The sequence below is a fragment of the Alligator mississippiensis genome, chromosome 1, assembly GCF_030867095.1.
Source record: "Alligator mississippiensis isolate rAllMis1 chromosome 1, rAllMis1, whole genome shotgun sequence".
In the NCBI taxonomy this organism is placed as follows: Eukaryota; Metazoa; Chordata; order Crocodylia; family Alligatoridae; genus Alligator; species Alligator mississippiensis.
Genome location: NC_081824.1, coordinates 335,429,093 through 335,547,187, shown reverse-complemented (window position 1 = coordinate 335,547,187; position 118,095 = coordinate 335,429,093). Strand labels below are relative to the sequence as shown.

Below are 118,095 nucleotides of genomic sequence, written 5' to 3'. Positions count from 1 at the left end.
GACACCTGCATTCGTTCTCTCTCAAATTCTGTGGGAAAATGTTCACAAGTGTCATTCTCATGGCAGCTATAAATGGAACCTAAATACAGTAAAAGCTGTGTTAACCAGCATGAGTGGGGCAAGCAGGGTGCTGGGCATCTAAAAATTCTGGTTATCTGAGGCAGGGGTTTCCAACCTTTTTGAAAACCCCTGCGGAGCAGCGGGGTGGTGGTGACAGTGGCCACACGTGGAGCCAAGGGTGGGTGGCTGCTTGCGGAGCAGCCGCAGCATGAGGTGATGGTGGCGGTGGTGGCTGCTGTGTGCGAACTTTCCCTCCCACTCCCTTTTCTTCTGTGGCTGGCTGACCAGACAGAAATTTTGCTTAATAGAGTATTCCAGATAGTAGAATGCCAGTTAACACAGCTTTTACTGTAGTATTTATCTGACTCTAATAGAAAACAGTTGTGTTGTTTCACTGACTTTTTCCCCTTCACAATATAACCTTTGAAACAGGAAAAGTGTGCGTTAAGATATAAGGTTTATAAAAGTTTTATAACCCCTTGTTTTCATTTTTTTCCCTCTGCTTTTGCTTCCTGCCTCATAAAACTTAGGACTAGTCTATTTTGGATATCAATTTTCAATGTTTAAATTAGAATATTTTTTTCAGGGGGAAAGAGAATTAAAAAATAGGTGGGGGCATAATTAAATAATGCAACATTGAGACGCCTTTGCTCAATCTCCACCAGCCTCTGAATTAGCTAAAAGTTTACACATGAAACATGTAAAATGCTCATCAATTGAATCAACAAAAGGAAAAATATTAGCATTGAGTTACTTATGGCCAATTAATGACTTTTCCAAATGAGTTCCGGCTTTTTTCCTCTGGGAAGGTATGAGCTGTAAAAATAAATCAAGTCACATTGACAACGAATTGAAGGAAATTTTTGGAAGAAAACTTTCTTTCTCTAGTGCCTAAATGTGACTGGAAACCTAGTCTCCTTTCCTTTCTTTAGTTGGATTTCATCTAGTCATTGCTTTCCTCAGTTAATAAAACTAGTCACAAGGTATCTCATTCTTTTATCAATGCTTACTATAAATTTAATACGTAATAACTTCAATAATGTGTTTGCCTGAATTTTTTTCAGCTGGACCATAATATCAGTATTGATACCCCATCAAATTGTACTTCATGTACCAAATAGTCTATGTTAAACTTGTCGCTGCCTATACCCTTGCCTGCTTCTGTTGATATGCCACCTACAGAGCTGACAGCTAATTAGGAGTGTTCCCCTCATGAGGTGACTAGATTTGTGTGTCAATCTGACACATACAATTAATACTCAAGTCCAGAGTTTCTGGATGGGTCTACACTGGACAAGTTATTTATTCATTAGTTGTATTACTCTAGCACCTAAAACCCTAGAACATTGCTGCTAAATTAAATATTCAGACTACATAGTAAATGGTGATGATTCAACAGCAGGTAGGTATCATATTTTATGCTCTACTTCTTACCCATGTAAACACAAAATACTGCTTGTATACGTGTACATCTCCATTTTGGCTCACTTTCAATCACCTCATGCCACACATCACCCCCTCCTGTCTAAATTATCTTGCTGCTCTGCCTACCTGAATCACAGGAACAGCAAATAGTGGGGAAACTGATTCCTTGAAAGTCTCTGCTACACAGGTACAGGAAACTCAAGGAGAGTACTTCTAGGAATCTTACACACTCCTTGTCTCTGCTCTCTTCCTCATGCTTATTGTGGTCCACAGAGACAGAAAATTGGTGTAGTAGAGTCACTTTTTTGATTTTGTCTTGCTTAGGTCAGATGAGTACTTAATACACTACCTAGGGCAGGTGATGGGTGAGGGTGAACCTTAACCTTGTGTCTTAATGTTCAGGTGAGTTACAAGGGGCAGGCTAGGCTGCTCCCAGGGGCTGAACTTTACAAAAACTTTGAAAGCCCTAAAAAATGTATTGTTCCTGACACTGCTCTTTGAATCTGCAGTTTGGGGGCGGGATTTGCAAAGGAATCTGAGAGATGGTATAAGAATAGACACGCTCCAGTACTGCTATAGGAATAATTTATGCAACATATTTTCAAAATAGAGGCTCTACTGAAAGGCTTGAGTGCTCATCTTCCTAGGAGAGAGAACTTTTTGCAGCAAATCCTGTAAATTACTTAGTATCTTGGGATGTTCAGGAGCAGAAATGGTGATTGTTCTAACACGGGACACCAACATTTAATAGTTTTAGTACTCCAATTCAGTTTTAGGGGCTGTATTGCTTGGTCCACCAATCTCCACAGGCATACCACTATACCCATAGTAAATGAATACTTGGACTATGTCTTTACACCCAATATAATGGTGTGCAGATGTACCTGAACCAGCTTAGATACTGTAAGCAGGATAGACCGAGGAGAATACCGTGTGATGTCACTTCTGATACCCAAGCGAACTATTCCTGGAACTACAGTATGCTTATGGACATGACTTTGATGGCAACCTACACCAGGTGAAAAGCTACTTGTGTGTTTCAAAATTTTGACCACAAAATAGTGGGAGCCACACATGCCTAGAATCCTAAATGAGCAGCAATAGCTGTGTTCTATGCCGCAGGGCACTAAGCTGTGCCTGTTCCTCTAAGGGAAGAAGCAGCCTAGCAAAGGGACCCTGCAGGCTAGACAGAGCTCCACAGCTGCAGGTTGCCTGAGTATCAGGATAGAGCTAATTAGCCATCACCTGCAGGCAGTCAACTGATGGGAAGGAGACAGGGCCTTGGGAACATATAAGTTCAGGGATGGGGCTAGCAGGGTGTACTTTCTCAGGCAACTGCCAGGAGAAGGAGTTCCTGCACAAGAAAATGACCCCATAGCATTTTGCTGTCTGTTTTGCTACTTCTAAGTGCAGTAAGACTTCAGGAGCTTCCTGAGGTACCCAGGACTAAGGAGCATGCTATTGTAAGGGTGGAAACTTGCCCTCTTAAAGGGGTAGAGTGCTGCCTTTATTGTTAGTGTTATGCTATAGCCTAGGTACTTATGTTTGTGTTACTGTTTGTAATGGAGGTTTGGGATGAGGCTGTAAAGGGAGGTATGGAGACCTCATTAGTGCCCAGAGGAGGCATGCAATCGTCTTGGGCCCTGCCAGAAGTGGGTGCAGGGCTTGAGTGGTTAGAAAAGCCTGCAATGGACAGAGGGTGTGAGGCACAGTGCTGGAGGGCCTGGTGCCAGAGGGGTGCAGCAGAGACAAGGGGGGCTGGAGAGCCCAGTGCCAGAAACAGGTCAGTTGGAACTAGCGCCTTGGAGTCAGGTCTGACACAGTGGACCTAGTCTAGAAGGCCTAGCCAGATTAAGGGGGAGGAAGCCAAATAGGCGGAGGCCCCAACAGAGGGAATAACATCTGTGTAACACCTGTGAGGCATGGGGTGTGGTAAAGGGGAGGCCTTGCAGCCACACAATTACCCCATAAGGCTTGAGGTACCCCATGTGGCAGTATTGGGGGTGAGATCTGACAAAGGGCCTAAGGACCAATTCTTGTGAAGATCATTGGATCAGGGCCACGTGAAGGCCTGTGGTTAGCCTCCTGCTTTATTATTTAACAGCAAGGTGTGGCAAGAAAAATAAGATGGTGTCTTTGGGATGGAGCTGGCATGGTCAAGGGGCCAACGGGGGCATCATGGCTACCCCAAGGGATTCTTCCCCATGACAGTCTTCTATGGGTTAAAAGGAGAAAAAAAAAAAGAGAATCAACTGCAGCAATCACATTTATTCAAATTGGTACATGTCCAGAGAACAATAAGGAGTTTTGGGAGTTTAACCACCCGAGCTCTACTTAGGCTATAGATATTTGCTGTTAAAAATAGTCTGTGACTTGACTGCAGATACTCTAATGCCCTGTGAATCTTACTGAAGTCAGTTTCTGGAAGTTTACCTTCTATAGCCTTTCAAAATGCTCAATTCAAGGGTGGCTTTTATTTTTTATTTTTTAAAGTAACTCCAGACTTTTTAGGAGTGGACAGGAGTACGTAAACTTTTGACCTCGCAATAGAGATACTGTGTAGGCTCCCCACCTATGTGACAAATGTAGGCTCACTACTCCCTTTGGTTATGAATCCCATACTTTAACAATAGAATCTTCATTTACTAGACCTTGAAGTGTTCATATTTTTCAAAACTTACTGTGCTCTGATTAAAGCAGGGACTTGAACCTGGGTTTCCCACATTGAAGGTGAATGCCTTAAACACCAGACTATAAGTTACAATGGAGTGGGTCTCAGCCTCTTTTCTGAGAGCTCTGGGTAACACTATGAACAATTAATTGGACCAGATGGATAAAGATGGCTTTAGTAACCTACTGGTTAAGGCACTCACCCAGGCTGTAGGACACCCAAGTAGTTGAATCTGAGTTTCCTTTTCGGGGGTCTTGCTCTGAGTTTAAAAAAAAAAGAGAAATGACTCAATTTTGTCCCAGTGCAGAATAGAGGTTTCTTTCCCCTTGTTTCTTTCTTTTTTTTTTTATGTGTGTTTGCTTTTTTTTTTCTTTTTTCTGGGGAGCCATAGCTCTGGTAGCTATGTCTCTCAGTAAAGGTCTGGGAAGCCAGTTTCTTGGGCCTGTTCCTGGCATTCAGTAGTTGTGCTTTCTGCTTCCTGTCTTTCTAACATATGGTTCAGACCAACACAATCCATGTAATAAAAGTCAGCTTTCATCTGACCTCATGAAAAGGTCAAGCCTTTCCCGCTACACTTAAATAGCTGTTTCTGGCCTGAATCTTGACTAAGAACTCGTATATGCTCACTTTCCAATATGCAGGGCATTCAAAAGGGGCAACTGTTCAGACAGCTGATCATAAATCAAATTGTTCTTTATAGAAGACATATCTTAATGCCTAGGTACAAGGTTGAGAGTGTCTTGAAGTGTGCCCCAGGCCTGCTGGTTGCAGATCTGTTGAAAGCTTTTGTAATATGTTTCAAAAGGTACTTAGAAAACTGACAATGATTGAATAGGAATGAATTGGGGTGGGGTGGGGAGCACATCTTGAGACTTAAGATTTGTGCGTCTGTTTTTTAAAGGCAAGGAGCTTCCAGAAAACTTCCGAGATACATGCATGTAAAACCACATCTTGAGTGGGATGGAGGGCGGGGGGGAACAGGATTTTTGAGGAAAAATATAAAGTCTTTAAAAGATATTGACATGTGTCAAAGTATCTTTAATGAGTATTTCCACTTTCATTGAAAGCCACTGAGTTTTAGGCATTCATCAAAGTTTTGCCCAGTAAGCAGCATTTATATCAACAGAATCACAAAAGTAAACAATATGTTACCTCCTGAAGTTAAAAACAAAATTATAGAGGACCTCATTATAGTCAGAATTGAAAGCTGAATTGGTTTTCCTTCAGTAAGTTCTTCATATACACATTCTAAAATCAACCTATTTCTCCTGCAGTTTAGAGAATTGTTGCTATTGCTTGTACTTTTTAGTCTGATTTGTTCAGATATTGTGGTGATAGGACCGCATAAGTATTTAAACAGAACATATGCTTAGATGTTTCTCTTTTACTGACAACAGTATCTCTGCCTCTGTGATAATGATTGATACCAAAACTGCATTTTAGCTCAATATAATGAACATTAAATTCAAAAGGGAAGTGGCTTCTTGACATAATTGAAAGCTGGTGTCAAATTCAATACAGCCTTCTTACACAACTTATTTTTGGTATGTAAGTAGAAAGGGAAAACAAGTAGGACTTAGCAGAGGGAAAGGGAAAATACACGTTGTTTACTTATTTCATTTTAAAATGTTGTCATATAGCTGTAAGCAGTTCCTAGTACATCTTTATAATGAACCACCATGGGATGTGAGAAAATGTTGTTAAAAGTGGGTGTTTGCTATAACAGGGTTATTAAGTGGCTGCAGGAGAATAATGAAAAAAAATCATACCTACTGTCAGGATTGTTAAAGGAAAGTAGGGGTGCTTGTTATAAGCAGAATTTTTTTTTCTAATAAGATTGTACCATATATCTACTTATTTCTTTAGTTGCCCATTACCAATATATAAAGGGAGCAAGTATCCCACCAATGAAGAAAAGGCCCCCTGCCAGAGACAAGCAGTGCAACAAGTGCTCAGAATCCTTTCTCCCTTTGCTATTACCCCTTCTGAGATATATAACTGCATTCTAAGAAAAAAGCTTTATAAAAATAAAATAATGTCTTTAAGCAGAATAGGGATGTATAGGCTGCAGATTTAAAAATAAATTACAGTGAGCAAATGGTAACTGAATTTCAGTAGCTTTGATATCTAGAGAAAACTGAACTATAAGACCGGGTGTACCTCTTATAGAGTGAATCAGGTTTTTCTTCTCCTGCTCATTGTCTTGTGTCAAGTACTAAAAAAAATCCAATATCAAGTCACAAACAGAATTAGAACTGCCAAGTATAATTTAATCAATTACTTGACTTCACTCATTAAAAGTTTAGCAGACGGTGAAAACCATTATAATAGCAAACCACCATTTAAATATGTACCTTCTTTTGCCAAATGCCTGAGGCTGGGATATGCATTTAAACAGAGCAGAAGAGCAGAGCACTGTATCACTATGGGTAAGATGAAAGAGCCAAGCTGAGATCAAGAGGTAGTCAAACAGCTATGTCTCACTGATTTCAATACGAGTCAGGTGCCTAGATATCTTTGGCAGGCAAGGTTCTTTGGTTAGATGTGATATCTTTTATTAGACCAACTGAATAGTTGGAAAAAAGTCCTTAGCAAGCTTTTGGGCACAGTCTCCCTTCGTTAGGCATAGGGAGACTCCAATGATATAAGCCACAATGGAGTAGGTCTCAACCTCTCTTCTGAGAGTTCTGGGTAACACTATGAACAATTAATTGGGCCAGATGGATAAAGACAGATTTGGTAACCTAGTGGTTAGGGCACTCACCCAGGCTGTGGGAGATGAAAGGTGACTGCTCCAGAAAGCTTGCAAAGAATTTTTTTTCCAACTACTCAGTTGGTCTAATAAAAGGTATCCCATCTGCTCAAAGAACCTTGCCTGCCTATGTCCTTAGACCAGGGGTGGGCAAAATGCAGCCCAGTGGCTGGATGTGGCCTGCCAGGCCATTCTGTCCGGCCCACGGGGCCCCTAAAATTTTTAGAAAATTAATATTTATCTGCCCCTGGCTGCCTATCATGTGGCCCTCGATGGCTTGCCAAAACTCAGTAAGCGGCCCTCTGCCCAAAATAATTGTCCACCCCTGCCTTAGACCAACATGGCTACAACCAAAAACTCTAGATACCTTTGAGGATCTGGGCCTTGGTTCTTATCTAAGAAAAGGGAGGAAGGGATTTTCAGCTGGTATAAATTGCTGTAGCTCCATAGAAGTTAAGGAAGCTGTTGTAATTTTGTTTCATAATCTACAGTACAGGCTGCAGCACGGTGTAACATAGAGATTTCTGAACTAGTTTTAAAGAATCTTCTCAGCAAGGTAAATTAGCCTGCACTTGTCTCTGTGATATCACAGACAGTGGCCACATACAGGCATTACATTTGTCTTGGGAGAGGCTCACCATTCTCTTGGTAGAAGTGACAAGTGTACAAGTGTTCATTTAATTTCTTCTGGGGGCAACATGGTCCCCTCTGGGAGAAGTTCTCCTGGCTAATAACCTGGAAGATCTCCCTTGTGAGAGTTTCTCCAGCAAGAATGAATGCTTATATGTTCTCTTCCTGGTCTGGTCTGGGAAGGGCAGCAGGAACTGTCCTAGACTGGGGGCTTTGCACAATTGCTCTCTTCCTCTCCCAGCCCAGTCTGGGAAGGGTGGGGAGCAGCAGGGCAATGCTCCCTGTCTCTTCCCCAGATCCAGGAGTGCCTGGTCTGAGGACCAGGCTGGGGGCTTTGCCCTCTGCTCCCAAGGAGGCTGCAGGCAGCTAAGTTTGAAACACCATGTGGGAAAGAAACTTCATCCCTCCCTCCCCCCAAGCACATGAATAACTCTGCACCTGCAACCACACATGCAGGGCTGTGGACACTAGCTTTGAAAGGGAATAAAAAAAAAAAAGAAAACTTGTGTCCACAATCCTGCTGGGGACCCTGGTCTGGGTAGTGGATGTGGGCCTTTGCTTCACTACTTCAGTCCCTTGGGACCAGGAGAAACAGAGCAGCCTCTTTCCCATGCCTTCTCCAGACCAATCTATGGGGGAGAAGGTGGGGGCAACTGCAACCTGAATCTAGGGGAGCCGTAGGGGGAACCTGTACTGTTCCCTCTCTTGGAATGACTTCCAGAGGGGAACCCTTTTGAGAAATTTCCCCCACTAGAAATGAATGTCTGTACTCAGCATATATGTAATACCTAAGCTAACTTGTTTTCTGCCTGTTTGAGTACATTTATACAAAACACTGCAGGAAACACAGCAGAACAGCAAATAGCTGTACTTACCAGAGAGCAACAAGGAAACTAAGGTTCAAAGAGGAAATAAGGTAGAGGAACCTAACAACTTCCTAGAGGATTCTGTTTAAGACGTTAAATGCATTACTGTATTTGGAGCAGAAATTGTGAGAACAATGGTAAGGAATATTGGTTTGAATGAGATAAAAATCCATACAAAATGAATGCATCAGAACAAAATAGGGCTTGGACTACATTTTCATCTTGATAGAACCTAAACAGAAGTGTATAGACATGGAAATAAACCCTACACACACATTCTCTTCTCTTCTTCACTCCAGAAAACATGATTCTTTTGAGGAAATCAGAGATTTCTTTAAGGAGAACCAGTCTACCTTACCTTACCCATAAGAGATTAGCAGCTAGGTGCTGCTGGCAACTAATGAGCAGCCTGTGATAAAATGCTACCAGCTCATTTGCTCTTGAATGGTTCTGTGGAGAGGTTGCTATTGCCGTTAATAGGAGTTTGGTTCAGTGACCTGACTTATGAGATTTCTATGGGAAGAAGAAACTGTTTCTTACATGGGCAAAGTGCTACTTTTGGAATGTGCTGAGGCCCACAGAGAGGTCTTGGCTCCTTCCAAGGGCAAAGGAACTAAAGGACAATGGGGTTAAAAGGTATGGAGATAAGGCTGATAAAAGTAGGTAGCATATGACTTCTTACTAGGGAGTCTTGGAGAAGGACGCTGTGTTTTGTGTTGAACTTTCTATAAGGAAATTAAACTTCTTAACCTTGGGGGTATATAAAATATACATAAAACCTGATTTGAGCCTATTTGTAATCCTCTAAGGGGTAACATAAAGTAGAAAGTATATGCATCTCTGTGCCTGATTGCAAGGGGAAATAAAAGTACATTCTGCCTTGTATCAAGACTGTTCGGTACCATCATTGGATGGATTTGCATTTGTTGAGAAGGCCAGTAAGTTATTTCACTGATCCTATAATATGCATTTCAATCTCTGGATTAAGTTTTTAATATAAAAAAATAAAATAAAATGTAGAATATAACAGGGGTGGGGAAAATGGTGGATCTGGCTGACGGCCGAATTCCATTTCCCAGCAGCCCCTGCCCACATGGTTGGGGCCGGTTTCCATGGAGATCCTAGCAGCAGCCATGCTGTGATAGCGTGAGGCTGGGGTTTCCATGGAGACCAGTCCCAGAAGTGCTGGCAGGGTGCAGAGCTGCTTCGGAGCCCAGTGGGGATCAGCAACGTGGTCCGGAGCTGGGGCAGAACTGCAGTGCAGGCTGTAGATCATGGTCCAGCTGGCGCTGGACCATGCTGTCATGGCTACAGGATCCCCATCAGGCTCTGGAGCAGCTCCATGTCCTGCTGTGTTCCCTGCCACCAGGGGCAGCACTAAGGGGAGGCTTGGGTGGGCTATAACCACCCCAAAATTCCCTGTAGTCCCCCATAGCCATCCCTCCCAGTAGTGCTGCCACTGCCTGCCCACCTGCAGCACAGCCCCCCACTCGGTCCCCCCAACAGGAAGAGACTGGTGCCTCTGCTGCCTGGCAGCACTGCTGGGGCTGATTGCCACCCCATGCTATCAAAGTACAGCTGTTGCTTGGCTCTCCATGGAAACCATGGGCAAGGAAATGCAGTCTGCTGCTGGCCGGATCTGGCCTGCAGGCTAGACTTTCCCCACCCCTGGAATATAATCACTATAAAATAAATATTTATAATATTTAGTATGTGGAAGTGTGCCAAGTGCTATTTAAAAGGACAGCTCTTCTTCTTACAAATGAAGTAAGGGGAGGGAGGAACCAAGACTATGCACAAAACTTGTGGCGTCTTAAATTGGGAATTAGAGAGCTGTTGAGAAGCAGTGAAAAATGTTGGGTCTTAAGGATTTATATATTTTACCTAGGAATGGACAATATAGCCCTGCAGATGGTTAACAAAAGTGGTGAGGAAGACTTATAGATAAGAGGGTAAGGGAGTCTACATGGGGAGTCGTGACTTATCTTAGTAGTTTAAGGATGTTTGTTTGGGGAGATGGACCTTAGAGGTGGCCTGGAGGATTGTCAGACCAACAGTAGAAGCCAAATGTGGAAAATGCCAAAGGGAATATGTTAGCAGTTGGGGAAGGTGGGTCTTTGATTTTTCCTGTCTCTTTTCAATTTACAGTATTTTAAGTTTCTGAGATTAAAACCCAAAAACTATTCACAGTTTTATTATAAAATGCTTAAGTGATTCTTGGAAGGGCTACTGAAACTTGGGGCTTGCCATTCTTGTTTCTCCTTGGGGAATGCCCCAGACATTTGGCTACAGCATCAAGTTTCTTGTTCTCTCTTCCCAGCTCCTTGAATCTTGTATTCCTTTCTTCATTGTAGTACAGCTACTATTTAAAGGGTAGAGGGTGCTTCCCCCAGTATACACTATAGTTTAGTAATTAGATGTCTCTCCCTGGATCCTGAGTAGTGCAAGTTGTCTCCCTGCAATCCTGATTCATGCACTAGAGAAGAATTAATTTTTTTGGGTGTACCTCAAACATTTTGTATTGGCTTGTTCTACACAATTCTGTGCTTTGCATGCTGGTTCTTTCTGCAGCATCCAATTCTCCCCATACGCTGGATATGGAGTCTGGGTGCCTAAATTGTGTTTGTTATTCAGTTCTGTGAGCCAGGTGTCTAAAAGTTGGACAATGTGGTGCCCACGTTTCTTACTGGAACTAGCTCTCCATCTATAAATCTTGGGTGTACGTATCTTTCCTTAAAACATTGATTTATGTAGTGTTGATGTCCTGGCTTCTGTAGGGAGACCCAGTCTGTGTCTATTTCATATGTTATTCTTGAACAGCAGCATCTTAATATGTCTGATCTTATGAGTCCAAGACCACTAGAGAACTATGCAACAGCAAACACTAGCATGGGGTGGACTAAATCAGAGGTCAAATTTTGAATCTATCTACCTATATCTTCAGAATATTAACTGATTTCTTTTTCTACAGTATATCTGCCAGGTGTTATAGTTCAGTTCTCTCACTCTCTCTATGGACCAAAAAAGGGGAAGGTGGTGAAGTAGAGAAGTTTACAGTTGGGTGTAATTCATGTTTAAATAACACCTTCATTTTTTTTTTCCCTACTGTAAGAACAGTAAGGCTGTGGAACAGACTATCAAGGAAGTTCTAGATTCTGCTTCACTGGAGATTTTCAAAAAGTTAGAGAAACATTTGACAGGGATTTTTTTTAAGGATAGTATTCTTGCATTTCTGGAGGGGGTTGGACCATGTGAATATCCCTTGATGTCCCTTCCAACTTCCCTATTCTATAATCTAAATTTAATCTTCCACGTTCAGGACAGTTTGATAATTTGCAACTAAGTAATCTGGAGTTTGTTGGTTGATAAAAGCATGCCAGCCTTTCCATAGCTCTAACACTTGACCATGCTACACGGTAGTCCTATTGAAGTCCTAAATTCTGCACATGTGCTTGCACACCAAAATAAACAAAAAAGCAAAAAGATTACTTTTGTGGTCCAAATTTCCCCCTATTAAAAAAATAAAAATAAAGATATTCCCTGCAGCCCAGTGGCTGGGAATATAAACATATATGCTTGACACTCTACTACAGTGATATCAACCAGAGTGCCAGGGCACCCATGGGTGTCTGGAGATTCTTTGAAGGGTGCAGTGGAAAGTGGTAAGGAGATAAGCAGATACAGGCAGCTTCAGACTTCAGGTATGAGGAAATAAGCAGGTAGGGGCAGGCTCAGGCTCCTAGCTGCTCCTCCACTGCCTGCTTTCTCTGCAAGGAGTTAAGCCCTATAATAAATAAAATGTGTTGAAACGGGGTGCCACTCAATACACAAGTTATGGAGGGGTGAATCGGGTCTGATGAAGAAGGCTTTAGTCTAAAAAGGTTGAGAACCACTGCTTTACTAGCTGAAGCAGCATGAACAAATGTCGAGAGTAAGCTGCATCTGAGAGTTCCTCGTCTACCCACATTAATGCTTTCAAGACAGGTTGTCTATTAGCACTTTGACTTGTTCTCAGCTGCATTTTTGTTGCCGAATGAATTACAGAAAGATCAGAGATAATGAGCAGAAGTGAGGTGCTTTGCTTTCAGCATTGTTTTGCAGAATTTAGCCTCTGGTGGGGCCAGTGTTTCAGAATGTTCACGCACCCAGTTGTATACCTTAGAGGTGAATATGCTTGGCATCAAACAAAAATGGCATGCTTCCAAAAAATGCATCAGGAGATGTATTGCTAGATGTTGATCTCTCTCCTCTCTAATTCATGGCCTCTCTAGTTCTTGCCTTACTTGCTAGGGGCAAGAGTTGTTTGTATTCCACTCCACTTATACAGACAGTATTAGGAAACAGAGTCAAAAGTGTCAGGTAGTATGCTGGAAAAGGAAAGCAATAAAACATTTGTCTTTCCATTACCAGCTTTAAGGAGCACTTGCAGAGCCACGCTGCTGGGAAGCCTACAAATCCACAAGGTATGTAGAAAGTAGAAGTTACAAGGGCAGGCTGAATGGAAGTAGAGGTGGGGGTGGGGGGAAGGGGGATGGAAACCTGTAAGTTACTTATTTCAGAAAAGCTGCCCTAGGAGGAAGTTATTAATCCATCATATTATGTATGCTTTATGCTACTTAGCTTTGTACTAATCAATGTGTGTATATATACGTTTTATATATACACTTCTTGTAGTTGTATCTACATACCTCTGCTAGTTTGCAAAGAAAACTCCCATCATGCCTTTATGTTAAGTTGACAGCAAGCCTTAACATTCTTGGAGATTTGAGGAAAGCATACCACAAAGATGGGACTAAATGAATAATTCGGTTCATCTCCATCAGATATATTCTCCATACAGAAAAAGGTTAGGGCAGATTATCTGGAGGCTTGCTAAATTATAGTGTTGTGTTCAAAACCATACCAGAAACTAGTCTGAAAACCCCCAAACCCACTCACAGTGACTGCTGTCTTACTCGCCTTCTTTCTTCTGGCTTCTTGCCCCCATCTTCATTGCTTCAGTTTTTGCATGGCTGGACCAGAGTGGTTCCCTGGTGCTGCATGTCCAGGGTTCTGTCAGTGGTTCTCCAACCACTCTGGCCAGCAGGCCCGCTTTCTTCACCTGCAGATAGCTGCAGAACACTGCCGATTGGGAAGGTCTCCAGCAACCCTTCTTCCAACCTGCTATGGTCCTACCCTGGCTACCCCTTTCTGGGGCCAAAAATACCTTTCTTCATGCTCCTTCTGCCAAGCTGAAAAGAGCACATGCTGTCGAAAAATGGCTGCACACTTCCTGCTCCAGCTGGGCTCCTCCATGCACCTGTGGTACATACCCCACTTTCCTAATCCCCAGGGCTTTCTCCTCACCCTGTTTTTCTCTCCTCACAGTATGTAGTTTGCCAGTGGATCTAGCTGACCCAAGAAGATGCCAGTGTTTTAGCAGGTCCAAAACCATCCACACAGAGGAGGGAGAGGAGACCACCACTCCCACCTATCTTGGCATTGATGGCCCATCAGACAAGGTTCTTTGGGTAAATGTGATATCTTTTATTAGACCAAATGAATAGTTGAAAATAAATGTTCTTTACAAGCTTTGGGGAACAAGCACCCTTCTTCAGGCAGACGGAGAGTCTGCTGGTGTTTGTGTTCTCTCCTGGGGGAATAGAAGGTTAAGTCAGTATGCAAAATGCAGGTCTGTGAAAATGCAAATGTGTGGCAGGGAAGATCAAAGGGGATACAAGTTAGTGAGTACAAGACAGATAAGTGGGTGGGGCAAAGGGGAATGTTGATGGGTGATAAAATGTAGCTGATAAAATGTAGAGAGGTTACCTGGGGTTATCGGATGGCAGCTAGGTTATAGTATGCCAATATCTATATTTAGTCCATGACTTTGTATCCAACAGATTTATGAAGTGAAGTTTGTAGGCTTGTCTACAAACGGATGTTTTGTAAATTCCCTCTGAGGATTAGAACTGAGAGATTGGAGAGAGAGTGGTTGTCTTCTAACAACCTGAATTTCTGTCTGGACAAACATCCTAATATACTACAGTAAAAATGTGTTATCCAGCACTTTACCATCTGGAATGCTCTATTAACCAGCATCTGTCATAGACGTTTATGGCAGTGGATTGAAGTGGCAAAAGCGAAGCTGGAAGTCCCACCATGGCCCTTCCAGTTTCACCAAGTCCCACTTCTTCCTCAAGGACCGTGGCCCAGGGCAAAGCAGCCTGTTCAGGGCACTCCTCCCTGTCCCCCGGCACACTGATGCCACGGAGCGAAAGCCCTGGTGGATCAGACACAGTGGAAGGGGCGACGGCCTGAACAGGCAAAGACGCCTCCAACCTGCTGGAGATAAGCTCCCCGATAACTGGTGTATTTGATTAACCGGCACCCCCCTATTCCCCATGGAGGCCAGATAACAGAGCTTTTACTGTACAATGTGGAGAGCTAGATCCTGTAACACGGCCCATCAGTGTCTTGTGGGGCTCTGTAAACTGTCTTCCTCTGTAAGGGGATGGGTATTAAGCACCCATTTCCCCAAATGATGTATGTCAGATATCAGTTAAACCTTTAATACTGTGCAATAGCTGGAAGAGCAGGCAGAGTCAAAAGCCAAAGTATCTTGTAGCAAATATAGAACAGTTTGCACTGAAACGTCCATTGAGGAAAAAATGGGCGACTCTGACCCTCTACCCGGACCTCTGAAGCATATTTTGACAATGTTTTCTAGAAGCAGGACATTGGCTGCCCCGGGTCACTTGCTTTTCCTGTGGCAGGGTAGGTAGGGTGTTTGGTCTGTGTTGGGTAGGGGTTGAGAGCAGCTTAGGCAGAGTTTAGCTGATGGTTTGGCTAGGGCTGATCCTGCCTCAGGCAGAGGTTAGACTAGATCCACATTTGCAACCCAAAAGCAGGCTACCAGAATACACGAAAGAGACTCGAACAGACTGTAAAAAATGGGTTGACAAAACTTTTTAAAAAATATGGATTCTCCTTTTAAAGGAGAAAAAATGTGGGAAACGGTGGCTTTTCCCTTGCAGGCTGGCAGCACTCCAGCCTGCTGGGGCTGCTTGGGCCCCCCACACACACCGGGCGTGAGAGGCACAGGGTTGGGACTGGCCATCTTAGGGTTGTGTTTTTTTTTGTGCCAGGACCCATTTGGGGAAAAAGAAAAGTTGAGAACCACTGGACTAAATGACCTCTGCAGGTCCCTAGAGACCTCGGGAACTCTAAACCCCCACCCCACCCGCCCCTGTCCCCCCAGCAGGCTTGCAGAGCTGATTAGAGGAGCACCGCGCCCCGCAGGCAGCGCCCAGCCAACCACGCGCCCCGCCCTGGGCGCGGCTCCTCAGCAGCCAGCTAAACTGGGGACCGGGGTGGGGCGGGAGGGAAAGGTGCGGCCGCGGCTCTCATTGGGTGCCCGCGCTCTGCCGCCCTCGGGATTGGCTGCTTGCTTTTGGGAGGCCGGGCGTGCTCCCCTCAGCGCTCCCCCGGGCGGTGAGTGCGGGACGGGGCTGGCGGATCAGCGCGCGGGACACCTACCTCCCCAGCGGATCATGCAGCGGCGCCGGCTCGCCCTGCTGGCCTTCTTGGCTTGCCTCCTGCTCGCAGCCCGCGGTAAGGCGCCGGGTGCCCGCGGGGTGTGCCCCCGGAAAACAGGGGGGATTGCTGCGGGGCCATCGGGGAGCACCGGCGGGGCCGGCCGGGAGAGCCCCGTTGCTGAGCGGCATGGAAATCCTGGCGGCGGAGGCAGGGAGCGGCCCTTGACATGTGGATCTGCTGGTTTTGGCACCCCCGGGGCAGCGGGGCGTTGTCCCCTTATGCAACACCAGGAGTGGGCGGGGAGGGGGAGCCTTTGCTGCCCTCCTACCCCTGCGGGAACATCTGGGCAGGTGGCAGTGCTCCACCTCTGCACAGCTGGCTGCGCCCAGGCCCCCTCTGAGCCCGGGCACTCGCTTGCTCTCCACCCTACCCCCTCCATGCCACTGCCTCTGCAAGAGGGGGAATCCTCTGGAGCAGCTCAGCTGCACTTCCATCTTGTGGGGGGGGAAAGGAAAAAGTAAGGGCCTAGGAAAGGAGCGGTGGAGGGGGCTAGCCCAGTGGTTCTTAACCTTTTTGGACCCGGACCAATTTTGTAAGCAGCAGTGGCCAGTTCTAACCCAGTGCCCCTCGCTCTTGACCCACTGCTCTCAGGCCCCAGCCCCCAGTGCGTGGGGCAGGGGGTGGGCCCCAAGCAGCCCCTGGCAGGCTGGAGCTGTGCCAGCCCATGAGGGAAAAGCCACAAGGGTTTCCCTTGTTTTTTTTTCTTTTAAAGTTTTTTTTTTTTTTTAACTTGAAAAATTAATTTTTTAAAAGTTTGTCAATCCGTTTTTAAGTTTGTTTGCAACCTTTTTAGATATTCTTGTGGCCCACTTTTGGGTCGTAACCCACGGGCTGAGAAACGCTGATCTAGTCCAGCTGCCTGCTCATGGTGGGATCATCCCTGTCCAGCAGTGGTGGGAGAAATATTATTTGTGGGGGCTGAGGTGCGGGAGTGGTGCAGGGTGCTGTGTGGCTGCCGCTCCCTCCCACAGGGCCATTTCAGGGCTGGCCTGTGGCTGAGGTGCTGGGCGTGGTCTTGCAATGGTGGAGCGTGGTGGTGGTGGTGCTGGAGCAGTGGAGCCATCTTTGGGGGGCTAAGCCCCATTAGCCCTGGCCTTATGCTGCCTATGTCCCTGTTTACTCCATCCCAGCTAAGTGTCTCCCCTGCTCTTGAAAATGGCCAAAGATGGGAATGCCACCACTTCTCTCGGTCGTGTGACTTCAAACTCCAGACAGTACTTACTCATCGGAAAGGCAGTGTTGACCAAGTTGGTTTTATTAGGGAGAACTCCTGCATAGATATGTGTCATCATGGTGGTGGTTGCCCACCAATGTTCATGTATTTTGGGAGTAGCATTTTTTTGTTTTCTTTCAGCTGTTTTGGCCATGTCTCTTTCACCGAATGCTTTGTTTAGGGAATGGGTCTTGTGCCAGGATTTTAGCGGACTTTCTCCAAAGGATGTAATGTAACTTGTGTGTGTGTCAGCTTTTTTGGCCATGTTTCTTCCACTAACCACTTGATTTAGAGAATGGATCACATGTCAAGATTTTAGCTGGGTTTCTCCAAAGGATATAATGCAGTGTGTGTGTGAGAGATTTGTTAGGAAGAGATTGAGGTGGCTTGTAGGAATGCATAAAAAGCAGTAGAATATAATGCAACGTCTGTGTGATATTTTTTTTATGCAGCCCTTCCTGGCAAAGGCTTGTAGGAAGAGATCGAGGTGGCTTGTAGGAAGAGATGAATACGTTAATCAAGTTGAATAAAACATAAAACAAACTCCCTAAACAACATCTGATTAAATGTCTGTCCAAATAGGAAGGCCTTACTGTGCCTCCAGAAATATTTAAAATATTTATACAGGAAGAAGCAATTTTAAATTCTAATGGCTAGAATTCAAGATATGTGATGCAAACTGACACTTTCTTCACTTCCTTGGGTCAAGTGCAGGTTAATCTTTGTCGTGCTTCTAAGAAGCCTGTTGGATATTCTATGTTCAAGTCTTTCCTGCTGAATATGTAGCAAAAAATCACTTGTTGCAGGTTGTCTGATATCACATCAAGAAAAAGTGTGTATTCTCTGTAGAACAATAGTAGTAATTTAGACTGAGGCTGAATTCTTGTCAGATTGTCATATAGGCTTGAGTTCAAGCCTAGTCTTTATTGCTGTCTTGACTGAAATACCTGGTGCAGGTCAACTAAGTTATGGCTCTCCAATTTCTGGTTGGCCAGGGGCCCTAAACCCCTTCCTCCCCAGCCATTTGATCTGCTGATCTCATGCTGTGCCACACATGGGCCATGCACAGGCACTCACCCATGGCACTGTGCAGCACCTATCGCCTGCAGTACACTGTGCTAGCACCTTTTCACACTGTGCCATCATGCTCTTTCCTGCCCCCCCCTTGTCATGAACACTTCCTGCTGCATTGTGTCACTGTACCCTGCATTGCTGAGTGTCCTCCCTTGTCCCTCCTCCAGCTGCAGGCTCCCTTGATTACCCTGCCCTCACGGGTGGGGGCAGAAAGTGGAAGCTGGAGGGAGAGGGATCAGAGAGACTGTCAGTGATCTGCTGCAGCTATGTGGGGGAGTGATACCTGGGCCAGGAGCCCAAGGGCTTCATAAAGCCTGTGGGCTGTCAGTTGGACAGCTGTAATCTAAACCAAGCAAAGGACATTCTTTTTTTTACTTATGGTTTAGATGCACCCCACATTCTTGATAAGGTTACTGCAAGGTTATAATGTAAGGTTATAGGCTACTCTGTCAAAATTAAGTAGTGATTTTTTGGAGTGCTTACCTTGAGACGTGAAAGCTGAGGAACCTCCAAGTCACTTGTTGTCTTTGAAACCTGAACTTCAACTTTTATCAACAGTTCTTATGCTTGTAAGCAAGAGGCTGCAATGTGAGAGCATATGAGAGCTTGGGGCGGGGATAGTGCCTGTAGTCCCTCAGGAAAAATGTATCCAAACTGTTTATACAGATGTTTTGAAATGAATGATGTCCACACAGGCCTCTGATTCATGGGAGGAAGAGTGTTTGAGGGTTCCTCAAAGCATAATCAGAAATGCCCTAGAGCAGTGGTTTTCTACCTGTGGTCTACAGATTGTGTTCCCCTGGGGATCTGCTGGCTATGTCTAAAGAGGACAGTGGTCAACGGTCATGGATCGCTGCCCACAAAAGGGGACAATGATCAGTGCAAATTATGTGAATCCCCACACTTCCTGTTCAAAGGGCTCCACACCTCCGTTTGAAATTTCCAAAGGGGTCCACAAATGAAAAAAAAAAAAAAGTGAAAACCATTGCCCTAGAGAGAGAGGAGGATTTCATAACAGATCTGTTCAAGCAGGTTAAGTGATCTAAATAGCAGTCCCCTTCATTTGGCTTTTTGCCTGGGGATTCATAATATGAACCAAATGCATGAGATTTAAAATCTAAAATCCAGTCTGTGTCCCTCCCAGTTGCACCCACAAGTAATACTTAGCTCACAAATAACCATGCAGGTGTACCCTAATTGGTCTTTTTTTATATATAAAAAAATTAAAAGATAAATCAATTAGTTATTCAGTGTATACTAATGGTATAAAAGATGTAACTGTTCTGTCACACTTTGGATGTGTTAACCTCGGTTTACTTCTCTTTTGTCAGCGGGTGTAATTACCAGTGACAGTGGTAACTGATTTAAAGGCTCTCTACTTATATTCACTATACTCGCTATAATATTGTGTTCAGCAAGCCAAACTGTTTAGGGTTGGGTCCTTGCCAAACCAACCACTTACAACAGTACCTCCAGGCACCTGGCATGGGGTTCAGATAGTGATTTTAGTCATAGACTTAAGCACCTGAAGTCTGGCATTTTTTTGCATCATCACTAAATAAGATTTTATTGGTTCAGAGTTTAATGGGCACATACAAAGAAACAACACCCTTCACTGTACTAGTAAACAGACAAAAAAGTTAGTAACTTAACAGGTAACTAAGTCCACATATTAATTGGTTTCCATACTTCTCACATCTTGCACCATTAAGATCTTTGCCAGTTATTCAGCAGAGGTCTTTTCCCCAAAAGGGAATGTTTGTGCAGGATTTGGTGTAAAAACACTCCACCCACCAGATGTTTTGGGTGTTTTTGTTTGCTTGATTTTTTTTTTTTTTAATTTTAAGTTCACTTTTAATCCTTCTCTGCTGAGTAATACAGTTCTAGTTTAGCTAAAAAGTAACTCTTTGTCCCGTCATGTTGCCTTTTTTTGTCAAATAAATCTTACTTATTAATTTAAATGCCAACTTGAAGCCTTTTAGAAAAAAAACCAAAAACATTCTAGTATTTATTAATCACATTAGGGTGAACTAGTAGATTTTCATCAATTAAAAAAAAAAATTATGTATAGCTTATCTTTTCTTATTGGTCCTTGCTTTTCAGCTTTTAAATTAGATCACACAAGGCATTTTTTTTAAAGTTCTGTCTCAGATATGAAAATTTTAATTGAAGCTGGGACAGTCTTGTGAAGAGTTCCTGTTTTGATGAATGGAAAGTTTAGGATGAGAAATCTTTTTTAGCTAATATATTTCTAACCTTTCTGTACACTGGAGGACTAAAGAAGCCTCAGGCCTACTATAAATCTCTTGGGAGTGCTGTGGTTTAGTAGCTATGCTTATTAGGGCTGTGTAAAACTTTGGGTGCTGATTCAATTCAGAAGAGATTTGGCCCGATTTGGCGGCCAAATCTCCAAATCCGAATCTAATCGGGAGACCGATTTAAAAAAAAAAAAAGGTCCGAATAGGTTCAAAGCTCTCTGAATCAATTTGGCCTCCATGCCGGTAAGTAGGGGGTGGGGGGACTGGAGAAGAGGGGAGGCTAGAATGCATGGGGGGACCTCTGCCAGGCTCCATCCCCTGCCTACTTCCCCAGCCCTCCTGAGTGTCTCCGGACCCCTGGCTGCTCTCCCAGTGCCCCTATGGCTGCCCCTTTAAAAAAAAAAAAAAGAAAAGAAAAGAAAAAGCCCTGCATTCTATGGACGCTGCAGTAGCCATTGGGACTTCTGGGGTCTTGTGGCAGAGCCCCCCACGCAGTGGGGGGCAGTGGGAATTGCCCCCCTGCCTGGCAGCAGCCAGTGAGTATGGGGCTTTTTTTTTTTTTTAAAGAGCCAGAAGCTGGGACTGGGTGGGGCAGCTATTGACGGGGATGAGGGAGTCGGCAAGTGATGGGGCCTGTTTGAGTCAGAGATCCGGCCGATTCAGCAGTGGCCAAATCTCTGAATCAGATTTGACCGGATCAGTTCGGGACAGTGATTCGAATCACCGAATCAAATCACTGTCCCCTAAATCAGCCAAATCCAAATCCAAAGTGAATATGACTCAGGCTTGCAAAGGGACCTTTGGGAGTGGAGTCGCTCATTGTCTTTGAGTTTCTGAGAATGTTCAAAGGTTTAAGTTACATCAGAGCTACTGGACAGATAGGAGGAGGGATTGGGGATGCTGTGTCAACTTAGTGATTGTGATATATTTAAGGAGCATCTACAAGTGATTGACAGTGCATTCTAGCAGTTCAGTGTAACTTTTGATTGCTTTAATTGGAATACAGTTCAAATCTTGGGGTGGGTTTATGTAAGGTATGCTGAAAAACGGTAATGATGGAGGGAAGTACTGGGGCAAAGTCTGACAGTTGGGATAGTATCCGAGCTCTGCCATCCCCTTGTTCAGCAGAGGCAAACCTTTTGGGCAGGTGTGCCATATCAGCCATGCACACTTCCCCAGGGCAACTCTGATCCCCTTCCCCTGCTCAATCTGCTGCTCTGCTTTCTGCTTCCTGGCCTATCTGCTGTTGTGTTGCTTGAATCCTGCCTGTCTGCTACACAGCGGTTGATCATGCCTGCCCTAGTTGCTGCCTGTAAATTCATGCCTTCCTGCTTTGACCACCTCCTGCAATTTTCTTGCTCAAATTATTTTGCTTACTGTTTTCTTTTCTCTCTCTCTCTCTTTTTTAATTAATTAAACTTTTATGTTGCACGCAACGGCCAGTTGCAAAGGATGAATCACTAGAATATAAAGCCACATCTCTAGTTTACAAAAAAAAAGATGGAAGGGGTAAAACTTTCTTGTAAGGGTGGGTGTGTCAGAGTCCCAGTTAAATGAAGAGTTAGTTATAAATTTAGCTGAAAATACAACTTGCATTAAACCTCTAATTTGTGAGCAGTGCAGTTACTCTTACTTCAGGGAAATGAAGATTCAGTCACTATTGCGTCCACTGCTGTAAGAATTCTTGAGGGAGTGGGGGAAGCGGTTATAATTCTCACAGGCTGCGACTGAACTGAAAATCCTTCTTGAAGTAATTTGAAATGGCAACTTCTGGTAAATATCCAAAATGTTTCATTATATCTGGGAGCACGTAACATTTCCAACTAGACTGTCACAGGCATGCTCCAGGATTTTTTGGATATGGAGGATGTGTTATCCTTTGCCTTAAAGAGCACATGAAAGGTGGAAGACCGGGATGCAACCTGTGTGTCACTTGCATTAAATTCCTGCTGTCCTGCCCACAATTTAGTCCTCTTTTCCTTTGCATGTTTAATTTCAATTTTCATGTTCCAATGTTTTCAGGTCTGTCCCCTTTACATTTGTAGTTATGGTTATTGTATCTTAATAAAAAAGAAAATGAGAGAACCTTCAGGAGGAATTTTGAGTTCTGAAAGGGCAGGAGCTATATGAACCCATTAAGGCAGAGGTGTCAGACATGGCCCGTGGTCTGTCCTGTGGCCTGTGGAGCCCCATAACCCATTCCCTGATGCTGCCCCGTTGACCCACATGCTGTGCCACAGTGGACCCATGATACATATGACGCCTGAGGCTGGGTCCCAGGCTGCACTTCCCATGGCGCTCACTGGGTCCAGGTCCTGGATTGACCCTGCGAGGATGCCACATGCATTGGATCAGGCATGTGGGCATGAGCTCTGTGAGCCTGACCTGGTCAGTGGACTGGCCCCATGGCACTCATCCAGCTCATGGAGCCAGATGGGTTTGACACCCCTCTGTTGAGGGAAGAAGTCCCAATTCCCTCCTGTGATGGATCATGGTAAAAGCAGCATGCTTGCTGAGATGCTAGCTCTATAGTTAGGCCTATGCAGAGTACAACTAGAATTGGGGCAATATCACATGTTCACTTGCAGGGGTTGCAGATCATTTAAATATTATGACTTATTAAAGTTAGTATTTGTTAGGAATAGATCCATGTTCATGCCAGGACATGCACTAGTTGTGCTCTGCTGCTAGAGAGGCTGCTGAGCTAGCATCTCGGCATGCCTTGCTGGAGAGTCATTACTCTCTTTCCCCTCTCCCCCTTCTGCTGTCACATACACTTCCTTAGTAGCAATGCCTCTTCCTCCTACCAGTCTGGCATGGCATCACATGGCCAGTCCATCTCTGACCAAATGACACCCTCTGGGATCACAGAGTCTGCTGAAACTGTTGGAACTGCAGAGCTGTGAGATGCAAAGACAAGATGTATTAACTGATAAATTTTATCTTCAGATCATATCTGAAAGGGAACAACCATGCAATGCTATGAAGGTGCTTATGTGCTGAACTGCTTGATTGTGCTCACTTTTTAACTGTACTCACTGTGTTAAGTTGAACGTGGGACGAGGCAGCAGTCACCATGGAACAGTTTACTGACATGTAATTGATGAGCAGAATTAATTTTTTAATTTTTTATTTTCTCCAATTAAAAAAAATCCCCAATATTCTGTTAATCCCCAAATCCACATTTTTTCCATGATTTAAATGAAACACTACTAATATATAGGGGCCCTTGGGTCTCTCCACAGGTCCATAATTGTGGCAGCCTAAATTGCTGCCTCTCTGGAAGCTGCAGTAATTATCACTGCTGTCTCTCCCTGACTGCCAAATTTCCTGACCTGTGGGGAGCCCTGCAAGCTGGAAGATATGCCAGCCTGGCTGCTGTTGCCCTGTGCTTGGAGACAGTGGCTGAATAAGCCCCTCTTGCCAGCAGGGAGCTGTCTCCCAGCACAGGGCAGCAGTGGCTGGGCTGGGCAGACCCATCTGCAGTACAAGTGGCCCCTCTGTGCTTGAAGCAAGCCCCGTCCTGGCAGCAACAGGCTTATTCAGCTGCTGGCCACGGGGTCTGCCAGGCTGGGCCGCAGCTGAAGCTTAGTGGGGAATAATGGGGGGCTGAATAAGCCACCTCAGTGGCTTTCCCTGGCACAGAACGAACAGTGGGGGCTGGTCCCACCCCTCCTGGCAGCTGGAGTGGTGAGTAGTGAGTGCCCAACAGGCAGGAGCCCATCACGACTTCCCAGTGGGGCTGCGCTATGGGGCTGGCGGAGCAGTTGTGGAGTGTGGCGGCGCTGCTGAGGCTTGCAGGGCTGTGGCCCCAGGCCCCCGCACTGCCACGTGCAGCCCAAGCCCGCATTGCAGCCCCTCACCAGGAAGGAGCTCGCTCTCCCCCACAGTGTGAGAGGGGCTGTTGCACCCAGGAAGGGCTCTGCCCCTCCTGCTGCTGTGACAGGGAGGGCATAGCCAGGAAGGGCCCTGTGGGTAGGCAGGGATGGGGTTATTCCTCTGGCCGCCAGCAGATGGGATGGCCTAGGGCCCATTCCAGGCAGGGAGCCACCCAGCTGCCAGTGGGGTAGAGGGGAAACTAACTCTCTTCCCTGGCCCGCTCTGCCTTGGGCCATGGTTCCCCCTTGCTGCAGCAGTGAGGGGGAAGTGCGGGCAGATCCAGGGCTGGGGTCCCTGCTGGTGGCACAGGGAAGGGGAATTAAACCCCTCTCTAGCCAGTTCAGCCTGGGTTGGCCTTGCCCCACCAGCACAACTTCCCTGCAGGTGAGGGCTGGCTCTAGCACCCCCTGTGCCTGGCCTGAGCACCTGCTGGCATTGTCTCAGTCCAGACAGTATGTTTGTCCTGTTACAAACTGGTTTGCCCAGGCAGGTTAGAGTAACCTGTAATGGTTGAATCAGTTCAGGCTCTGGCTTTTTGAAAGTCTGTTCCTAGTCTTAAAATTTGAACTGGCTGTTTTGTGAACCTGAAATTACAGAAAAGAGTATCCTTCTCATTCACACTTACACAAAAATGCTTGATTGGGTGTGTTTGAATTTGCAAAACCTCTTTAATATGCTGTCAAGTATGGGTGAAGGCAATACGCTGGTTTACTATAGATGGGGCGTATTACGCTCTCTACTGTGTCACGAGTTGACTTGTTCTTTAGGTAAAAGTAACAAATCTTATATAGGCAATTCCAACTGAACTTTTTATATAATGCTATTGACGGAGGTAAAATAAGAAGCTACTTTGCAATGACTTGTTAACCTACAAATATCAGAAAACATGAAAAATCTCTGGTGTATTTTGAAGTCACCTTTACAGCTCCTCCAAGTAATGAATATCTCAATTTGCTCTGCATGTATTGTTTGTATTATAAGCAATTACTTTTAATTAAATTCTATTTTCTGTAGAAAGGAAATTTTAGATGCAGCGCTGATTCCATTTTAGGGGCTCTGAGTTTGTTACGCTATGCAGAGGCAATCCAAACTAGTTGTTTATCCTGATAAAATGAGGCTTAATTGCACAGATTTATTGGTAAGTTTATTGTTGAGGTTTTTGTTGTTTCGTGTTACTAGCTTAAATAGCTCAATTTCTTGTTCTTTCTTTTTTCCTGCTCTGTAATCTAATATATTCTCTTCTGAATGTTTAATAGTAAAGATGTACTAAATTTGAAATGTGTTTTGATCTTTATAGAACACTTTGTGTAGCTTCTTCAAGATAGTACATCTGCGTTTGTATCCTGTTCAGATTTTTGTGGTTCTAAAAATTAGATTTTTATGTTTTTTAAATGGTTTTCTTTTCTTATCACTGTATGAAATCCATGCAAATGACAACTGAATATTTATGAATACTTATGTAACTTCAGTTGTTTTTGTAGTGTGCTATCAAATGTAAAATAAGCAAGCTGAAAATAAATATTTAAATGTTTCAGCTATAGAAATGGATGTTTGTGGACTTTTATTATATTTCTGAATTGCATATCTGCATTTTTATAACTGAACCAAACATTTGGACAGTTGGCTGTAATCTTTCTATTATACTACTTAATAGCTGACTTATTAAGTGTTGTTTAAATTGCAGCTCTCCCAATCCATTAAGTCTGGGACTTGTAGCAGAACTTACAGCGCAGTGAAAAAAATGTTTGTATTTAGCTGCTAAAAGTTAAACAAACTGAAGGATTGTGTACAAGTTCAATAACATATCTGGTGATAAAACAGAATGCAAAATTATTTGGTGATAGGCCCAGCTCTGAAAAGTTGTTTGCATTGTAAATTGTTCCCTCTCAGGATCAGGCCTGAGAGACTGGAGGCAGAATGTTTTGTTTTGGTTTTCTATGGTGAGGAATGTGCCCCCACAGGTAGTTGGGTTTTGTTGTCTTTGATAGATTCTGGTGTTCCGTTTGTGGGGGTACTGGAGATAGTTGGCAGGTTTTGTGTTTTGAGCTGTAGGAAGTTGGTTTCAGTTCTGGTGATGAGGTTAGGTGCTTGTTTGAATGTACAAACCACTTTTCAGATCTGGGCCTATGAACTGCGCTTCATCAGCCTCCTAGGTAGTAGGTACAGAAACTTATGGACTCAATATACACAGTGGAATTCTGGCACACTGCAATCTGCCAGACATCAGGCACCTCTACACTTTTACCTGTACTGCTTCATCCCCCTTTTCCCCCCTACCCCCCACCCCAGTCTGTTTCTCACCCCCTGATGCCTCCATTTCCATTTTCACTGACTGGCTTTCTTGCCTGCATTGCGGGCCAGGCCAGCCTCTGGCTTCTTTACTACTCCTTCCATCCAGGACCAACTGCAGGTACTTCCTCCGCATGACAAAGGGGTTTTCAACCGTAAAGCTTCCAAAGATACAATTTTTAAGTACTCCTTTTTTTCATAATACACATATAGACATAAAAAACACAAGATAAGCCATCACACACCATGAGTAACATCATCTGTCCAACACAACACAACATCTTTATTTCTTGCTGTCAATTTCTTCATAAAACAATAGGCTCTGTGACAGTTCCGTTTGGGTACCTTTGATGCTGCTACTGATGTTACTTGTGTTGAGCCAGCTAAGTTATTTTAGGTGTTGTCACATAAAGTGGTGGACTGGACATGAGTCTGTAGGGGAGGAGGAGGCCTCACTGGGGCACACCGCCGTGTTGTGCAGAGGCCCGAGCGCCAGGAAGGGCGCACTTTAACACACACACAGTGTCACCCACCCACATCACAAGTTTTGCCTGTCAGCAGCTTGAGGTGCAGGGCCCCAGAAGACAGAATCCTCCAGCGAGACAAACACACAGCTGGCAGGCTTCATGGCCTCGGCAGGGGCCACCACCCTTGCAGTTTTCAGCCCGCTGCGCCTTCACACACGCAGGGTCATCTATGTCACGAGTTTTGCCTGTCAGCAGCTTGAGGTGCAGTTCCCCCCAAACCCCTGCACCTATCTTCTTGAAACTTGGCAGGCTTTGTGGCCTCACCAGGGGCTACCACCCCTGCAGTTTTCACCACCCTGTGGTTTAACACTTACATGTGACATTAGTTTTGCTTTAAAAAATTTGGGGTGCAGTTCCCCCAAACCCTTGTACCTATCATCTTGAAACGTGACAGGCTTCATGCCCTCAGCAGAGGCTACCACCCCTAAAGTTTCACCCAAATCAGAGACAAAACAACAAAGTTATAGATATTTCGTTGATTTCCCATTATACCCTGTGGCCAGATCTCTAAGGTGGCTCTGAAGCTTCAGAGCCACTTTGGACGGATTGAAGCGGCAAACCGATCCGGAGCTCCAGATCATATTGCTGACATCCGAAGCGGCCGGATCCAAAGCCAGATCGAATACCTGCCTACTCGCACAGGCCTACTAGATTCCCCTCCCCCCTGGAACCCAACAGTGAGCTTATGTTTGGTCTGGGGTAACATAACTCAGAATGCTTTGCAAAAATCATTCAGAATTACAGCTGGGAGATGGACTTCTGTCTGCACTCTAAACAATTGTCTGTTTACATCTTTTGTGGTATTCACACTTTGTTACGGTTTTGTTAATTCTTTAATAAAGGACTAAGTGTTAATATTAAGACTCAATGCTACAATTCAAGAACCCAAAATGCTTTTGAAAATGGTGACACTTGTACCTGGATGCATTTTCTTTGGTATGAGACTCCTACCTTTGGTTATCTTTAAAATCTCTTGCTCTACAGTTTCCTGAGAAACTTTTTTTCTGCTTGTGATTCATCTGAATCTTTGTACTGGACTGATGGCTTGGTTGTTTTAGACACTTTGATTGTCTGGAGCAGAAAGCAGGGAAAAAACTATCCCTAAAACTGACAAACTTCTGATTGTCTTGTAAAAGCAGAAAGCATCAGTGAACAGTGTCATGAAACAGGATTCAGATGACTTAGCCTTGATAAGCATGGAGGTGACAATGAATTGATTTTGACAGCTTGTCCATTGTGAAGGCGATATTTGGAGAAAAAAGGATTCTATATGGTAAGCATAAATGTTCTCATAAGTGTCTAACTGGTGAAGAAATCCTAACTGGGGCCCGGCCAAGTCAGTTTTTAATCACAAGCTTGTAAGATTTGTGAGAACGCAACATGCTAACTTCTTAGCAGAATAAACTTTGAAGGTGGAGGATATCAGACCTCCAGGTAGCTGAGGGCAGTGATGGAAGATAACATAAAGACTGATCTAGAATACATAGGCAAAGATGTGATTAAGGTGGAAGGAGACTAGGCAAGACAGAAGAGATGCAAGGCTGTAGTTAAGGCAGTTATAGGCCCTTGAGGCCTATGAGACCAGAGGTGGAGTTGTAAATAACATAAATACTGCCAATTTGGATTTAAATGTCTCCTGGGCAGGCAAAATGAAAGATGCATATTATGGACAGTTAGACTTCCAGATGCCAAGATTCGGGCTTCCAGAGTGAGCCCCAGCGTGTTGGTGCAAAAATCAGAATACAAATATTTCCAAAGAGCTTGAATGTTTGTACAGTTATTGAACTAAACCATATGTGCTTATGTTGGCATCTTGCGCTTGCAGATGCATATGTACTTGCGCATAAAAGAAGAGCAAGACCTGTAGCACCTTTTTGGAAAATATGCTCCTAAAGGCTTTCTTCAGTTGGTCACCCAGTTCAGTGGGTGAATAAAACATTTGCTTTGGAAATGTTATGATTGTGGCCAGTGCTCAAGTGATGTGACAACAAGTGCGGTGTACAGTGCTGTCAAACCTAAACCTTCAAAAAATCATGATTGGATTAAAAGACATGAAACTTATTTTCTCTTAAAACTAGTGCTCTTTCTTTGCCTTCTAGTTACTGAACTTCTGTGGAATACTTGCTTTATTTTCAAACTTTTCTGTGAAGGAATGGGGGATAGAATTCTTTTAATAAAATTAAAAAAAAAAGCTGAAATTCTTTGTCTCTTGATGCAAGTAGCTGGAACTTTAAGTAGCTGGAAATATCACAAGCCGATGAAACTGAAGGTAATATCTTTCATTATCATAGTATCTTATTTTAGTAACATCCCTGAGGCAGAGTAAAACCACTACCCTTACTTGACAGGTGAGGAATCTGAGACAGGCTAAGGGTCAGATCCTATTCCACCTATTAGACACTTAACTGGGATTAAGCACCTAAGTGTGATCCTATTGTACCCTGCTCAAGGCCTTTGATTAACAAGAAAATAATAAACATACTTTTGTAGCTTTTGTCAGATACTTCTGTATTTTAGCCTTAAGGCTAAGTCACACAAAGCAATGGGCAGGTAGATAAGCTGTTTTTCAGGGACTTGAGCAGAGGTGGAATAAAATCACACCTTGGTATCTTAAAGTTTTTTTGGTGCCTAACAGGTCAAAGAGGATTGGGCCCGCGGTGACTTGCCTCTGGTAATGCACATTATTTATGTCAGAGAAGGGAATTCAACCCAAGTTACCCAAATACCTTGTTAGTGACCTAACCACTAGATAAAATCATCATGTGTTATAGTGGGAATATATGAGCTCTATTAGAAGGAAATCTGGTGTGTTGGGAGGAGTAACTTTCCCAGGAATGTGGCAGATATTTCACTCCTTTGTAAGGCGCTTTGGGCTGAGTACTCTAAGGTGCTTCTGAATTCTCTAAGTTGGGGAGTCAAATATACGGCCCATGAAAGATGGGCCATCTGGCCTGTGGGGTGTTTCAGTCGAATCTGGTGCCATAGTGGTGTCAGCATAGCCAGCACCCATGGAGTTAAATTTACCATTACCCAGGCTCCCTTTTTCCCCAGTGCTGATTTTATGGTTTTTGGTCACTACTGGAGACCAAATTTGACAGCAGTTGGTGGGGAAGAGCAGTAGCATTAATTAATCCTTCGGGTGCTGCCCGTATCAGCACAGCAGCTCAGACAGAGAAAGCAGCTCGCAAACTGATTTTGCTTTGACACACCCATTTAAGGCAGTGGTCCTCAACCTTTTTAGACCGCGGACTGGCAAACCGCGGATTGGAAGTGACTGGTTTCCTGTGGACTGGCAGCCAACCCTTTTTTTTTTTTTTTTATACTCGGTATAAAAGTGGACTGGCTGCCAGTCCTCACTATCCCGAGCACTTCTGGTCCATGGTTTGCCGGTCCACGATCACTTCCGGTCTGGCAGCCAACCCTTCATAGCTCAGCACTGGGCTACGGCCTGGGGGTTGGGAATCTCTGGTTTAAGGGAATGGTTGTAGCCATTTGAGACATGCAGTACTTGGTCACTAACCTGATTGAGCATTGTGGACCTGATTGGACTGTGGTACTGATTTAAAGTTTAGTCATTGGTTCTGGGGCCATGGATCAAATGAATGCCTTCCAGAGGTCCCTCAGACTTGTTGTTACTATGAGTTAGAGCTGGCTCTTGTTTCAGGATAATAACTATCAAGAGCCTTACTATTAATGTTGAGTGGCTCATGCCAAATCCTATGAACTCTTCTGTACCCTACTCTTTTGTATCCTGTGATGCTTATCTACTGAATCAAAACACTCCACCTTTTGTCCTTTATTCCTAAACTGAAGGCTCCCCATAAATCCAGACAAGAACTTGTTTTTTTGGCTTTTGTTCCTGTTGCACTTCTATGAATAGACTTGCTCAGGCACAAAATGTGTCCCAGTTCCTAGCTTCTTTATCCAGTTTTGATGCACATTGCTGTAGATCTGAATTTAAATTATCATTTGCAATTGTACCCTAAAATCCTGTATGTCACAGCTGGCATGCTAATACATGAGTTCAATCCATAGGAGAAAGGTAGAATTTTGAATAGGAAGTCACTTCTTTTGTACATTTTTACTTCTGCTTAGAGATGTCTATTCTGATGCTGAGGTTTAGGAATTCAGAGAATGACAGGAAAAATATTTTTTCTTTTACTCTGCAAAATATCTCACTGCTAGCATGAAAAGGGTGTCTAGGAATAATTCTTTATGCATAAATATAAAGGCCCACCAGAGACTTCTGCATATGAACAAGTAATCTTAAGAGCGGATAACTTTTTTTTTTTTTAAATGAATGATTTAAATGCATTAAAAAAAACTATTTGAAACTGAAAATAGTGTAATCCATTAAAGTAATATCCAGCTAATGTATATTTACTGCCAGAATTTAGAGAGTCAAAACTGTTTGTGGCAATCATTTGAGCACATAACCAGAGTTTAATAAAATAACATAACATAGGAGCATGCTTTGCTCCTGGGGAAAGTATACTTTCTTCATTTCAGACAAGGTTCTTTGGGTGAATCTGATGTCTTTTATTAGACCAACTTAAATAGTTGGAAAACAATTATTAAGCAAGCTTTCTGGTTCAAAAACCCTTCGTCAGGTTAAGGAAGTTTCAGCAGTTGGTATGTGTTTCCATTTCCAGTTAATTTGTTGTATTCTTTGCAAGGGCTACTGGTTGCATTGTTGACATTATCTGGAAATAAATATAAAACTATATTGTTTGTTAACACACCTTTCTTATTGGTACAAAAAAGGTGTAGTCATGAATCAGCATGCTTTAATGATTGCTCTTTTTTTTCCTCAGGAAATTTTAATTTTGCTTTTCATTTGCATTCTTTATTTTCCTGAGGAAAATAAAGAGTGCAAATGGAAAGCAAGATAAGTTGTGGGTTTTTTTTTGTTTGTTTTTTGGGTTTTTTTTACTGTAAGGTACATACAGAAGGGCTCCATGCACGTCTTAGTGCTGTAATTTAGAGCATTTTTTATAGCACTATAAAGTTGTTGTGCTCTTAAACGTGATAGAAGTGCAGTGTTGGGGGGGGGGGAGGGGATGGGACTCTAAGCCTCCCTTTCCAGGCTAGGAGGCAGGGGTGCTCTGCAACCTCCTGGGACTTCTCCACTGACCAGAATACAGAAGTTATTTAAGGTGCTGTAGGTTGCTAAAGTGCTGTAAAATACAGCGCTTCAAATTTTAAGACCTCATTTAACAAGGGTTCACTTAAAGCACTGTACCCATTTTTAAAGTGTTGTAAAGTCATGGCAATAAATGCACTTTAAATGGGGAAAAAAGTAACTTTTATACATAGTTGTCAGTATAGATTGACTTAAATTAAAGTGCTGTAAGTTGAGTATGTCATTCTTAACTGTGCTAGTGAAAGTTTTGTCATATTCACTAATGTGTTTCTGATTGGAAACATTGGGTGATGGAACATGGGTTCTACCAGCATGTTGAAAATAATCTGGGGGCGAATAGTCTGTCTGTATCACTTGGATTTGCAATCTCTTGAGCCAGGGGCAGTCTTCGTCTTGTTTGTTCAGTACCTAGCACAGTAGGTCCTGGTCCAGCTGTAGGGCTCCTTGATGTTACCACAAAGCTAGCAATAGAAACTAAACTGTACCCAGACAAAATTGTTTTTTAATAAGTGAAGTCTTAAAGAGGAACTAAACCTGGAAACTGCAGGACTGGACTTCAGCTCTGAAGACTTGCTGGTATGTTTCTGCAGAGCTAATTTTAAACTGCTGCTTGGCAATGTGAGTAAACATTGTGTCATGTTTTGCCTGCTCCAGAGGAACAGTGCCCACACAACTCTGCCCAAAATGACATGACTAGTGCAGTTGCAAGTTTTCTTTTCCTCCCAGAGTGATTCATCCTGACGTTATGGTTACTCCCTTCAAAAGCTTCAAGAAAGCAATTTTTGCAGAGGTGTATGGACAACAAAAAAGCTCTTACTTTTTCATAGACTGTGTTACTAAGTTGGTTTTTTTTTTCCTTCTCTTGGTGGCTAGTGCCATTAACTATTTTGGAAAATAATACTACTAGAATGTGAAATGAGCAGTAGATGGCTTTTGTTTAATGGATTTCTCTATACTGAGTGGGCAAACAATTGAGCTGGAAAAAGTGAGCCCAGAAGAGCTGGTTCTAGGCCTAAATTTCAAATAATCAAATTGCAGTGCATTTTAAACTATTTGTGCAACGTATTCCAAAGTATTTTGCCCGTGTGCAATTCTGCCCATCGTGACACTAGCCTCATCATAGTTTGGGTGGTGAATAGTTCCAGCTCTCTCATTTTTATTTCCATGGCAGGAGAAAGAACCAGAATAGTGAAGGGGTGTTTAAAAAAATTTACAGAATTGGATACCTGCTCAGGGACAGTCCTCTGTTTTCTTTCAGTCCACTGTCATTCAAAGAGCTTCTCTGAGTCACTCAAACCAATTTCCATTTGAATAGCTTCTTCACCCCCTTCAAATGCCCTTTGGCTCTTCAGCTCTTCAGTATTTTATTAGGTCAGAAATGGCCGTTCCCTAGACATTATGTACCTAACTTTTTTCTGTTTGAAACAAGTTGTTTCAGTTGCTAGAGATAATCAGGGTTTCAAAGCATATAGTTGTTGCATCATTTCTTTTAGATTTGTGCTTTAGTTAGTGCTTGACAGCTTCTGTGGATTTTTTGTGATGGTGAAAGCCACAAGAAAGTCTCCTAGTCTTGAAGTAAATTTCACGCGTGCTGTTCGTGGACAGAGATCACTGGTGTGTCTTGCATCTGAGCAGCTGATTGGAATATCCTTAAGCTAGACAAAGAATATGTCCTCTAAGGTTATGCCAGTGGATATTTGCGTTTAACCCTTACTCTACAAACTCTACTCAGTCTCCCTCCGAATTTCTCTAGGATGAAAGATTTTAGCTTTATTAGAATTTGGAGTCTTGGCTCAGAATTGGTGCAGTGTATTGACCAAAATTTTCAAGAACTCCTCTTCACCTGTCCTTGGAGTCAGATTTCATTTTTCATTTTCAGAAGAACTTAATATCTTGGCTGTCCCTAGGGGTAGGCGAGTGGGGTGGCTGCCCTGGGCCCCAGGCTTTGGGGGGCCCCGCAGACAGTGCCGTACAGGACCTGCAGCGGCTGCCGCATTACGGCCATTTCCTTCCCCCCCCCCCACCCCCCTCCTGCTTTGCAGTCCAGCCACTCGCCATCTCCACCCCTGGCCCCACACAGCCTGATATGCCCTGGGCCCTGCACATCCCTAGGGATGGCTCTGTTGGCCATACAGCTCTTGAAAAACCTGACCCTAAAATGCGCTGCATCAAAACACTGCTCAGTAACTTTAGTCAGTGCAGCATGAATTTGCCTGCTTCATTATGCAGCACTGCTCAGGAGTATGATGCATCTGGGCCCAGCAATCTCTTGAAGATTTCCAGGGTAGGTGATTGCACGCATCTGGAGGGAGCTTATTCCAAAGTTTGGATACCCTGACTATGAAGAAGTTTTTCCTAATGTTGAGCCTGAATTGGTCTTCCAGGAGCTTGTGGCCATTACTCCTGACTTTTCCCCTCAGATGCCCTGGTGAACAATTGCTCACTGAGCCCTTGATGTACTCCCCTAGTGTAGCAGTAAGGTGCTACCAGGTCCCCTCTCACCTTTTACTGAGGCTGAAGAATCTTGGATCCCTCAGCCTTTTCTTGTATGGCTTGCCTTTTAAGACTGAACACACAGGTGGCTCTTTGGACTCTCTCAAGCTTGTCCACATCCATGTTGAAGTGCGGAGTCTAGAACTGGATGCAGTAGTCTAGCTGCGGTCTCATCAGTGCTGAGTAGAGTGGAAGAATCACCTCCTTGGTTTTGCTGGAGATGCATCAATTGATGCATGACAGAGTATTATTTGCCCTGCTGGCTACAGTGTTGCACTGCCAGCTCATATTCATACTGTGGTCTATTATTACCCCCAGGTCCCTTTCACTCGTGGTGCTAGTCAGTTTGGTCCTGCCAGGCGTGTAGGTGTGTTGGGGATTGCTCGTCCCAAGGTGGAGCACTTTACATTTCTCAGCGTTGAATTTCATCAAGTTCCGATTCACCCAACTTGCTAGCCTGTCTAGGTCCACCTGTAACTGTAGCCTATCTTCAAGAGTGACCGCGCTTCCCCATAACTTGGTGTCGTCCGCAATCTTGTCACCTTTTTGTTTTATCTTATCTTGCCTTTTTTTCTTTCTGTATAGTGGTTTCAGTTTAATCTAGTAATTGTACCTTTTTGAATAAGAAGGTTGTGCATACCTTATCTGAATCCTCTTTGGGTTGTCCTGTACCACAGACAAGGAAGAACCTTTTACTGCTGTATCTATCAGTGCCGTTAAATTTTGAAATGATCAGTCCTTGTTCATTTTCTCTAGTCGTGTTCTGAGGGGAAACTTAGATATCTTGCTGTTCGGTGTATGCATGTTTTCTGTATGTGGGTAGTAGTTTGTCTCTGGCTGCCTGGCTAATCAATAGAATTATTAGTCCTGAGACCTGTTGCTTTTTTTAAGGAATGTTGGTATGGAACGATGCAGTAGTGTTGTGATACCCAAGCTGTCTCTGAATGCTCCAGACTGAGTAAAGGAAGGCTGATTAGCTCGTTCAAAGTTAGCTTGGGAATAGAATTCTAGGGTTGGAATGGACGTCCAGGATTATCTAATGTACATGTGTGCACTCACCTGCACCCCTTTCTTTACTGGTGGAGGTTGCGCTGTTCTTCAACCATCCCAGACAAACATGTGGAACTGGATTCTGCAAGATGGACACATCCCTACAGTCAGGAGAAATGTTCCATTTTGTATTTGTACTACTTGCCTCACTGTCCTGGGGCTCCACGCTCCTATTTATATCCTGATTTGGGCTTGCTACGCTGAGAGCAAAGGGATGCTGCTGGTCTGGGTTAGGAGTGCTAAGAGTGCTGCTTACAGCACTTCTTTTGCCAAGGGAAGAAGCCTGTTAACATTTAGCATATTATGTGGGTGCATAGTCCTTATTCATGGAAATCGGGGGTGTTGGTGGTGGGGAAATGCAGATGGTATGGCAGGGGGGAAGGGATCTTTCTAGCCCCTCCAAGTGATACACACCTTAGTTTTTGGGGAGTGCCAGTTGAGAGTCTGAATGCAGTTAAACTTTCTTGGGGGCAGTGTTATGAATGCTTACTATCCTTGGATTAGATATATCATTCAGAAGAAAAACAGTTATGCTGCTTTATTATTGGCTACATGGAGGCCTGTGGAGGAAACACTAAAGATCACAGATCAGCAGCCGTGAGTCATAGGGAAGGATGGGGAGGTATGTGTGTTACCAAAAGCAGATCACAAGTCCAACCATATTAAGATTTTTCTACAGAGGTGAATCTTAACAATGCCCTATATTTTTCAACTGTAAGCAAGTGGGAACAATTGGGGTATTTTAAGCCTTGGATGAAAAAAAGCTGTCTCTACTCCTTGCAGAAGTTCAGTACTGAAAATGCCAGTTCTGAGTTCTATATGGGGCACCCTCCTGACTTTAGACTTACATTTTAGAGTCAGAAGAGCCTCTTTCCTCATTCAGCTTTAAACTTATGCTCTTTTTTATTTGTTCTTATTTTAATAGGTGAGGGTGATGACCTTGGCTTGGATTTAGCTGATGCCCTTGGTAAGTAAGCTATTTCAGCAAGGTTACCATCTTTGTGTAATTTCTTCCCTTTGTCCCTTTCTCTTATAAAACCTTTTGTTTCTCTCAGTCCATTCAGAGCTTCTGATGAAGTGGGCCATTGCCTATGAAAGCTCATGCGCGGGGATCTGGGTTCCCATTTCCTGCACAAAAATGTGGGTTTTCTCAAAGGAGAGAGAGATGGATTTTCTCCTTTTTTAAAGGGGAAAAACACAGATTTTCTCCTTGCAGGCTAGCAGCCTTTCAGCCTGCAAGCAGCTGCTTGGGGCTGGTGGAAATGCACAGGTGGGGGGGGAGGAAGCCACCATGTGTGTGCAGTCATGCAATGGACAGCATATAGCTAGGCAGGGTAGTGGGAGCAGGCCTGGCAGCTGGATGCAGATAAGTTTTTATGGGGGGCAGAAGTTGGAGGGCCAGGGCTGGAAACTGTCCAGGGGCCTGTGGGTGCAGGAGGGGTGGTATGTGTGGAGGGGATGGGTGTGTGAGGCAGGACGGGTGCCTGCCAGTTGTGGGGGAAGGTGTTTGGGCACTGGGGCTGTGGCAGGGCAGGGGGAGGGGGAGGGGGAGAAGGTGCTTGCCCCTGCAGTGGGGGAAGGGGTCAGAGGGCCTCTGTAGGTGGTAAGGAGTTGCATGGCCGGGCTGGCAGCACTGGGGCCAGTGCCCATGTTTGCAGGGGCAGAGCAGCCAGGAGACGCTGCTTGGGGGGCAGGGAAGCTATGTCCAGGCCACCAGGCTCAGTGCTGGAGCCCCAGCCCAGGGTGGAGGGTACCACAAGCTTCCCCTCATCCTTCCAGCCTTTGCTGGGGCCGAACTCACTCTGCTGCCACCTACACAAGTCAGAGCTGCTGCAGCTGCTGTGTTCCAGCTCGGTCTGAACAGGGACAGTGTCGCCCTCCCCCCCCCAGCCCTGCTGGGAGGGAGGGGCATGGGGCTGTGGGTTGGGAATGAGGGGCACTGGCAGCACTGTGGGGGGTGGGGGGTGTGGCTTGAGGGTTCTAGGAAACTTTTTTTATAGGAAAAACACAGATGTAGTGTGTTCACAGATGTTTCAACTTTATCATCTTTTGTAGATGTGTCAACTTCAAAGCAACCTGGTATACCTACCAAAAAGCCACACTCAGGTGAGTAGTTATTTGAATTCAGCTTTTAAGACCTTGGACTATTTCAGATAATAGATTACCTTTCTGCTATTCAGACAGCATTGTTCTTTTCAAGGTAATTGGAATGGGGTTAGTATAGGTGAGTAAGATCGCTCCCCATGCTTTCTTTTTTGTTAATTGATCACCTGACCCCAGTGCTACCATGTTATTAGTTCTTTTTTAATAATTGAATGAGTTTAGTTATGTGGAGCATTTTAAAGATGCCACTGTTGTGCAAAAATGAGGAATACAAAGGGTATACACAAAGGTTAATATTACCATAACAAATGTTTATTTATGCATCGTAGCAAAATAGTTTAATTTTCTTGAATGTAAATATTTGAGATCTTAAATTTTATATTCAAAATATAAACACGACACTCTTTTCTGTCCTTTTGAGCCAGATAAACTATAGTTTCCCCTTTCACACATGTAGAATTTGGAATTGCTCTTATTTTTTTGTAGGAATAATACTTCCCTTAATCTCTTCATTCAGTAGGAGGCTTGTGTGTGGGGAAAAAAGTGTTTTTTATATTTTCAGACTTCCAAGCAATGATACGAACGTGTGGATGTTTAAATTTAGGGGCATTTTTTTCAAATTATTTAGCAATTGAGTTTTTGTACTTCTAAATTTTCCATTGCCGTGGTGAATTATATTTTACTCCATAATCTCATGAACAGACAGATACCATGAGAAGGTTGGTATGTTCCCATGGCTTTTTTGACTTAATAGTTACCTAAATGGTTGTATTTAATAGATCCATCATGTCACAAAGCCTCTCTTGTACAAATACAGACCGGGGAATGATTGACTAGTACTATATAAAAGGACTTAGGGGTTACAGTAGACCATAAAATAAATATGAACCAACAGTTGTTTGAGTTGGGGCAGGGGGGAAGGGAGGAGGGAGTGGGAGCCAACAACATACTTGAGTGTCACTTGCAAATCAAGGGAAATAATTCTTTTAGCCTGTTCAGCACTAATGAGGCCTCACCTGGAGTCCTGTGTCCAGTTTTGGGTCCTACATTTCAAGAAAGATGTGGATAAAGTAGAAAGTGTCCAGTGGAGAGAGATAACAATGATTAGAGGCCTGGGAAGCATGACTTGAGAACAAGGCTGAAAGAAGTAGGGTTTAGTCTGGAGAAGAGAGAACTGAGCGAGGATTTGATGATAATTTTTAAATACCTGAAGGGAGGGTCAGGGTTAAAGAGGATGGAGATAGACTCTTCTTTATGGCTGAAGGGATAGGGCTTGTAACAGTGGTCTCAAACTGCAGCAGAGGAAATCTAGGTTGGGGACCAGGGAGAACTTTCTCACTGTGAGAGTAAGCAGTAGAAACTTTGGCAACTTTCAAGGGCAGATTAGAAACATTTGACTGGGATGGCTTAGTTAGTTAGGGATGATACTGCCTTGAGCAGGGGGCTGGACTAGATGACCTTTTGAAGTCTCCTCTGGCCCTAATTTTCAATGTTTTTACATGGCACTACTGAAATAGGCAAACGACTTTGTGATATTCTGTTTATTTTCTTTATTTTGTTTGTTTTAGTCATGCACATTTTGTTTAACTTAAGTTTTATTTTCAAAAGTTATTCTTGGTCTTTCTAGATGATTTCTCTCTAGAGGATGCCTTGGGTGGTGGTATGTATCATTATATTTCAAAAACTATTGTTGATGTGGTCCAACATTATCTTACTGAGGACATTTAAATAGATTTGAACAAAAAATTCTTGATTGAAACAAAGGTAATTGGAATAAACATCTTAATTTTACTTCCTTTTGAGGACTAACATTAACTGCTCAGCCAACTGAAGTTCAGTTATATTATTTTAGTTAAGGAGGAAAAACAATTTACCTAGTTTAAGACTTAAGCCTTTTAGTTATAGCTAACAGACTTATTCATGGACTTAGCAGTTTGTGTGAGCAAAGCTTATTGCAGCATTGGGGTGAAACTATATCTAATATGATGACTCTGAGGCTGAGTATTCAGCTTGCTTCTCTTCTTTAAAAGCTTGTAGATTTAAACCTTTTTAATGTTTATTAATAGGTGATGAAAGTTTAAGTGATCCTGAAGGTAATGGCAATTCTGGTGGTAAGAATTCTGTTCTGAATGGTATTTGTGTCTGAATGGTATTTGTGTTTGTGCTGTTGCCATGCTGTTGATTTCTATTAACCATGCTTTTCAGAAGATTGTGGTGCCAAATTAACTTGCTACTGAAGATGCAGTGGTGACATTGTTCATGTAGAAAACATTGGCTCTTTATGGCTCTTTTCCTTCTTCAGAAAGAGCATGATGCTTGGGATCTGTTTGCAGATATGCTTGGCAGAGCCATGGCAAAGTACAGCTTCAGTAGGAGGGCTAATAATCATATAATGTAGTCATGGGTGGGGTTAGGAGGGTGCAGCCCAACCCCTCTTCAAATGCATGCGGCATGCACAGTGACTTCTCTGAGCTCACCAGATCATTGGCATACCTCCTGGTCAGAGCTGCAGCCTTGTAGGTTCCCCCTCCTCTTTAAATCTGCTGCCAAATTTGCTAGTGGGCAAGTTGGAGTGGGGATGCAGTGACAGCATTTGCCCCATATGTCCTAGAGCCACAACAAAGCAGTGATTCTGGTCAGGAGCTGCATTGACAGGCTGGTGAGCTCGGAGAGTTCAATAAGCCTGTATTGCACAAAGGTTGGGTGGGGTGTGAATCCCCTTTCCTGCTTCTCCCTTCCATGTACTTCATAAACTTGAATGCTGGCTTTTAAACTGATTAAGATGTTTGGAGAAGCAATTGGGTGATCTTTGTTTTATAAAAATTGAAAAATAAGTTACTTTGTCACAAGCCTTGTCTTTGTATCTTAGGACATGTTTATTCCATTTACCGTATTTTGAGCAAATCTGCCGTAAAGAGTACAAATGAAATCCTAGGGTTTTCTGAAAACTAAAATTCTGATAAACGCACCTGAATTTGTGTCCTGTGAAGAGATAAAACCAGTAGAAGAGAGTAACTGTATAATTTTGACCTTAAATTAGTTCCTAATTGTTTCGTTTCAGACTTGGCTTGGCTCTCTTATCCCACAGTGCCTTACAGCTGCACTGCGATAGTTTTTAATATCACAGATTAAATACTCTTCTGATGGCCCATATTCCCTATAGGCTGAAAGAGGCTGGAAAGGAATTAAGCTACTACCAAGGATGACATCCCAACTTTTCTTAATTACCATGACCAATCATGAATGTTAACCAAATACCATTCTTATTTTTCTTATAATTTTAGAGATTCAAACTTGTTGGATGGAAAACATCCACTGGAAAAGGGACTGGGAGTAATATGCCATATTTACCCAAATTCAAAAAGACTTTTTTTTTAAGATGACTCCCCAGTAATTAAATTTTTATGCATATAAAATTATAAACTGGTTATAATCTTCCATGTATATCGTCTGATTAGTGTAAGGTCATCTTAAATTCATCCCCTTCCCCACTGCTGTGGTAGGGAAAGCAGCAGTGGGAAAGGAGAGAGGCCAGACCCTCACCCCTTGTCCCTCTGCCCTTTGCCCTCCCATTACCACTTCTTCCCCCTGAGCCTGTACCTGTGTCTGCCCTCCTGCCCCGTGACCCCCACCACATGCCCCTTGCCCTCGCCATACTCTTTGTCTCTTTGTGGCTGTGCCTGAACCCTGCCACTTGTTCCCTGCCCTCTACTCCCCACTGTCACCTATTGTCATGCCATCCCCCCACTTACTTTCTGCTGCTCTGCTCCAGGGCATACAGCAGCCCTGGCTCAGTCTGGCCAGGCAGAAGGACTGGCTGGGTCAGGGCTGAAACTGGAACAGAAAGTAAGCAGGGGTGTATGGGGGCAGGCTGGGGACTGGGAGGGGCAGGCACTGGGCAGGGGGACAGGCCGTGAGCTGTACAAGTGGGTCTCCCCTGCACTCACCCTCCTTCACTACCATATAGTTTTCCCCAGCAGTGAGTTGTATCCCCTGCAGCACGAGCTGTCGCAGGCCAGGTTCAGCTCTGGTTTTGGCTTTTGGTCCAGAGACGAAGCCAAAGCTGAGTCACTGCCTTCCTTGGGCTGATACTTGATCCAAGATGAGGGTTTTTATCTCATGTTGTTTGGGGGAGGGAAAAACCCTTTCTTGGATTCAAGTAAATATGATAATAGAAAATAATATTGAAATCTTTGAGATATGGGGCAGATATCTTCCAATGTAGCTGTTGCAGTTTCTGTTCCAAGAAATACATGGTTTAAGGGTGAGATTGATTTTATTTACCTTTTTTTTTGTAGTGTCAAAGCAATGTCCTTAGAATTAGAATGTGAATGTGATTCTTATTTTTTTTTTTTAATTCACATTGGCTAAACTTCAAAATCACCTAAATTCCATTTTTCACATCTTTATTGATGTAAAAGCTTCAAATCAGTTGAACTTCAATGAAATTTACAGTCCCAAAGCAATACGGCACATATGTTTTTAAGAGAAATTCTTCTGGCTCTTCTATTAAGATGCTGGGTTCAAACTACAGAAAACCAGAGAGAAAAAAATTGAGTGGGTGGGGAGTAGGGATGGAGAGGGCCAGTGGATGAGGAAAAAAAACTTTCCTAACTGTAAGAGCAATGGCCAATGAAGGAAGTTGTGGAATACCTTTCACTGAAGTTTTTTGCAAGGCTGGATAGTTCCCATCTTGGATGGATTCACTGTTCCTAAACCTACACCTGTGCTGGGGTTGAACTAAAGGGCCCTAGATGAAGTCATTCCCTGTAACCTCATGATTCTGTCAGTTCAAGCACTTGCAGGTTTTGCAGCAGAGACTTTGGAGTTTGGCTCTGACCTCAGGACTGTGCTCCTTGCTATTCTCATTTTGAAACAAAAATCACTTTTCTCCATTTGCAAGCCTTCAGAAATTGGATTTGTAGATGTTCAGACACACATCAGTCTGCAGATAATTCTTTCAAGGCTCTTGTTGCAAAGAGCATGGATTTTTCTTTTTCTGTTTCCAGTTCCTGTGGGGCCAGGCACCACAAGTAAGAGCAGTGGGGATTCCTATGCTCCTGGTGCTTCTCTTACAAGGAAGAGAAAATGCTGGGTTTGAATTCAGGAGGAAAGAATAGCAAACAAATAATGCTATTGTCAGACATTGACACAAAAGCACTTGGCAGGCCTAACCCATGGTTTCCTGCTGTTGTGTTAGTACATGTAAATATGGCCTCTAATGGCTGCAGGTTAGTTTTCCAAATGGTATAGGATTTGTTGGGTTTGGGATTTGTTTAATGGGCTCACTTTCACTAGATGACCCTAATTGACTATACCTGGGAGATTATTTGATTTGAAAACCTGGCACTCGAGCACTCTCCATAGAAGGAAGAAAAATGCTTGCTGGCAGAACTTTTTAGTGTCAGAAAGCCACGTTCCTTTGTGGGAGAAAGATCTGTTTGCTAAGTCTATTATGTTTTTTTTTTTTTTTCAGGTCAGTAACACAAATAAGCATACAAATGACAATATGTTTGCCACACTTTATCCAGTGAAGTGAAATAGTTTGGCAGATGGTGCCTGCTAACTTCTTAAATTACTCTCCAGGACTTGTGAAACTGCTAGGTTTGAGCATTGCTGACAGCAGTTTTCAAAGGAAGAGGCAGAAATTCTTCTGCTGAAAGATACAAAGGCACAATTCCTGAACAGTACAGCTTTATGTGTTCTTTGTATATGTAGCCACTTTAGGGTCTTTGTGCTTTATATGACCACTATTGTCTCTGCTAAAATGGTTTTAGTCAATTACGTGCCAACGTTTCAGTCTTAAAATTAGCTACTGTTAAGTTGAGAGGGGATGAGGGGAGGAGTAAAAGTGTTGGGTTGAATGATCTTTATGTGAATTTAAGAACATAAGAGTTGCCATTTTTGGGGCCAAACCATAGGTCCATCTTGCCCACTATCCTGTGTCACACAGTAGCAGGAGTGGATGCTGAAAAAGAGAGTGAACTTGGTATGAGCAGGGTTTCTTCATTTCTATTTCACTTGCAGCCTCCAGCATTTAAGGTCTAGGAAGTTCTGATTTGGAGTCTGTACCCCTCACTCCCATGCTCAATAACTACCAGTGCTCCTTTCCTCCAAGAATTTGTCCAATCCTTTTTCAGTCTGGCTAAACTGTCAGCTTCTGCAACATCTGATGGCAATGAGTTCCACACTTTAATTACACGTATGAAAAAGAAATTCCTTTTGTTAGCTTTAAACTTACTACCTACTACAGCAAAAGCCGTGTTATCTGGCACTTTATCAACCGAAAAGCTCCATTTACCGGCATCCGAGGGACGCGGCAAAAGCGAAGCCGGAAGTCCCACTTCCAGTTTCAGCTCCATGAGCCAAGTTCCTCTTTTTCTTCACTTCACTTCTTTGGCCCATGGCACGGGGCAAAGCAGCCTGCATGGGGCCTCCCTCTCTGTTCCCCAGCACACTGACACCAGGGAGTGCCCCAGATGGTGCATATTTGATTAACCGGCATATTTGATTTACCGGCATCCCCCATTCCTGGCGGATGCCGGATAACAGAGCTTTTGCTGTAGTTTCATTTTGTGAATTCATTCATTCTGTGTGAATAAGCCTTCTTAAATTATACCACATAATGACTCTTCAGTCACTGGATATGTATATGTAACTAGGTCTTTCAAAAGACTACAGGACTTGCAGTGCCCAGCATTCCTGCACTTACTTCTTGACCCACTTATGGTTTATTTTTGCCATCTTAAGAACAAAAGACTGGAAGAGACCTCACTGGTCACTGCATTCAATCCTCTGAAGTTGCAGGCAACCATGTCATAAACCTTTTGTCCAACACCCCTCAGTATATATTAAAATATTTTAATTTACATTTTTCTTTTAAAGAACCAAGTCTCTGTTTCTTCCAAATTGCCAGGCAGAGAAGAAATGGTGTTCTTCACAAACTGCACTCTTGTAGAATCTACTGAGTGGGTGGGTTTCATGATGGAGGCCAGTGGTGCTCAACCTCCAGCCCCTCAGTGCTGGGGCTCCCCAGGGTCTAGCATTTTGGTGGTAGGGAAGTAGTGGCAATGTTAATTGCTGTTTCTCTGCTGCCAAATTTCAAGACCCATGGGGAGCACCACAGGCCCAGGTACCCCTGCATGCTAGATCAACAGTCTGCAATGCGGCCAGTGTGCAGGGTCACCCTGCAGCTCAGTCGAAGTATGCTGGTAAGGCTGGGCCAGTGCACTGCCTGATCCAGGCAGGCCAGCAGGGCTTGGAGACTGAGCACCATTAATGTAGGCTTTTTATTCTATAAACACTGTTCTTTGCCTATTGCATGTTGTGTATTTAATACTACATAAATAGTACTTATGATACAATATTCTCTTTAGATCATTTCTAAAGTCATGTGTATTTAAAAGTGGTTGCGTGTTTTGTTGGGGGGGTTGTGTTTGTTTGGGGGGATTGTTGTTTTGGGGGTTTTATGTGTGTGTTATGTGTTTTGGTTTTTGTTGTTGTTAGTTTGCTTTTGGTGGTGGTTGTTTTTTTAGGAGCAAAAAGATAAATGAAAAGTGGCATTTACTATGATGTTATTGCCAGTTTGGTATCCTTTTAATTTTGCCTTTTATTTGGGGGTTGGTTCTGAACAAAAATCTAGGCAAAATGAATAGATTACCTTTCCCCCTTTGGAAAGCCATGGCACTTGAAAGCAGAAGGTGAGGGTGCCATCTTTATGGTAGTGGGCCACATGTGCATAGGGAAGGAGAGGTCACCTTGGTACTGGCAGCTAGGTGGACTGTCTGATCATCCAGCTTGTCATTAGACTGGAAGGGAGGGATGGGGGTATCTCCCTCCAAAGGTGATGGTTAAGTACAATTCGGGGGGAAGGGGGGGATTTGCTTTGAGGCTAGGTGAACTGCTCTTTTTCCTGTGGATACATATCGCAATACATATTGTATTGTGAATGGAGCATTGCAATAGGCAGCATTTATAAGAGGTGCATTCTTTCATTCCCACCTTCTTCATTCTGAATTGGTAATTTTTTTTAATCCATTATTTTGGAAACTTTTCAGCCTGAATCTGTCTGAGTCATAATTGCAGTAGACAGTCAGTAATGAACATAATGGTCAGTACAGGTATACGTGGGAGGCAGACTGGGAATGAAAACCAAGCAGTGCAGGAATAGCATTTTGGGGGTAGGACTATTCAGCTCATTTCTTTTCTTCTCAATCTTGAGGCTTTCTTGTTGTCTTGTATTTGTTAATAGGTGACCCAAGGAAACCTCCTCCTGCTCACCCTGGAGGCACTGGCAATGGTGGTGGTAAGAATTTTTTTGTTAATACTAGAATAGCATTCCTATTTTAGGTTATTGCCATGATACGGCTTTCCATTAAACATTCCATTTTAGGGGTAAGTAATCAGTTCAGGTTTCAATCTCATTGAGTCTTTGTCCTGTACTGAGATTGGCCATAGCTTTGGTAATGCTAATCGGGCTACTGATGGAGTAGATTTGTCTCAAAGCAGATTCTAATAGTTACCAAAAATACTTCTTGCAAAAATACTTCCTTTGTGCTACACCTTGGAGGATGGGAAGAAGCACAAGTATTGGGTAAAACTTTCAGAGAAGCATAGGGCCAAATTTACAAAGTCTGCTTTTGGTGTCTTACTGACAGTGGCATCTTACTGAGTTCAAAATACTAGTCCTGTAGCTCTTGCCTATCCCCATCATTTTGAGTATTCCTAGGTGCTTAAGTTTGTCACTGAGTCTTGACAGCTTTGACTTTTTGAACCCATGACTTTTGGCTAGGCCCTGTCAGGATCTTTGACATAGGCATTTCCTTGCTTACCTTTCCTTCAAGGCCTCATCTAGTAAACCTGCACTGAGTGTGCATTATCCAACACAACACAGTTGACCAAGTGTGGCCAAGTTGTGGTGTCCTATATAGTATAATGTCCATTTATAAAGCACTCGCATTCATTGTGGAGACCTAGGTCCAAGTCTTTTAGCCTGATTTGGAATAGGTATTCTATTGGAATGGGAGTCTAGGTACACAATTTGGGGCAACTCTACTTGGAGTCAAGGCATCTAAAAATATTGCAGTGCTGAGCTCAAGTGGTTTAATAGTCTGAGAGCCATTGCAAGTCAATGGCTTTTAGGCCTATAAGTGACTTCGTTGCATTTAATAAAATTACTCAGGGTTTTGGTCACTGCTTATTTGTGTTGGATTCAGATAAGCCATTAAGAGGAAAAAGAAAATTCCATCTCCATGGCCCTCTGAGGACTTCTGTTAGATTAAATCATCTTATTGAACTGGTTCAGGATGTATCACTATCCTGGTAGAATCTTTTTTCACCAAAAGGCAAGAGGAAAGAGTAGCAGGCAGTTGCAGGTAGTGGGGGGATATCTGAGATTCAGTGAAGGGAATTGCTGGGAGATGTACATATGTTTTGCATGTATTCTCTCTCTCTCTCTCTTCCTAGAAATACTTTAAAGCCAGAGTGAAACAGGATATATTTTCAGCTGGCTTCTGTAGTTTGCATCTCAGAAAAAAAAATATTTCTACTGAACAAATACATTTGACTGGAACCTGAGGCACATAAAAAGAGAGAGAACAAACCTGTTTTCACTTGCCATCTTAGTTTTTTGTTTTTCATTATGGGTCTCTTCCCTCTAGCAGAATGAACACAGTGCTTGGGATCTGTCTGTACTATATTTTGCTATGGACCTACCAAATAAAGTTTCAGTGGGCAGGTTACTAGTCACACAATTGGCATCTTGAACTCATCTGGCCCTGTTGGCCAGATGAATGGTGCGAGGCTGCCCCCCTTGGGCCTATGGACCCCTCCTGCATGTCAGATCCAGTGCATGCAGCACCCATCCGAGGCAGTCTGGAACACATGCTGCATGGGGCACCCACCCTAGACTGGTCAGGGCAGACACAGTGTGCAGCACAGGCCTTGGACTGGCTGGAGCAGGTGGCATAGGTTCCAGACCAGCCAGGACAAACAGTGTGTGGATCAACTCAAGACCAAGAGTAGTATGAGAGGCTGGAAGATGGGGCTCTGCAGGCTGGATTTGACTTGGGCCATATCTTTGACAACCATACTATACAGTATAGTTTCCAAACTGGAACATGGCTAGCCTAGAAAATGATTAAGATGTTTGGAAAATAAACTAGGTGGTCTTTGCTTATGAAAATTGAAAAGCAAGTTACTTTCCTATAATTGTAGTTCCTCTGTATTTCAAGAGCATACTTATTCCACTTGGCTTTACTTTGTCCCTGATTATTTACCATTTTCAGAATAATATTTAAGGTCCTCATGGTGCCATTGTGACCAAACTTGCTAATAAGCTGAAAGATAGTACCCAGGTGAAAATGTTAACCATTAAAATATGGAATCTGCTGTAAGGATTAAAAATATTAACATGTTGTGAATATTGACATTCTCATGAGTGCATTTGAAAATTTAATTGTGGAGAGAGACAAAACTAGTGGAAAAAAATAGTAGTATATTTTTCCTTAAATTAATTGCTAATTGTCTCCTTTTAGACTTGCCTTAATCCTTGTGTCCCAAAGTGCAATACAGTTGTACATCAGAAGTTTCGAAGTCACAGCCACAGATTTTCAGGTGGCCTGTACTCCCTACAGGCTGAAGAAATCTAGAAAGTAGGGCTGTGCAAAATTTTGGCAGCAATTTCATTTTGGAGGTATTTTGGGTCATTTTGGCATCCAAAACACCGAATCTGAATCAAAATAGAAGGCTCTGAAATATCTCTAAAATGAAACATGGTATCCAAAACGTTTTGGAAATGTTTCAGAGAATTTCGGCATTTCAGGGCTGTATGCTGCTGCCCTGCCTCGCGAGACTGCTCTACAGGGAGCAGAGATCTGTGCCTGGGGTCTCCATGCTGCCACTACCCACCCTGCAGTGTTCTGGTGATGTGAGGCTGTGCAGGACGGGCAGTGGCAGCGAGCAGACCCCGGTGCAGATCTTTGCTGCGTGACCTGGCTCCACAGGGAGTGGAGATCCTCTCTGTGGAGCCAGGTTGCTCAGAAGGGACCAGCAGGCTTGCTTGCCACTGCGCTGCTTCCCTGCCCCGCGTGACAGGGATCAGAGATCCGTGTGGGGGTCTCCTCACCTGCATGGAGGACACTAGCCTTCCCCCTTGCCTGGATGAGCTACCCATGGCCCTGTCCTGCTTCCCTCTGGGGCCCTGCAGCCCCTGGCTTCAAACCCCACCCGACTGGGCAGTAGGGCTGTGCGAAGCTTGCAGCCCATTTGAAACGGATTCAGAGAAGATTCGGTGGAGCTGAATCTCTGAAACAGATTCGGCTGAAATGAAACAGGACAGTGATCTGAAACAAGGAAACAAATCAGTGTCCTCTGAAACCAAGTTGAAACACAGCTCTTTCACCCAGCCGTACTAGAAAGGGATTAAGTTACCAAGGAGGACACATCTTAAGTCTTTATTTTTTCCAATTATCATGATAAATCATGAATGTTAATTGAATAACATCCTTATCTTTCTTATAGGAGACTTCAAAGATACAGACTTGTTGGATGGCAGGTCTCCACCAGAAACCAGCGGAGGTAAGATGATATACAATTGTTATGCATACTGACATCTCTTTTAGATGCAGAGGCAGCTATCTTCCAGTGTAGCAGTTTCATGCTTTGATCATCCAAGGAATAGATGATTCAGTGGCGGAACCGCTTTAATTTACAATTTTGTTTGTATTGTCAAAGCAGTATTCATAAAAGTAGGATATGCACGTTGGATAAAATTTAAAATCACCTAAGTTCCATTTTTCACACCTTTAATGACTTAAGTGGCTCACATCTATTGACTTTGAGATTTACACACCCAAATGACTAAGACAAACACACGTTTGTGTGTGTGTGTGTGTGTGTGTGTGTGTGTGTACACATATATGGGCTCAAAATACAGGAAAGTGGGGTGGGGGGAATTCTCAGCAGAAAAAAGTCTTCCTAATTATAAGGACAATAAAGGAAGCTATGGGATATCCTTCACTGCAATTTTTCATGAGGCTGGATAGGTGCCATCTTAAACTGATTCACTGTTTCTAAATCTGCACCTGATTAGAGGGCTCTAGTTGAAGTCATCCCTTCCAACCCTATGATTCTGTCAACTCAAGCACTTCCAGGTTTTGCAGCAGAGACTTGAAGTTTGGCTCTGACATCAGGACTGTGGTCTTTGCTATTACTTTTGTTTTGAAACAATTTTTTGTCCATTTGAAAGCCTTTAGAAATCAAATTTGTAGATGGTCAGACACATGTCCATCTGCAAATAATTCTTTCAAGGCTCTAGTTGCAAAGAGCATAATTTTTTTTTCCTTGTTTCTAGTTGTTGTTAGGTCAGACACCACAACTAAGAGCAGTGAGGATTCTTATGCTCCTGATGCTTCCCTTACCAGGAGGAGGAAGTGTTGGGCTTGAATTCAAAAGGGAACAAGAGCAGGACAGGAACAATGAGGGGAGAAATGTTTTGGGAGGGGCAAATTGACACAGGGGGAATGGGATAGATCAGAGAAATGGCACATTTGTAGAGATCAGGCAAAAAAGTGGTGTCATAAGCATGCAAAGTCCTTTAGAACCTAGAATTGAACCTAGCATTTCTCAGCTACCACTCTGTTGTTGTTATCAGATGCCTCTACAACCTATTAAAAAAGTTAGTTTGTCTTCCCATTCTGGCTGGTTCTCATATAGAATGAAAACTAGCTATTGTTGGGCACTTCTACATGTATACTTTACTGTGCAGTAGACTAACTGTGCCACATAGTGTCACTTCCTACACATGCTCCACAATTAGGGCACAGTAGATCAATTTAATTTACACCAGTGAAGGGTAGTTCCATCAGACATGGGTACTATCCGATGGCCGAGTAAATTAGTGCACTTAAACTAGGGTGCACTGATAAAGATTTTTTGGGCTGATACCAATGGCTGATTATTAATGAGCCATATCAGCCAATACTGATCCGATTGCCGATATGCAGCTCAGTAGCTTGGAGAGCAGTGTCTGCCTAGTAAGTCTGTTGGGGGGGAGGGGGGAGGGGAGAGGGGGGGAAAGGAAGGGTAATGAGGGGGTGCAGATCGAGGCCCCTGCAGTGAGGGAGGGAGTGGGGCTGAGGCAAGGTTGGGCATGGGCAGGGTAGGGCTCAGGATGGAGCTGTGTGGCTCATCCAGGGGCTGTGAGGGGGTCTTCCATGGCTATGTGCACCCTGAAGGGAGCCATGGGGGGGGGGAGTGCCCCCTGGATCTGTGCCACTGCCACCCGCCCCAAGTACAGCCCCAGCCCACCCTTCTCCACTGGTCACGGCCCCAGCCCACAGAAGCTGCCTGCCCTTGCCCTGCTCATAGATCCAGAGGGCATGTGCCCCCCCTTTCCCCATGGCTCCCCAGGGATACATGTAGCTGCAGGATCTTCCCCCCTGCACTCCCCAGACGAGCTGTTCATGGTTCTGTCCTGTGCCCCAGCCCCGCTCCCTCCCTCACTGCAGGGGCTTCCATCTGCACCCCCATGCCTCTTCCCTCCCCGTACCCCTTCTCCCACACCGATTTACTAGCCAGACACTGCTCTCCAAGCTGCCAGGCAGTCCATGTGCAAGCTGCAGCTGTGTGCATGCAAGCAACACATACTGGCAACATTATCGGCCTCGTCAGCCAAAAAAAGCTAATGGCCAATAATGTCAATTTTCCTTCTATCAGTGCCACTACAATATGGACCGATGTATTGGTGCACCTCTAACTTTAAACACATGTGTAGTTGGTGACATCGGGATTGGTTTATTCTGGGTCAAATTGTACCGGAGTTTACTCAGTTAGTGTAACTGCATGTGTAAATGCACCCACTATCTATTAGTTTTGGTTCAAATGACACAGGTCTATAGTAGATTTAATTGTTTGAACCCTGCTGACAAACCATGAAGTTTCAGTTCTGCTGTATAGATACTTTGTAGTTTTTAAAATGCCATTGGAAATTTAACATTATTTTAACACAATTTTGTCTGCAGTATTGTAAAGCAACTTCTCAAATGAGAAAAAGCCAGAATGCAGACTGTATTTATCACAGTGCACAGATAATTTTTATGCTACTTTGCAGGGTGGAGTCTAATCTTATTTAAAGTATGGGAAAGGTAGTGCAGTAGGAATGAATCGGAGTTTGTAGTAAGGAAGTTAGTGATCAATCCCATTTCTTATTTGTGGTGGATGCTGAAATATATATAACGCAAGAATGGTTTCATGGGGCACATCCAGATGCGTGCACGTGTGTTTTGCAGCGTCTCAAAGTCCTTTGAGATGCTGCAAGAGGCACATGCAGAAATGAGAAAATGTGCCCTGTGCTGCAAATTTGCAGCGTAGGGGCAAAATTAGACCCCTAAATATCCAAGGGGTTAAAAAAAATAAATAAATCAGTGGAAAAAAGTGGGGCAGGGCACGGTCCCAGACTGTGCCCCGAGGCAACCAGAGGCTGCGTCCTCCACAGGGATGCTCTGGTAGCAGCCAGAGCACCTCTGTGGCTGGCCCTCACCCTGGTGCTGAAGCACTCTGCCTGCCCATGCAGGACAGGCAGTATGCCAGCTGCAGGGAGTAGGACCTGGGCTTCTGCTGGTAAGTAGAGGGGGGCGGGGGGCTGGAGAAGTGGGGAGGGGACCATGGGGGGACCCCTGCCAGCTCCCCCAGCCCCTGATCCCTGCCTCACCCAGCCCCACCCCCTGCCTGCCCCCATTACTGCTCTGCCTTGTCCCAGCCTCCCAAGCCCCCCTGATCCCTGCCACACCTGGCCCCAGCCCTCCAAGCCCCCCATTGCTGCCCCTCTGGACTCCAGCATCCCGACAATTAAAATAAAACACCCCCCACCCCGCACTCACTGGCAGTAGTTGCTGCCATCGGGGTCACTGGGGCCTACCCCCAAACAGCACGGGGCCAGGTGACAGCAACAGCAGCCCCAGCCTGGGCCCCGTTGCCCCTCTCTGCACCATGCTGCATTGGGGGGGGGGGGGGGGGGGGGGCTATGCCAGAAGCCTCCAAAGAACCCCCTGCCCCTGCTACTCCCGGTGAGTAGAGGCTGCTTTTTTTAAGTGCTGAATGCTGGGGGTACAAGCAGGAGATGGGGCCAGGCAGGACAGCCATTGGAGGATCTGGGGGAGTGGGCAGGGGGGGGACTGCAGGAGCTGGTGGGGGATGGGGCTAGGCAGGGCAGCAATCCAGGGAGCTAAGGAAGCAAGCAGGGGTGGGCCATGTGGGCTCTACAGGGGGGCTGGTAGCCCCTGCAGGGACCATTTGGCCCCTGTGGGGGGGCTGTGGCCTCTCTGGGGGCAGCAAAACATATAGGTATTTAGAATTCACTTTTATTATCCCTGATCCCTTCCCCACCAGGCCCAATCCCCACAAGCCCTCCAATCCCTTCCCTGCCCAGCCCTTCCCTGTATTCAAAGTGCTTTTTACAAAAACAAAGGCTGCTGGGCTCAGGTGGACCTTTGGCCTTTTATGTTGCATATGTACAAAGTTCAGTTTTCAGTTACAAGGTAGCTAAATTTATAGTTGTATCAACAATCTTTAATAGTAGCATATTTTGATTTCGGCATTTCTTAAGTTTTGATTAGTTAACTTTTCAACTTTAAATGTTCTTTTAATATTTTGTAGCCTTTTTTATTGTATTCTCTCTAAAAGTTGCATCAGCAGGTGAACTGTAATATTGCATTTAACTTGGATGCAAGGGAATTGTGGTAGGGCTGTTTTCTGAAACTATTATATTCTTTCAGGGGAAAGTGACAAAAAAAAGAGCAATGGAGACACTGAGGGTAAGTGCACAGATTTTCATATAGACTGCATCTGTGCATAATCTTTTAATGTCTTTATGTTTCAGAAGTTTACTTTTTAAACATTTTTCCAAATAAGGTACTCCTTTTCTGTCTGCCATATTAATTTGTAATGTTGTCCTAATAAATTCTGACAGTGCTCTCAACATTTAGCGTTTTTATTTCGGGGTTTGCCCTTGCAACTGTTTCACTTAGCAGATGAATGATAAGTAGAGATCCCATTTTTCCCTGATTTAAAAAAAAAAACAGAATTCTGTGATAAAACAGGTTTTTCTACAGTGAACCCTTTCCCCCAACACTGATTAACTGTGATGTCCCTGCATTGACCCTGCCTTTCATGTCTGATTGGCGGAGAGGGATGGGACCACATTTCAGGCAGCCCTCTCTACCAATCAGTGACAGAGAGAGGAGAGGGTGGCCACCATCTTAGCTTCTTCCCTTTGTGCTGGTGACTCTCCCCTCCCCTGGCTGGCTGCTGCAGCAGCATAAAAACCACTGGCTCCCACTGGGGAGCCATCATTATATTTTCAGTAAGTTTTTTTGTTTTTTGTTTTCCTTTTCTGGCAGTTATGAAGATTCTCTGTAAAAACACAAATTCCACTTTTTCCATGGCAAACATTTCTAGGATCCCTGGTGATAAGCTGTTCAAACCAATATTCATGTCATGATATTTATAATGTTTATTGATGTCTTTTTGCTCTATGAATATAGTTCATATTATACCAGTTGCCACAAAAGCATGTGCCCATGTTCTTTAACAGTGGAGACTGGTGAAAAAATCAGTTCTCAAATTTATATTTGAGTTTTGCAAAATCTGTGAAAACAGGACAATTGATTGCTCCATTATTTTCAAATGTCATATTTACATGTTTGAAATACTTGAAAACATTCAAAGTATTTATGCTCTTTGAGAATATGGAAGTTCTGTTTTTAAAATGAAAAAAATGTTCACAGCTTCTCAAGGAGTAGTACCAGGAATCATAAGTGCTGTGGTCGTGGCAGTAGTTGGAGCAGTGTCTAGCTTCATTGCATACCAAAAGAAGAAACTCTGTTTCAAATCAAGTGGTAAGTGTTGTTTTCTGTGAATTTGTTGTAGCTTTCAGACAAGAATGTAAAAGTGAATTGAATACAGTGGATAGTTTTAATGGCCCAGTGTACTGGTAATATAAGTTTTATGTGAGGCTAAGATTTGTCTATCCAAGAGTTTGTTGCCCAAAAGTAGACCCTTGAAGGAAAGAGAAAGGGTTTAAAGTCAGAAAAAAAATGTTTTTAAGTCATAAACTGTACTTTTCCAAACATTTCTAAAAAAATTTCTCGGCCCAAAGAGTTACTGTAAGACCGTTCAAACACTTGAAAATAGTAGATTTGAAGGGATAGAGGGTGAGCATCAGTCTGTTGCGTAAAGGAAGCTGTCTTGCAACTCTTCCTGGGAAATCTCTGCTATGGCGTTATTGCATCATTTACCATGGCCATGATACTCTACTGTGTTAATAACATAGGTGGCCATTTTAAGGTGTTTGTCGTCTTCCTGCTGTTTCCTAGTTCCTGCTTGCCCTTTCCTCCTAAACAAAGGATAGGAAGGCCCAGGCACAAGAAAAATCATGTAGTACAAAATGTTAAAAACTATTTGTAAGGACAGAAGTGCTATCACTTGGTCATGCATACCGTGAACTCTTGGCAACTAGTATGCAAGAGAAAATTTGCTAGAGTACTGTCACTTTGATACCTAGGCAATATAAAGAGAGTGAAGTTGTCTTCTCATTGGCCAAGCCATCTCTTAGTTGCTTTGAACCAAAGCATCTCTAGCTTCTCTCAGATTAGCTTTTGTATCTGCTCTGATCCAATTTTGGGGGAAATGGAAGAAATACAAATGCCTTACCATAGTTGTGTTTTGTATCACAGGCGATCAAGAGAATGTTAACATGGAGAGTCATCAAGGAGCTCAAGCAGAACCACCTGGTAAGATGAAGGATCTGGAGAGCTGAACAGACTTTTAGTAGGGATTAAAGTGAAAGTGAAATAGCATCAAAGCAACTAATCTATGAGAGGCTTTTTTTGCATTGTCTTTTTTTGTAATCAAATGTATTTAACTGCATGACCAAGTAATTCTGAAATAAAACAAGGTTTAAGATTCAATAACCCAGTACATTTGGTAAGTGATGAAATCAAAAGAAATGTAATAGCTCTGCTGTCTGCCTTTTTTTCTTCCCCTTTTTGGTAGTTGGAGGAAATATTAAAGGAAATATGAAGGGGGCAAGGTTTCACTCTGTTAAGAAAATACTAAGCATGGGATAGAATAATTTCATGCATAAATACAGACTGGAGAATGATTGGCTAGGTTGCAGTACTGCAGAGATTGAGTTAGGGCTTTTGGTGGACCATAAACTGACTATGAGCTGATAGTGTGCTCTTGCAGTAAAGAAAGCTGATTGGGGGGCGGGAGGGGTGCTTGTTGTATTACAATATAATACAGGGTTACCTGCAAATCAAGGGAAGTGATTCTTCTACTCTATTTGGCACTAGTGAGGCCTGAACTGGAGTACTGTGTTCAGTTTTGGGCCTTATACTTCAATAAAGATTTGGACAGATTGGAAAGAGTTCAGTGGAGAGTGGCAAAAATGATTAGAAGCTTGGGAAGCATGACTTATGAGGAAAAGCTGAAAGAACTAGGTTATTTAGGGTGCCAGTACAGGTTACCTTTACAACATGGCTGCCCCGTGTCAGAACCTCAGGTAAGGGGGAAGGGCAGGAGGGACCTGGGGAAAAGCAGCCCCTCACTCACACCGTGGCCAGCGCCCTGCGCTGCAGCCGCTCGCAGCCTTCCTGGGGCTGCCTGTGCCTGCTCCAGACAGCCCCATGCAGGCTGTGAGCTGCTGCAGCAGGGACTGCCAGCCACAGGGCGGGCGAGAGGCCACTTTTCCCACCCCCGTGCTCAGCTTTTCCCTGGGTTCCTTCCCAGTGCAGAGGAAAGTGGCCCCTCCCCCGCCCTCTGGCCGGCGCTCCCTGCTGCAGCCACTCGCAGCCCATGCGGGGTTATCCTGAGCAGGCACAGGCAGCCCCACATGGGCTGTGAGCAGCTGCAGCGTGGGGCGCCGGGCACGGGGCAGGCAAGGGGCCACTTTTCCCCCCTCCGCACTCAGCGCCACACTGTAACCCGACCCCACTGCCAGCCTGGGCCCTGTGCCGGTTCTGGGCTCACTCATTGGGGCTGTGTGTGGTGATGGCAGCTGCGGCCCCCCCCACTTGCTGCACTGGGCAGGGTTTGCCACTGCCGCCTGTGGGCTGCCCAGCACATGAGATCTGGGCAGGCAACAGCAGCCAACACTGCCTGGTGTGGCAAGTAGTGGGGCTGCAGCTGCTGCCGCCAACAGGCAAGCCCAGAGCCGGGTCAACTTCCCCCTCTCCCTGCTGGTGCAGCCCAGCCTGGCTCCACAGACCCCTGCCAGCCTATGCCATGCTTTGGGCCCCACTGGTCCTGGCCCTGGGACATTGGTCCCAAGACATTGGTCCCAAGATGGTGACCAGGGGACGGGGCACCTCTTAAGGGGCAGGGCTACCCATGCGACCCTCGACAGCCTGCCAGAACTGGGTAAGCGGCCCTCCGTCCAAAATAATTGCCCGCCCCAGGTTAAAGTATAATGCCTTCTCAGATCTGCACAACTGTGACTTGCCTCTAAAGGCCTAGCAAGCATGGGTGTGGACAGGAGCCAGGACTTTGCTCCCCCTCTGGAGTGGGAGAGGAGGGAGGAGAGTGGCAGGCAGATAAACCATCCTGAGGGCCTTGATTTCCCTCAGTCTGCAGCTAGCTGGAGCCAGTGGAAGAAGAAAAGTCTTTGAAATAAAAACTGCTTGAAGTGAACAGGTAGAGAAATAAAGAGAAAGAAGTTTGGAAAAAAGAAATATATATTACACATACATACATAACTATATTATTATATAGATATAATATACATTATATCTATATCTAGCTATATATTTCTGTATATAATTACCTTTTTTCATTCCTTTTTCTTTACTTCTGTCCCCTACCCGTTCACTTCAAACATTTTTTTTTCACCAAGGCTTTTCCCCTCCCACCCACAGCTTCAGCTGGCTGACTATGTTTACATATATGTAAAAGGATCAAACTCTTGTATGTGTTTCACTGAATTGAAACTGTGTTGGGGTGGGGGTTAGGTTAGCACTCAAAACAGAGCAGAGCTGAGAGCCAGCATGCTTACTAAATGCACTTACTTCAGCATGGGTCCAGTTTGCAGCCAGCCTGGTGGATTCTGTTCTCTGGCTCATTCTCTTCATGCAGGTAAGTAGTAGGATTGCTGTTGCTGTTTGCAAAGGGGAGATAGAGCAAGTAACAAACTGGTGAGCTGCATGTGGGTGCTCAGAGTCATCCAAGTTTGCTGAGCTCCTCGCCTCTGGAGCTGGAGGGAGTACTGGCTTTGGGCCGCACCACTCTCTGGGGCAGTAGAGTTTAGGAAGGTTGAAAGTTTGCCCATGGAGCAAAGGAGTGGGAATGGCGCATCCTGAGATGCTGGAGGAATGAAAATAGAGCCTTTTATCTCCCCAGAGCAAACTAACAATACCCTGGAATGACCTGGGTAAAATGAATCAAAGATAACCCTCATTTGAATTGGTATAACTTCAAAATGTTTAGAGGGTACTTAGCACAGGTTAACACTCTTTAATGGGTGAATGATTTTCTTTTAATTACCTTTTTACTATGGTTTAAAGGTAAACTGTAACTCTACTTTTAGGTGGGAAAATTTGACAACATTCTCACAGGCAAGTTAAGGAAGTATGGGTTGGATAAATGGAGTGGTAGCTGAAGAGAAAACTGGCTAGATCATTGGGCTCAGAGGGTAGTAGTCAATGTGTAGTTGGCAGCCAGTATCAAGTGGAGTGCCCCAGGGGTTGGTCCTGGGACCAGTTTTGTTCATATCTTCATCAGTGACCTGGAAGATGGCATAGAGTGGCCCTCAGCAAGTTTGCAGATGACACCATGCTGGAGGGATAGGGTTACCCAGGAGGTACGCGTACCACTGGCAGAGGGTACGCAGGTACCCCAACACACTCTCTCTCTCGCCCTCTTTTCCTCTCAAAACTATGGCAAAAAATTTAGTGCACCACATATTGCACTGTGCTTTACATTTCCCAGTAATAATTTGGCATGCACTGGGTTCAGCCCTCCTAGCTTTGGCCTACATCACCTCTATCCCAGGTACATACTTGAGTTGTGCACCCCTGGTGTAAAAGGTGGCAACCATATCCACACCAGGTCAGACATCTGTCATATCACGGCCATATATACACAGCCCTTCCAGCATATGGCACACATTAGTCTGTAAATATAAAATCCCCTGGAAAATTGAGTGTTGGGGTACTTAATAAAATTTTCAGAAGTTAGGGTATACTTGCTACTTAAAAGGTTGAGAAACATTGGACTAGATGATCTTGTGAGGTCCCTTCCAGTCTTAGTTTTCTATGATCCTATGATTGTGTGTGTGTGTGTGTGTGTGTGTGTATAGATATATCTATAGATATACAGATATGTAGATATTGGTTATTATAATAGAAATTGTGAACCTAAGGGATGCAGAACTGCTGTCTTGAGTGGAAGGAAGTGAATACAGGAGCATCATTTGCTACAGTGTGTGTATTATGGTTCCAACTTGGGAGCCTGACTGAAATCTTAGTTACGCTCTCTAACATTGGAGAAAAATATTTCTCAAGTACTGGCACCAATAAAATGTTAGCAGTCACTGGAAAGAGAGAGAATTGCATAAGAACCAGCTGGAGGCAGGGTAGACTGGTCTGACTGGCATATTGTTGTTCAGGACAGAGAATCTTTTATAAAAGGGAAAAGGAAGCATCAAACAACAAACTTGCTTCTGGTCGCTAGGAGAGAGAGCTGATTATGAAGAGCTTTTAGTGCAGTGCAGACATGGATGCTTTAAAGTGTTTTGACTACGGCAACTGCTGAGTACTTGCCCAGATAGGAAATCTGACTCCAGGAACCCTTGGACTTACTTAGATTGGAGAATTATTGAAGAGCTGTGGGAGGTAACTGGGGGAAGCAAAGTTGGTTTCTGTCCCTTTTACCCCCTCTGATTGGTCAGCGAAAGAATTAGTGCGGCAGATCCTGCCAGGTATTGATGCTTGTAGAGAATCTGAAGGCATGATATTTTTTGGATTATTTTAAGAGCATTACGTAGCAATATAAATTAGGCATAACTCTGTGTCCTGCTATGTACCTCATTTCAAAACTGGCATCAGAGTGGAACTAAGCCTCTTACTCTCCTTTACCCAGTCTTAAAGTTACATATCTTATAGCTCTAAAGAAGTTAAATTTCCCTAAAAGATTATTTTAAGGCCCTTCAAGACCTCCTTTTTTTTATTCCTGTGATGCATTATAAATCTAGCAAGCAGGTAACATTTCTGTCCTCAATTACTTTGTGGAAGCAAAGTGCAGAAAGTTCAGAATAAACTAATCCCATCAGTCTGACATAAATGGGCCTGTTCAAACAGTGCTGGAAAACTTGGATAACTATATGTTATGGGCAGAATAGATTAAACTTTAGCCAAATGTTTTGGACTCGCGAGAGGCGAGACAAAAAGCATAAGCAATTGCTTTATTTTTAAATAGGGTAAAACTAAATCCTGAATATACTTAAATATGACTCTTTTCTTACAGATGCAAAAAAAATGCATCCCAGCCAAACAGCAACCCAGTAGCCCTGTTTTTATACAAACCTTGTAACTGTATGTTTTGGCAATCACTGGGTTGCAAGGGAAGTTCTTAGTAGCTCTGTAGAACCTAACTGCAAAGGCAAATCAAGTAGCTAGTCATATCTTCTAATAATTGTGCCTCTAAGACATTTATTGGTGCAAAAATGCAGGCACCACTTTTCTGCTAAGCAGTTTTTTTCCTCTCGGGTCAAACATCAAGCAACCCGAATATTTCCAGCAATATGAAGTGTCCCTTTGTAAAAGAAGTATTGTTCTAAATGTTTAATTCCTGTGTATTTCCAGAATACTAATATTAGTGTGCGTGTCTCCTTTTTTTTCAGTTCAGCGTACTCTTCTGAAGGAAGATGCAAGATAAAGTGAAGATCAAAAAAACTGGATAGAGAACCTTCATATCTTCCTGAAAAAAACCCCAAATTGTAAACAGCAGGATTTGGAGTTGCAAAATTGCATGAAAAAAAGATGTTGTCCTGTTGACACATCTTTGGAAGAAAGAGAGACTATTTAAAATACCTGAGTGTATTTTCTTTGGTTAGCCCTGTGAAGCCCACAGATATTTGGCCTTAATGACAGCTGAAATACTTTGTGCCTTTTTAAAATTCTGACCTCTGCCTTTGTGATTGATTAGAGTTGTGTGTCTTGGAAATGTTGTAGATATCTTTTTCCTTATTTCACCAAAAGTCTGTTAATATATCATTGCTTTGAAACAATGCTACTATAGTGCCATATTTCTTAGCATCTTATACAAGCTGAATGTACCAATGAAGGTGGGCTCATGACTGCTTGAGAATGAAAATCTACTAAATATTACATCTTGTGGGCACCTGAATGCAAAGTATTGCATAGGTAGATGGATTGTATGACATATAACATGATAGTCTTTGTGTACATGTGTGTGTATGGGGATGTTTTGACAATGATATTTTCCACGCACCTAAATGCTTCAGCAAGCAGGAAGGGAGATGTCTGTATTGGTCAACTCTGAGGCAGTAATGTTTCCTTTGTTGTCTGTCTGGTACAGATTCTTAGAAAATCCAAATTCATTTCAGCTCCTACAGATCCCTCCATCTCTTTTTGTTGTTTTACTTATCCCATAAAGCTTAAGCAGAGCTGGTTAAAAACAGGAAAATCCTGATTTGCAAATTGGAATAGTAATTTGGTTTCTCTTCTTGTGAAAATTATGACTGACTAGCATTTTCATTTATACTCATTGAAATCATGAACAGGTTATTAAATCATTTTTGTATTTGGAGGACTTGAGTCATTGTTGGAAGACAGAAACAATACCCCTACTTCAGTGATAACTACATAATCTGGATAAATAATAGTAACATTAACATAGCAATTAAAATTAGGATTTTAGAAAACTACACTCTGTTATTCAACGAATCCTTCTAAATAGGACATTTGAAGAACTCAAATGAATTAATCAAGAACTTGGAAACAGAAACAAAATGCCAGAAGCTGATTCTGCCGTTTACAGCGTTTTGAGACTTCTGCGCTTACGAGCCCTCAAAAGCATTCCACCCGAGCACAGCCAACTTTTTCCGTGCTGTCTGTCAGAGTAATGGAGATTTGTAACTGTTGTTTGTTGCAAGAAACCTATAGGAGACTTTGATTCAAGTGAAACATCTGAATAAATATGTTTTACTTTTTGTGCAGTTTTCCAAAATACTGTGCCAGTAATACTGCATCAAGTACTACGTGACACTTTGAAATGCAGTACTTCATGCAGCAAACTGATGAACCTGCTTTATATAATTTTTATCATTTGGAGTAGAACACATTTCTTTACTACTAAAACTTTGAAATATTAGGAGCCTAACCCATTTCAGAGACCTTCTTGTGCATACATGGTAGCAAGTTCGATATAGAGCTTTACATGAATCTAATGTTTTAATTATGGAAATCGGTGGGAAACTAGTTTTTCCCTATTTACTTTTTAGATAAATGTAAAAAAATATTTTAAGTGCATCAACAATGGAAAATTACTATTATGTAGGTGAGATTCTTAGCCTGTAAATCTCTAAGCAAATGAAATCACTTTGTTTACCTTCAGTAAACTTGTTTCATATGTGCATTGCCAAGTGTTAATCAAAGTGAAAAATACCAGTAGCCATTTTTGGATTTTTTTTTTTTTAAAGCTTCCAACTAATTAGTTTTGAATACTCCTTTAATTTTGCAATTTGTCAAAAAATGAGGTCATTTAAAAAGTCAGACTATCAACAATGTGACTTTTTAATAAACAAGTCAAAGTATTGAGTAAATGGACTCCTCCTTTCTCTTATTGTGTCTGGCTGTTCCAGGGGAGAGGGGGATGGAGAAAGGGAGGAACCAAAGTTTGGAGCAAGAGTGGAGGTGAGCACTGTGGTTTGGAGAAGAGATCTTATCTCTGCACAGATAACTGGATTTTATTTGTGCTGAATGTTTTCTTTCTTGGTAGTGTTAGACTGATCACAGTTGTAGCTGTGATGGTCCAGAAATTATGTGAGAAGCAAAGATGTTTTGGAGGTAATCTTATTGAACTAACTGTATGTTTGGAATAAAGTCGGACAAGGTTTTAAATGCAAGACCTTTTCATCTGTTTTCTTTTTAAAAGATTGGTGGCTCCTACACTGCTAGTAAAAATAGACAGGGAAGCAAGCAATGACACAGATGAACAGCATTTATAGGTTTCTTCAACTTTTACAGTCTTAGTGATGAGGGAATTCTGATTAATGGTAATCTTTGCAATGATACCTGTATCATTTTTAATAAAGAGTTCATCAAAAGTGAAATGAGAGAATAACACAAGTGTTTCCAAGTGATACTGCTTTCAGAATAACAAACATACTGAGCACCTTGGCATAGGGTGCTGCGAACCATTAAGTGAGATTTGAGCAGAGTGAACACTATCATTCATTTCCCCCACCCTCCCCCTGTCCCTCCCTGCCCCCTTCTTAAGCCTGAATCATACATGGGTGAATGGACATGACTGTCTTAATACTGATGTCAACAGCCCTGTTCAGTTCTGTAGTTGCTTTGTTTGTGGCTCCATAGACTGCAAAATATGTAACAGTGAATGAGTGTGGCAATTTACATCGTAATGTTGTGGCTGGCCCTGCTGTTGAGGGGACCTAAAAGCTGAAACAAGACACTTACTCTGCTGATACTATCGTTATGTGCCTCAGTATGCCATCCTGAGTATGAGAGCGAGATCTGGTAATCAGACTTTCTGAAGAAAATCTGTTTTGTGTAAGCAAGGAGCTTATATTGGCCTGTATTAGCTGCCTACAGAGAGGAATAGCAAGTTCTACCTATTTTGAGTTGGAACAGAAACTTTGATCTTGAACATGACATTTAAAAGCACCACATTCCTTTCTCCCTCTCCTCATTTGACCATTTTGTCATATTCTCTAATTAAATCCTCTAATTTCTATGAGTTGTTTTCAGCCCAATGAACCAGGATGACGACGTCTGCCTACCTTGCTGTCTCCTAGTCAAAACAACTGCCACTTTAATGGTGAAACATGCATTGAATATTGCAACAACATTTTTAATTCTTAGAGAACAAACAAATCCCTAATGGAAACTTGGACTGAGGAAACTTGGAAAAACCCTCCCTTCTACTCCTAAACTCTTCACTTTCATGCTGAAGGGATTCCCTCAAGGCAGCTACTGGGCTATTTTTTATTCCCAGTTTTCTTGTTGTTTAGTATATTACTGCCTTTCCACAATACATGTTAATCCCTGTCCTTCTGATATTTTAAAAAACATCTCAGAATCTCTTGCTTCATCGCCTATGTACTTATCAGAGTTGTATAACATCAAAAGGGAAATGTTAGCCAGTCAATCTGCCATGCTTTAACAATCTGTAAAAAAAAAAACAAAAACAAAACAAAAAAACCCCTACAAATATTGCACAGAGCTTTTCCAACGCCGACGTGCTGAATGCTTGTTACCCCATTATTGTATACAAGGATTTGTAAGCATAAGGGTAAGAATGTTTTCCTTGTATTCTATTTTTACAATAGATCATACCCAGTTAAGATGTTTTTGGAATGCTAAATTCATTTTTGAGGTAAATTTCTAAGTTAACTTGGGCTAATCAATAACACTAAATTTATATATTTGATATTGGTAGTTGAAGAGATGTTGTAGCTGTTATGATCCAGATCATAGGAATGATTGTCTGTTGCATATTAATTAAATCTTTTATTGGACTGGCATGTAGTAGGTTCAATAAAAGTTATTCACATATCCTTTTCTCGCAAATTTTGATTTTTACAACACCAGCAGTTGGTATCCTTCTTGTTGAATTGCTTTAGGTAGCATCCTAAATGTGGGTCATTCAAAAGACACTGTGGAGAATGAATATAGTAAAAAGACAAGGAAGTAAGTAGATGTGAAACACAAACTATAGGAAAGGTAGGAAAGTAATGAAGGAAAGAGAAAATAATACAGAAATACTACGTCAAGAAACTGAGAATGAAGAGACAAATAACAGAGAAAAGAGAAGACTTTACCCCAACTAAGAAATGTGGAAAATTAAGTTTAAACGTGTGCATACCAAATTCAGACTGCAGTAATTAGAAAAATACTTTGAGATTCACAAGTAGAAAAATACAAAGAACTTTGTATTTCACCATTCTAAAAAGTTGCTACGGCTTTTAATGTAAAAATTGCCAAAAGGAATAATTGTGTATGTCTGCATGCATGTGCACCTGTGCATATACTAGTGAGCCAAATTCAAATACTATTGCAACATGTTTTTTCTCGAAACACCTTTCGCTGTCTTCAATATGTACATTGTGTTTAGTCCTAGAGGCACACCCTGTAATTTATACCTCCAAATTTCATCTGAATCCAAGGGGGATCCTTTTTTAGGATGCTTTATATGTTCACAGCATTGTACACACCATCCCTAATAAATAGGTAGGCTAGGGGGGAGGGGGAATGCATCCTTTTCCCATCTCACTGTGTCATGATGATAGTCACATGCCTAAAAAAACCTCAACAGGCATGTCCACACATACAAGCATGTGCGCTTGCAGCAGTGCAAATTTGAACTGGGGCTTTTTGCCTCAGCGCACATGCTTTGACATGTACTTTGTTGTGGAGCAAATTGTGCCGCTTGGGGCAAAATAACCCTGCCTGGCCCCTTCTGGATCTGCAGCCAGGGGGAGCTAGAGCCTGGGGCCTGCACCTGTGCTATTCCCATCAGTATAAAAAGCTGCCCTGTCCTGGCCCCAGCAATATAAAAACCTGCCCTGGCCATCTGCTCAGGGTTACTTGCCCTCAGGAGCTTCTGGGAAGTCTGTATTCCACCCTCATCCCATGAGCCACTGGGGACCTCAGCTGGCAGCTCCTCCATGGAGCCATTGCCACGGGTGTGTATGTGGCAAGCTTCATGGACACCTGGGCTCCTACCCCTTTTGCGGGCAGAGGGAGACCCTGGCGCACATGGCCCTCGAGTGCGCCAGGCTGCAGCCCCTCCACCGCCACCTCCAGAACCTCTTGAGGTTCTGGTTGAATTTCATCCCCCAACTTTTTGTCTTTGGTCACCCCATTTGCAGCCCCACCAAGTCCCAGAACCTCCTGGTCAACCTCCTCCTGGCCAAGTGGGCCCTGTACTTGACCAGGAAGGAGGCTCTAGCCAGGAAAGTGCCCAGAGACTGTGGGGCCGCTTTCCTCTCCCTTGTCTGTGCACGTTTCCAGGCAGAGCACTAGTGGGTGGCATCCACTGGCTCCTTGGATGCCTTTGCGGACCAGTGGGTGTGGCCCGGGGGGCTGCCCTCCAACGAACTTCTTTTCACATTTTGAACTTATAACCCCCACATCACTCCTACCCTTTTCTTCCTTCGTCTCCCCAGCCAAAAGAAAATTAGTTGTATCTTTCAAACTTTGGACCCACACAGTAGTGAGGGCTATTAGGTAACTAGGTGGGCCTTAAAGCCCACAATCTCTGGAAGATACAAATAGACAAGAGCTTCTGTGGCCCAGCCAATTGGTCCCTGGGGACACTAGCCCTTTGTGTCAGCTAGACTGTTGAAGTAGCATCCCAAATTCACTTTTTAAAATACCCCAAAATCCACATTATTACATAATTAGAACAAAAGAGAGAGAAAAAGGGGGATTGATCAGATGGGCAATGTTTTATTGCTATATTTACAATGTAAAAGAAATTTGGAAGCCCATCAGTGTCTCTAGCATCATAATAAAATAAATCCTAAATATCTATGTTTTAATGTTTGCTTTAGGTTTCCTTATCACATGGTGGGTGTGTGATGTGGGGTTTGCAGGATGGGGTGGGAAGGGGGTGGGGGGATGTGGGTGGGTGTGGAGGGATGTGGTGGGGTGTGAGTCAGTGTGTGGGTAGGTGTGGGGGGGACTGTGGGTGTGGGAGCTGCTTAGGAGGGGTGGGTTCCCTGCATGAATGCCACATGCTCTTGGCAGCTGGCAGGGCACAGCAGTGCTGGTGGTGGCAGGAGCGTGGCAGCGGTGGTAAGCAGGGAGCTCCCGCAGATGTCACCAGCACTGTCAGCAATGTGGGGGGTGGCAAGCGGCGACCACTCACAGGCACCGCCAATAGTGCCGGCGGCGCCTTTTCTGAGGGGGTGTACCACTACGCTCAGGGGGTGCATGTGCACCCGTGTGCACCCCTATGCATTGCCAATAGTCCCCTGCTCCCCACAGGGCAGAACTCCCCCCCACAGCACATAGACTACCCTGCCTGCAGGGTCCCAGGCCCCCCCCAGGGGCTACAGCTCTACCCATGCCCCACCCCCTCTGGTCAGCAGCCCTCTCCTCATTGCCCTGCTCCAGAGGCTGGAGATGAGCAGGAGAACAAGCAGAAGACTGGAGAGAATATGGGAACAAGCAGAAGGCTTGTTCCCCCACCCCCAACCCCATTGGTTCCCCCAGCTCCCCATTCATTCCCCTGCTCCCCTTTCATTCCCCCACCTCCGTTCATTCCCTCTGCCCCCATTTGTTCCCCCCTGCCCCTGTTCATTCACCCAGTTCCCCATTCATTCCCCTGTCCCCCATTCATCCCCCCCATCTCCTGTTCATTCCCCCCACCCTCTGTTCTTTCCCTGAGCTGCCCACTTGCTCTCCCTGCCCTGCCACACTCACCAGCAGTAGCAGAGAACAAGCAGGAGGCTGGAGAGAGTAGGAGAAGTCTCCAGCTTATCTCCAGGGACTTGCCTTCAGCCCCCAGCTCCTTCCCCTGTTTGTCTCCAGCCTCAAGTGGCTGGAGACAGCAGGGGAATGAGCAGGAGGCTGGAGACAGGCCCTGGAGACATTCTCCTGTTCTCTCCAGCCCCTGCTCCTTCCCCTGCTTTCTCCAGCCTCCCCACACCAGAGCGTCTCTGTGGAGGACTGAGCCTCCGGTTGCCTCAGGGCATGGTCTGGGACTGTGCCCTATCCCGTTTTTTCCCCCCGGGGTTTTGTTTGATCCCTGGATGGGATCTAATTCTGCTCCCCCGCTGCAAATTTGCAGCAGGGGGAACATTTTTTTTGTTTGAGATGCTGCAAAAGGCACGTGCGGGCTCATCTAGACATGCCCAACATGTTAGTGACAGAGATGGGTGTAAGACTTGGGACTTCTAGCATTGTGCCTATTCTTCCACACTGTACAACAGAGCACCTATGAAAATGGGGATAAAACCAAATGTCACATTTGCTTGTGTTCCTACTTGGTGAAAGAAATGAGGTGCGTGGATCCATAATAATTTTATCACATGGTAAAAGAAACTATATACTAGTACAAAGTGAGAGTTGATATAGAGCACATAGAAAAGATTCCTACCAGGAAAATAGCTGTTTTGATGTAAAACTTTTACGTTTCTCTGATTTGCCTGTGCCTGCCTCAGATTGTCTGTTACTCAGATGTGCTAAATTCTATGTTACCTTCAGGGTGATTTCATCATTAAAATCAGGTTTAGACATTTTCATATGCCTCATGTATACACTAGTCTGAAAAGAGACATTCAAATATTTTATGACAATTGCTTGAGTCCCAGTGTAATCTTTTTGTTGAAATAAAAAATATCTTCAACTGCTTAAAACTAAATGTCAGTAATCTTCTTAGGTCTGATGACTAGGCCTGACGAGAAATAACATGTTTATCTGTCTTAGCCAGAGTAGGTTGACAATAATTTTCATAGCTTTTGCTAGAACAAAATCTATTCATTCATTTTTTCTAAAATCTATTCATTCATTTTATTTTTTATGCTGCTCTCTCCAAACAGACTCAGAGCAGGTTACCAAAAAGTAGATAAAATAAGAAAACAATAATAAATAATTCTCACTAAAATACCTGTTCAACATGTTCCTTATTTTACTTGTGCAGTTCCCAAAAATTAGACCCTTACCGCTTTCAGCGCAGAGCATCATATTAACAGACTTATTACAATAAACAGACTACTTTTTAATCCTAAATGTATCTCTATATTCTATTTATATTTAATCTCCTGGTCAGTGGAAGATGAACACAGGGATAGCTACAACCTGTTTGTTTTTTTTAGTTTTCTCTGCTCTAACACTGCTTACTCCTGGATTAGAAATCCAGCCATGCTTTCCTTTCTTGCTGATTATGATTTAGCAGCCTAAATATGACCGTAAAAATAGCCCATAAGCCCAAGAAAAGAATACTTACTATAGGTTGCTGAGTATGCTTTTGTAAAATCACTCTCCTGGGATGGAGTATGTTTGACTGCAGCAGCACACCCAACTCTGCAGGCGAGGTTTGAAAATAAGGTATCTTGGTTTGGGAGAGGAGTGCAGTTGATAGCACAGTAGTTCTTATAGTCCTGTTTTCTCATTAGTTGTTTGGAGGAGTTGACCTGCCATCTTTGTAAGTGGATGATCTTATTAAGCAAATTTCTTGCTGGGGAGGAGCCGTGAATGTACAGATTTACATGTTCACAACTGTGTTGTAGACTTACTATAGGGAGGCTTTGTGTCTGGCTGGATTTTAAAGTGTCTTGTAGGATGGGCTTTTCTCTCTGTGGAGCTCTCTGCGTTTGAGGGGAATGGCATGAAAAGATATCTGTGAGCTAGCCTACTTCAGAAATCTTCAAAAGAGGAGGAAAAAGTGACTTTGCAGTTACAACTGTTGCTCATTACTTTGAGAAACAACAACAACAATAGGTCGACTGTAGAGAAAACCATGGTGAGGTTGAGAGCTACCATTCTTTTTTGCCTAGGTTTTCTTCTGGTTTCTGTTCGAGGTAAGTGAACTTGTACCCTGCCATTCTATTTCTGGGGTGGGAAGCTGAAAAAAACCAAAACAAAATAAAAACCAACAAACCTGAAGCCAGCATAATGTTAGTACAGTTTGGTTATTTAAGAATAATACAAAGAGTTGTTGTTTTATAGGTGGGTTTCATTATTTATCACATTTTGTAATATTTTCTGGAAGCACCCAACATTCAAAGTAGATGTATCTTTTTGTCTAAAGAAATATACGATGTATTGAACAACAGGCAAAAGGAAAAATTTGGAAGAGTGGGTAGATACGGATACAAGGATTAGAGTTTGTGATCCCTTATTTGAGACTGTTGTGCTTTCTTCCCTAGAACTGTTTTAATATTTTAGGCTTGACTTGCCTTGACTTGAAAATTTCCATCTTAAACCTGTCAAGGAAGCTTTGAACATCTTGAAAGATTTTTTTTTTTGTTAAATGAATTTGACATCAATAGCATATTTGTTTCAATTTTCAATGTTTTGTTCAGTGTCTTGCTTATACTTTATATTGTAAAGAAGAACGCTGCTATTTTGAAGCTGGTTGCAGTTTAATTGGTTGTTGTTTTACCAACTTTCGTAGCACTACTGCTAAACATTTCAAATTTACATACTGCCTGTAGATAGTTGTTATTTTTAGAAGTAATTGAATTGAAAACATTTTTCCCCTGAGGGAAATAGAGGGCAGGGAATACTTTTGTGAAGAACAATCATAATTGAGATTAAAAGATTTTTTTGGGAGGGGAGCTAACATTGTGTAATAATTGTCAGTGTCCCCTGATAGTAAAAAGTTCTGTGAAACTTCTATTGACTTCAATTAATAACATAAACAAATATCCAAAATGAGGTGTCAACTCTTGTTCAATATTTTCTATATTAAAAATAAACTATAGTCTTTGGAAATATGTTGCAACATGGATTTCTTATTGTAAATAGAATTGGAAACAAAAAGCAACCCCTCTTAAGATTAGGCCACACAAATAGCACAGTTGTATGCTTTTTGGTACATTTTGATCTTTCCCAATGTGTTTAAATACATATCTGTCTGAATGGGGAAGAGAAAAAAAATGATTAACCAACAGTTACTAAAAAAGCCTAGTTATAACTTTTGGGCATCTTGCAGCGATAGCTGGCATCCCAGCCTTGAGGTCAGTGACTGAAATGATGCCACTTTAAAATGAGGAGTCAGTGTGATGGGGCTGGAATAGAAATACAAGGAGGTATAAAGCCAGATAGTGTAATATGTTAAAAAGAGTGGTGATCTATATTGTTTTTCATTATTGGTATGCAGACTTCCTTGTTCTAGACGATTACCTTTTCTAAGTGGGAATTGCCCATTTAGGCTTAATTAGTGTGGGAAAGCTAGTTACTATATGCTATGGTATATATGAATTTTAATTTATGGTTTAAGTACTTAGAGCATGGAAAGGGCATTTTAAGAAAGAGCATTACAAATTGTAAATAGAAAGTCATAGAATCAGAAAATTAGGGATGAAATGGACCTCAGGAGGCCATCTTGTCCAAGCCTGTGCTCAAATCAGGACCGTCCCCAACTAGATTATCCTGCCCAAGTCTTTGTATCGCTATGTTGCCCAGTCCTCTAACCATTATTGTTGTTCTCTGCTGGACTTTCCAATTTGTCCACATCCTTTCTGTAACAAGAGGCCCAAATACAGACACAGTACTCCAGATGAGACATCAGTGCCGAATAGAGGGGAATAATCACTTCCCTTGATTTGCTAGCAACACTCTTACTATTGCAACCCAGGATGTTATTAGTCTTCTTGGCAACAAGCACATGCCGATAACTTATTCAGCTTATTGTTCTCAGTAACATTCAGGAAAGCTTCTTTCTTCACCATCATTTTCTATCTAGACAGCCTAATTGAGGGGGAAGAGGAGCCTGGAGACACCCATTGCACTAGATATAAGAGATTGAGAATTTAATTTAATTTATAAACTATAAAAATGGGTATTTCTCTGCCCCCAGTTTGCTTGGGCACATATATAATAGTTATATTTTGCTTTTGCTTTGTCTGGCTTGCACCAGTGAGGAGAGGGCTTTCCTTGAATGCAGCTGTGGAGGTTTCGCCTGATTGGAGAATTCTAAAATGTCTTAGCTTCCATCTTAGAGAAAAGAAAAAAAAGAGAGAGAATTGTTCTAAGGCTAGCCAGTAGCTGTTGAATTTTATGCTGTGCATATTTTTCTTGCTTTGCTGCAAATTTGAGAGGAGCATCCTTTACCTCTAGTTAAGCTGTGATTGGTGCAGGTCCTGGGAAAACTGTGTAAAAATATGTTATATTATTACCTCCAATGAGCAAAGGAAGGGGTGCGGGGATAGTTCACTTGTGCAGCCTTGGTTCTAGTCACACTAGTGGTGAGTGTGACCAAAGATTTCTACACAGAGTAGCACCTTGACCACCGCATCCCCATCCAATCCCTATGCAACGTGGGGATACCTATTTTTGTTAAGTGATTTCTTAACTAGTTGGTTAGCTCAGCTTTATGGCCTCTCTGCACACTTGAGCACCATGAGAGGACTGTATTGGATCTCAGAAATGGGACCCAAATGATCTATATTTTTCGTATTTCTGCTGGTGATTTTGTCTGCTTTACTGGTTTTTGAGCATGCTGATGGCTTACAAAAACGTCATTGCCTTAAGGCCATTCAATAAACTTCAGGGAAAAAAAGTCATACAAGAAATCAATGAAAAAAATGTGGTTCTCCTGTTGCATTTAGAACACATTAAGCTTTATTCCATAGCCTGTTTTGAAGTTTGGGGATGGGAGAGGTCACACATTTATAACTATCTAGAAAATTCTGCATCTGTCTCAGCTCATTTAAAGGTCAGGAAGTTCTTTGTGACTCAGAACCAAGAGGACTTTATGGTAATTGCATAGGAATCTTATGAATACAAAATTTCAGTCCCATTATCTGCAAAAAAGATGTTATACTAATGTAATTTAACTGGAATTTACAGGCAAATTACACACCTTTTGCCACTTTTTCCCCATGCTCATCTGCTAGACCCAAAACCATGAAACCAGTGGAAGATTCCTGTACTTGCACATAGTATCTTGTAAAATCATGACCTAAAAGACTTAAATCTCACTCTGTGGGTCTGTGTAAGATGATGCTATGTCTCAAATGCAGCACAAAGGCTAGGCACAGACATTCAAAAAGCCAGAGGCAGAAGTGATCTAAGTTTTATGCTTTAAGCACCCTAGTCTTGTTTGAGAGAGAACAGAACATATGCTGTCCCTTCATTGGGGGTATGGGGACATGTGGGCTGCATGCACTGGAGGAGACCAGTTAGGGGGCACTCTTGCTTGCCTCCCAACATGCTCTGCTGGCACCCTGGGCTGCCGGAGACATTAAGCCACCCCAAATAGGCTGCCAGGTACATGGGAGCAGTGCCCTCCCCACCCCCCACCTCATCCCCACCCCCCGCTCCACCCCAGCCACAGGAATTGTAGAGAAGCAGGGATGGAAGGAGTCACTCCAACCCTCTGCCAGAGGCAGGTTCAGCCCTACCCAAACCATCCTGTACAAAGCCAGACTAAATTATAAATAAGATTGCCCTTAGCCCTGGCTTAAAGCCCTGGGGCTCCCAAAGGGAAGGCAACGGGAACCGGCTAGACAGGCAAACAGCAGAAAGCTCTGGCTTTGTGTTCCAACTTTGGGAAAGGGGAAGGGGGAGAAGAAAAGAGAGAGGTTCCTTGTGTGTGGGGCTTGGATCTAGCAGCAGCTGCTCCCTGCAATGGATCCAAAGCCCTGGTACCTTTGTTTCTTATCGGCAGTTTCACAGTCAAAGGCAGCAGTTTCACAGCCAAACAGGAGCTGTTGTGCAGTGGAGAGCATCTCTGCCTCACCCAGGTTGTGCTGTCCAGGAGCTGCCAGTGCTTTCAGGCACTGGGGAATCACAGCTCGAGTGGCAGTGGCAGCTGCTCCACTCCCTGCCCGACCATGCTAATGGCCCCATGCACACAGAGCACAGCAGTCCACAGCTGGTGCTGCTTGCTCAGTCTGCCCTTCCCTGCTGTCAGGTGCCTGCCATTGGCTGGAGCTTGAGAGGCCCAATTCTTTCTTTTTGCAAAGTACCCTGCCCTGCCTAGGGATATCAAATAAAGATAGAAAATACAGAGCAACAGATGCTCCCCCCTGCCCCCATGCCCCACCCCTGCCTGTGGCTGGTAACTTGGAAAGGTGCCTGGGATGCCATCAGACTGAGTCAGAAGGGGATCTGAGACAGAAGTTCAATAGACCAGTCAAACCTAAACTGATTAAATCCGATACTACATTCATCCAGGTTTATCTTAGACTGGGTTCCGCCTTTTTAAAACCAGTATATGTGCACTGTTCTAAGTTTAGATTGGTTTCTGATCACTTATACCAGTTTATGTGAAATGTCTGAACCTAGCCAAAGTTGTCATGTAGAAATAAATGAACTGGCTGCAGTGCTAGTGGTTTAAATTAATGGCAGCAGAGTTCAAGCTCTTGGGTGAGTTTTGCTGAATCCTGTTTCAGAGCTATATTGTTGTCAGCTTCTGAGGAAGCAGTTAATTGGCAAGTGTCTCAAATATGTTTACCTGAGCTGCAGTCATACTTTTAGACTTAGTGTTGACCTACCTTAAACCACATCAAAGAAAAGCCAGTTCCCATCCATCTCCATGAGGAAAACAACCAATTTTTTGAAAATTCTTTCACAATTCAGTATAAATTAAAATAAATTAAGCTGTCTATTGTCTCTATGCCTTGTGATGTCATTATAGGAAGACAACTAGAATGATGAAGAATGCCTTGCATTCAAAATCTTGTCCAGTTCTATCCAAACCATGGAGTTTGGATAGAAGATCCAAAAAGATCCAATAAAAGATCCACTCACAAAAAATCATTCCCCCTTGCATCTTTTCTGTACTTTTGTAATTTCTCAGCCTCCCAGTTCTTCTAATGGCTTTGTTAAAGTAATAGGCTGGACTCTCTCTGCAGTCACCTTTGAATCTATTTCTCAGAGGATAAGTATCTAGGGTTTATTTATCACAAATCTTCAGGTCAGGACATTCTACTTTATTTGTATATGGGTCTGCTCAGAAACCCCTGGAAAGGCTTTCAGCAACATTCACCGGTTTGGGATCAGGTTCTATAATAGGTAATATTTTGGAATTCCAGGTTAATTGCTTCACTATGACAGTTTTCTGTCTTATCTACAGTGGTCTCAGATGGCTAGTGGTATCTAAGGGAAAATAATATCTAGCTTCTGATCTGTGTTTTTAAGGAGCTGACACCAGGCATTGCATGCAATATTGTTCTCTCCAGGTGCCAGTTGAAGAGACATCAAGTGAAAGAATGGACCCATGTGGTCTGGAGACCATTAAAGCTCTAGAGAGTAATATATCTGCAGAGGTGTCTGCATTATCTCTAGTGATGTTAGACTGTATACACTGAGCCAGCTGTCACTGCTGTCTTGCCTTTTCAAGCAATTTACACTGTGTTAGAGCCATAACATCAAGGAAGGAAAATTCACTAAAGAAGCCAAACAATAGTAAAATATATGCAGAGGCTAAAATATTTCTTATGTTGTAATGGAAAAGAAGACCAAACATAGGCATCCGTGAAAGTATATACTCTTAAGGGTTGTCCTTCCCTGTGGTCTATGACATCAACAGGGAAAGGCTCGTTGCTCATTTTAAGCTAATGCACATTAGGGCAATTTAGGTGCATGTCTACATATGCATGCGCCACTATGCATTAACAGGTGTGTGCGGACCAAGTTGGGACTAAAGTTAGTCCCAAGTCAATGGACACACACACTGCGTTAATGTGCATTAACACATCTACACATTCACTAACACAATTTAGCTATCTGTGCATAAATTAGTACCTGCTTAATGCAGGTATCAAATTTATGTTTGAATAGCCTTAAATCTCCATTTTAAGGTGCCTAAAAGCATGTGTAGACACACCCACAGGCAACAAAGCATTCCAGGTTACAAGCCACACTGATCAAAACTGCAGCTCCCCAACAACTAGTAATATAGTAATAGTTGCGAGAGTATGCATACCTTGCCTTGGAAATATTACTTCCTATATAGCGAGCAATGTAAGAGTGACTCAAATGCCACCAATTCCCTTTAATGCTAGCCTCAGAGACATAGGTAAGTCAATAAAGAAAACTCATGGTAACATCACCAATCAGAAATCCTGATATATTCTTAAATGGCCTAGTGGACCTTGTTTTTGAATGGCAGGGTGAAGGAAAAAATGCGTTCCTTGTAGTACGTAACTGAGCAGCAATAGCTAAGGAGCTGAGCCTCCTCATTGTTCTGCTCCCGCATGAGTTGCATGCAGATTTTATTTTCAGTCTTATCTGGTAACTAGCAGAGACTGCCCTTACCATATTTCTCATGTTTAACATGCAATGTAATTTCCAGCATCTGGCTTTTGGAAAAAAGTGTGCATAGTATGCAAGAAAATACAGTAAATGATTTACATTCACAGGCTGACTATTTTTGACCTTTTACAACATCAAATGGTACAAATTTCAGTTGTACGGTGGAGACTGTTGGAATACAAATGTAACTGGATGCTAGTTGAAAAGCAATATTACTCAGATCTCTCCTACCTGTTGTGCATCTCTCTGACCCCCCCAAAATAATTTGACTATGGATGATTTTTTTTTTTTTTTTGGTAAATGGGATGAAAATGACCATATTAAATATAAATTTAAAACTTAGACTTCATCTGCTTTTTCTTTACATACACTTAGGGCAATTTTTGATCAAAAGGCTGCTCCAGGGAGAATTTGGCAATTGGTTATTGGTCATATTAATATATTCAGCCATTCCTTCAAGGAAAAATACACTAGAGTAATGTAACATGCTATGTAACACTAGCAGAAAAGTCCTGATAGCAGCTATTATTTTTTCATGCTCAGCATTAAAAACAAACATCCTAAAGGTACTTGTTAACAGTAGATTCTTCTAAGAAATCTGTTTTTAAATACAACTCAGACTTGGATAACACTGCCATTGTTTTTGTCCTGGTAGTCTTGATTACTGGGAGTTTTCAGTTGTTTTTTCATATGGAAACATTTTAAATATTTTATTCAAATTATGATTATTAGTTTTTAATTCAAAACAGTAACAGTAGTGTAGTGGCTCATATGGATACATTTAAAATTGTTCCTGTTTGCAGTCCTCTACTGGGCAGAAAGCTGGTCTAAATCTACATTTCCAAGACAGGAAGAAACACAATGCAATATTAACATACAATAATCTTATCAGCCTTACTTAAAAAAAAAGATTATCCGGTCACTGATATTTTATTCAAAATATCCACTCTAAGGGAATTGAATACAATTGCTTACACAAGCAAGGTATTTAGTCTATAAGTGTTTACTGGAGCAAGACTAAATACACTGAGGGAAAATGATCCAAATAGTTTCTATATAGGAAGTGAACTGTGTACAAAAAATAATGTCTTTCACTGTCTTTATAAAAGGAAAGAATTGGAGAAGCCAATAGCAGCTTAGCTAACATTTTTCCCCACATTTTTGCTTGCCTGCCAAGTTCATCCCATGAGCTGCTCATTTTTTCCTTGTTCTCTGCCATATTCATAGCTTTTTTATTACTTTTATAAGTATTAGCACCGCAGGAGGAAAAAGATCCCAATTGCTTAGGACACGTTTTGTTTTTGTTCTTGTTTTTTCCAATGCTTGCTAGATCCATGTCTTTTGCCCTGGGTGATTAAGAAAATGATCTTCTACAGGTAATCAATTACCTGTTACTTATTACCTGTATAAAGTAAACCAGTTGTATGATTACTGGGTACAAATATATGGTTTTAAACCTCACATTTTAATCTTATCAAAACTTATTTGTAACCTGGGAACACCCAAGGGTGTGCCCATTCTCAATTGGAAGGGATAGATGAGGCAGATGACAGTGCTGCAAGAGGGACACCAGTGATCTGAGTGCGGGTCCCTCTTTCCTCTATAGAGTCAACTCCATGCCAATGATCTTAACTATTAACAGTTTATTGGATAATAATATAAATATTATTTTGTTTTCAATATATAGGTAAATATTTCAATAGGTAACAAAACAAAACTTTTCAAAAATATTCTTAGCAATATCCTTTAACAACACCAGAGGTATACAGATAAATATTTACAATATGATAAGCCAAAAACCTATTATACCAAACTAACTGAATTCCATAACATTTTGTACAACATATTTATAATTATAATAACAATTATACAAAATATGAGATGCATTTTTACACAATATAATGCGTGTTTACCCCTGGATCCCAGCTAGCAAGGGGCACTTCCATTTGTATGAGTCTAGCTAGGAGGGAAACTTCTACCCAGGGTTTCCCGGGGGGGGGGGGGGGCAAGGGGGTTGCCTTATTTCCAGAATGCCTCCCCTGCAGTACCCGATTCTGCCAGCAACTTACAATTTTCTTTAAGGAGCTGTCAACCGGGCCTCAGAGCCCTTCACTCAACCAGAGGCCCCACCAGTGTTGTCTGTGTCACTCTGAGACCTCCCCTCCTGTGTGCCGGTCTGCACACTGCGTGGGGTCAGAGCAGCCTTGAGCTACTCCCAGGGCTGGCTCTCCATGTGCCAGTCTGCACACCGCTCTGTCCATCCTTCTGCTGAGGATGCAGGCTCAAGCTGCCTTGACATAGCTCCCAGAGCCTGAGCCCTGTGTGCCGGCCTGCGCACCACTGGGGTGAAGAAGGGATCCTGTGGAGGCTCTTCCTTCTCCAATGTCCCTTGCTGTCTCTGCCCAACATGCTGAGCATGCTGGGCTTTTATCTATACCAGAGGCCCCACTCCTGAAATTTGCCAGACTTGCAAAGTGCAGTCTTTGATCAGGTCCAGGAGCTCCTTATCCCCGCCTCTCTGAGCAGGGGCAGGGCAAGCCCCTACCAGCTGTTACCTGATTGGTAGAAATGTTCCACCAAACCAAAGTGTCCTTCTCCAAGCTGGGCTTTATTGACAATTTCTAGAAATGCTTAGAATGTTTTCATTTTTAGAACGCATCCACTTTTTAATATAATTTTTAAAACTTAATTTTTAATACAAGTTCAAGTTAGATTACCAAGATGCCTATTTCACACAGACAACAGTCCTACAATTTGCTTCACTTTATTGGGAGTTTGTTACTCTAGCCTATGTGGCAATAAAATGAAGACTGGGGCTTTCCATGGTCAAGCCCATTTGCTCATATGTGTCCAAACGCAAGCCACACTTTAGATATGAAAAACTATAGGGCTAGATTTACCAATAACACTTATGCACTGCCATACCAACACTGCAGCCCCTAACTTGTGGGTGGCTTGCAGCCTCCTGATATCCACAGGTCCAACTTAAAAAACTAAGCTCCCTCTACAAATGCTTGAGGAGAATTAGGTGCCTAAGAAATCCCAGAAGTCAACAGGCTGAGCCAAAGAATGACCTGAGCTGTTAGAAAAAAACTAAGGATGAAGTATGTGGCTTCATCTCTGCTCCTCAACGAAAATTAGGTGCTTAACTCCACACTGCATGTTGGTACCTTTCTCAACTCAGGGGTTACAGCCATTAACTCCCTCTTGGACTTTGGTACCTAAAAAAACCTTTTTTGTGCAAAGTATGTCAAGAAAATGAGGTGATGATATCTTCTGTTTTACCTACTGATAAGGGCATTCAGTCATTATGTGGGAGATATTGATGAAATCTCTTGGACAGAGGAGGGGATTTGAACATATCTTCCTGCTGACAACTTTGATTATGAGTTTCAAGAGGAGACTAGACAGCCACCTTGCTGGGATCACCTGACCCCCAGTTATTTTTCCTGCTGAGTGCAGGGGGCTGGACCCAACGATCTTCCAAGGTGCCTTCTGGCCTTACAATCTATGAATCTACGAGGCTAGGACATGTGGTCATCTTCCATTCCCTTGAAGCCATTTCGTTTGTCATGGAATACTTAAATATTCATTGGGTGAGAGAGAAAGAATCTGTTACTCTACCATAGAGTTTAGAGCACTTACCTGGGAAAGAGAAGCCTGAGTTTCAGTTCCAATGAAAGGTTAAGTATTTTTATGTACTAGCAAAGACAGGTTGATGATGATGACCCTGTTTTATTTCTGCTGACTTGTTCTATCAATTTACACCCTCTTAACTGAGGAGAACCATCAAATGTATATTTTGAAGATCTTTAAGACCAGGATTATTGCAAAAGAGGTTATTATTAACTTTGCTAATACAATATTTCATTCTCAAATGAAATACATATGAAACAAGCAGTATCTAATCTTCCCTCCCCCCTGGCACAAAGACCCTTGTGTTACTGCCCCAATTTCTCAAGACTGCTATCATTCACTTACTGAAGAAGTATTGCTGTCAAATGGTTTAAAATAGCCTTTTGACAGACACTGTAGAGGCACTTACAGAAGCAACATTTTCAAAGTGCTGCTTGTTTCCATCTCTAACAGCTGAAAAACAGGTAAGAGCAACCCTATGCTCAGAGCATTTCACTGAATAGTATATGTGCAAATGTACTACAGACCCATTAGCTCTTGAAAGTTGTTGTTTATTTATTAGCTTATTAGCCTAAAAGGCAGGCTTGCTGCTCTGTAGATGGACTGATCATTTTCATGGGCTCCAACTTTACCCTTTACCAGATTATGCAGAGAACCATGCTCTCAGCTCTTACTGTTAGGGAAGCTGTTGTCTCCCTTTGAGAAACTAGATTGAAAAAGACCTCCTGGGCAGTTAGGAAGGGTTACTGTAATTATTTGTAGACATGCTAATGTGACTGTTTTCAGAATGAAGGCAATCATGATCCCTACTCTTCAGTGAAAATTTCATCAGAAATTGATCGGTAGTTGCAGAAACTAGCCAGGTTTTTCTATGAATCCTCTGAAATGGAAGGGGCTGATCTGTTCAGTGATCACCCAGCTACACAGTTAAAATTGGTGAGGTTAGTAGTGGGTTAATTATTTTTATAATAGGCTAATGAAATTACACCTTTAAATTAACCAGACATCCAGAATATTGTTCTCTATACAAATCAGTTATTGAGTGTTTTGCCCAAACTCTCAAACAGTGGGGATGGGCAAATGAACATGTATGCAGCTAGTCTTAGGGTGTGGCTGTGTTGCACTACAGCAAAGAGAGCCAAGCTTACTTTTAAATGAGCCAGTTGGGGTACTGGAAGCAGTGTCCAAGAACAGCAGAAGCAAAAAGCACCAGCGCAGAGCTCCAGATTAGGTCATTTACCCTGGCAAGAACTAGGCTTCAATAAATGAAGCTGGTGGGGCTACTGTAAGTATTACTGAATACAGAATTTAGCCCTTACTCTTTGATTTCCTTGTTGAAAGATTCATGCCTAGAAGTATGAAATAGAATTGTTATGATGTTTAAACCAAAGATGCCTCTTAAATTCACATTTTGCTTTAGAAAATAATACCTTTTTGAGTGCATGCCTAGCATTTTTTCTTGAAAGGGTGTGTTCCTGAAAGAATGTGTGCAGAGGCAGTCTAGAACAGGGACAGGCAATTATTTCAGGTGGAAGATTGCTTACTGAGTTTTGGCAAGCCATCTAGGGCCACAGGACAGGCAGCCAGGGGCAGATAAATATTAATTATCTAAATTTTTTAGGGGCCCCGTGAACCAGATAAAATGTCCCGGTGAGTCGCATCCAGCCTATGGGCTGCATTTTGCCCACCCCGGTCTAGAACTAATGATTTTGGTGTAGAGGTTACATTTAAAGCTGGTATACTGGCACAGCCATATATATATAGCTCTGTTGGTTAGAAATATAAGGGGGAATCAGCACAGCTGTATAGGGGAAAAAATCCCTTTCTTGCTGCCTTTTACTGTTTGGGGAATTAGTATAATACATAGTGTTCAAACTCCTTTGGTGATAAAAATTGTGCCTCCCTAAGAAAGATTTGGCTACATAGCTGTATTACAGACCCTTCTTATTTTGTAGACAAGGTCTACTGAATACTGTCAGGCGGCAGTTTGTAAACATCCTCTCAGCCTCAATAATTCTCTTTAGGATATGACTGATCCACCCACAGTGAGTCACAATCACAGTCAACTTGCTATGTTTAAAGCACAAATGTTTGCTAAAAACATTTTGGAAGTGATGCAGAAAAATAAGATTATAAAGCATTGGGCCTTGGTTTCATGCCCTCACGCTGGTGGTACCAGCCCTGGTGGTTCTGGAAGAATGAAGCATGAATAACTGGTTTAAATTCTCTGAGATGTTAGTGAAGTCTAGTTACATGAGCAAGATTAAAACATTCATAACCAGGGATCCTGGTTTTCTCTGATTAAAAAAAAAATCCCCAATTTTAAAAACAGTAACTCCAAATCCAGATTTCTCCATGATCAAAATGAAACACCACTATACATATGTCTCTATATTAGTGGCAATTCATTTTAATCATGGAAAAATGTGGATTTTAGATTAGTTTTTTAACCTGAAAATTGGGGATTTTTTTATCAGCGAAAACCAGGATCCCTGATTTACTGATTTTTTTAGTTATAACTGTTTCCTTTTTCCAGTTTCTTCCTGTTACTTCTAGTTATTCTCATAATGGGGGCTGGTAAAAAAAAAAAAAAGAATAAAAGAGCATATTAACGTTTTTATAATGTAGACAAACATGTTTTTCAGTCTTTTCACTTAGAAGATCATCTGGATTTATTTTCATCTGAATTCCCTAAAGTAATTGCATAGCATATTGAGCTGAATTTTCAGCTGAGCCTCTAAGGATTTTTTTGCTCATTTGTGAACCAGCAATTTTGCAAGTGTTTCAGATCCAGTCTCAAAAATTAAGTCACCTGTTATCCTCACAATTGCTTTTTTTAAGATATTTGGCATGAAAACAGAAGTCAATTCTGCACCATTAAATTTGCCTGTATGCATAATTATTTGGCATATATAAGCAGGGTGGAATTCTTAACAGTCTTTTGACTAGCTGGATATTTTTAATATGATATCCTCAGCCATCTGTATGTCAGGATAATGTGTGCCATCCCATCTATCTTTTTAATTTTTGACCTGTCGTTCTCCATTAGAATTTGGCAAGCATTGATCCTTTCGGATCATGGTGTATGCATGAGAGGTCACCTGGGCCTTTGATGCATATGTCTAGGCAGGAGTTGGGTTTTTGGGGGTATTTTTTTGAGGAGTGAAGGCTGCCCAGAACTTTTATCCCTCCTTTAAGCCACTGAGCCTGGCTCCCACCATTAGAGTAACTGTTAAGGAACCCCAAGCCCCTCTTCTCTTTCTTTCTGGGTATACTTCGTAACACTTGGCATAGGGTCAAAATTTAGTTTGTACATTTCCTGCAGATGGTTTTCAGGATTTTTTTCCTTGTCTGCTCATTATTTCTGTGTTTTTTTTTTCTCTCTTGATTTCATATTACTCCATCTTTATTCTCATTTGCATCTCATTTACTCAAATCGCATTATAAAATCTATTGAGATAACGGTAGGTGGATAGATCCTGGTTGCTGCTCCAGATTACTGTCTCTTTTGTGGGTTGGTCCTCTTTGGCTAAAGCTCCTGTACAATCCTGTCATTCCGTTTGGCTTCGTTAATCAGTTTCAGTTCTTTTTCCTCTTTTGTGTCTCTCTTCCTTTTCCACTAAAGTTGAAGTAAACTGAATGTGATATAGAAGTATATTCTTAAAGTCTTAATTCATAAGAGAAATGTTGCCTTTCTCTAGTATAAAGCTGTCTTTGATCCTTTGGTAGCTGTTCTTTGTATTAGTAGTTACTTCTTACTTGTTAAAACCTGTCACAAAGCAGCCAGCTAAGCCAACAACTTTTTGCAAAGGGCAACAGAGTTTCTGCTGACTCACTCCGATGTCAGATCAGCTGAGCTCTATTCACTTCATCCAGGATGATAGAAACATAGTGAGAACTAATGAAGGAGTAAAGAGAAAATTTACAAAGGAAAAATCATAAGGATTGTCAAGCTTAAAATCTCAATAGTGAAAAAATTCTGGGAAGGGAATCCAGATCAATTTTCTCTATATTGGGTTCAAAGCAGGATCTGTTATGGATGATAACATCCTTTGCTCCTTCTGGTTGTCCTGCAACTCTTTCAAATCACTACAGACCGAGGGGAGTGCTCCTGTGGAGGCTTTTTGTTAAAATATTGGTAGCCCCTTCTCTTCACTTTCTGAAAAATCTTGTTGTGTTCAAGGACCCAACCCAATAATAATAAAAGTTACTGTGAGTCTTTGTCAACTGCCATATTGTCTAGTATACAGGGCTGGTCCAACCATTAGGCAAACTAGGCAGTCACCTGGGGGCTAAAATTTGGGGGGCACCAAAATTATATGCAGAACAAAATAACAGGAACATCATTCTAAATAACAGCCCTGGCTGGCTATGAGTTCACCTTGGTCTAAGACCTTTGGTTTGGTAAGGGGAGAAAGACCTCTGAAAAGAGGTCAGAGGAAAGATCACTAGAATCGCAACTCCTACTTTTTCAACTCTCAAGCGGACTTATGCTAGGGTTAACGAAAAGCGTGAAACAATTAACAAAAAAAAATGTTTTTATTGTTTTATGGTTCATTTTGAATATCAAATAAGTACATGTAAAAGTTCACTCTGGACTTCTTATGTTCTTCTATATTGGAAGTGGTGGGGGCGATGAGGTACACAGTTCACCTAGGGTGCCAATTACCCTGGGACCAGCCCTGCTAGCATACAATATGACCTAAGAAAAGATACACACCTTGTTTCTAAAAAGCAGAATGAAGGGGAATAAAAAAGAGCTTTCCTTGAAAATACTGTTATGTGGCAATAAGTGCTGAGCGGTCACAACTGGAGAGCCCAGTGTGCTCCTTGTGGAGATCCCTGTGAAGCATTACTTTTTTTCTGCCTGCAGAAATAGCTATTGCCATATTTTCCCACTTAAAATGTGTACCCCAATCAGCAGCAGCTGTTTTTGGGAGGAAAGGTGAGGAAAATATGGTAATACAATGGTGTTGGATAAGTTCCCAAGGGAGGGGAAGGAGATAATTAGGGATGCAATATTCCAAGGTACTGGGACAATTAAAAAAGATTATGTTAACTGGATGATCTTGTTTTGTGACCTACTTTTCCTTCATACCATAGGTGATACTTCTCATTCAGGTATCTCAGAGTCTTCAGTTAAGACTTTGAAGAATTTTGATGAATTTTGTGCTATAGCCATGTGCTGCTATTCTACTGCTTATTATTAAGGGAGCCTACACAGCCTTGTGAATAGAAAAAGTACTGAACTGAGACTTGGGAGCAGGGCCGTCCCGGGGGGGGGGGGGGGGGGAGGGCAGCAATCAGGGCAATTGTCCTGGGTCCCGCGCCTTGGGGGACCCAAGCCAGCTTTGCGTCTGGCTGCTTGCCCCTCCCTCCTCGCTCCCCGGCTGCTGCATCTAGGACCTGTGCAGGCTGATTTGCCCTGGGCCCCGCACCCTGCTATGATTATCTCTGCTTGGGAGACATGGTTTCAAATCACTGGGAATATACAGAATAGCTGGATGATCTTGGGCAGTATGTTTCCCCTGTGCCTCAGTTTCCTATTTTACAAAATGACCTTTTAAATACACTTTGAGACCTTTCAATCAAAAATGCCATATGAAACCCTGGATGTATTACAGAATGGAATAGGCTGAGGATTGTATGCATCTTGCTCTGTCATGTACCCGTTTGGATCGACTTTCTATCACTAAAGGTCTGTGCCTTGATGTTTGCCAATAGAGTTCTGGCAGTAAATCACACTCATGAAAGTAAAACAAAAGAAACAAAAATTGGCATAAAATCTGACTTACACATTAATTTTTTGTAATGTTTGTTTCCTTTTGGCAGGTCAAGGCGACTTTGATTTGTCTGATGCTCTTGATCATTCAGGTTGGTAAACCTGTAAACTAACCATATTTTCTATCTTTGGATATCTGTTGTGCTCGAGCTAAATTTTAAATCTTAAGTACATTTTTTATGGGAACTGAAATACAAGGTGGATAGTGTTAAAACGAATGTATTAGTTTTATTAATGTAAATATCTAAAAGCATTAAAGTAAATGTGTAAAAGCCAGTGTGAAATGCTGGGTATTCAGCAACTTTGAAAGACAAGCCCTTTTCAAAATATGCTTAAATTTAGGCTCTCTTTTTAACATCTTGGGCCTGAGAATTTAGCACTTAATTTTTGGTTTTAATTATGCTTCTTTGTCTTGTTTATTATCTTGATGTACAAGTGCCTTTTTCAATTAGTTAAGAAGCATTTCACTTTATTGATTTTAGTGTCTCACTGTGTTTTCATAGGGAAACTGACTACTGAGAAACCTGCACCACCTACCAAAAGGCCAGCATCAGGTAAGTAATCAAATTAAGATGCCTAATGGAGCATGATAGTGATTCCAGGTTTGTTGTGGCTGTGGTCTGGTATGATTAGCACAGACAGCTGTATTGCTAAGTACTTTGCTACTCAGGCAATGCAAGAAGGTAATATACCAGAAATGAAGAACTTGATTACATTATATAGCATAGGCAGTATTTAAGACCAATTTTACATCTCAAATATAGGTGAATATACATATATATACATCATAGCTTTAGGCAGTGACTGGCAAAAATTAAGATATTTATTCGCTAACGATTCTCTTTGTAATTTTATGTCTATCTTAAAATCCCTAGGAACATACAAATAGAAAAAAATGGACAAGGGCTTATGCCTCTGTCCTTGCAAATATGTGTGTAGGGAAAAAGACGTGTGCACAATACGTGACTAAGACAAAATGTGATCAGATGCAGTTCTGGCATTCTGCCTTCTTGCACTGCAGTAGCAAGGTGTTTAACAGCTCTATGCTGTCCTTGCTAACGAAGAGGAATGGCTGTGACTAGTAAGGGAGGACTAGAGGGTTTTAACTCCAGACTTCAGGAGGAGATTGGATGCAACAAACTAATGTTTAAAGTGGTAACTTTTTTTGTCACATTCTCTTTCTCAAAAAATGCTTTTTATTTGGTTGCTGATCATACCCACAACTGCACATGATGGCTGTACTGAAAGAAGGTTAAAGAATGAAATGCTCAGCAGTCAGGAAATGCCTTGGGCAAGCATTCCACACAATGCTAATTTGGCACTCCTGGGTTAGATTGCATTCCACCTATTAGGTACGTAAGTGGACTTAGGCACCTAAGCACCACTGCATTCCACCCTGACTGAGTCTCTGATAAACAGTTCATTCAAAGGCAGGTGTGACTCAGTCTTAAAGGTAAGGTGGGGGTTGTTTCAGAAGTAGATGCATTAATGGATTTTCAAAGATTTGGGCGAGGTGGAATAGAATCCCACTTGCACATCCAATATACAGAATTTGTTCTGGCCCCATGCCTGTGCATTGGGATACAGTGTTTATTAGCACCCAGTTTTCCCCCATGGAATGTTAGTCTCCTTCACTGAAATGCTCCATGAAAGTGACAGCTATTAAATATTTGATCCTCACCATTCAGCATGTGGCCTCAGATTTCATAACCTGCCCCACCATTCCAGCCCACCCAGAATTTCAGCGCATTCTTTCTTCCTTTTCTTTTTCGTGTCCTTGTGACAAGGTATTTAGCAAAATCTCCAGATGTGCTAGAATGGGACAGTCTGTGCCATAAGTGCTTCTGCTATGGCTTCAAACTTGAAATCTCTGGCCTGTCAACTATGCACCGTAGTGCCTGTGCCACCCCAGCCACTGTGCATACTTACTCAAAATAGCCAAACAATTTTCTACCCACACAGTCCAAAATTATTTGCTGTTACACTGCAATTGTAGTCTGCAGGATAAATGTTTGAAACAAGTTATAAAAATCTGTAATATTACTTACTGTTAATAAAAAATCACACCAAACCTCAACTGTACCTTCATACTGCAGCAACCAGGAAATCATAGCAAGTGTTTTAAAAATATTTTTCTCTATTAAATATACTTCTGGCTAGAAGTAGTTACATTTGCATGGTTTTGGACATTTTACTATAAAAACAAAAGTTTTTTTGTCTGTACCTACCCTAAGCCACTAACTTGATCTAAGTTACATGGTTTTCTGTAAGTGGAGTAGTTTAGATTAATAGCAAACAGAACATACATTTGCCCTTTGTGCAGAGCAAATCTTAAACCAGGTTCTGCCATTTTTAAACCAGTCTGTGTGCTGAACTTCTGTTCTGTTATGGTTATTTTTTAATTTTTTTTTTGTAAAAATATATTTATCTCTCTATATATATGTTTGTATATATATCTAAACCGATCCCATTATAGAAAAACCGCACCCACACTCCCGCGCACCCGTACAAAGGCTCGTTGGCCACCTGTACCCATTACAATGTCCGCAAAACACACAAAATATACTCTCAGTCCTATCTGGTATCTCCGACCAGCCCTCTCTTCACATCTACCCGTGCCCTGCTTCCGGGGTCAGGTACTCAGTTCACGGGGTCTCTTCGTCATTGTTGCTCCAGCTTCTGCTGGAGGTCCCGCTGCTGCTGCTGTCACTGTTGCTGTCCTCCATTCCACTTGTGTGTTCATCTTTTCCACTGCTGTCACTCTCTGTTATAGATATAGACCATTTTCTGATCACTTATATCACTAAAAGTGTAATGTCTGTATCTGGCCCAAGCGTTTTCTGAGGTTTATGCACTCAGAGGTGTAGGGAGACCCTGCAGTGCCCTGGTCCAAGTGCTGACCACTGGAGAGCTAGGAAGGGGATAGGGAGTCTTACCTGGTTTATCTCTCCACTCTGGCAGCAGCTACTGCTGCTGTCATAGCATGGGCATAGATGGTTACAGCTGAGGAGCAAGCTCACTGCAGCAGGGGCACGAGAATGCCCCTCTCCCCACACCCCTGGGTCTCCTCAGAAATCTGTCTTATGCAGGTACAGTCCTGCATGCACAGCCATAGAAGCTAAGCAGTACAATGGTGCCCCCTGGAATTTTTGCCATAGGAGTCCAAAGTAATGCAGGTATAGCGTGCCCCAAATCCCTAGCTCCCACTGTCTTGTAGGTACTCCTTGGTTGGAGAAAGGATAAAGGGAGATGGCCCTAACTGAAATGTGCCCTCTCTGAGGCTTGAGCAAATCAGGAGCAGTTCTTATCTGTTGCTGTCTGGCAGAAGCTCCAACCATTTTGACACTGAACATCTGGATTCAGTCTGGACTTTGGATTCTGTCTCAATGGTCTAAAAAGGGGATGGTAGGTTTTGGGCAGCCTCCATTCCTCCATATTCTTGGTTAGGTGTATGCATCAAAGATCTTGTTCTGATGGTCTCAGGACTCTGTGCAAGTGGGCTCATCAGGCTTCTGACTAGACCTCATACACGTATACCATGATCCAGAGGATTGATGGTTGCCTACACATTACACTAACAGCAGGGACTGAACATTTTTGTTTTGTATGAAGAACATAAGATAACTTCCCCAAATTCACCATACATAATTTGTAAACTATTTACACCTAATAGGTTAGATACTGTGAGAATTTTCAAGTTAATGGGAAAATTAGTTTGAAGATCAATTCAAAACCTACTACAGGTCAACTTAAGAAGTTTGTCCTTGTAGGTGTCACCTTGTGGTTATGTTCACCTAGCTGATATGGCACAGCCTTTTTAAAAATGTGCTTTCTCCTTATTCAACATAGTATTAGTGAACATAGTATTAGTGAATCCATCACCTGGCTTGTGGATGAATATTTTGGACATCAGATAAACAGTTTGATACCTAAGCTTTTATTTTGAAAATAAAATGCTGTAAGCCTCCACGACTGTGAAAAAATACTTTGAACTATAAATTGTATGCTGTTTATTTCCATATCCCCATCACACAGTAAGGTTAGGGCTGTTTTGAAATTTTGCTAGCAAAGCACTGGAGTATAATGTGGTCAATAATCTTCCCTCCCTATAATGATGTTGAAATAAAATCTTTAAAATGCTGAATACATTTCTGTATGAAGCTCATGCACTTGCAGATGACCTGGCCCAGCAGATTTTCTATTCTTAAACAATAGCCTTACATTTTCTGTTTAAAACATACATTTTTCTCCTTCTATTGAGTATGCTGTTTATTCTCTGCTTTGCTTTCTTTTAATGACCTTTATTTAGGAGATGCTGTTGGTGGTGGCGTAAGTATTTTCTAAAGGTTTTGTAACATTTTAGATTGTTATCTTTCTTTTTTTCAAAAAATAACTGCCTCCTTGCATTTAAATTTGTTAGAGTAATAGAAGTGAAAGATGGAAGGAAAAAAAAGACATCCATAAAGCCCTGTTTTCTAGAAGGATACCAGCATATAGGTCTAGGTTTTTAAGATATTTATTTCAGTGGGAGTTATATGCCTGAACACCTTTTAAAAATCTGGCTCTTAGACCCTCAATTGCCTACTTGGCACTTGACAATGGAATTGGGTTCCTGAATCAAAGGCATTTTTGCAGATTTTATACCATAACATATATAACCTGTTGTGTGTTCTCTTAGTCCTCTCTTAGCCAAGCTGTACAGTAGCTTGTTTCTAACAAACCAGTCCCTTCGCTCCTCTCTTTCTGTTTTAGCTGTTTTTTGAACACCACTTGATTTGTCTGTATCATTCTAGTAATAAGATATTTGGAAAACCATTTAAGTAATCTAGGTATGGGATCTTCACTTCGACAAAGTGTTTACACACAATATTTCACTTTAAGCATGAGTATACTTCAGAACAGTAGCATGCTTTAGTGCTTTGTAACAGCAAGGCTAGAGAGAGAGGTTATTAACTTTGTGTCCTGATGACTTTATAGTTGTCTTTTCTAAACTGAATCTTTTTATACTGTCTCTCCTATACCTATACCTGTCATCTTTTTAAGGTCCTCCCACCCCCCTGATATCAGTGCTTGGGTTTTGTTTCTTCATACGTTAGTTTATATTTTTTCAGTGTTGAATCTCATATTGTTTTCAATTCTTATATTTTCAGTCTCTTTAGACCCCTTTATGTGATTCTTTTTCCTATTTTAGTTCTGCACGTTATTACTTTTATTGTTTAATTTTATTGATTGGTTGCCTTAATTTCTCAATTAGATCATTAACTCATAAATGAAACACTCCAGTAAATGCCACCTCTTAATTTGATACACTGCTCTCTGTACATTCTGGGTTTATCTCAGTTGTTCATAGAGGGTACAGTAGTTCTGAATGTTATATGCCGTATCAACAATGGTTCTTAATTATTTTTCCTTTATCCATAGCAGGGCTCCGGTTCCAGCTCCAGTTTATTTAAAGTATAGTTATAGTATCAGAGAATTGGATTAGGGAGTTCATAGTTTTCTGCTTTTTGATCCTGGTGAGCATATTGGCTTCTGGGCTGGATTACAATCTTTCCTAGTAAGAGGCTGGCAGAGGCAGACCCAGAGGCATATAGTGGTGCAGTTGCACTCCCCTTTAACTGTGTGCTACATGTGAAGTGAACTGCCAGGACCTCATCAGCATGTCAGCACAGCTTTACATGTGCTCTGAGCTCTATGAGCTCACTGCCATGGGGTCTGTGCAGATACTCTACTTTCAAGGAGCTCTGTAGCTTGCTACTTTTTGTTCTTTCCTCCCCTCCCCCTGCCCCCCCACCACATTCAACAGTAGGGAAAGGAGGGGATGAGCAGCAGTGGTGGCAGTAGCAATGCTTAGCTCCTGCTTTCATGGAGTCCAGGGCCTGCACACCTCTTCCTCTTACTCCCTTTCCACTGATGCTTAATTGTGGGTGGGGTGGAAGGAAGAAAAAAGGAAACAGCAACAGGCTTAGGAGCTGAAAGCAGGATCTCCAGGCAGACTAGCCAGTGAGCTCGTGGAGTTCACAGGCCATGAGGGGCTGCACTGACATGCTGGTGAACTCTGAGAGCTCACTGGCATCCAAGATCACAGCAAAGGGCTGCCTTATACCTACAGTCCTTTTGGGGTCGTTTTGAGTCTTTTGTTATAGTCTGGTTTTCTAATAAAGTGTTAAAAAAAAATCTTTTCAGCTATGTGACACTTCTCCCATAAGCTGTCTTCACTTTGCATGTACCATGCAGCTGAAGGGGGTGTGGCTGCACACACGTCACTGCAATCCTGGATCCATCCATGGAGCCTGGTAATTACGTGGCTCGCAGTCTGATTCAGCAAAGAATGTAAACATGTGCTTAAATCCCTATTTGCTCCAAAAGGCTAAGCTCATGGTCAAAATTAAACATGTGTTTAAGTTCTTTTCTGAATTGAGGCCTAAAATACCATTCTGAAAAGTTATTTTAAGCCAAATGTTAGGCTCTCTGTGTCTTTTCTACAATGAAGGAAAAAACAGAAATATACCTCTGGGTAAGGAATTTTCTGAGCAAGAAAGGAAAAGTTTAGATTTTAGTCCACAGTTTGATTTATTTGGAAACTCACTCCTGTAGTAGAAACTAACTCCGTGGTTCTGTAAGGAATTAAGACAGTGTACATGCAATGGGCCAGTTGCGGCTGGCTGGGTACAGATGAAGATAATGATGACTTACAGACTAGTTCAAATACATGTATAAAGTAAAAATCCTGGGTCTTCATAGCCTGGCTGGGGCAGTGTTATTTGTACCATCAGCCCTGTGGTATTCCAGTATTGTGTGGCAGGGGCTGGGGCGTTCCATTCCACTTCAAATGGGGAACTAATACAGGTCCTTACATGGAAGTAATACATGCTACTTTCTTCAAAGTGGAGGTATTAAATTTATTTTTGTGTGTGTATGCGTGCGCACGCACGCGCGGTAACCTCACTCTCCTCCCAGCATAGATTCTCCTAGGGCATGTCCAGATGAGCCTGCACATGTGGTTTGCAGCATCTCAAAGCCCTTTGAGATGCTGCAAGAGGTACTTGTGGGAATTAGATCCTTGGATAAAAAACTGCAGTGGAAAAAAGTGGGGCCTGAGACAACTAGAGGCTGGGTCCTCTACAGAGACACTCTGGTAGCAGCCAGAGCATCTCTATGGCTGGCCCTCACCCTGGTGCTGAAGCACGCTGCCTGCCCATGCGGGACAGGCAGTATGCCAGCCACAGGGAGCTGGACCTGGGCTTCAGTGCCATTAAGTAGGGGCTGGGGGGGCTGGAGGGTGGGAAAGGGACCTTGGGGGGGACCTCTGCCGACTCCCCCAGCCCCCTGGATCGCTGCCCCACCCAACCCCATGCCCTGCCTCTCCCCCGAGCCCCTGCATTGCTGCCCCTCCGGGCCCCAGCATCCCAGCAATTAAAAAACAAACAAACAACGCCCCCCCAGCACTCACCGGCAGTAGCAGCTGCCATCAGGGTCACTGCCCCCCACCGCAAAGCACAGGGCCGGGTGACAGCTGCAGCAGCCCCAGCTCAGGCCCTGCTGCCCCCCTGCTGCCCCATGCTGCATGGGGAGGGGCTCTGCCAGGAGGCCCCAGAACACCCACAGCCCCTGCTACTGCGGTGAGTACAGGCTTTTATTTTTCCTAAGTCCTGGAGGCTGGGGTGGGGGGGTAGCCATTGGGAGGCTGGGGGTGCAAGTGAGGGATGGGGCCGGGCAGGGCAGCCATTGGGGGGGTCTGGGTGAGCAAGAGGGGGGTGGGGCTGGGTGGGGCAGCCATCAGGGTGCTGCAGGAGTCAGCAAGGGAGAGGGCCAGGCAGGGCAGCAATCTGGGGGGCTGGGGGAGCAAGTAGGAGTGGGGCATGTGGGCCCTGCAAGGGGCGTAGTAGCCCCTGCAGGGGCCATTTGGCCCCTGTGGGTGGGGCTGTGGCCCCTGTGGGGGGGGCATTCCCCCTGTGGAAGGGCTGTGGCCCCTTTTGGGGGCTTATAAACCCTGTTGGGGGGCTGTAGCCCTGGGGGAGCTGTAACCCCTGTTGGGGGGGGGAATTGACCCCTGTAGGGGGGCTGTAACCCTTGTGGAAGACATGCTTTTACAGTTCAAACATCTTCCAGGTGACAGCTGCTCAGATGGCCGGGCAGGAGTACACATGGTAGTAGTGCCACACAAAGGCCAGCTTTGTGGTCACAGCCCACAGGCAGCTGGCCCAGAGGGGCAGGTGCCTCATCCGGGTCTGGCAGGTGCGCAGCAGGTCCCAGCCAGGCAGCAGCCCCCACTGCCAGACTGCTGCAGCGGGTAAAGGGAACTCTCAAGGCTGCTTCAGCAGTCCATCTGGCACAAGGGGTAGTGTCCACAGGTACCAATTGGCTGGGCCCCAGAAGCTCCTGAGAGTGAGTAGTCCTGAGATACTTGCCAGGGCAGCTTTTTGTACTGATGGGCCAGGACAGGGCAGGTTTTTATACTGCTGGGGACAGCACAGGTGCTGGCCCCAGGCTATAGCTCCCTCTGACTGCAGGTCCAGGTGGAGCCAGGCAGGGTTATTTTGCCCCAAGTGGCACAATTTGCCCCACACCATAGTCCATGTCTGGGCACGTGCACTGAGGCAAAAATCCCTGGCTCCAATTTGTCACAACCAAATTAAGTAGTGCCCATGTCACAAACAAGTAAAACCATTCAAAACAGTTTTTTTCTGCACTAGGTTAACTAAGGGTTAACAATAATGATAATAACCGCTTTTTTGCAGCGCATGTCAAAAAGAGATTTATAACTGTGACACTAACTAAAAATGAAACTTAGCCTTCTGTGCTGTACATAAATCATTATAACTGGTCAAAAAAAACAGGGAATAACCCTGTGAGATAACACCCTAGTGAAGACCGCTAAATAATTGGCGATTCTAATTAAATTTATGACGTGGCAAAAAGCAATTGGCTATTACACAAATAAAACCCGTCTTCACTTCCGTGAAGAACGGGAGACCTCCGCACACACACCTAAAAAACCTCTGAACGTATGCGTGAGAGTAACTGACAATTAATCACTTGTCAGTCTCCCCCGTCTCGACCTAATCAGACATAAATCAACGACCTACCGGACCGACTTTTTTCTCTATTTATCTGCCCGACCGACGAACTCTTATACAGACCGACATACGACCTACGAACCTTAAGCTGTAACTAACCAAATATCTCTGACCTCCGCTATTCACCACCTTGACGGCGTGAGTAAATAATCTTGCTTTACAACCGATAAATGTCCGTCTAATTAATTCCACTCCAAGCGTCACAAATACCTGCCTAATGGCCTTCTAAGGCCCCGGACCCTTATCTGCCCGGGTGGGAGTCAGGGACAGCTGCTGGCTGGCTGCCCTGGATCCCGACACAATTGACACTGCTTCTATTTGAGCTGCTGCTAGCGCACATGCTTGTATGTGTGGATGCACCCCTATTGTTTATAAGCAGGGATCCTGGTTTTCTCTGATAAAAAAAAAATCTCCAATTTTTTAATTAAAAAAAGTAACCCAAAATCCATATTTTTCGGTGATTAAATGAAATGCCACTGTGTATATACAATGGTGTTTCATGTTAATCATGAGAAAATGTGGATTTTGTTTTACTTTTTTCAGTCTGAAAATTGGGGATTATCACAATAAGACTAACACAATAAAATTGTCATAGAATACTATGTAACCAGATTGCTGTTTTCTTTCCCATTCTACTTGGCATTGGACTGGAATGAACTGGAATGACATCTCTTACATTATAGATGCTAATTATCACCATTTCCTGTATGATCCTTATATCACACCATTTTTCCTGATGCACTTCTCTGGCATATTCATTAATCAAAGAGCTGACTAAAGAAATGGACATTTTTTTCTTGGAAATTGTAGTGTGGGATATACATTTTCATTGAATGTGAAATTTTTCTTCTAACAATACTTTTTTAACAGATAACCACCCAAAACCCCAACCACATCCTCATCCACGACCAGGGAGCAATAGCAACACCGGTAAGAATATTTCCTCTTAAAAATTAGGGAAAAAACCCATTTAGCTCAGATTTTTATTCAGTAGTCAGATTATATATTCTGTGTACTTATTCAGTCATCTCTTTTTGATAACTGTTCCAGATCTAGTTTGGAACCCTAAGTGCTTAAAACTTTAAGATAGTTTGGGTTGACATACACAGTTGATCTGGATTCTTTTTCTGATTTTACATGGTATTTTTTTTAAATCAATAAAGAAAAAAATATGGTTATGATGTCCCAAAAAGTAAGCAATGAACAGAAAGGAAAAAAAAGGAGAAGGGAAGAAGAAGGGGTAGAAGAAGAAAAGGGGAATGTGCAATGAGCAACAATCTAATGACCAAAATATTCCAACAATTCCTTCCAAATTGCACCAAACATTTTGGGCCTAGTTAAACCTGCTAGACATGATTCTCTCCATGGATGCCAGCTGTACCATCTTATTATATCAGATTTCAACCTTTGGAGATGTCCTTCTTTTCCAATGCAGCAATATAAACTTGCATGTTTTTAATAAAACAAGCTGTCAGAGTGTAATCTCAGAAGGATTTGGTTTGGATTCCTAAGGGATATACCTGAGAACACACACATTTGTCAAAGGTATTAGTGCTGTGTTCAAAGTCATGTTAACTCTAGTTATAGTTTCTTTCCAAAAAGAATTGATAATAAGACATGACCAAAACATGTGACCAAGCGTTGCCTGCAATGCATTAGATCTTCAACATGTATCTACTAACAGTATTTAGAATTTTTTTAAGTTTAGAGTGAGCTCAGTGCAGATGAAAAATGACCTTTTCTTGTATGAGAGGAAGTCTAAGATAAATTGTTGATGGTTGAATATTGTGAATTGCTGATTTCCACTGAGATGCTGTCATATGGATAACTAAGTCTTTATTTCACTTCATTCGTAAATTGGCTGCATCAGGTCTGTTATGTAACATCATATATTCATAGGGTGATGGCACAGAAAAGGAAAGAGAAACAGATTTCAAGGGAAAATAACATGTATCTTAAGTATTTGTTATACCTAAAGCCTCAAATCCAAGCTGATTTTTTTATCTAGTACTTGATGCAACCACACACACACACACACATCACCATTCAACTATTATTGAAGTTCAGATTCATCACACAACTCAGAAAAGGACTTAATATGAGTTCCAGCTAGAAGCCGTTCTACATGCACAATCCCATTACCCATTCTCTATCTCCACATCAGTTTGTGGGATCCATACTTCAAAAAGAGATTGGAGGTCAAATAGAGATCTTCTAATGTTACAAAGGATGAAACTTTAATACATTAGCCAAATATTTCCAAGCTTGTTGGGCTCCAAAAATTGTAGGGATTAGAGAGTTAGAAAGACAGTGAAAAGTAGAATTTATAATGCATGATAGTGGAAGGGAAAACATAACTGCCTATTCAATTTCTACTCATACAGGAGAGATACCAGTTATATCAGTTATCCGCTATATAGCCTGATTAACTAAGAAGTCATTGTGATACTGTTGAAGATTTGGAAAATGAAAGCCACCCCTTTAAATTGGTAGTTATGTATTCTTTTTTTTTCAATTGAAAGCCATGGCCTTTTTTCTATTGAAAGCATTCTCTGCCTTCTGGGACAGTAATTTACTCAATTCATGACTCGAAATTGTAAGAATGAATAGGTTATCAGGCAAAGGATGTGTGATATAATCCTAATCTAAAGATATATTTTTTCTTATTAAAGTATCCATTTTTGTATCCCCCCTTTTTTCCAGAAGATATTATGCACTCTTATAAGAAGGCTTTAGTAGTTTTCCATAATATTGAGGTGGGGAAGGAGTAGGTTCATTAAGCTCCATAAATCTTTTTAATTCTTACAGAATGAATTCTTCACATTTAAATCATTCACCAGAGAGGTACTGACTTGCTAGTAATTATTTACAGCTAGTCTGTCTACAAGGAAGAACTGAAGTTCTACTTTAGCATGTTGCAAGACAGGTATAGAGTAAATAGAGGCATTGACACCTGAATCTAGTTACTGGTCACATCCTCACATGCCCCTGACTGCGCATTTGGTACTGCACAGTTATTTATTACTTGCTAAAGTACCTGCTGGTACTGTGCAGTCCTGGTGGCGCATGGTTATTTTTAGACGCTACATCACCGTAGCGACAAGCTACATTGCCATCGTTACAGCAACATAATGTCTTGTGTAGACCTGCCCACTATATCTAAATGTTGGTGCAACCAAGTATTTATCCATTTACAAGGTATCGAATGCTAGAATAGCATGATGCTGATAATCACCTTGCTTTCTTCTCCATTCTCTTAATGACAATCTAAATGTTCCTATTGCAGGATCAAAGATTTACTATCTGAATTCATGGCATTTTTGCTTTCAAATGGATTTTAACGAATGAATGAATGGTGAAAGCAGCTGACCCACTTTATACACAGAGTGGGCTCTGTGGACAAGAGGTCCCTCACTGTATAAGAAGATTCTGGTAAAGAATCTTCTCTTAAGGCTCTAAGAACATACAGGATATGGTAGCTGAAGGGGGATAAAGAGATTAAATCAAATTTAGAAAATAATAATTTTTAAAAAGATAATATTTTAATTTTACAGGTGATATCAGCGACTTAGATCTCAATGATGGGAAGCCTCTGCCACCAAGGCCACCAGGTACTGTGTGCCAATTATATTGTTATTTTGCAGCTGCTCTCATATATGATACCCAGAGCTTGCTTTAGACTTAAGTCTGCATGCGACTGCCTAACATAGAAATGGATTCTACTAGTCTTATTATGATGAGTGTATCCACCAGCAGTATTACAAGATGTTGCTCTCTCTAGCCTGGCCCCATAAATCAGTTTAAGCTCATCCATAAGCACCCTATTGAGCTGAGGCAGAATCTTCAAATCTTTCAGTTTCAGCCCCATCATGCCATTGAATTTTGTGGGTCTGTTCAGAGAGTAAAGAGCTTCTCCACAGGATGAAGAGGAAAATCATGAGGCCAATAATGATTTAGATTGTCTCCCCCCCCCCCCCCCCCCGGTGGTGTGGTTGTCTGCCAGTAAAATGAAGCTACAATGTAACAGCGCTGTGGCCACTTCCCCTTCATACACCCTGTAGGAGGAACTGCCTATGAACTGAAATATACAGAGCATTTTTAGAAGACAGCTAAGGATGTTTTCCTCCTTTTATGAGTTAGTATTATTAAAACATTAAGGCAGAGAGGACTTGTAATCAAAATTAGAACCCATATATCCCCAATTTCCAGTCCTCTACTCTAATCATATGTTGCAGGACACCTTTGTCTTCAGCTAACTAAAAGAGGTGACTGTTCTCAACAAGTTTCTGATAAATAACATTTTCTTCTCCCTTTCAGGAGAAAGGGAACAGAATTACAATCATGAAGGAAACACTGGTATAGTAAATACATGTTTTTTTTATCCTATGCTATATTTAGGATAATCTTGGGTAAACAAAATGTTTCACCTTTATCAAATTTTTGCATGTTCAGCATAATGCTATAAGATGGTATTTGCTTGCTAGAAATAATTTTACAGTTTTTAATTTCATCACAAAACCAGCAATCTAGCGTTTTTAAGGATACTCCTAAAACATTTTGTGTCATGCTGTGTAGATAATTCAAAAGTTGTATCAACACTTTCTTCACACAGATCTTTGCAAACACACTTATTCATGGTATGTATATACTCTTAAATGAGAATACTCTTTTTTTTGCTTCTAAGTAAAACATTCCTCCTGTCATTAGATGCTGGACTAGCAGCTGGAGTCGCATCTCCTGTTGTTTCTGCATTTGTGCTGTTGCTTGTTGGATCAGTAGCTGGCTACAGAGCTTACAAGAATAAGCAACTTTGTTTTAAACCACGTGGTAAGTTTGAATTTCCTATTTGAGAATCGTGGTAAACACATATTGAAAGAAAAGTTTCTATTTTCTTATGACAAGTTTAAAATATATATGTTCTCTTTGTATGACATCCATAGCAAACATTAGCTAAACTTATGGGCATAGGCATGGAAGGAATAACTAAATGAAAAGGATCTGTTACAGTCTTTGAGTTTTAGATAGTGAAATATGGTGCACCTGGGTACAGATTTCATTTTACTCGCATCAGCTTTTTCAAGACCAATAATCCCCCCCCCCCCCCCCCCCAGCAGGTATTAATTGAAACTCCTTATTACTTACCTTTACTATTTAAGTTGTAGTTGTACCCTGAAAATACTATGTGTTTGCTAAAATTAGAGTGGAAGACTAAAGGCATGTCTATATTACAGTCATAACATGGGTCCTAATATTTACGCAGGTTCTCAGGTAGATATTTCAGCCCCTACTGAATTCCATGCTATCGCAGAGACAATACTAGCAGTCGTGTTATCTCAATTATTTCTACATAGTCTGTGGTCACAGCAATGATCTCACTCTAGGCATACTCATTCTCCCATATGGGGATGTGTGTATGTGTGTGTGTGTGTGTGTGTGTGTGTGTGTAGAGAGAGAGTCCAATTTCATAAAAATGAAACAAAAGTTAACAATACATAGATGTATAATGGTACCTGGTGCCTGGTAAGCACTGCATATATGCAAGAGTGAATTAGAATATTTCGGTGAGATTTTTTCAAAGTGCTCGGAGCAGGTCTGACACTCAAAGTAATAAGCATATTACCATAACTTTTCAGTGGAAACTCACTTAAGCTTTTTAACCATTTCAGCCTTAATATTATTCTCTAGGTTTGTAAAGGATATTTGTTAACCGTTAGCCTGTATTAAATGCTATCTTTCTTTTTATGGCAAATAAGCTATGTTCATCCATCAATTTGCAATAATCACCCAAAACATTCACATTTATTGAATTCCCAATTCAAGTCTCACCCTCTCCCTTCACCCCATTATTTGAAAACATGATGGTGGTTTTGACTAGAGGCTTCTGTGATGCAAAGTGTTTGCAATTTTCCATTTACCATGGGCACCTACAAGAAATCAGCCTAGACTCAAAGGATGGTGCTTCATCAGCTTGTGAAAATTATTACCTGATGTAGTTGCCTGTGATAGCAGAGACTGGACCCTTCATAGTCCTGTGTTCAGAAAAGGGGCACAATTAAAATATCACTCCATCCCTACTGCTACTGCTGCTATTAGAGGTCCTGTGGAGTCCCTAGAAGTTGAGTTGAGTAGGACAGAGGAGAATGAATTCTGTTTGTCCTTCCCTAGGGACATACAGACCTTGGCTGATGCACTTGGAACTGTAGAAAATGATTATAAAATAAAAAATGGAATAAATAACCCTGGGCAGAAACTTTTTAATGTTTGTTTTCAATTTTTCATTTTAGGTGAGACCTCTATATAAGCTGCCAGGAGATGACCTACACAGTGATAGTGGCAAGATCAGTCCAAGATGTATAACATACATATATTGCTCTCCTGAAAAAATAATGCATAAAACGGCTTTTTTTCCTTGGGACAAAAAAAAAAAAAAAGAAAAAGAGGAGGACCAGCTAAAGCCAAAAGCAAGTTTTATAAGTCCTTTCTATGCTTTGGTTATCCTACACTGAAACCCCCCCCCCACCATTCACTGAAAATCTTGAAAACGCATCACATTTCTTCTCTCCTCAGCTTACTGACACAATTTTATTCTGGACTTTATGTAATTAAAGATGCACTTAATGTATGTATAAGTAATATAGCACAATCTTCATGTTCTACATTTTGTGTGTATATTTTGGTTCACATGTTAAATCAGGTCAGTTTCTTGTTTATAAAACTATATAATAACCTTCTGAGGTTTAATGTTTTGCATCTGAGCATTTTAACCACAGAATAGGTAGTATTTTTTTGCTTCCTTAAACATAATACTTCTAGTGACAGAGGCACAAAGAATTTGCCATTCTCACCTGTGCACATAGATACACTCTTATGTATTATATGTATTTTATGAGATTTATGGACTTAATCCTTTTTATACAACTTGAATAAGTATTTATACCTTTTCTTTTGACCCTTGCATCTGAATTCTGTTGAATGGAAGAATCAATAGTTGAAAACTGTTTTTCTTTAAAAAACCCTGTTATGGGTGACATACTAAATGTTAAAATACCTTTTTTTTAAATGAACTCCAAAGGACACAAGTTGATCTCTAAAGAATTGTGTTAAACTCCACTTAAATTCTAAAAGTCTGAAGTTAACTTTACTTCTCTTCAATGACACTTGATGTAGAAAGAGCATTTCTAGAACCCTTTAAAGTCAGCAGGAAGCCCTCGCATTGACTTTAATCAGTTATGAATCAACTCCTTAAGTACCAGCTTTTAGGTAATTTGGAGGCTCTGTAATAGAAACCAAGGCTACATGGTGCAGTGCAATGCTGTGCAGATGCACAAGCTAGTATAAATATCAGAAGCAGTCTAGTCAAATTTAATGTGATCCTCTGCCCAGGCTAATATATGCTGAAGAGAAGTACCTAGCTTGAATAAACAAGGTTCACACTGAATCTTGCCATGCAGACAGACCCATAAAATGGGCAAGTCCTTAAAATATACTTTATTGGATATATTATAGAAGAGGAGGTGTCACCACCAAGAGCCTGGTTAACCCTTTCCTGGACCCCCAACTGCTGCGGCTTTGTCTGGTGAGCAAGGCAAGGCTCCAAAGCCCTGGCGACAGCTGCAGGACCAGAGGAGGATTAACCTGGCTCTCGGCAATAACACCTGACACCTTCCTGCCTCCATTCAGGAGCCTCCTTTTTCTGAGTGCCAGGGACTCCTGTGTCACATACAACAGCTACCTGTGCCCACTTGTGCTGGTCGGGCACCTCTGTTACAGCCGCTAGCTATGGAGTCTTGGCCTTTCAGTGATAGCTGTGTCTCCTCATATGTTTTTAACTCTGGAGATTTTGGTTTAGTCCTGATTTGGCAGCAACATGGTGTTGACCACCATGTAATGAAAATACATTATAAGGAGTATGGGTAGGAAACACAGGGTGCATTTACACATGCACTTTCCTGTGGAATTGACTAATTAGCTCCGCAGTAAAGCATCACAGTCTACACGTGTGCCAGTATCAGGGCATAGTAAACTAATTAACTCCCCCATAGGATAATGTTGTTGGGGACATTATTATTTTACAGTGGAGTACTTTACTACACCGAGACAAACATTTAGACAGTGACGGAGGTTTAAATTGTGCCCAGTCAGTCCAGCCAGCTGGGGGCTTGCTCCACTCCAGCTCAAACTGCTGCTGTCGTGAGTACATGTGATGATGCTATGCCCAGCAGTAGTTGTCTCCGGCACAAACTACTCCAGAGTTTATTGTGTCACTTTAATTTCACATGTAGATGTGCCTGCAGTGTTTTCAATTGGAAGCCGTATCTTGAAGCAATCTATATAATCACCCTGCCACCTTTTAGCTTTTTGAAATGTAGGCTCTGCCCACATTTCAAATATATGTTCTCTGCTCATTTTTAAACTGATACCTAGTTTACACTTAATTTCTGTTGAGTATGATTTTATGTTTTTCCTCTTCCTCATCAGCATAGCTATGCTGTCTGTGCCTCCCAGCATAGAAATATTTTTATTCTACAAAATGTGCTTTTGTCATATACATATACATATATATATACTCTCTCTATTGCAAACTTCCAATAAATGCTACTTTTCTTTTATCTAAGATGAATTAGATTTGTTTGTTTGTATACTGGGAAACGTTCTGGCCAATGCCCTTAAAATATGGTCCTATAAAAAGGCAAGGAAATATTCATGAGGCTTCTGTTCAAGGGTTTTGGAGAAAAATAAAAAGACCCCTGAGTACTATTACATCTTTCTTCAGTGCCAGAAAAGAGCCTGTGTGTAAAAAGCATTAAGGCTTGAAATGTTGTTACAACATACTTTTCATTTCCTCAGTTTTCTCCAAGCAATTTCCTATTTAGTTGAAACTTCCTATGTTTGTTTTCTTTCCACATTAATTTTTCTGTTTAGCAGTGTTTGAGCTGGCCAAGCAAGGGGAAAACAAAACTAAAAACAAAATTAAACCTATTTTGTTAAACAATAAGGCTTTTGGTGGTTTAAATAGCATCAACAGAAAGCTTTTTTCTGTTGCTTTTGATTGGGTGCTGTCATTTGAATTTGGTTGGCGGGGTATTGTCATGATTCTGATACAAATGACCCACTAAGGAATGTCACTGAAGTTTTGGAAAGTTCTGAATTACAGTAACAGTGGCAGTCATGTGGAAAAGCAAGAACTGTGGTTGTGATATAGAAGAAACTGTGGGAAAATAAACCATTGTAGACATCTATGTAACTCATTAAATGGGCTCCTTTTTCCCTCATCCCACTAAAGACAGAATTCCCAGGACTCTCATGAACTAATTTAGAACTAAATTACTAATGTAGTCATTAAGATTTCAAAAATGGAAATGTTAAAATATTTGGACAAATACTGGGTGTATGATATTTGTACAATGCACAGGGGAATGTTGGCACTGGATTTATGACCCAGGTACCTTGTTCCAGGTGGACCCAAACCCTTAGGCCAACCACAACCTCTCCATTCAATAATAGGCAAATTTTATTTATACACAGTGGGCACGACAAAGTGTTTGTCATAAATGAGACATGTCAGTACGCATTAGCCTAATTTAATGTGCATTATGGGCATGCATCTACATGTGCATTCCCTTAATATGCATTAAAAATGAAAAAATTAGGTTAATCATGCCTGAATTTTATAGCTGCAAATGCAGCTATCAAATTTAGGCGTGATTAGTTAAAACGCATTAATGCATGTATAGATTCAACCCGGCACTAACTTTAGTGCTGGGTCTTCCCAGCCACTAGAGCCACTTGGCAGAGGTTCAGGGACTTGGCACTGAAAATTAGTGCCAAGTGCCTGCTTGAGTAGACACCTGCCAAAAATCACTTAATGTACATTAGCTTAATACGCATTAAGTTTAGTTGCGCTTAAATGCACATGTAGATACTTCCAGTGATAGCAGATAGGAATAATGCAAACAATTCTATATTTACCAGTCCTAGAGCTGTCACAGAATCACGGTACATCTGATCAGTATGCAAGCTTCACTCTGAGGTTCTTTTTTGAATGTCAGATGTCAGCAGGTTGGAGGCCAAAATCCACCCCCACTGTGGGGTGGGTGAGACGGGCTGGTGGTATGACCTCTCCATGGTGGCCTCAGGTTCCCCTCTTGGGGGATCCTTTGCTGCTCTGAAATCCCTCCTTTTGTATTTTTTCTCCCTCCTGATGACTCTTCATCTCTAGGCATCATTGATTGGTTTCTCTGTGTCCCCCAGACTGCCCACATTCTGTCCTGTCAACATATTCCTTTCGTTCAAAAACCCATAAGAAGCACACATCCTAATTTGGTTCTCTACCAGTTTCTCCCAGTTAGGTCCATCTACCAAAACTGGAAAATCCTAAGGGCTCTACAGTTTGGCACTGTGACTTACAGAGTCCCTTATCCCTGTTTGAGTACACTGTTCATGTTAGGGAACAGTGTGGTACAGGTCTTCAACTTCCAGCTTGTGTGCCTACTTGCCTGTCTCAGACACAGTGGACCTTGAAGGAAACTTTGTCGTAAACAGGCTTTTAGAAATCAATTAACCCTTGGTGTTCCCCTTGGCCATTGTTCTATAGCAATATCTACTTTACCTACAAGTGAATTCCCAAAAGCAAACCTCTAAATATAAGTTTCTAGCATCAGGGAACAGGAAAAAATATCCTGACCATTTCCAGGATTGCCTGCACCTGAAATTAGAAGATTGTGTTCCAGGAGGGACAGCTGATTCAATCTGGGAAGCTGAAGGAATAGGAGCTTTGTAGGCATATGGTTTACAGCTGGACAACTGCCTGTACAGAAGAGGTTTCCTGGCTAGAAATTTTATGAAAGCTTTTACATGGACAATGACTGAGCTCAGAGACATTGGTCATGTCTATGAACATGAAGCGGCCCATAGAGATGTAGTGTTAAATGTGGACTTCTTACCTTATCCTTGTAGCCGAGTATAGTATGCTTGCATCCCTTTACCACACTTTCTCCCTGGTTCTCCTTGGCCCTTAAATTGAGGGAGAAAAAGTTACTATGTAGTAGTATGAAAGGCAGTGCCACACATTGAGTTCTGAGGCAATACAGGAATCGTGTGAGTTGTAAAGAACTCTTGGAGATAATCTTTGGACTATAGTTCACATCAAGGTGAATTACAAAGGAAAGAGACCCCTAGCTCCACCTTTCTGGGTGCTGTAAGATTTAAGCACTTTCTGATCAGACTGGCTACTTAATCCAAGTTAGTATTCAGGTGAGATTCTGACTTTGTGGTCAATATTGGCTCGTGATCTTGCCAACATTTATCTAAGTGACTTACAATAACATGTGAGTCATCTAATGGTATAGTTACAGGTTGTCTTTCAAACATGTTAAATAACCTTAAAATAGGAGTGTCTGCACATTAAGGCAGGAAAAGATGAGCTAAATCCCTTTGAGCATCTCTTCAGGTGAAGATTATCTCCGGCTGGTATTAGGGAGCTCAGGTTGCAGTAACATCAGTCTGCTGAAGCTCTGCTTCCAAACCTCAGAGCGCTACTGTCATGGACTGACAGCTGGAGAGGGTGGGGCACCTACAGGTGAGTGGTCACTCCTGACCAATAGGGAAGAACTAATGGAAGACCTCTGGAAGCTCCTTTCAGCCCTACTTTTAGAATTCCAGGTCCTGAGATATGGAAAGCATGAGGTCAGCAAAATTAGGATCCTAGATTTCCAAAAAAATGGATTCCATCCAAATCAAGGGGTAAAAAGGTATGGTGCCAGGGGAAGGCAGACTAAAGGATAAAGGTGCTCAGGATGGCTGGGAACTTTTAAAGGGCATGGTATTGGAAGCCTAATAAGAATCCATTCCAATATGGTGGAAGCACAAGAAGAATACTAAGAGACCAATGCGGTTGCACAAGGACCTTCTAGGATGCCTGATATACAAAAGGAAGGCATACAGGCAATGGACAAATGGGTGAATCACCAAGGAAGCATATCAGGAAATAGCAAGACCCTTCAGGGTCAAAATCAGAAAGGCAAAGATAAAGAACGAGCTGCACCTGGCGAGGGAGTTTAAAGACAACAAGAAGAGAGTCTATAAACATGTTGGCCAGGAAAGAAAGACCAAGAAAGCTGTGGGCCCACTGTTAACTAGCCAGGGGGAACTCTTAACAGAAGATGCAAAGAAGGCTGAGCTACTCAACAGTTACTTTGCCTCAATCTTCACAAAAAAATTAATCCGCATCCAGACAATAAGCATTATATGGATAAGGAAGGAGACAAGCTGAGGGATGAGATATCACAAGAGACAGGTAGAAGGCTTTTGTTGCATCTGAGACAGCAGAGCCTGGTGAACCCAGGCTACTGAAGGAACTGTAGAGAAAATCTTAAAGCCCTTGAAGTATTGAAATTGTGGGAGATGGGCCAGTTACTGGAGTACTAGGAAAGGGCCATCATAGTGCCCCTCAAAAGGCAAAAAGAAAGGCCTGGGGAGCTACAGACTGCATAGCCTCACCTCATTACCCAGGAAGTTACTGGAGAATATCTTATGGAAGGCTATTTGTAAGCATCTGGAAGAGGAAAGACTGATCACAAACAACCAGCATGGCTTCACTGAGAAAAAATCATGTAAAATAAACTTGATCTTCTTCTCTAACCAAGTAACTACTTGGGTGAATGAAGGGGAAGTGTATCTGGAGTTTAGCAAGGTATTTGACAAGGTCCTTTATGACCTTCTTATAAACAAATCCAAAACCAAACTGCTATAAGGTGGATAGACAACTAGCTAAAAGCTGCAAGAGAAGGGTAACTGTAAATGGATCAATGTCAGAATGACAGGAAGTTTTGTGATGAGTTTGACAGCAGTCTGGCCTAGGCTCACTGCTGTTCAACATGTCTATTAATGATTTAGATGCTGGCATAGAAAGCTTCAGGAGTGAGTTTGCAAATGACACAAAACTAGGAATGCGAATGCATTAGAGGGTGGGAATGTATCTTGACAAATTAAAAATCTGGGCTGAATCTAACAGGATGAAGTTCATGCTGACAAATGCAAGGTACTACACTTCAGGAAGAATAATCAAAAACACACATACAAAATGGATGATACCTAGGTGGATGGTAGCATGATGGAGAAGGATCTAGTTGTCTTAGTAGATCACAGACTACGAGCCTGCAGTGTGATGCATCTGCACAAAAGGCAAATGCAGTTTTGGGATGCATCAATAGAAGCATCAGGTGCAAGACACAGGAGCTAATAGTCCCTCTCTACTCAGCACTGATTAGGTCTCATCTAGAGTACTGTGTGTAGTTCTGGGCTCCACATTTTAAAAAGGACATGGAGAACTTAGAGAGGGTCCAGAGGCAGGCAACAAAGTTGATAAAGGGTTTGGAAAACAAGTCATAAGAGGAGAGGCTGAAGGAGCTAGGCATATTCAGCTTGCAGAAAAAGCACTTAAGAGGGCTGTCATAAAGAAGAGGGAGAACACCTTTTCTCCCTTGCTGTAGAGAGTAGGACACAGCCCAATGTCTTGAAGTTATAGAAAAGTATGCTTGGATTGTATATCGGAAAAACTTCTTCAATATTAGAACAGTAAGGGAGTGAAATAGACTGCCGACACAAGTTGTGGACACTCTATCACTGGAGGTGCTCAAGAAGATGTTGGATAGTCACCATTCAGGGATAATCTCAGCATAGCTATGCCCATGTTCTACTATGGATATTCGTCATGCTCTGAGCTTTGCTTGTTGCTCGCTCTTCTGCTTTCTGCTACGTGTCAGGGTGTTTTTAAGCCTTTCTCAGAATCCATGGAGTATTGGTTTGCAGCCAGGGTTGGGAATTTTGATGAGGGTATGCCAATCCTGTTCTTGGGACTTAAAGCCAGAGATTCCCAGAGGGTCTTGCCCCTCCAGGGTCAGACTGATCACCATATCTGGGGTCAGGAAGGAATTTGAACTCATGGTCAAATTGGTACAGATTGCAGGGGGGGCGGGGCAGCTTTTGCCTTCCTTTGTAGCAGGGGGCATTGCCCTCTTTCTGGGATCACTTGGATGTATATTAACAATATTTTATAGCAGGAAGTTGGCTGTCATGGTTCCCCTGCTTTACTGATGGCAGGTTAGAGTATCATGTCTTGTGTTGTATCAGGGTTGACAGTCCTTTTACGAAGAGTTTAGATTACAAATTTATATAGGATGTTTTGGATAGCAAAGATGTTGCCACAGACAGGGATTTGGACTAGACCTCTGGAAGCTCCTTCCAGCCCTACTTTTCTATCAGTCTATGAGAGGAGATAGACAGATGACAAAGTACAGGGAAAAATTAGATAATATTGATCAGTGCTAGGTGTTGTCTCAGTGAACCAGCTGTCTGCCATAGCCTATGTGGAAAATTTCTGAATATGAAGGACACCTGTTACTGTCTCTTTGCAGAGTTTGGCTCACATTCTGTAAGAGTATAAACAGATGTCACATTTCTCCCAGAAGAAAGCCTTTTGTCCTGGGATCACACAGATTCATAGATTCATAGATGTTAGGGTCGGAAGGGACCTCAATAGATCGTCAAGTCCGACCCCCTGCATAAGCAGGAAAGAGTGCTGGGTCTAGATGACCCCAGCTAGATACTCGTCTAACCTCCTCTTGAACACCCCCAGGGTAGGGGAGAGCACCACCTCCCTTGGGAGCCCGTTCCAGACCTTGGCCACTCGAACTGTGAAGAAGTTCTTCCTAATGTCCAGTCTAAATCTGCTCTCTGCTAGCTTGTGGCCATTGTTTCTTGTAACCCCCGGGGGCGCCTTGGTGAATAAATCCTCACCAATTCCCTTCTGTGCCCCCGTGATGAACTTATAGGCAGCCACAAGGTCGCCTCTCAACCTTCTCTTGCGGAGGCTGAAAAGGTCCAGTTTCTCTAGTCTCTCCTCGTAGGGCTTGGTCTGCAGGCCCTTGACCATACGAGTTGCCCTTCTCTGGACCCTCTCCAGGTTATCCGCATCCTTCTTGAAGTGTGGCGCCCAGAATTGCACGCAGTACTCCAACTGCGGTCTGACCAGCGCCCTATAGAGGGGAAGTATCACCTCCCTGGACCTATTTGTCATGCATCTGCTGATGCACGATAAAGTGCCATTGCCTTTTCTGATGGCTTCGTCATACTGCCGGCTCATGTTCAACTTGGAGTCCACTAGGACTCCAAGATCCCTTTCCACCTCTGTGCCACCCAGCAGGTCATTCCCTAGGCTGTAGGTGTGCTGGACATTTTTCCTCCCTAGGTGCAGCACTTTGCATTTCTCCTTGTTGAACTGCATCCTGTTGTTTTCTGCCCACTTGTCCAGCCTATCCAGGTCTGCCTGCAGCTGTTCCCTGCCCTCCGGCGTGTCCACTTCTCCCCATAGCTTTGTGTCATCTGCAAACTTGGACAGAGTACATTTCACTCCCACGTCCAAGTCGCTGATGAAGACATTAAAGAGTATCGGTCCAAGGACCGAACCCTGCGGGACCCCACTGCCCACACCCTTCCAGGTCGAGACCGACCCATCTACCACGACTCTTTGGGTGCGACCCTCTAGCCAATTCGCCACCCACCGGACTGTGCAGTCATCCACATCACAGCCTCTTAATTTGTTCACCAGTATGGGGTGGGATACCGTATCGAAGGCCTTCCTGAAGTCCAAGTATACGACATCCACCCCTCCTCCTGTGTCCAGGCGTTTCGTAACCTGGTCATAGAAAGAGACTAGGTTGGTCAGGCATGATCTGCCCGCCACAAACCCATGCTGGTTTCCCCTCAGCATAATTTGTCCTGCCGGGCTCTCACAAATGTGAGCCTTGATAATTTTTTCAAATACTTTACCAAGGATGGAGGTGAGACTGACCGGCCTATAGTTGCCCGGGTCCTCCTTCCTCCCCTTTTTGAAAATGGGGACCACATTAGCCCTTTTCCAGTCCTCCGGGACTTGGCCTGTGCGCCACGAGCATTCGAATATTCCCGCCAGTGGCTCTGCAATGACGTCGGCCAGTGCCTTCAGCACCCTCGGATGGAGCCCATCCGGGCCTGCCGACTTAAAGGCATCCAGTTCTTCCAAGTGACTCTGCACCACCTCAGGATCTACGCATGGAAGTCTGGCGCCTTGCTGCTGCCTCTCTACAACCCCAGTGAGAGACTTGTCGTGCCCCTCGCTTAGGAACACTGAGGCAAAGAACTCGTTGAGGAGTTCAGCCTTGTCCCCCTATCTGTCATCAATTGTTTCTGCCCATTTAGCAGGGGTCCTATTCCTCCCTGGGCCTTCCTTTTACTCCCTATATATCTAAAAAACAATTTCTTGTTGTCCTTTACTTGGGTTGCCATCCTCAGCTCCATGGTAGCTTTGGCCCGCCTAACTGCCTCCCTACAAGCACGAGCAGAGGAGGTATATTAATCTTTAGTGATCTCACCCTGTTTCCACTTTTTATGTGCTCCCCTTTTGGCCCTTAGGCTGCCCTGGATTTCTCTGGTCAGCCATGGAAGCCTCCTGGCCCCTTTCCCTCTTTTGCCTCACTCGGGGATCGTCTTGCTTTGTGCCCAAAGGATCGTTTCCTTTAGGCACAGCCACCCTTCTTGGGCACCCATCCCATCAAAACTCCTACTCTGCAGTGCTTCCTTGACTAATCGCCTGAGTGCAATGAGATCAGCTTTCCTAAAGTCTAGCACTTTTACCCTACTAGTTACCTTACCCACTCGCCGTCTTATGTTGAATTCTATTATAAGGTGATCACTGTCTCCCAGATAGCTACCGATCTGGAGGTCCCCTATCATGTCATCTCCCATTGCCAATACCAGATCCAGTATGGCATTCCCCCTAGTGGGACCATGTACCTCCTGTGTCAGGTGGAGGTCCTGTACACAAGTTAGAAACCTGCGTGAGCGATGGGACCTTGCTGTCTGCGTCTCCTAGCAGATGTCCGGGTAGTTTAGGTCCCCCATGACTACCGCCTCTTTAGCTTTTATGGTCTCTGAGAGTTGCCTCAGGAGCCCTGCATCTATTTCTTCCCCTTGGTGTGGGGGTCTGTAACAGACCCCTACCACCAAATCCCTTTCTCCTTGCCCCCCATGTAGCCTAACCCACAATCCTTCTACTTCCTCAGCCTTGGATTCTGTCTTGATGAGGGTTGATGTATATTGCTCACTGACATAAAGTGCAACCCCCCGTCTTTCTTCCCCGTCCTGTCCTTTCTATACAATCTATAGCCCTCAATATGTACCGCCCAGTCATGGGATGAATCCCACCAGGTCTCTGTTAGTCCCACTAAGTCATAGGTGTTTAGTGCAAGCAGGAGCGCTAGTTCATCCTGCTTGTTCCCCATGCTCCTAGCATTAGTATATAGGCACTTGAGCCCTGCGACTGGCGCCTTTGCTGCCCCCCGCTCCCAGTCCCATGGGGTCCATTGTTTCTTACCTTCTTGTTCCTTACCTGTTCTGTTGTGCTGCCTCCCCATGGCTTTCAGGTTCCCAATGTTCTCCTTCTTCAGGCTGGGCTGTCCTTGTGGGTGCCACATGGTTTGGTGGTCCACAGCTTCCCCTGCCCTCGTACTCCCCTCCCCCCGATGAGCCTAGTTTAAAGCCCGCCGGAGGAGATCTGCCAACCTAGAAGAAAACACACGCTTACCTTTGGGGGACAGGTGAAGCCCATCCCAGCTGAGCATGTCCCTCGTCGTGATGTGCGGGTCATGGTCCAGGAAGCCGAAGCCTGCCTTGAGACACCACTGCCGAAGCCGCCAGTTGGTCTCTCTGATGTACAAGCCCATGGTCCAAACTGAAGTACCTGTGAAGTACAGCCAGGATAAAATGTGATAATAAGGCCTACATGTTCTCGGGAACCAGCAGCGGGAAGGAGAGGAGTCAAGCACACGTGTGTCCCGCACGCACGTGTGCCCCTTTACCAACTGACTGACCGGAGGCGGCGGCGGCGGCAGCAGCAGCAGCAGAGGAATCGGCAGCGGGGGCAGCAGCAGCTGATCCCCCGAAGGTAAGTGGGGAGGAGGTACCCGGCGCAGCTGAGCCGGAACCGGAGGGGAAGCCCCCCGGGTCCCATATAGCTGAGCCGGTAGGGAGCCGTGCTCCCGAGCTGCCCGGCGCGAACAGAGTGCGCAAACAGGCGCTCTCTGTAAGAGCACGCCGGCGTTTGCGCAGGCATTCGCGCCGGCGGGTGGGCAGGAAGGGCCAGGAGTGAGACTCCTGTAAGGGTAGGGCGTAGACACCACACAGATCTACAAACAGCAGCTCGGAATGGTGTCTACGAGGAATGCTGCTAGGGCCTCTGCCAAGGGGGACAAGGCTACCCGGGGCTGGTCTGAGGCCTCCACCCAGACCGAGCCCATGGGGGAGCTGATGTCCTCCTACCTCCTGGCCTGTGGGGGATCCCCAGCAGGGCCGGGGGTGGCAGAGATTGGGGGCCCCCACACCTGTCCGGCAGGTGCCCGTCTTAGGGCTCTGGAGGTGCAGGTGAGGGAGCTCCGGGAGGAGGTTAGCAGGCTGAGGGGTATCAGGGAGGTGGAGGATGAAATTGACAGTTATTTCCTTTCCCTGCAGGCCCAGGCACCGAAGGAAGAAGCAGCCCGGGGAGTGCCCTCCACAGCAGAGTGGCAGACGGTCACAGCCAGGACCGGAGCAGCTCGCAGCGAACCGGTACCAGCTTCTCCAGTCTGACTGGAGATCAGGTACGAGGCCCTGGCGACCCTGCAGGAGATGGAAGGGGAGGAGGAAACCCTTGGGCAAGAAGAAACACCATGTTCTTCACACTCTGAACAGGTCAAGAGATCCACAAGGACCCAGAGGAGGAGGCGACGAGTGCTCATCATAGGTGACTCCATCCTGAGAGGTACAGAAGGACCCATCTGTCCCTAGGAACCCTCAGCACGAGAGGTATGCTGCCTCCCTGGAGCAAAGATTTGGGATGTGACGGAGGTAATCCAGGCCAGGATCAAGCCCACAGATTACTACCCCATGGTCCTAGTCCATGTGGGTACTAATGATGCGGCCAGGAGAACCGCCGATCACCTGATGGCGGACTACAGTGCTCTGGGTGGCGTGCTGAGGGAGTTCTGTGCACAGGTGGTATTCTCTTCCATCCTACCAGTGACTGGACGAGGAAGACGGCAGGAGAACTGCATCCGAGAAACCAACTGGCGGCTTCGGCAGTGGTGTCTTGAGGCAGGCTTTGGCTTCCTGGACAATGACCCGCACATCACGACGAGGGACATGCTCAGCTGGGATGGGCTTCACCTGTCCCCCAAAGGCAAGCGTGTGTTTTCTTCTAGGTTGGCGGATCTCCTCCGGCGGGCTTTAAACTAGGCTCGTCGGGGGGAGGGGAGTACGAGGGCAGGGGAAGCTGTGGACCACCAAACCATGTGGCACCCACAAGGACAGACCAGCCTGAAGATGGGGAGAGCAGCACTACAGAACAGGTAAGAATCAAGAAGGTGAGAAACAATGGACCCCTTGGGACTCGGAGCGGGGGGGCAGCAAAGGCACCAGTCGCAGGGCTCAAGTGCCTATATACTAATGCTAGGAGCATGGGGAACAAGCAGGATGAACTAGCGCTCCTGCTTGCACTAAACACCTATGACTTAGTGGGGCTAACAGAAACCTGGTGGGATTCATCCCACGACTGGGCGGTACATATTGAGGGCTATAGATTGTACAGAAAGGACAGGGTGGGGAAGAAAGGGGGGGGGGTTGCACTTTATGTCAGCGAGCAATATACAGAATCCAAGGTTGAGGAAGTAGAAGGATTGTGGGTTAGGCTACATGGGGGGCAAGGAGAAAGGGATTTGGTGGTAGGGGTCTGCTACAGACCCCCACACCAAGGGGAAGAAATAGATGCGGGGCTCCTGAGGCAACTCTCAGAGACCATAAAAGCTAAAGAGGCGGTAGTCATGGGGGACCTAAACTACCCGGACATCTGCTGGGAGATGCAGACAGCAAAGTCCCACCGCTCACGCAGGTTTCTAACTGGTGTACAGGACCTCCACCTGACACAGGAGGTACATGGTCCCACTAGAGGGAATGCCATACTGGATCTGGTATTGGCAACAGGGGATGACATGATAGGGGACCTCCAGATCGGTAGCCATTTGGGAGACAGTGATCACCTAATAATAGAATTCAACATAAGACGTTGAGTGGGTAAGGTAACTAGTAGGGTGAAAGTGCTAGACTTTAGGAAAGCTGATCTCAATGAACTCAGGCGATTAGTCAAGGACGCACTGCAGAGTAGGAGTTTTGAAGGGATGGGAGCCCAAGAAGGGTGGCTGTGCCTTAAGGAAACGATCCTTCGGGCACAAAGCAAGACGATCCCCGAACGAGGCAAAAGAGGGAAAGGGGCCAGGAGGCTTCCATGGCTGACCAGAGAAATCCAGGGCAGCCTAAGGGCCAAAAGGGGAGCACATAAAAAGTGGAAACAAGGTGAGATCACTAAAGATGAATATACCTCCTCTGCTCATACTTGTAGGGAGGCAGTTAGACGGGCCAAAGCTACCATGGAGCTGAGGATGGCAACCCAAGTAAAAGACAACAAGAAATTGTTTTTTAGATATATAGGGAGTAAAAGGAAGGCCCAGGGAGGAATAGGACCCCTGCTAAATGGGCAGAAACAATTGGTGACAGACACGGGGGACAAGGCTGAACTCCTCAACGAGTTCTTTGCCTCAGTGTTCCTAAGTGAGGGACACGACAAGTCTCTCACTGGGATTGTAGAGAGGCAGCAGCAAGGCGCCAGACTTCCATGCATAGACCCTGAGGTGGTGCAGAGTCACTTGGAAGAACTGGATGCCTTTAAGTCGGCAGGCCCGGATGAGCTCCATCCGAGGGTGCTGAAGGCACTGGCCGACATCATTGCAGAGCCACTGGCGGGAATATTCGAATGCTCGTGGTGCACGGGCCAAGTCCCGGAGGACTGGAAAAGGGCTAACGTGGTCCCCATTTTCAAGAAGGGGAGGAAGGAGGACCCGGGCAACTATAGGCCAGTCAGTCTCACCTCCATCCTTGGCAAAGTCTTTGAAAAAATTATCAAGGCTCACATTTGTGAGAGCCCAGCAGGGCAAATTATGCTGAGGGGAAACCAGCATGGGTTTGTGGCGGGCAGATCGTGCCTGACCAATCTAGTCTTTTTCTATGACCAGGTTACGAAACGCCTGTACACAGGAGGAGGGGTGGATGTCGTATACTTAGACTTCAGGAAGGCATTTGATACGGTATCCCACCCCATACTGGTGAACAAGTTAAGAGGCTCTGACTTGGATGACTACACAGTCTGGTGGGTGGCGAATTGGGTAGAGGGCTGCACCCAGAGAGTCATGGTGGATGGGTCGGTCTCGACCTGGAAGGGTGTGGGCAGTGGGGTCCCGCAGGGCTCGGTCCTTGGACCAATACTCTTTAATGTCTTCATCAGTGACTTGGACGAGGGAGTCAAATGTACTCTGTCCAAGTTTGCAGATGACACAAAGCTATGGGGAGAAGTGGACACGCTGGAGGGCAGGGAAGAGCTGCAGGCAGACCTGGACAGGTTGGACAAGTGGGCAGAAAACAACAGGATGCAGTTCAACAAGGAGAAATGCAAAGTGCTGCACCTAGGGAGGAAAAATGTCCAGCACACCTACAGCCTAGGGAATGACCTGCTGGGTGGCACAGAAGTGGAAAGGGATCTTGGAGTCCTAGTGGACTCCAAGATGAACATGAGCCGGCAGTGTGACGAAGCCATCAAAAAAGCCAATGGCACTTTATCGTGCATCAGCAGATGCATGACGAATAGGTCCAAGGAGGTGATACTTCCCCTCTATCGGGTGCTGGTCAGACTGCAGTTGGAGTACTGCGTGCAATTCTGGGCGCCACACTTCAAGAAGGATGCGGATAACCTGGAGAGGGTCCAGAAAAGGGTCACTCGTATGGTTAAGGGCCTGCAGACCAAGCCCTACGAGGAGAGACTAGAGAAACTGGACCTTTTCAGCCTCCGCAAGAGAAGGTTGAGAGGCGACCTTGTGGCTGCCTTTAAGTTCATCACGGGGGCACAGAAAGGAATTGGTGAGTATTTATTCACCAAGACGCCCCTGGGGGTTACAAGAAACAATGGCCACAAGCTAGCAGAGAGCAGATTTAGATTGGACATTAGGAAGAACTTCTTCACAGTTAGAGTGGCCAAGGTCTGGAACGGGCTCCCAAGGGAGGTGGTGCTCTCCCCTACCCTGGGGGTCTTCAAGAGGAGGTTAGATGAGTATCTAGCTGGGGTCATCTAGACCCAGCACTCTTTCCTGCTTATGCAGGGGGTCGGACTTGATGATCTATTGAGGTCCCTTCCGACCCTAACATCTATGAATCTATGTGTAAAAGGCTGTACTGCTTCTCTTTTGTCCTAAGTTTTGATACAAATTAATCAAGTCTGCCTTAAATCAGACATCTGTTTATAGCTTAAGAGGACACTTGATTGAGAGCTATTACATGCTGGTTGTACACATATTACCAAATTGAGTCGTTGTTGGAGAGGTGTGTGTATCAATTAATGAAGCGCAAGAGAGATCTTCTTTGGCAATCCCTCGCAGTTGAAGATGATTATCTTCCATGAATGCTTTACCTGTGAGTCTGACGACGGCTGATGAGGCTGATCCAGAATTGACAGACTCTGTTGCAAGATCTGTGATCGACAGAATCTGTTGCAACCAACAGAGAAGTATGCTTGCCATGAACATATTTCTGAAATAACAGAGGGTTTGAGTGCAGTTGGGGCTATGTAACTGTGATGGAGCTATTGATCAAAACTTGGAGGCACAGCTATTGATTGAACTTGGAGGCACAGAGAAAAGTTAACCAAAGATGCACCCTTGTGATACAGATACTAGTGGATCATGAAGCCTAATACATACATATACACAGTGCTGAATGAAGAAAGTGCATGATGCATTCACTATCCAATAGGAAGACCCATCATGATTCTTTGTTACAATATTTGGTATTTTTGATCATGAAACAAGTACAGCTTTGGTTGTTTTAATGCTGGCTCTGTACTGGGTTATAACTCTATGGAAATGTAATCCAGGTAGTAGCCAGTTATGTACACCTCTGTCCAACTGAAGGGAATGCTAGGAGGGCAGGTGCACTGTGGGGTGAAACTGCCAACTGCATGCAGTTTCCCTCCTTCCCCTATAGAAATAAACCAAGACACTCAATAAACTTAACTATGTATACATTTTAATATGATATAAAAGTGGTCATATTAACATATTTACACTAAAATATAGGAGCCATAGACAGCTTACATACAAGTCAAAACAAATACTCTATATACAGGTGAAAACTCAGGGAGGGTCAAAGCAAAAGTCTCATGAAAAGATCATGCAATCTTAAACTCTAATGAGATGTAACACTCACAAAGCATAAGGCACAGGTACACAA

The 118,095-nt window shown here is 43.3% G+C and overlaps 2 protein-coding genes and 1 long non-coding RNA gene across 6 annotated transcripts; 2 read left to right on the top strand and 1 right to left on the bottom strand.

Annotated features, from left to right (window-relative positions):
* The first annotated feature begins 15,850 nt into the window (after positions 1 to 15,850).
* LOC102566532 (CD99 molecule (Xg blood group)) lies at positions 15,851 to 63,152 on the top strand. Of its 4 annotated transcripts, none has more exons than XM_019485420.2 (11): positions 15,851 to 15,997; positions 36,834 to 36,875; positions 37,964 to 38,014; positions 39,639 to 39,671; positions 40,078 to 40,122; positions 46,263 to 46,316; positions 49,532 to 49,588; positions 53,785 to 53,823; positions 54,796 to 54,906; positions 55,744 to 55,800; positions 60,906 to 63,152. In XM_019485420.2, the coding sequence occupies exons 1-11, from the start codon at positions 15,937 to 15,939 to the stop codon at positions 60,938 to 60,940; spliced, it is 585 nt and encodes a 194-aa protein (XP_019340965.1). In that variant the 5' UTR covers positions 15,851 to 15,936; the 3' UTR covers positions 60,941 to 63,152. The 4 variants fall into 4 exon arrangements, with proteins under 4 accessions (XP_019340965.1, XP_014455884.1, XP_019340966.1 ...); XM_014600398.3 differs by having other exon boundaries at positions 15,852 to 15,997; positions 40,078 to 40,104; XM_019485421.2 differs by lacking the exon at positions 40,078 to 40,122 and having other exon boundaries at positions 15,852 to 15,997.
* LOC132247758 (uncharacterized) lies at positions 54,621 to 69,396 on the bottom strand. Its single transcript, XR_009459153.1, has 4 exons — positions 69,221 to 69,396; positions 58,075 to 58,163; positions 55,721 to 55,822; positions 54,621 to 55,066 (listed from the first exon to the last, which is right to left on the bottom strand). It is a non-coding gene; the product is annotated as an uncharacterized LOC132247758 (long non-coding RNA).
* Positions 69,397 to 69,499: 103 nt separating this feature from the next.
* LOC102566297 (glycoprotein Xg) lies at positions 69,500 to 103,312 on the top strand. The gene is made up of 8 exons (XM_006265227.4): positions 69,500 to 69,794; positions 85,669 to 85,710; positions 86,122 to 86,172; positions 95,569 to 95,628; positions 98,253 to 98,309; positions 99,016 to 99,054; positions 99,406 to 99,525; positions 100,983 to 103,312. Exons 1-8 carry the CDS (start codon positions 69,734 to 69,736, stop codon positions 100,997 to 100,999), a joined length of 447 nt encoding a protein of 148 aa, XP_006265289.1. The 5' UTR covers positions 69,500 to 69,733; the 3' UTR covers positions 101,000 to 103,312.
* Positions 103,313 to 118,095: the final 14,783 nt, after the last annotated feature.

Coding starts and splice junctions, on each gene's coding strand:
- LOC102566532 (XM_019485420.2), top strand. CDS start 15,937: ATGCAGCGGCGCCGGCTCGCCCTGCTGGCCTTCTTGGCTTGCCTCCTG. Junction 39,672..40,077: donor AGAGGATGCCTTGGGTGGTG/GTATGTATCATT, acceptor GTTTATTAATAG/GTGATGAAAGTTTAAGTGAT. Junction 40,123..46,262: donor AGGTAATGGCAATTCTGGTG/GTAAGAATTCTG, acceptor ATTTGTTAATAG/GTGACCCAAGGAAACCTCCT.
- LOC102566297 (XM_006265227.4), top strand. CDS start 69,734: ATGGTGAGGTTGAGAGCTACCATTCTTTTTTGCCTAGGTTTTCTTCTG. Junction 86,173..95,568: donor TACCAAAAGGCCAGCATCAG/GTAAGTAATCAA, acceptor CTTTTTTAACAG/ATAACCACCCAAAACCCCAA. Junction 99,055..99,405: donor CAATCATGAAGGAAACACTG/GTATAGTAAATA, acceptor TCCTGTCATTAG/ATGCTGGACTAGCAGCTGGA.